Raw genomic sequence first — 144,179 nt, forward strand, 5'->3', positions numbered from 1 at the left:
CCAAGATGGCGGCAGCGGCGCAGCCGCCATTTTCCCAAAATGTTGGCCTGGCTGTCCTCCATTTCGTCCAATGAGGTAGCCAAGCTGGCCTCCATTTTGTCCAAGGCGGTGGCGACGCGGGCCTCATTTTGTACGGCATGGGAGCCGCGTGAGCGGCGAATTTTTTGAAAATGTTGGTCGCGCTCGCCCCCATTTTGTCCGGGACGGACTCCCCGCTGGCCTCCATTTGGTCCAAGCCCGGCTGCCGTCCCTGCAGCCGTGCTGCCCCTGTGCAAATACACTTCCAAATATACAAATACATCATAAATATACAGGTAATATATATATATTATAAACACAAGTTGTTGTTGTTGGTGGTGGTGGTCTGATGATAAAGACCGCCACTCTGGCATCACTCCGGCATGACTGGGTGCAACCTGGGAACCCTGGCTGCACCCTGGCATCATTCTGGGTTGACTGCGGGATCACTGGGGACACTCGGTTGGCTACTTGCCGCCATCTGACCAAGATGGCGGCAGCGGCGCAGCCGCCATTTTCCCAAAATGTTGGCCTGGCTGTCCTCCATTTCGTCCAATGAGGTAGCCAAGCTGGCCTCCATTTTGTCCAAGGCGGTGGCGACGCGGGCCTCATTTTGTACGGCATGGGAGCCGCGTGAGCGGCGAATTTTTTGAAAATGTTGGTCGCGCTCGCCCCCATTTTGTCCGGGACGGACTCCCCGCTGGCCTCCATTTGGTCCAAGCCCGGCTGCCGTCCCTGCAGCCGTGCTGCCCCTGTGCAAATACACTTCCAAATATACAAATACATCATAAATATACAGGTAATATATATATATTATAAACACAAGTTGTTGTTGTTGGTGGTGGTGGTCTGATGATAAAGACCGCCACTCTGGCATCACTCCGGCATAACTGGGTGCAAGCTGGGAACGCTGGCTGCACCCTGGCATCATTCTGGGTTGACTGCGGGATCACTGGGGACACTCGGTTGGCTACTTGCCGCCATCTGACCAAGATGGCGGCAGCGGCGCAGCCGCCATTTTTCCAAAATGTAGGCCTGGCTGTCCTCCATTTTGTCCAAGGTGGTGGCCAAGCTGGCCTCCATTTTGTCCAATGAGGTAGCCAAGCTGGCCTCCATTTTGTCCAATGAGGTAGCCAAGCTGGCCTCCATTTTGTCCAAGGCGGTGGCGACGCGGGCCTCATTTTGTACGGCATGGGAGCCGCGTGAGCGGCGAATTTTTTGAAAATGTTGGTCGCGCTCGCCCCCATTTTGTCCGGGACGGACTCCCCGCTGGCCTCCATTTGGTCCAAGCCCGGCTGCCGTCCCTGCAGCCGTGCTGCCCCTGTGCAAATACACTTCCAAATATACAAATACATCATAAATATACAGGTAATATATATATATTATAAACACAAGTTGTTGTTGTTGGTGGTGGTGGTCTGATGATAAAGACCGCCACTCTGGCATCACTCCGGCATGACTGGGTGCAACCTGGGAACCCTGGCTGCACCCTGGCATCATTCTGGGTTGACTGCGGGATCACTGGGGACACTCGGTTGGCTACTTGCCGCCATCTGACCAAGATGGCGGCAGCGGCGCAGCCGCCATTTTCCCAAAATGTTGGCCTGGCTGTCCTCCATTTCGTCCAATGAGGTAGCCAAGCTGGCCTCCATTTTGTCCAAGGCGGTGGCGACGCGGGCCTCATTTTGTACGGCATGGGAGCCGCGTGAGCGGCGAATTTTTTGAAAATGTTGGTCGCGCTCGCCCCCATTTTGTCCGGGACGGACTCCCCGCTGGCCTCCATTTGGTCCAAGCCCGGCTGCCGTCCCTGCAGCCGTGCTGCCCCTGTGCAAATACACTTCCAAATATACAAATACATCATAAATATACAGGTAATATATATATATTATAAACACAAGTTGTTGTTGTTGGTGGTGGTGGTCTGATGATAAAGACCGCCACTCTGGCATCACTCCGGCATGACTGGGTGCAACCTGGGAACCCTGGCTGCACCCTGGCATCATTCTGGGTTGACTGCGGGATCACTGGGGACACTCGGTTGGCTACTTGCCGCCATCTGACCAAGATGGCGGCAGCGGCGCAGCCGCCATTTTCCCAAAATGTTGGCCTGGCTGTCCTCCATTTCGTCCAATGAGGTAGCCAAGCTGGCCTCCATTTTGTCCAAGGCGGTGGCGACGCGGGCCTCATTTTGTACGGCATGGGAGCCGCGTGAGCGGCGAATTTTTTGAAAATGTTGGTCGCGCTCGCCCCCATTTTGTCCGGGACGGACTCCCCGCTGGCCTCCATTTGGTCCAAGCCCGGCTGCCGTCCCTGCAGCCGTGCTGCCCCTGTGCAAATACACTTCCAAATATACAAATACATCATAAATATACAGGTAATATATATATATTATAAACACAAGTTGTTGTTGTTGGTGGTGGTGGTCTGATGATAAAGACCGCCACTCTGGCATCACTCCGGCATGACTGGGTGCAACCTGGGAACCCTGGCTGCACCCTGGCATCATTCTGGGTTGACTGCGGGATCACTGGGGACACTCGGTTGGCTACTTGCCGCCATCTGACCAAGATGGCGGCAGCGGCGCAGCCGCCATTTTCCCAAAATGTTGGCCTGGCTGTCCTCCATTTCGTCCAATGAGGTAGCCAAGCTGGCCTCCATTTTGTCCAAGGCGGTGGCGACGCGGGCCTCATTTTGTACGGCATGGGAGCCGCGTGAGCGGCGAATTTTTTGAAAATGTTGGTCGCGCTCGCCCCCATTTTGTCCGGGACGGACTCCCCGCTGGCCTCCATTTGGTCCAAGCCCGGCTGCCGTCCCTGCAGCCGTGCTGCCCCTGTGCAAATACACTTCCAAATATACAAATACATCATAAATATACAGGTAATATATATATATTATAAACACAAGTTGTTGTTGTTGGTGGTGGTGGTCTGATGATAAAGACCGCCACTCTGGCATCACTCCGGCATGACTGGGTGCAACCTGGGAACCCTGGCTGCACCCTGGCATCATTCTGGGTTGACTGCGGGATCACTGGGGACACTCGGTTGGCTACTTGCCGCCATCTGACCAAGATGGCGGCAGCGGCGCAGCCGCCATTTTCCCAAAATGTTGGCCTGGCTGTCCTCCATTTCGTCCAATGAGGTAGCCAAGCTGGCCTCCATTTTGTCCAAGGCGGTGGCGACGCGGGCCTCATTTTGTACGGCATGGGAGCCGCGTGAGCGGCGAATTTTTTGAAAATGTTGGTCGCGCTCGCCCCCATTTTGTCCGGGACGGACTCCCCGCTGGCCTCCATTTGGTCCAAGCCCGGCTGCCGTCCCTGCAGCCGTGCTGCCCCTGTGCAAATACACTTCCAAATATACAAATACATCATAAATATACAGGTAATATATATATATTATAAACACAAGTTGTTGTTGTTGGTGGTGGTGGTCTGATGATAAAGACCGCCACTCTGGCATCACTCCGGCATAACTGGGTGCAAGCTGGGAACGCTGGCTGCACCCTGGCATCATTCTGGGTTGACTGCGGGATCACTGGGGACACTCGGTTGGCTACTTGCCGCCATCTGACCAAGATGGCGGCAGCGGCGCAGCCGCCATTTTTCCAAAATGTAGGCCTGGCTGTCCTCCATTTTGTCCAAGGTGGTGGCCAAGCTGGCCTCCATTTTGTCCAATGAGGTAGCCAAGCTGGCCTCCATTTTGTCCAATGAGGTAGCCAAGCTGGCCTCCATTTTGTCCAAGGCGGTGGCGACGCGGGCCTCATTTTGTACGGCATGGGAGCCGCGTGAGCGGCGAATTTTTTGAAAATGTTGGTCGCGCTCGCCCCCATTTTGTCCGGGACGGACTCCCCGCTGGCCTCCATTTGGTCCAAGCCCGGCTGCCGTCCCTGCAGCCGTGCTGCCCCTGTGCAAATACACTTCCAAATATACAAATACATCATAAATATACAGGTAATATATATATATTATAAACACAAGTTGTTGTTGTTGGTGGTGGTGGTCTGATGATAAAGACCGCCACTCTGGCATCACTCCGGCATGACTGGGTGCAACCTGGGAACCCTGGCTGCACCCTGGCATCATTCTGGGTTGACTGCGGGATCACTGGGGACACTCGGTTGGCTACTTGCCGCCATCTGACCAAGATGGCGGCAGCGGCGCAGCCGCCATTTTCCCAAAATGTTGGCCTGGCTGTCCTCCATTTCGTCCAATGAGGTAGCCAAGCTGGCCTCCATTTTGTCCAAGGCGGTGGCGACGCGGGCCTCATTTTGTACGGCATGGGAGCCGCGTGAGCGGCGAATTTTTTGAAAATGTTGGTCGCGCTCGCCCCCATTTTGTCCGGGACGGACTCCCCGCTGGCCTCCATTTGGTCCAAGCCCGGCTGCCGTCCCTGCAGCCGTGCTGCCCCTGTGCAAATACACTTCCAAATATACAAATACATCATAAATATACAGGTAATATATATATATTATAAACACAAGTTGTTGTTGTTGGTGGTGGTGGTCTGATGATAAAGACCGCCACTCTGGCATCACTCCGGCATGACTGGGTGCAACCTGGGAACCCTGGCTGCACCCTGGCATCATTCTGGGTTGACTGCGGGATCACTGGGGACACTCGGTTGGCTACTTGCCGCCATCTGACCAAGATGGCGGCAGCGGCGCAGCCGCCATTTTCCCAAAATGTTGGCCTGGCTGTCCTCCATTTCGTCCAATGAGGTAGCCAAGCTGGCCTCCATTTTGTCCAAGGCGGTGGCGACGCGGGCCTCATTTTGTACGGCATGGGAGCCGCGTGAGCGGCGAATTTTTTGAAAATGTTGGTCGCGCTCGCCCCCATTTTGTCCGGGACGGACTCCCCGCTGGCCTCCATTTGGTCCAAGCCCGGCTGCCGTCCCTGCAGCCGTGCTGCCCCTGTGCAAATACACTTCCAAATATACAAATACATCATAAATATACAGGTAATATATATATATTATAAACACAAGTTGTTGTTGTTGGTGGTGGTGGTCTGATGATAAAGACCGCCACTCTGGCATCACTCCGGCATGACTGGGTGCAACCTGGGAACCCTGGCTGCACCCTGGCATCATTCTGGGTTGACTGCGGGATCACTGGGGACACTCGGTTGGCTACTTGCCGCCATCTGACCAAGATGGCGGCAGCGGCGCAGCCGCCATTTTCCCAAAATGTTGGCCTGGCTGTCCTCCATTTCGTCCAATGAGGTAGCCAAGCTGGCCTCCATTTTGTCCAAGGCGGTGGCGACGCGGGCCTCATTTTGTACGGCATGGGAGCCGCGTGAGCGGCGAATTTTTTGAAAATGTTGGTCGCGCTCGCCCCCATTTTGTCCGGGACGGACTCCCCGCTGGCCTCCATTTGGTCCAAGCCCGGCTGCCGTCCCTGCAGCCGTGCTGCCCCTGTGCAAATACACTTCCAAATATACAAATACATCATAAATATACAGGTAATATATATATATTATAAACACAAGTTGTTGTTGTTGGTGGTGGTGGTCTGATGATAAAGACCGCCACTCTGGCATCACTCCGGCATGACTGGGTGCAACCTGGGAACCCTGGCTGCACCCTGGCATCATTCTGGGTTGACTGCGGGATCACTGGGGACACTCGGTTGGCTACTTGCCGCCATCTGACCAAGATGGCGGCAGCGGCGCAGCCGCCATTTTCCCAAAATGTTGGCCTGGCTGTCCTCCATTTCGTCCAATGAGGTAGCCAAGCTGGCCTCCATTTTGTCCAAGGCGGTGGCGACGCGGGCCTCATTTTGTACGGCATGGGAGCCGCGTGAGCGGCGAATTTTTTGAAAATGTTGGTCGCGCTCGCCCCCATTTTGTCCGGGACGGACTCCCCGCTGGCCTCCATTTGGTCCAAGCCCGGCTGCCGTCCCTGCAGCCGTGCTGCCCCTGTGCAAATACACTTCCAAATATACAAATACATCATAAATATACAGGTAATATATATATATTATAAACACAAGTTGTTGTTGTTGGTGGTGGTGGTCTGATGATAAAGACCGCCACTCTGGCATCACTCCGGCATGACTGGGTGCAACCTGGGAACCCTGGCTGCACCCTGGCATCATTCTGGGTTGACTGCGGGATCACTGGGGACACTCGGTTGGCTACTTGCCGCCATCTGACCAAGATGGCGGCAGCGGCGCAGCCGCCATTTTCCCAAAATGTTGGCCTGGCTGTCCTCCATTTCGTCCAATGAGGTAGCCAAGCTGGCCTCCATTTTGTCCAAGGCGGTGGCGACGCGGGCCTCATTTTGTACGGCATGGGAGCCGCGTGAGCGGCGAATTTTTTGAAAATGTTGGTCGCGCTCGCCCCCATTTTGTCCGGGACGGACTCCCCGCTGGCCTCCATTTGGTCCAAGCCCGGCTGCCGTCCCTGCAGCCGTGCTGCCCCTGTGCAAATACACTTCCAAATATACAAATACATCATAAATATACAGGTAATATATATATATTATAAACACAAGTTGTTGTTGTTGGTGGTGGTGGTCTGATGATAAAGACCGCCACTCTGGCATCACTCCGGCATGACTGGGTGCAACCTGGGAACCCTGGCTGCACCCTGGCATCATTCTGGGTTGACTGCGGGATCACTGGGGACACTCGGTTGGCTACTTGCCGCCATCTGACCAAGATGGCGGCAGCGGCGCAGCCGCCATTTTCCCAAAATGTTGGCCTGGCTGTCCTCCATTTCGTCCAATGAGGTAGCCAAGCTGGCCTCCATTTTGTCCAAGGCGGTGGCGACGCGGGCCTCATTTTGTACGGCATGGGAGCCGCGTGAGCGGCGAATTTTTTGAAAATGTTGGTCGCGCTCGCCCCCATTTTGTCCGGGACGGACTCCCCGCTGGCCTCCATTTGGTCCAAGCCCGGCTGCCGTCCCTGCAGCCGTGCTGCCCCTGTGCAAATACACTTCCAAATATACAAATACATCATAAATATACAGGTAATATATATATATTATAAACACAAGTTGTTGTTGTTGGTGGTGGTGGTCTGATGATAAAGACCGCCACTCTGGCATCACTCCGGCATGACTGGGTGCAACCTGGGAACCCTGGCTGCACCCTGGCATCATTCTGGGTTGACTGCGGGATCACTGGGGACACTCGGTTGGCTACTTGCCGCCATCTGACCAAGATGGCGGCAGCGGCGCAGCCGCCATTTTCCCAAAATGTTGGCCTGGCTGTCCTCCATTTCGTCCAATGAGGTAGCCAAGCTGGCCTCCATTTTGTCCAAGGCGGTGGCGACGCGGGCCTCATTTTGTACGGCATGGGAGCCGCGTGAGCGGCGAATTTTTTGAAAATGTTGGTCGCGCTCGCCCCCATTTTGTCCGGGACGGACTCCCCGCTGGCCTCCATTTGGTCCAAGCCCGGCTGCCGTCCCTGCAGCCGTGCTGCCCCTGTGCAAATACACTTCCAAATATACAAATACATCATAAATATACAGGTAATATATATATATTATAAACACAAGTTGTTGTTGTTGGTGGTGGTGGTCTGATGATAAAGACCGCCACTCTGGCATCACTCCGGCATAACTGGGTGCAAGCTGGGAACGCTGGCTGCACCCTGGCATCATTCTGGGTTGACTGCGGGATCACTGGGGACACTCGGTTGGCTACTTGCCGCCATCTGACCAAGATGGCGGCAGCGGCGCAGCCGCCATTTTTCCAAAATGTAGGCCTGGCTGTCCTCCATTTTGTCCAAGGTGGTGGCCAAGCTGGCCTCCATTTTGTCCAATGAGGTAGCCAAGCTGGCCTCCATTTTGTCCAATGAGGTAGCCAAGCTGGCCTCCATTTTGTCCAAGGCGGTGGCGACGCGGGCCTCATTTTGTACGGCATGGGAGCCGCGTGAGCGGCGAATTTTTTGAAAATGTTGGTCGCGCTCGCCCCCATTTTGTCCGGGACGGACTCCCCGCTGGCCTCCATTTGGTCCAAGCCCGGCTGCCGTCCCTGCAGCCGTGCTGCCCCTGTGCAAATACACTTCCAAATATACAAATACATCATAAATATACAGGTAATATATATATATTATAAACACAAGTTGTTGTTGTTGGTGGTGGTGGTCTGATGATAAAGACCGCCACTCTGGCATCACTCCGGCATGACTGGGTGCAACCTGGGAACCCTGGCTGCACCCTGGCATCATTCTGGGTTGACTGCGGGATCACTGGGGACACTCGGTTGGCTACTTGCCGCCATCTGACCAAGATGGCGGCAGCGGCGCAGCCGCCATTTTCCCAAAATGTTGGCCTGGCTGTCCTCCATTTCGTCCAATGAGGTAGCCAAGCTGGCCTCCATTTTGTCCAAGGCGGTGGCGACGCGGGCCTCATTTTGTACGGCATGGGAGCCGCGTGAGCGGCGAATTTTTTGAAAATGTTGGTCGCGCTCGCCCCCATTTTGTCCGGGACGGACTCCCCGCTGGCCTCCATTTGGTCCAAGCCCGGCTGCCGTCCCTGCAGCCGTGCTGCCCCTGTGCAAATACACTTCCAAATATACAAATACATCATAAATATACAGGTAATATATATATATTATAAACACAAGTTGTTGTTGTTGGTGGTGGTGGTCTGATGATAAAGACCGCCACTCTGGCATCACTCCGGCATGACTGGGTGCAACCTGGGAACCCTGGCTGCACCCTGGCATCATTCTGGGTTGACTGCGGGATCACTGGGGACACTCGGTTGGCTACTTGCCGCCATCTGACCAAGATGGCGGCAGCGGCGCAGCCGCCATTTTCCCAAAATGTTGGCCTGGCTGTCCTCCATTTCGTCCAATGAGGTAGCCAAGCTGGCCTCCATTTTGTCCAAGGCGGTGGCGACGCGGGCCTCATTTTGTACGGCATGGGAGCCGCGTGAGCGGCGAATTTTTTGAAAATGTTGGTCGCGCTCGCCCCCATTTTGTCCGGGACGGACTCCCCGCTGGCCTCCATTTGGTCCAAGCCCGGCTGCCGTCCCTGCAGCCGTGCTGCCCCTGTGCAAATACACTTCCAAATATACAAATACATCATAAATATACAGGTAATATATATATATTATAAACACAAGTTGTTGTTGTTGGTGGTGGTGGTCTGATGATAAAGACCGCCACTCTGGCATCACTCCGGCATGACTGGGTGCAACCTGGGAACCCTGGCTGCACCCTGGCATCATTCTGGGTTGACTGCGGGATCACTGGGGACACTCGGTTGGCTACTTGCCGCCATCTGACCAAGATGGCGGCAGCGGCGCAGCCGCCATTTTCCCAAAATGTTGGCCTGGCTGTCCTCCATTTCGTCCAATGAGGTAGCCAAGCTGGCCTCCATTTTGTCCAAGGCGGTGGCGACGCGGGCCTCATTTTGTACGGCATGGGAGCCGCGTGAGCGGCGAATTTTTTGAAAATGTTGGTCGCGCTCGCCCCCATTTTGTCCGGGACGGACTCCCCGCTGGCCTCCATTTGGTCCAAGCCCGGCTGCCGTCCCTGCAGCCGTGCTGCCCCTGTGCAAATACACTTCCAAATATACAAATACATCATAAATATACAGGTAATATATATATATTATAAACACAAGTTGTTGTTGTTGGTGGTGGTGGTCTGATGATAAAGACCGCCACTCTGGCATCACTCCGGCATAACTGGGTGCAAGCTGGGAACGCTGGCTGCACCCTGGCATCATTCTGGGTTGACTGCGGGATCACTGGGGACACTCGGTTGGCTACTTGCCGCCATCTGACCAAGATGGCGGCAGCGGCGCAGCCGCCATTTTTCCAAAATGTAGGCCTGGCTGTCCTCCATTTTGTCCAAGGTGGTGGCCAAGCTGGCCTCCATTTTGTCCAATGAGGTAGCCAAGCTGGCCTCCATTTTGTCCAATGAGGTAGCCAAGCTGGCCTCCATTTTGTCCAAGGCGGTGGCGACGCGGGCCTCATTTTGTACGGCATGGGAGCCGCGTGAGCGGCGAATTTTTTGAAAATGTTGGTCGCGCTCGCCCCCATTTTGTCCGGGACGGACTCCCCGCTGGCCTCCATTTGGTCCAAGCCCGGCTGCCGTCCCTGCAGCCGTGCTGCCCCTGTGCAAATACACTTCCAAATATACAAATACATCATAAATATACAGGTAATATATATATATTATAAACACAAGTTGTTGTTGTTGGTGGTGGTGGTCTGATGATAAAGACCGCCACTCTGGCATCACTCCGGCATGACTGGGTGCAACCTGGGAACCCTGGCTGCACCCTGGCATCATTCTGGGTTGACTGCGGGATCACTGGGGACACTCGGTTGGCTACTTGCCGCCATCTGACCAAGATGGCGGCAGCGGCGCAGCCGCCATTTTCCCAAAATGTTGGCCTGGCTGTCCTCCATTTTGTCCAAGGTGGTGGCCAAGCTGGCCTCCATTTTGTCCAATGAGGTAGCCAAGCTGGCCTCCATTTTGTCCAATGAGGTAGCCAAGCTGGCCTCCATTTTGTCCAAGGCGGTGGCGACGCGGGCCTCATTTTGTACGGCATGGGAGCCGCGTGAGCGGCGAATTTTTTGAAAATGTTGGTCGCGCTCGCCCCCATTTTGTCCGGGACGGACTCCCCGCTGGCCTCCATTTGGTCCAAGCCCGGCTGCCGTCCCTGCAGCCGTGCTGCCCCTGTGCAAATACACTTCCAAATATACAAATACATCATAAATATACAGGTAATATATATATATTATAAACACAAGTTGTTGTTGTTGGTGGTGGTGGTCTGATGATAAAGACCGCCACTCTGGCATCACTCCGGCATGACTGGGTGCAACCTGGGAACCCTGGCTGCACCCTGGCATCATTCTGGGTTGACTGCGGGATCACTGGGGACACTCGGTTGGCTACTTGCCGCCATCTGACCAAGATGGCGGCAGCGGCGCAGCCGCCATTTTCCCAAAATGTTGGCCTGGCTGTCCTCCATTTCGTCCAATGAGGTAGCCAAGCTGGCCTCCATTTTGTCCAAGGCGGGTGGCGACGCGGGCCTCATTTTGTACGGCATGGGAGCCGCGTGAGCGGCGAATTTTTTGAAAATGTTGGTCGCGCTCGCCCCCATTTTGTCCGGGACGGACTCCCCGCTGGCCTCCATTTGGTCCAAGCCCGGCTGCCGTCCCTGCAGCCGTGCTGCCCCTGTGCAAATACACTTCCAAATATACAAATACATCATAAATATACAGGTAATATATATATATTATAAACACAAGTTGTTGTTGTTGGTGGTGGTGGTCTGATGATAAAGACCGCCACTCTGGCATCACTCCGGCATAACTGGGTGCAAGCTGGGAACGCTGGCTGCACCCTGGCATCATTCTGGGTTGACTGCGGGATCACTGGGGACACTCGGTTGGCTACTTGCCGCCATCTGACCAAGATGGCGGCAGCGGCGCAGCCGCCATTTTTCCAAAATGTAGGCCTGGCTGTCCTCCATTTTGTCCAAGGTGGTGGCCAAGCTGGCCTCCATTTTGTCCAATGAGGTAGCCAAGCTGGCCTCCATTTTGTCCAATGAGGTAGCCAAGCTGGCCTCCATTTTGTCCAAGGCGGTGGCGACGCGGGCCTCATTTTGTACGGCATGGGAGCCGCGTGAGCGGCGAATTTTTTGAAAATGTTGGTCGCGCTCGCCCCCATTTTGTCCGGGACGGACTCCCCGCTGGCCTCCATTTGGTCCAAGCCCGGCTGCCGTCCCTGCAGCCGTGCTGCCCCTGTGCAAATACACTTCCAAATATACAAATACATCATAAATATACAGGTAATATATATATATTATAAACACAAGTTGTTGTTGTTGGTGGTGGTGGTCTGATGATAAAGACCGCCACTCTGGCATCACTCCGGCATAACTGGGTGCAAGCTGGGAACGCTGGCTGCACCCTGGCATCATTCTGGGTTGACTGCGGGATCACTGGGGACACTCGGTTGGCTACTTGCCGCCATCTGACCAAGATGGCGGCAGCGGCGCAGCCGCCATTTTTCCAAAATGTAGGCCTGGCTGTCCTCCATTTTGTCCAAGGTGGTGGCCAAGCTGGCCTCCATTTTGTCCAATGAGGTAGCCAAGCTGGCCTCCATTTTGTCCAATGAGGTAGCCAAGCTGGCCTCCATTTTGTCCAAGGCGGGTGGCGACGCGGGCCTCATTTTGTACGGCATGGGAGCCGCGTGAGCGGCGAATTTTTTGAAAATGTTGGTCGCGCTCGCCCCCATTTTGTCCGGGACGGACTCCCCGCTGGCCTCCATTTGGTCCAAGCCCGGCTGCCGTCCCTGCAGCCGTGCTGCCCCTGTGCAAATACACTTCCAAATATACAAATACATCATAAATATACAGGTAATATATATATATTATAAACACAAGTTGTTGTTGTTGGTGGTGGTGGTGGTCTGATGATAAAGACCGCCACTCTGGCATCACTCCGGCATGACTGGGTGCAACCTGGGAACCCTGGCTGCACCCTGGCATCATTCTGGGTTGACTGCGGGATCACTGGGGACACTCGGTTGGCTACTTGCCGCCATCTGACCAAGATGGCGGCAGCGGCGCAGCCGCCATTTTCCCAAAATGTTGGCCTGGCTGTCCTCCATTTCGTCCAATGAGGTAGCCAAGCTGGCCTCCATTTTGTCCAAGGCGGGTGGCGACGCGGGCCTCATTTTGTACGGCATGGGAGCCGCGTGAGCGGCGAATTTTTTGAAAATGTTGGTCGCGCTCGCCCCCATTTTGTCCGGGACGGACTCCCCGCTGGCCTCCATTTGGTCCAAGCCCGGCTGCCGTCCCTGCAGCCGTGCTGCCCCTGTGCAAATACACTTCCAAATATACAAATACATCATAAATATACAGGTAATATATATATATTATAAACACAAGTTGTTGTTGTTGGTGGTGGTGGTCTGATGATAAAGACCGCCACTCTGGCATCACTCCGGCATGACTGGGTGCAACCTGGGAACCCTGGCTGCACCCTGGCATCATTCTGGGTTGACTGCGGGATCACTGGGGACACTCGGTTGGCTACTTGCCGCCATCTGACCAAGATGGCGGCAGCGGCGCAGCCGCCATTTTCCCAAAATGTTGGCCTGGCTGTCCTCCATTTCGTCCAATGAGGTAGCCAAGCTGGCCTCCATTTTGTCCAAGGCGGTGGCGACGCGGGCCTCATTTTGTACGGCATGGGAGCCGCGTGAGCGGCGAATTTTTTGAAAATGTTGGTCGCGCTCGCCCCCATTTTGTCCGGGACGGACTCCCCGCTGGCCTCCATTTGGTCCAAGCCCGGCTGCCGTCCCTGCAGCCGTGCTGCCCCTGTGCAAATACACTTCCAAATATACAAATACATCATAAATATACAGGTAATATATATATATTATAAACACAAGTTGTTGTTGTTGGTGGTGGTGGTCTGATGATAAAGACCGCCACTCTGGCATCACTCCGGCATGACTGGGTGCAACCTGGGAACCCTGGCTGCACCCTGGCATCATTCTGGGTTGACTGCGGGATCACTGGGGACACTCGGTTGGCTACTTGCCGCCATCTGACCAAGATGGCGGCAGCGGCGCAGCCGCCATTTTCCCAAAATGTTGGCCTGGCTGTCCTCCATTTCGTCCAATGAGGTAGCCAAGCTGGCCTCCATTTTGTCCAAGGCGGTGGCGACGCGGGCCTCATTTTGTACGGCATGGGAGCCGCGTGAGCGGCGAATTTTTTGAAAATGTTGGTCGCGCTCGCCCCCATTTTGTCCGGGACGGACTCCCCGCTGGCCTCCATTTGGTCCAAGCCCGGCTGCCGTCCCTGCAGCCGTGCTGCCCCTGTGCAAATACACTTCCAAATATACAAATACATCATAAATATACAGGTAATATATATATATTATAAACACAAGTTGTTGTTGTTGGTGGTGGTGGTCTGATGATAAAGACCGCCACTCTGGCATCACTCCGGCATAACTGGGTGCAAGCTGGGAACGCTGGCTGCACCCTGGCATCATTCTGGGTTGACTGCGGGATCACTGGGGACACTCGGTTGGCTACTTGCCGCCATCTGACCAAGATGGCGGCAGCGGCGCAGCCGCCATTTTTCCAAAATGTAGGCCTGGCTGTCCTCCATTTTGTCCAAGGTGGTGGCCAAGCTGGCCTCCATTTTGTCCAATGAGGTAGCCAAGCTGGCCTCCATTTTGTCCAATGAGGTAGCCAAGCTGGCCTCCATTTTGTCCAAGGCGGGTGGCGACGCGGGCCTCATTTTGTACGGCATGGGAGCCGCGTGAGCGGCGAATTTTTTGAAAATGTTGGTCGCGCTCGCCCCCATTTTGTCCGGGACGGACTCCCCGCTGGCCTCCATTTGGTCCAAGCCCGGCTGCCGTCCCTGCAGCCGTGCTGCCCCTGTGCAAATACACTTCCAAATATACAAATACATCATAAATATACAGGTAATATATATATATTATAAACACAAGTTGTTGTTGTTGGTGGTGGTGGTCTGATGATAAAGACCGCCACTCTGGCATCACTCCGGCATAACTGGGTGCAAGCTGGGAACGCTGGCTGCACCCTGGCATCATTCTGGGTTGACTGCGGGATCACTGGGGACACTCGGTTGGCTACTTGCCGCCATCTGACCAAGATGGCGGCAGCGGCGCAGCCGCCATTTTTCCAAAATGTAGGCCTGGCTGTCCTCCATTTTGTCCAAGGTGGTGGCCAAGCTGGCCTCCATTTTGTCCAATGAGGTAGCCAAGCTGGCCTCCATTTTGTCCAATGAGGTAGCCAAGCTGGCCTCCATTTTGTCCAAGGCGGTGGCGACGCGGGCCTCATTTTGTACGGCATGGGAGCCGCGTGAGCGGCGAATTTTTTGAAAATGTTGGTCGCGCTCGCCCCCATTTTGTCCGGGACGGACTCCCCGCTGGCCTCCATTTGGTCCAAGCCCGGCTGCCGTCCCTGCAGCCGTGCTCCCCTGTGCAAATACACTTCCAAATATACAAATACATCATAAATATACAGGTAATATATATATATTATAAACACAAGTTGTTGTTGTTGGTGGTGGTGGTGGTCTGATGATAAAGACCGCCACTCTGGCATCACTCCGGCATGACTGGGTGCAACCTGGGAACCCTGGCTGCACCCTGGCATCATTCTGGGTTGACTGCGGGATCACTGGGGACACTCGGTTGGCTACTTGCCGCCATCTGACCAAGATGGCGGCAGCGGCGCAGCCGCCATTTTCCCAAAATGTTGGCCTGGCTGTCCTCCATTTCGTCCAATGAGGTAGCCAAGCTGGCCTCCATTTTGTCCAAGGCGGGTGGCGACGCGGGCCTCATTTTGTACGGCATGGGAGCCGCGTGAGCGGCGAATTTTTTGAAAATGTTGGTCGCGCTCGCCCCCATTTTGTCCGGGACGGACTCCCCGCTGGCCTCCATTTGGTCCAAGCCCGGCTGCCGTCCCTGCAGCCGTGCTGCCCCTGTGCAAATACACTTCCAAATATACAAATACATCATAAATATACAGGTAATATATATATATTATAAACACAAGTTGTTGTTGTTGGTGGTGGTGGTCTGATGATAAAGACCGCCACTCTGGCATCACTCCGGCATGACTGGGTGCAACCTGGGAACCCTGGCTGCACCCTGGCATCATTCTGGGTTGACTGCGGGATCACTGGGGACACTCGGTTGGCTACTTGCCGCCATCTGACCAAGATGGCGGCAGCGGCGCAGCCGCCATTTTCCCAAAATGTTGGCCTGGCTGTCCTCCATTTCGTCCAATGAGGTAGCCAAGCTGGCCTCCATTTTGTCCAAGGCGGGTGGCGACGCGGGCCTCATTTTGTACGGCATGGGAGCCGCGTGAGCGGCGAATTTTTTGAAAATGTTGGTCGCGCTCGCCCCCATTTTGTCCGGGACGGACTCCCCGCTGGCCTCCATTTGGTCCAAGCCCGGCTGCCGTCCCTGCAGCCGTGCTGCCCCTGTGCAAATACACTTCCAAATATACAAATACATCATAAATATACAGGTAATATATATATATTATAAACACAAGTTGTTGTTGTTGGTGGTGGTGGTCTGATGATAAAGACCGCCACTCTGGCATCACTCCGGCATGACTGGGTGCAACCTGGGAACCCTGGCTGCACCCTGGCATCATTCTGGGTTGACTGCGGGATCACTGGGGACACTCGGTTGGCTACTTGCCGCCATCTGACCAAGATGGCGGCAGCGGCGCAGCCGCCATTTTCCCAAAATGTTGGCCTGGCTGTCCTCCATTTCGTCCAATGAGGTAGCCAAGCTGGCCTCCATTTTGTCCAAGGCGGTGGCGACGCGGGCCTCATTTTGTACGGCATGGGAGCCGCGTGAGCGGCGAATTTTTTGAAAATGTTGGTCGCGCTCGCCCCCATTTTGTCCGGGACGGACTCCCCGCTGGCCTCCATTTGGTCCAAGCCCGGCTGCCGTCCCTGCAGCCGTGCTGCCCCTGTGCAAATACACTTCCAAATATACAAATACATCATAAATATACAGGTAATATATATATATTATAAACACAAGTTGTTGTTGTTGGTGGTGGTGGTCTGATGATAAAGACCGCCACTCTGGCATCACTCCGGCATAACTGGGTGCAAGCTGGGAACGCTGGCTGCACCCTGGCATCATTCTGGGTTGACTGCGGGATCACTGGGGACACTCGGTTGGCTACTTGCCGCCATCTGACCAAGATGGCGGCAGCGGCGCAGCCGCCATTTTTCCAAAATGTAGGCCTGGCTGTCCTCCATTTTGTCCAAGGTGGTGGCCAAGCTGGCCTCCATTTTGTCCAATGAGGTAGCCAAGCTGGCCTCCATTTTGTCCAATGAGGTAGCCAAGCTGGCCTCCATTTTGTCCAAGGCGGTGGCGACGCGGGCCTCATTTTGTACGGCATGGGAGCCGCGTGAGCGGCGAATTTTTTGAAAATGTTGGTCGCGCTCGCCCCCATTTTGTCCGGGACGGACTCCCCGCTGGCCTCCATTTGGTCCAAGCCCGGCTGCCGTCCCTGCAGCCGTGCTGCCCCTGTGCAAATACACTTCCAAATATACAAATACATCATAAATATACAGGTAATATATATATATTATAAACACAAGTTGTTGTTGTTGGTGGTGGTGGTCTGATGATAAAGACCGCCACTCTGGCATCACTCCGGCATGACTGGGTGCAACCTGGGAACCCTGGCTGCACCCTGGCATCATTCTGGGTTGACTGCGGGATCACTGGGGACACTCGGTTGGCTACTTGCCGCCATCTGACCAAGATGGCGGCAGCGGCGCAGCCGCCATTTTTCCAAAATGTAGGCCTGGCTGTCCTCCATTTTGTCCAAGGTGGTGGCCAAGCTGGCCTCCATTTTGTCCAATGAGGTAGCCAAGCTGGCCTCCATTTTGTCCAATGAGGTAGCCAAGCTGGCCTCCATTTTGTCCAAGGCGGTGGCGACGCGGGCCTCATTTTGTACGGCATGGGAGCCGCGTGAGCGGCGAATTTTTTGAAAATGTTGGTCGCGCTCGCCCCCATTTTGTCCGGGACGGACTCCCCGCTGGCCTCCATTTGGTCCAAGCCCGGCTGCCGTCCCTGCAGCCGTGCTGCCCCTGTGCAAATACACTTCCAAATATACAAATACATCATAAATATACAGGTAATATATATATATTATAAACACAAGTTGTTGTTGTTGGTGGTGGTGGTCTGATGATAAAGACCGCCACTCTGGCATCACTCCGGCATGACTGGGTGCAACCTGGGAACCCTGGCTGCACCCTGGCATCATTCTGGGTTGACTGCGGGATCACTGGGGACACTCGGTTGGCTACTTGCCGCCATCTGACCAAGATGGCGGCAGCGGCGCAGCCGCCATTTTCCCAAAATGTTGGCCTGGCTGTCCTCCATTTCGTCCAATGAGGTAGCCAAGCTGGCCTCCATTTTGTCCAAGGCGGTGGCGACGCGGGCCTCATTTTGTACGGCATGGGAGCCGCGTGAGCGGCGAATTTTTTGAAAATGTTGGTCGCGCTCGCCCCCATTTTGTCCGGGACGGACTCCCCGCTGGCCTCCATTTGGTCCAAGCCCGGCTGCCGTCCCTGCAGCCGTGCTGCCCCTGTGCAAATACACTTCCAAATATACAAATACATCATAAATATACAGGTAATATATATATATTATAAACACAAGTTGTTGTTGTTGGTGGTGGTGGTCTGATGATAAAGACCGCCACTCTGGCATCACTCCGGCATGACTGGGTGCAACCTGGGAACCCTGGCTGCACCCTGGCATCATTCTGGGTTGACTGCGGGATCACTGGGGACACTCGGTTGGCTACTTGCCGCCATCTGACCAAGATGGCGGCAGCGGCGCAGCCGCCATTTTCCCAAAATGTTGGCCTGGCTGTCCTCCATTTCGTCCAATGAGGTAGCCAAGCTGGCCTCCATTTTGTCCAAGGCGGTGGCGACGCGGGCCTCATTTTGTACGGCATGGGAGCCGCGTGAGCGGCGAATTTTTTGAAAATGTTGGTCGCGCTCGCCCCCATTTTGTCCGGGACGGACTCCCCGCTGGCCTCCATTTGGTCCAAGCCCGGCTGCCGTCCCTGCAGCCGTGCTGCCCCTGTGCAAATACACTTCCAAATATACAAATACATCATAAATATACAGGTAATATATATATATTATAAACACAAGTTGTTGTTGTTGGTGGTGGTGGTCTGATGATAAAGACCGCCACTCTGGCATCACTCCGGCATAACTGGGTGCAAGCTGGGAACGCTGGCTGCACCCTGGCATCATTCTGGGTTGACTGCGGGATCACTGGGGACACTCGGTTGGCTACTTGCCGCCATCTGACCAAGATGGCGGCAGCGGCGCAGCCGCCATTTTTCCAAAATGTAGGCCTGGCTGTCCTCCATTTTGTCCAAGGTGGTGGCCAAGCTGGCCTCCATTTTGTCCAATGAGGTAGCCAAGCTGGCCTCCATTTTGTCCAATGAGGTAGCCAAGCTGGCCTCCATTTTGTCCAAGGCGGTGGCGACGCGGGCCTCATTTTGTACGGCATGGGAGCCGCGTGAGCGGCGAATTTTTTGAAAATGTTGGTCGCGCTCGCCCCCATTTTGTCCGGGACGGACTCCCCGCTGGCCTCCATTTGGTCCAAGCCCGGCTGCCGTCCCTGCAGCCGTGCTGCCCCTGTGCAAATACACTTCCAAATATACAAATACATCATAAATATACAGGTAATATATATATATTATAAACACAAGTTGTTGTTGTTGGTGGTGGTGGTCTGATGATAAAGACCGCCACTCTGGCATCACTCCGGCATAACTGGGTGCAAGCTGGGAACGCTGGCTGCACCCTGGCATCATTCTGGGTTGACTGCGGGATCACTGGGGACACTCGGTTGGCTACTTGCCGCCATCTGACCAAGATGGCGGCAGCGGCGCAGCCGCCATTTTTCCAAAATGTAGGCCTGGCTGTCCTCCATTTTGTCCAAGGTGGTGGCCAAGCTGGCCTCCATTTTGTCCAATGAGGTAGCCAAGCTGGCCTCCATTTTGTCCAATGAGGTAGCCAAGCTGGCCTCCATTTTGTCCAAGGCGGTGGCGACGCGGGCCTCATTTTGTACGGCATGGGAGCCGCGTGAGCGGCGAATTTTTTGAAAATGTTGGTCGCGCTCGCCCCCATTTTGTCCGGGACGGACTCCCCGCTGGCCTCCATTTGGTCCAAGCCCGGCTGCCGTCCCTGCAGCCGTGCTGCCCCTGTGCAAATACACTTCCAAATATACAAATACATCATAAATATACAGGTAATATATATATATTATAAACACAAGTTGTTGTTGTTGGTGGTGGTGGTGGTCTGATGATAAAGACCGCCACTCTGGCATCACTCCGGCATGACTGGGTGCAACCTGGGAACCCTGGCTGCACCCTGGCATCATTCTGGGTTGACTGCGGGATCACTGGGGACACTCGGTTGGCTACTTGCCGCCATCTGACCAAGATGGCGGCAGCGGCGCAGCCGCCATTTTCCCAAAATGTTGGCCTGGCTGTCCTCCATTTCGTCCAATGAGGTAGCCAAGCTGGCCTCCATTTTGTCCAAGGCGGTGGCGACGCGGGCCTCATTTTGTACGGCATGGGAGCCGCGTGAGCGGCGAATTTTTTGAAAATGTTGGTCGCGCTCGCCCCCATTTTGTCCGGGACGGACTCCCCGCTGGCCTCCATTTGGTCCAAGCCCGGCTGCCGTCCCTGCAGCCGTGCTGCCCCTGTGCAAATACACTTCCAAATATACAAATACATCATAAATATACAGGTAATATATATATATTATAAACACAAGTTGTTGTTGTTGGTGGTGGTGGTCTGATGATAAAGACCGCCACTCTGGCATCACTCCGGCATGACTGGGTGCAACCTGGGAACCCTGGCTGCACCCTGGCATCATTCTGGGTTGACTGCGGGATCACTGGGGACACTCGGTTGGCTACTTGCCGCCATCTGACCAAGATGGCGGCAGCGGCGCAGCCGCCATTTTCCCAAAATGTTGGCCTGGCTGTCCTCCATTTCGTCCAATGAGGTAGCCAAGCTGGCCTCCATTTTGTCCAAGGCGGTGGCGACGCGGGCCTCATTTTGTACGGCATGGGAGCCGCGTGAGCGGCGAATTTTTTGAAAATGTTGGTCGCGCTCGCCCCCATTTTGTCCGGGACGGACTCCCCGCTGGCCTCCATTTGGTCCAAGCCCGGCTGCCGTCCCTGCAGCCGTGCTGCCCCTGTGCAAATACACTTCCAAATATACAAATACATCATAAATATACAGGTAATATATATATATTATAAACACAAGTTGTTGTTGTTGGTGGTGGTGGTCTGATGATAAAGACCGCCACTCTGGCATCACTCCGGCATGACTGGGTGCAACCTGGGAACCCTGGCTGCACCCTGGCATCATTCTGGGTTGACTGCGGGATCACTGGGGACACTCGGTTGGCTACTTGCCGCCATCTGACCAAGATGGCGGCAGCGGCGCAGCCGCCATTTTCCCAAAATGTTGGCCTGGCTGTCCTCCATTTCGTCCAATGAGGTAGCCAAGCTGGCCTCCATTTTGTCCAAGGCGGTGGCGACGCGGGCCTCATTTTGTACGGCATGGGAGCCGCGTGAGCGGCGAATTTTTTGAAAATGTTGGTCGCGCTCGCCCCCATTTTGTCCGGGACGGACTCCCCGCTGGCCTCCATTTGGTCCAAGCCCGGCTGCCGTCCCTGCAGCCGTGCTGCCCCTGTGCAAATACACTTCCAAATATACAAATACATCATAAATATACAGGTAATATATATATATTATAAACACAAGTTGTTGTTGTTGGTGGTGGTGGTCTGATGATAAAGACCGCCACTCTGGCATCACTCCGGCATAACTGGGTGCAAGCTGGGAACGCTGGCTGCACCCTGGCATCATTCTGGGTTGACTGCGGGATCACTGGGGACACTCGGTTGGCTACTTGCCGCCATCTGACCAAGATGGCGGCAGCGGCGCAGCCGCCATTTTTCCAAAATGTAGGCCTGGCTGTCCTCCATTTTGTCCAAGGTGGTGGCCAAGCTGGCCTCCATTTTGTCCAATGAGGTAGCCAAGCTGGCCTCCATTTTGTCCAATGAGGTAGCCAAGCTGGCCTCCATTTTGTCCAAGGCGGTGGCGACGCGGGCCTCATTTTGTACGGCATGGGAGCCGCGTGAGCGGCGAATTTTTTGAAAATGTTGGTCGCGCTCGCCCCCATTTTGTCCGGGACGGACTCCCCGCTGGCCTCCATTTGGTCCAAGCCCGGCTGCCGTCCCTGCAGCCGTGCTGCCCCTGTGCAAATACACTTCCAAATATACAAATACATCATAAATATACAGGTAATATATATATATTATAAACACAAGTTGTTGTTGTTGGTGGTGGTGGTCTGATGATAAAGACCGCCACTCTGGCATCACTCCGGCATGACTGGGTGCAACCTGGGAACCCTGGCTGCACCCTGGCATCATTCTGGGTTGACTGCGGGATCACTGGGGACACTCGGTTGGCTACTTGCCGCCATCTGACCAAGATGGCGGCAGCGGCGCAGCCGCCATTTTTCCAAAATGTAGGCCTGGCTGTCCTCCATTTTGTCCAAGGTGGTGGCCAAGCTGGCCTCCATTTTGTCCAATGAGGTAGCCAAGCTGGCCTCCATTTTGTCCAATGAGGTAGCCAAGCTGGCCTCCATTTTGTCCAAGGCGGTGGCGACGCGGGCCTCATTTTGTACGGCATGGGAGCCGCGTGAGCGGCGAATTTTTTGAAAATGTTGGTCGCGCTCGCCCCCATTTTGTCCGGGACGGACTCCCCGCTGGCCTCCATTTGGTCCAAGCCCGGCTGCCGTCCCTGCAGCCGTGCTGCCCCTGTGCAAATACACTTCCAAATATACAAATACATCATAAATATACAGGTAATATATATATATTATAAACACAAGTTGTTGTTGTTGGTGGTGGTGGTCTGATGATAAAGACCGCCACTCTGGCATCACTCCGGCATGACTGGGTGCAACCTGGGAACCCTGGCTGCACCCTGGCATCATTCTGGGTTGACTGCGGGATCACTGGGGACACTCGGTTGGCTACTTGCCGCCATCTGACCAAGATGGCGGCAGCGGCGCAGCCGCCATTTTCCCAAAATGTTGGCCTGGCTGTCCTCCATTTCGTCCAATGAGGTAGCCAAGCTGGCCTCCATTTTGTCCAAGGCGGTGGCGACGCGGGCCTCATTTTGTACGGCATGGGAGCCGCGTGAGCGGCGAATTTTTTGAAAATGTTGGTCGCGCTCGCCCCCATTTTGTCCGGGACGGACTCCCCGCTGGCCTCCATTTGGTCCAAGCCCGGCTGCCGTCCCTGCAGCCGTGCTGCCCCTGTGCAAATACACTTCCAAATATACAAATACATCATAAATATACAGGTAATATATATATATTATAAACACAAGTTGTTGTTGTTGGTGGTGGTGGTCTGATGATAAAGACCGCCACTCTGGCATCACTCCGGCATGACTGGGTGCAACCTGGGAACCCTGGCTGCACCCTGGCATCATTCTGGGTTGACTGCGGGATCACTGGGGACACTCGGTTGGCTACTTGCCGCCATCTGACCAAGATGGCGGCAGCGGCGCAGCCGCCATTTTCCCAAAATGTTGGCCTGGCTGTCCTCCATTTCGTCCAATGAGGTAGCCAAGCTGGCCTCCATTTTGTCCAAGGCGGTGGCGACGCGGGCCTCATTTTGTACGGCATGGGAGCCGCGTGAGCGGCGAATTTTTTGAAAATGTTGGTCGCGCTCGCCCCCATTTTGTCCGGGACGGACTCCCCGCTGGCCTCCATTTGGTCCAAGCCCGGCTGCCGTCCCTGCAGCCGTGCTGCCCCTGTGCAAATACACTTCCAAATATACAAATACATCATAAATATACAGGTAATATATATATATTATAAACACAAGTTGTTGTTGTTGGTGGTGGTGGTCTGATGATAAAGACCGCCACTCTGGCATCACTCCGGCATAACTGGGTGCAAGCTGGGAACGCTGGCTGCACCCTGGCATCATTCTGGGTTGACTGCGGGATCACTGGGGACACTCGGTTGGCTACTTGCCGCCATCTGACCAAGATGGCGGCAGCGGCGCAGCCGCCATTTTTCCAAAATGTAGGCCTGGCTGTCCTCCATTTTGTCCAAGGTGGTGGCCAAGCTGGCCTCCATTTTGTCCAATGAGGTAGCCAAGCTGGCCTCCATTTTGTCCAATGAGGTAGCCAAGCTGGCCTCCATTTTGTCCAAGGCGGTGGCGACGCGGGCCTCATTTTGTACGGCATGGGAGCCGCGTGAGCGGCGAATTTTTTGAAAATGTTGGTCGCGCTCGCCCCCATTTTGTCCGGGACGGACTCCCCGCTGGCCTCCATTTGGTCCAAGCCCGGCTGCCGTCCCTGCAGCCGTGCTGCCCCTGTGCAAATACACTTCCAAATATACAAATACATCATAAATATACAGGTAATATATATATATTATAAACACAAGTTGTTGTTGTTGGTGGTGGTGGTCTGATGATAAAGACCGCCACTCTGGCATCACTCCGGCATGACTGGGTGCAACCTGGGAACCCTGGCTGCACCCTGGCATCATTCTGGGTTGACTGCGGGATCACTGGGGACACTCGGTTGGCTACTTGCCGCCATCTGACCAAGATGGCGGCAGCGGCGCAGCCGCCATTTTCCCAAAATGTTGGCCTGGCTGTCCTCCATTTCGTCCAATGAGGTAGCCAAGCTGGCCTCCATTTTGTCCAAGGCGGTGGCGACGCGGGCCTCATTTTGTACGGCATGGGAGCCGCGTGAGCGGCGAATTTTTTGAAAATGTTGGTCGCGCTCGCCCCCATTTTGTCCGGGACGGACTCCCCGCTGGCCTCCATTTGGTCCAAGCCCGGCTGCCGTCCCTGCAGCCGTGCTGCCCCTGTGCAAATACACTTCCAAATATACAAATACATCATAAATATACAGGTAATATATATATATTATAAACACAAGTTGTTGTTGTTGGTGGTGGTGGTCTGATGATAAAGACCGCCACTCTGGCATCACTCCGGCATGACTGGGTGCAACCTGGGAACCCTGGCTGCACCCTGGCATCATTCTGGGTTGACTGCGGGATCACTGGGGACACTCGGTTGGCTACTTGCCGCCATCTGACCAAGATGGCGGCAGCGGCGCAGCCGCCATTTTCCCAAAATGTTGGCCTGGCTGTCCTCCATTTCGTCCAATGAGGTAGCCAAGCTGGCCTCCATTTTGTCCAAGGCGGTGGCGACGCGGGCCTCATTTTGTACGGCATGGGAGCCGCGTGAGCGGCGAATTTTTTGAAAATGTTGGTCGCGCTCGCCCCCATTTTGTCCGGGACGGACTCCCCGCTGGCCTCCATTTGGTCCAAGCCCGGCTGCCGTCCCTGCAGCCGTGCTGCCCCTGTGCAAATACACTTCCAAATATACAAATACATCATAAATATACAGGTAATATATATATATTATAAACACAAGTTGTTGTTGTTGGTGGTGGTGGTCTGATGATAAAGACCGCCACTCTGGCATCACTCCGGCATAACTGGGTGCAAGCTGGGAACGCTGGCTGCACCCTGGCATCATTCTGGGTTGACTGCGGGATCACTGGGGACACTCGGTTGGCTACTTGCCGCCATCTGACCAAGATGGCGGCAGCGGCGCAGCCGCCATTTTTCCAAAATGTAGGCCTGGCTGTCCTCCATTTTGTCCAAGGTGGTGGCCAAGCTGGCCTCCATTTTGTCCAATGAGGTAGCCAAGCTGGCCTCCATTTTGTCCAATGAGGTAGCCAAGCTGGCCTCCATTTTGTCCAAGGCGGTGGCGACGCGGGCCTCATTTTGTACGGCATGGGAGCCGCGTGAGCGGCGAATTTTTTGAAAATGTTGGTCGCGCTCGCCCCCATTTTGTCCGGGACGGACTCCCCGCTGGCCTCCATTTGGTCCAAGCCCGGCTGCCGTCCCTGCAGCCGTGCTGCCCCTGTGCAAATACACTTCCAAATATACAAATACATCATAAATATACAGGTAATATATATATATTATAAACACAAGTTGTTGTTGTTGGTGGTGGTGGTCTGATGATAAAGACCGCCACTCTGGCATCACTCCGGCATGACTGGGTGCAACCTGGGAACCCTGGCTGCACCCTGGCATCATTCTGGGTTGACTGCGGGATCACTGGGGACACTCGGTTGGCTACTTGCCGCCATCTGACCAAGATGGCGGCAGCGGCGCAGCCGCCATTTTCCCAAAATGTTGGCCTGGCTGTCCTCCATTTCGTCCAATGAGGTAGCCAAGCTGGCCTCCATTTTGTCCAAGGCGGTGGCGACGCGGGCCTCATTTTGTACGGCATGGGAGCCGCGTGAGCGGCGAATTTTTTGAAAATGTTGGTCGCGCTCGCCCCCATTTTGTCCGGGACGGACTCCCCGCTGGCCTCCATTTGGTCCAAGCCCGGCTGCCGTCCCTGCAGCCGTGCTGCCCCTGTGCAAATACACTTCCAAATATACAAATACATCATAAATATACAGGTAATATATATATATTATAAACACAAGTTGTTGTTGTTGGTGGTGGTGGTCTGATGATAAAGACCGCCACTCTGGCATCACTCCGGCATGACTGGGTGCAACCTGGGAACCCTGGCTGCACCCTGGCATCATTCTGGGTTGACTGCGGGATCACTGGGGACACTCGGTTGGCTACTTGCCGCCATCTGACCAAGATGGCGGCAGCGGCGCAGCCGCCATTTTCCCAAAATGTTGGCCTGGCTGTCCTCCATTTCGTCCAATGAGGTAGCCAAGCTGGCCTCCATTTTGTCCAAGGCGGTGGCGACGCGGGCCTCATTTTGTACGGCATGGGAGCCGCGTGAGCGGCGAATTTTTTGAAAATGTTGGTCGCGCTCGCCCCCATTTTGTCCGGGACGGACTCCCCGCTGGCCTCCATTTGGTCCAAGCCCGGCTGCCGTCCCTGCAGCCGTGCTGCCCCTGTGCAAATACACTTCCAAATATACAAATACATCATAAATATACAGGTAATATATATATATTATAAACACAAGTTGTTGTTGTTGGTGGTGGTGGTCTGATGATAAAGACCGCCACTCTGGCATCACTCCGGCATGACTGGGTGCAACCTGGGAACCCTGGCTGCACCCTGGCATCATTCTGGGTTGACTGCGGGATCACTGGGGACACTCGGTTGGCTACTTGCCGCCATCTGACCAAGATGGCGGCAGCGGCGCAGCCGCCATTTTCCCAAAATGTTGGCCTGGCTGTCCTCCATTTCGTCCAATGAGGTAGCCAAGCTGGCCTCCATTTTGTCCAAGGCGGTGGCGACGCGGGCCTCATTTTGTACGGCATGGGAGCCGCGTGAGCGGCGAATTTTTTGAAAATGTTGGTCGCGCTCGCCCCCATTTTGTCCGGGACGGACTCCCCGCTGGCCTCCATTTGGTCCAAGCCCGGCTGCCGTCCCTGCAGCCGTGCTGCCCCTGTGCAAATACACTTCCAAATATACAAATACATCATAAATATACAGGTAATATATATATATTATAAACACAAGTTGTTGTTGTTGGTGGTGGTGGTCTGATGATAAAGACCGCCACTCTGGCATCACTCCGGCATGACTGGGTGCAACCTGGGAACCCTGGCTGCACCCTGGCATCATTCTGGGTTGACTGCGGGATCACTGGGGACACTCGGTTGGCTACTTGCCGCCATCTGACCAAGATGGCGGCAGCGGCGCAGCCGCCATTTTCCCAAAATGTTGGCCTGGCTGTCCTCCATTTCGTCCAATGAGGTAGCCAAGCTGGCCTCCATTTTGTCCAAGGCGGTGGCGACGCGGGCCTCATTTTGTACGGCATGGGAGCCGCGTGAGCGGCGAATTTTTTGAAAATGTTGGTCGCGCTCGCCCCCATTTTGTCCGGGACGGACTCCCCGCTGGCCTCCATTTGGTCCAAGCCCGGCTGCCGTCCCTGCAGCCGTGCTGCCCCTGTGCAAATACACTTCCAAATATACAAATACATCATAAATATACAGGTAATATATATATATTATAAACACAAGTTGTTGTTGTTGGTGGTGGTGGTCTGATGATAAAGACCGCCACTCTGGCATCACTCCGGCATGACTGGGTGCAACCTGGGAACCCTGGCTGCACCCTGGCATCATTCTGGGTTGACTGCGGGATCACTGGGGACACTCGGTTGGCTACTTGCCGCCATCTGACCAAGATGGCGGCAGCGGCGCAGCCGCCATTTTCCCAAAATGTTGGCCTGGCTGTCCTCCATTTCGTCCAATGAGGTAGCCAAGCTGGCCTCCATTTTGTCCAAGGCGGTGGCGACGCGGGCCTCATTTTGTACGGCATGGGAGCCGCGTGAGCGGCGAATTTTTTGAAAATGTTGGTCGCGCTCGCCCCCATTTTGTCCGGGACGGACTCCCCGCTGGCCTCCATTTGGTCCAAGCCCGGCTGCCGTCCCTGCAGCCGTGCTGCCCCTGTGCAAATACACTTCCAAATATACAAATACATCATAAATATACAGGTAATATATATATATTATAAACACAAGTTGTTGTTGTTGGTGGTGGTGGTCTGATGATAAAGACCGCCACTCTGGCATCACTCCGGCATGACTGGGTGCAACCTGGGAACCCTGGCTGCACCCTGGCATCATTCTGGGTTGACTGCGGGATCACTGGGGACACTCGGTTGGCTACTTGCCGCCATCTGACCAAGATGGCGGCAGCGGCGCAGCCGCCATTTTCCCAAAATGTTGGCCTGGCTGTCCTCCATTTCGTCCAATGAGGTAGCCAAGCTGGCCTCCATTTTGTCCAAGGCGGTGGCGACGCGGGCCTCATTTTGTACGGCATGGGAGCCGCGTGAGCGGCGAATTTTTTGAAAATGTTGGTCGCGCTCGCCCCCATTTTGTCCGGGACGGACTCCCCGCTGGCCTCCATTTGGTCCAAGCCCGGCTGCCGTCCCTGCAGCCGTGCTGCCCCTGTGCAAATACACTTCCAAATATACAAATACATCATAAATATACAGGTAATATATATATATTATAAACACAAGTTGTTGTTGTTGGTGGTGGTGGTCTGATGATAAAGACCGCCACTCTGGCATCACTCCGGCATAACTGGGTGCAAGCTGGGAACGCTGGCTGCACCCTGGCATCATTCTGGGTTGACTGCGGGATCACTGGGGACACTCGGTTGGCTACTTGCCGCCATCTGACCAAGATGGCGGCAGCGGCGCAGCCGCCATTTTTCCAAAATGTAGGCCTGGCTGTCCTCCATTTTGTCCAAGGTGGTGGCCAAGCTGGCCTCCATTTTGTCCAATGAGGTAGCCAAGCTGGCCTCCATTTTGTCCAATGAGGTAGCCAAGCTGGCCTCCATTTTGTCCAAGGCGGTGGCGACGCGGGCCTCATTTTGTACGGCATGGGAGCCGCGTGAGCGGCGAATTTTTTGAAAATGTTGGTCGCGCTCGCCCCCATTTTGTCCGGGACGGACTCCCCGCTGGCCTCCATTTGGTCCAAGCCCGGCTGCCGTCCCTGCAGCCGTGCTGCCCCTGTGCAAATACACTTCCAAATATACAAATACATCATAAATATACAGGTAATATATATATATTATAAACACAAGTTGTTGTTGTTGGTGGTGGTGGTCTGATGATAAAGACCGCCACTCTGGCATCACTCCGGCATGACTGGGTGCAACCTGGGAACCCTGGCTGCACCCTGGCATCATTCTGGGTTGACTGCGGGATCACTGGGGACACTCGGTTGGCTACTTGCCGCCATCTGACCAAGATGGCGGCAGCGGCGCAGCCGCCATTTTCCCAAAATGTTGGCCTGGCTGTCCTCCATTTCGTCCAATGAGGTAGCCAAGCTGGCCTCCATTTTGTCCAAGGCGGTGGCGACGCGGGCCTCATTTTGTACGGCATGGGAGCCGCGTGAGCGGCGAATTTTTTGAAAATGTTGGTCGCGCTCGCCCCCATTTTGTCCGGGACGGACTCCCCGCTGGCCTCCATTTGGTCCAAGCCCGGCTGCCGTCCCTGCAGCCGTGCTGCCCCTGTGCAAATACACTTCCAAATATACAAATACATCATAAATATACAGGTAATATATATATATTATAAACACAAGTTGTTGTTGTTGGTGGTGGTGGTCTGATGATAAAGACCGCCACTCTGGCATCACTCCGGCATAACTGGGTGCAAGCTGGGAACGCTGGCTGCACCCTGGCATCATTCTGGGTTGACTGCGGGATCACTGGGGACACTCGGTTGGCTACTTGCCGCCATCTGACCAAGATGGCGGCAGCGGCGCAGCCGCCATTTTTCCAAAATGTAGGCCTGGCTGTCCTCCATTTTGTCCAAGGTGGTGGCCAAGCTGGCCTCCATTTTGTCCAATGAGGTAGCCAAGCTGGCCTCCATTTTGTCCAATGAGGTAGCCAAGCTGGCCTCCATTTTGTCCAAGGCGGTGGCGACGCGGGCCTCATTTTGTACGGCATGGGAGCCGCGTGAGCGGCGAATTTTTTGAAAATGTTGGTCGCGCTCGCCCCCATTTTGTCCGGGACGGACTCCCCGCTGGCCTCCATTTGGTCCAAGCCCGGCTGCCGTCCCTGCAGCCGTGCTGCCCCTGTGCAAATACACTTCCAAATATACAAATACATCATAAATATACAGGTAATATATATATATTATAAACACAAGTTGTTGTTGTTGGTGGTGGTGGTCTGATGATAAAGACCGCCACTCTGGCATCACTCCGGCATGACTGGGTGCAACCTGGGAACCCTGGCTGCACCCTGGCATCATTCTGGGTTGACTGCGGGATCACTGGGGACACTCGGTTGGCTACTTGCCGCCATCTGACCAAGATGGCGGCAGCGGCGCAGCCGCCATTTTCCCAAAATGTTGGCCTGGCTGTCCTCCATTTCGTCCAATGAGGTAGCCAAGCTGGCCTCCATTTTGTCCAAGGCGGTGGCGACGCGGGCCTCATTTTGTACGGCATGGGAGCCGCGTGAGCGGCGAATTTTTTGAAAATGTTGGTCGCGCTCGCCCCCATTTTGTCCGGGACGGACTCCCCGCTGGCCTCCATTTGGTCCAAGCCCGGCTGCCGTCCCTGCAGCCGTGCTGCCCCTGTGCAAATACACTTCCAAATATACAAATACATCATAAATATACAGGTAATATATATATATTATAAACACAAGTTGTTGTTGTTGGTGGTGGTGGTCTGATGATAAAGACCGCCACTCTGGCATCACTCCGGCATGACTGGGTGCAACCTGGGAACCCTGGCTGCACCCTGGCATCATTCTGGGTTGACTGCGGGATCACTGGGGACACTCGGTTGGCTACTTGCCGCCATCTGACCAAGATGGCGGCAGCGGCGCAGCCGCCATTTTCCCAAAATGTTGGCCTGGCTGTCCTCCATTTCGTCCAATGAGGTAGCCAAGCTGGCCTCCATTTTGTCCAAGGCGGTGGCGACGCGGGCCTCATTTTGTACGGCATGGGAGCCGCGTGAGCGGCGAATTTTTTGAAAATGTTGGTCGCGCTCGCCCCCATTTTGTCCGGGACGGACTCCCCGCTGGCCTCCATTTGGTCCAAGCCCGGCTGCCGTCCCTGCAGCCGTGCTGCCCCTGTGCAAATACACTTCCAAATATACAAATACATCATAAATATACAGGTAATATATATATATTATAAACACAAGTTGTTGTTGTTGGTGGTGGTGGTCTGATGATAAAGACCGCCACTCTGGCATCACTCCGGCATAACTGGGTGCAAGCTGGGAACGCTGGCTGCACCCTGGCATCATTCTGGGTTGACTGCGGGATCACTGGGGACACTCGGTTGGCTACTTGCCGCCATCTGACCAAGATGGCGGCAGCGGCGCAGCCGCCATTTTTCCAAAATGTAGGCCTGGCTGTCCTCCATTTTGTCCAAGGTGGTGGCCAAGCTGGCCTCCATTTTGTCCAATGAGGTAGCCAAGCTGGCCTCCATTTTGTCCAATGAGGTAGCCAAGCTGGCCTCCATTTTGTCCAAGGCGGTGGCGACGCGGGCCTCATTTTGTACGGCATGGGAGCCGCGTGAGCGGCGAATTTTTTGAAAATGTTGGTCGCGCTCGCCCCCATTTTGTCCGGGACGGACTCCCCGCTGGCCTCCATTTGGTCCAAGCCCGGCTGCCGTCCCTGCAGCCGTGCTGCCCCTGTGCAAATACACTTCCAAATATACAAATACATCATAAATATACAGGTAATATATATATATTATAAACACAAGTTGTTGTTGTTGGTGGTGGTGGTCTGATGATAAAGACCGCCACTCTGGCATCACTCCGGCATGACTGGGTGCAACCTGGGAACCCTGGCTGCACCCTGGCATCATTCTGGGTTGACTGCGGGATCACTGGGGACACTCGGTTGGCTACTTGCCGCCATCTGACCAAGATGGCGGCAGCGGCGCAGCCGCCATTTTCCCAAAATGTTGGCCTGGCTGTCCTCCATTTCGTCCAATGAGGTAGCCAAGCTGGCCTCCATTTTGTCCAAGGCGGTGGCGACGCGGGCCTCATTTTGTACGGCATGGGAGCCGCGTGAGCGGCGAATTTTTTGAAAATGTTGGTCGCGCTCGCCCCCATTTTGTCCGGGACGGACTCCCCGCTGGCCTCCATTTGGTCCAAGCCCGGCTGCCGTCCCTGCAGCCGTGCTGCCCCTGTGCAAATACACTTCCAAATATACAAATACATCATAAATATACAGGTAATATATATATATTATAAACACAAGTTGTTGTTGTTGGTGGTGGTGGTCTGATGATAAAGACCGCCACTCTGGCATCACTCCGGCATGACTGGGTGCAACCTGGGAACCCTGGCTGCACCCTGGCATCATTCTGGGTTGACTGCGGGATCACTGGGGACACTCGGTTGGCTACTTGCCGCCATCTGACCAAGATGGCGGCAGCGGCGCAGCCGCCATTTTCCCAAAATGTTGGCCTGGCTGTCCTCCATTTCGTCCAATGAGGTAGCCAAGCTGGCCTCCATTTTGTCCAAGGCGGTGGCGACGCGGGCCTCATTTTGTACGGCATGGGAGCCGCGTGAGCGGCGAATTTTTTGAAAATGTTGGTCGCGCTCGCCCCCATTTTGTCCGGGACGGACTCCCCGCTGGCCTCCATTTGGTCCAAGCCCGGCTGCCGTCCCTGCAGCCGTGCTGCCCCTGTGCAAATACACTTCCAAATATACAAATACATCATAAATATACAGGTAATATATATATATTATAAACACAAGTTGTTGTTGTTGGTGGTGGTGGTCTGATGATAAAGACCGCCACTCTGGCATCACTCCGGCATAACTGGGTGCAAGCTGGGAACGCTGGCTGCACCCTGGCATCATTCTGGGTTGACTGCGGGATCACTGGGGACACTCGGTTGGCTACTTGCCGCCATCTGACCAAGATGGCGGCAGCGGCGCAGCCGCCATTTTTCCAAAATGTAGGCCTGGCTGTCCTCCATTTTGTCCAAGGTGGTGGCCAAGCTGGCCTCCATTTTGTCCAATGAGGTAGCCAAGCTGGCCTCCATTTTGTCCAATGAGGTAGCCAAGCTGGCCTCCATTTTGTCCAAGGCGGTGGCGACGCGGGCCTCATTTTGTACGGCATGGGAGCCGCGTGAGCGGCGAATTTTTTGAAAATGTTGGTCGCGCTCGCCCCCATTTTGTCCGGGACGGACTCCCCGCTGGCCTCCATTTGGTCCAAGCCCGGCTGCCGTCCCTGCAGCCGTGCTGCCCCTGTGCAAATACACTTCCAAATATACAAATACATCATAAATATACAGGTAATATATATATATTATAAACACAAGTTGTTGTTGTTGGTGGTGGTGGTCTGATGATAAAGACCGCCACTCTGGCATCACTCCGGCATGACTGGGTGCAACCTGGGAACCCTGGCTGCACCCTGGCATCATTCTGGGTTGACTGCGGGATCACTGGGGACACTCGGTTGGCTACTTGCCGCCATCTGACCAAGATGGCGGCAGCGGCGCAGCCGCCATTTTCCCAAAATGTTGGCCTGGCTGTCCTCCATTTCGTCCAATGAGGTAGCCAAGCTGGCCTCCATTTTGTCCAAGGCGGTGGCGACGCGGGCCTCATTTTGTACGGCATGGGAGCCGCGTGAGCGGCGAATTTTTTGAAAATGTTGGTCGCGCTCGCCCCCATTTTGTCCGGGACGGACTCCCCGCTGGCCTCCATTTGGTCCAAGCCCGGCTGCCGTCCCTGCAGCCGTGCTGCCCCTGTGCAAATACACTTCCAAATATACAAATACATCATAAATATACAGGTAATATATATATATTATAAACACAAGTTGTTGTTGTTGGTGGTGGTGGTCTGATGATAAAGACCGCCACTCTGGCATCACTCCGGCATGACTGGGTGCAACCTGGGAACCCTGGCTGCACCCTGGCATCATTCTGGGTTGACTGCGGGATCACTGGGGACACTCGGTTGGCTACTTGCCGCCATCTGACCAAGATGGCGGCAGCGGCGCAGCCGCCATTTTCCCAAAATGTTGGCCTGGCTGTCCTCCATTTCGTCCAATGAGGTAGCCAAGCTGGCCTCCATTTTGTCCAAGGCGGTGGCGACGCGGGCCTCATTTTGTACGGCATGGGAGCCGCGTGAGCGGCGAATTTTTTGAAAATGTTGGTCGCGCTCGCCCCCATTTTGTCCGGGACGGACTCCCCGCTGGCCTCCATTTGGTCCAAGCCCGGCTGCCGTCCCTGCAGCCGTGCTGCCCCTGTGCAAATACACTTCCAAATATACAAATACATCATAAATATACAGGTAATATATATATATTATAAACACAAGTTGTTGTTGTTGGTGGTGGTGGTCTGATGATAAAGACCGCCACTCTGGCATCACTCCGGCATGACTGGGTGCAACCTGGGAACCCTGGCTGCACCCTGGCATCATTCTGGGTTGACTGCGGGATCACTGGGGACACTCGGTTGGCTACTTGCCGCCATCTGACCAAGATGGCGGCAGCGGCGCAGCCGCCATTTTCCCAAAATGTTGGCCTGGCTGTCCTCCATTTCGTCCAATGAGGTAGCCAAGCTGGCCTCCATTTTGTCCAAGGCGGTGGCGACGCGGGCCTCATTTTGTACGGCATGGGAGCCGCGTGAGCGGCGAATTTTTTGAAAATGTTGGTCGCGCTCGCCCCCATTTTGTCCGGGACGGACTCCCCGCTGGCCTCCATTTGGTCCAAGCCCGGCTGCCGTCCCTGCAGCCGTGCTGCCCCTGTGCAAATACACTTCCAAATATACAAATACATCATAAATATACAGGTAATATATATATATTATAAACACAAGTTGTTGTTGTTGGTGGTGGTGGTCTGATGATAAAGACCGCCACTCTGGCATCACTCCGGCATGACTGGGTGCAACCTGGGAACCCTGGCTGCACCCTGGCATCATTCTGGGTTGACTGCGGGATCACTGGGGACACTCGGTTGGCTACTTGCCGCCATCTGACCAAGATGGCGGCAGCGGCGCAGCCGCCATTTTCCCAAAATGTTGGCCTGGCTGTCCTCCATTTCGTCCAATGAGGTAGCCAAGCTGGCCTCCATTTTGTCCAAGGCGGTGGCGACGCGGGCCTCATTTTGTACGGCATGGGAGCCGCGTGAGCGGCGAATTTTTTGAAAATGTTGGTCGCGCTCGCCCCCATTTTGTCCGGGACGGACTCCCCGCTGGCCTCCATTTGGTCCAAGCCCGGCTGCCGTCCCTGCAGCCGTGCTGCCCCTGTGCAAATACACTTCCAAATATACAAATACATCATAAATATACAGGTAATATATATATATTATAAACACAAGTTGTTGTTGTTGGTGGTGGTGGTCTGATGATAAAGACCGCCACTCTGGCATCACTCCGGCATGACTGGGTGCAACCTGGGAACCCTGGCTGCACCCTGGCATCATTCTGGGTTGACTGCGGGATCACTGGGGACACTCGGTTGGCTACTTGCCGCCATCTGACCAAGATGGCGGCAGCGGCGCAGCCGCCATTTTCCCAAAATGTTGGCCTGGCTGTCCTCCATTTCGTCCAATGAGGTAGCCAAGCTGGCCTCCATTTTGTCCAAGGCGGTGGCGACGCGGGCCTCATTTTGTACGGCATGGGAGCCGCGTGAGCGGCGAATTTTTTGAAAATGTTGGTCGCGCTCGCCCCCATTTTGTCCGGGACGGACTCCCCGCTGGCCTCCATTTGGTCCAAGCCCGGCTGCCGTCCCTGCAGCCGTGCTGCCCCTGTGCAAATACACTTCCAAATATACAAATACATCATAAATATACAGGTAATATATATATATTATAAACACAAGTTGTTGTTGTTGGTGGTGGTGGTCTGATGATAAAGACCGCCACTCTGGCATCACTCCGGCATGACTGGGTGCAACCTGGGAACCCTGGCTGCACCCTGGCATCATTCTGGGTTGACTGCGGGATCACTGGGGACACTCGGTTGGCTACTTGCCGCCATCTGACCAAGATGGCGGCAGCGGCGCAGCCGCCATTTTCCCAAAATGTTGGCCTGGCTGTCCTCCATTTCGTCCAATGAGGTAGCCAAGCTGGCCTCCATTTTGTCCAAGGCGGTGGCGACGCGGGCCTCATTTTGTACGGCATGGGAGCCGCGTGAGCGGCGAATTTTTTGAAAATGTTGGTCGCGCTCGCCCCCATTTTGTCCGGGACGGACTCCCCGCTGGCCTCCATTTGGTCCAAGCCCGGCTGCCGTCCCTGCAGCCGTGCTGCCCCTGTGCAAATACACTTCCAAATATACAAATACATCATAAATATACAGGTAATATATATATATTATAAACACAAGTTGTTGTTGTTGGTGGTGGTGGTCTGATGATAAAGACCGCCACTCTGGCATCACTCCGGCATGACTGGGTGCAACCTGGGAACCCTGGCTGCACCCTGGCATCATTCTGGGTTGACTGCGGGATCACTGGGGACACTCGGTTGGCTACTTGCCGCCATCTGACCAAGATGGCGGCAGCGGCGCAGCCGCCATTTTCCCAAAATGTTGGCCTGGCTGTCCTCCATTTCGTCCAATGAGGTAGCCAAGCTGGCCTCCATTTTGTCCAAGGCGGTGGCGACGCGGGCCTCATTTTGTACGGCATGGGAGCCGCGTGAGCGGCGAATTTTTTGAAAATGTTGGTCGCGCTCGCCCCCATTTTGTCCGGGACGGACTCCCCGCTGGCCTCCATTTGGTCCAAGCCCGGCTGCCGTCCCTGCAGCCGTGCTGCCCCTGTGCAAATACACTTCCAAATATACAAATACATCATAAATATACAGGTAATATATATATATTATAAACACAAGTTGTTGTTGTTGGTGGTGGTGGTCTGATGATAAAGACCGCCACTCTGGCATCACTCCGGCATAACTGGGTGCAAGCTGGGAACGCTGGCTGCACCCTGGCATCATTCTGGGTTGACTGCGGGATCACTGGGGACACTCGGTTGGCTACTTGCCGCCATCTGACCAAGATGGCGGCAGCGGCGCAGCCGCCATTTTTCCAAAATGTAGGCCTGGCTGTCCTCCATTTTGTCCAAGGTGGTGGCCAAGCTGGCCTCCATTTTGTCCAATGAGGTAGCCAAGCTGGCCTCCATTTTGTCCAATGAGGTAGCCAAGCTGGCCTCCATTTTGTCCAAGGCGGTGGCGACGCGGGCCTCATTTTGTACGGCATGGGAGCCGCGTGAGCGGCGAATTTTTTGAAAATGTTGGTCGCGCTCGCCCCCATTTTGTCCGGGACGGACTCCCCGCTGGCCTCCATTTGGTCCAAGCCCGGCTGCCGTCCCTGCAGCCGTGCTGCCCCTGTGCAAATACACTTCCAAATATACAAATACATCATAAATATACAGGTAATATATATATATTATAAACACAAGTTGTTGTTGTTGGTGGTGGTGGTCTGATGATAAAGACCGCCACTCTGGCATCACTCCGGCATGACTGGGTGCAACCTGGGAACCCTGGCTGCACCCTGGCATCATTCTGGGTTGACTGCGGGATCACTGGGGACACTCGGTTGGCTACTTGCCGCCATCTGACCAAGATGGCGGCAGCGGCGCAGCCGCCATTTTCCCAAAATGTTGGCCTGGCTGTCCTCCATTTCGTCCAATGAGGTAGCCAAGCTGGCCTCCATTTTGTCCAAGGCGGTGGCGACGCGGGCCTCATTTTGTACGGCATGGGAGCCGCGTGAGCGGCGAATTTTTTGAAAATGTTGGTCGCGCTCGCCCCCATTTTGTCCGGGACGGACTCCCCGCTGGCCTCCATTTGGTCCAAGCCCGGCTGCCGTCCCTGCAGCCGTGCTGCCCCTGTGCAAATACACTTCCAAATATACAAATACATCATAAATATACAGGTAATATATATATATTATAAACACAAGTTGTTGTTGTTGGTGGTGGTGGTCTGATGATAAAGACCGCCACTCTGGCATCACTCCGGCATGACTGGGTGCAACCTGGGAACCCTGGCTGCACCCTGGCATCATTCTGGGTTGACTGCGGGATCACTGGGGACACTCGGTTGGCTACTTGCCGCCATCTGACCAAGATGGCGGCAGCGGCGCAGCCGCCATTTTCCCAAAATGTTGGCCTGGCTGTCCTCCATTTCGTCCAATGAGGTAGCCAAGCTGGCCTCCATTTTGTCCAAGGCGGTGGCGACGCGGGCCTCATTTTGTACGGCATGGGAGCCGCGTGAGCGGCGAATTTTTTGAAAATGTTGGTCGCGCTCGCCCCCATTTTGTCCGGGACGGACTCCCCGCTGGCCTCCATTTGGTCCAAGCCCGGCTGCCGTCCCTGCAGCCGTGCTGCCCCTGTGCAAATACACTTCCAAATATACAAATACATCATAAATATACAGGTAATATATATATATTATAAACACAAGTTGTTGTTGTTGGTGGTGGTGGTCTGATGATAAAGACCGCCACTCTGGCATCACTCCGGCATGACTGGGTGCAACCTGGGAACCCTGGCTGCACCCTGGCATCATTCTGGGTTGACTGCGGGATCACTGGGGACACTCGGTTGGCTACTTGCCGCCATCTGACCAAGATGGCGGCAGCGGCGCAGCCGCCATTTTCCCAAAATGTTGGCCTGGCTGTCCTCCATTTCGTCCAATGAGGTAGCCAAGCTGGCCTCCATTTTGTCCAAGGCGGTGGCGACGCGGGCCTCATTTTGTACGGCATGGGAGCCGCGTGAGCGGCGAATTTTTTGAAAATGTTGGTCGCGCTCGCCCCCATTTTGTCCGGGACGGACTCCCCGCTGGCCTCCATTTGGTCCAAGCCCGGCTGCCGTCCCTGCAGCCGTGCTGCCCCTGTGCAAATACACTTCCAAATATACAAATACATCATAAATATACAGGTAATATATATATATTATAAACACAAGTTGTTGTTGTTGGTGGTGGTGGTCTGATGATAAAGACCGCCACTCTGGCATCACTCCGGCATAACTGGGTGCAAGCTGGGAACGCTGGCTGCACCCTGGCATCATTCTGGGTTGACTGCGGGATCACTGGGGACACTCGGTTGGCTACTTGCCGCCATCTGACCAAGATGGCGGCAGCGGCGCAGCCGCCATTTTTCCAAAATGTAGGCCTGGCTGTCCTCCATTTTGTCCAAGGTGGTGGCCAAGCTGGCCTCCATTTTGTCCAATGAGGTAGCCAAGCTGGCCTCCATTTTGTCCAATGAGGTAGCCAAGCTGGCCTCCATTTTGTCCAAGGCGGTGGCGACGCGGGCCTCATTTTGTACGGCATGGGAGCCGCGTGAGCGGCGAATTTTTTGAAAATGTTGGTCGCGCTCGCCCCCATTTTGTCCGGGACGGACTCCCCGCTGGCCTCCATTTGGTCCAAGCCCGGCTGCCGTCCCTGCAGCCGTGCTGCCCCTGTGCAAATACACTTCCAAATATACAAATACATCATAAATATACAGGTAATATATATATATTATAAACACAAGTTGTTGTTGTTGGTGGTGGTGGTCTGATGATAAAGACCGCCACTCTGGCATCACTCCGGCATGACTGGGTGCAACCTGGGAACCCTGGCTGCACCCTGGCATCATTCTGGGTTGACTGCGGGATCACTGGGGACACTCGGTTGGCTACTTGCCGCCATCTGACCAAGATGGCGGCAGCGGCGCAGCCGCCATTTTCCCAAAATGTTGGCCTGGCTGTCCTCCATTTCGTCCAATGAGGTAGCCAAGCTGGCCTCCATTTTGTCCAAGGCGGTGGCGACGCGGGCCTCATTTTGTACGGCATGGGAGCCGCGTGAGCGGCGAATTTTTTGAAAATGTTGGTCGCGCTCGCCCCCATTTTGTCCGGGACGGACTCCCCGCTGGCCTCCATTTGGTCCAAGCCCGGCTGCCGTCCCTGCAGCCGTGCTGCCCCTGTGCAAATACACTTCCAAATATACAAATACATCATAAATATACAGGTAATATATATATATTATAAACACAAGTTGTTGTTGTTGGTGGTGGTGGTCTGATGATAAAGACCGCCACTCTGGCATCACTCCGGCATAACTGGGTGCAAGCTGGGAACGCTGGCTGCACCCTGGCATCATTCTGGGTTGACTGCGGGATCACTGGGGACACTCGGTTGGCTACTTGCCGCCATCTGACCAAGATGGCGGCAGCGGCGCAGCCGCCATTTTTCCAAAATGTAGGCCTGGCTGTCCTCCATTTTGTCCAAGGTGGTGGCCAAGCTGGCCTCCATTTTGTCCAATGAGGTAGCCAAGCTGGCCTCCATTTTGTCCAATGAGGTAGCCAAGCTGGCCTCCATTTTGTCCAAGGCGGTGGCGACGCGGGCCTCATTTTGTACGGCATGGGAGCCGCGTGAGCGGCGAATTTTTTGAAAATGTTGGTCGCGCTCGCCCCCATTTTGTCCGGGACGGACTCCCCGCTGGCCTCCATTTGGTCCAAGCCCGGCTGCCGTCCCTGCAGCCGTGCTGCCCCTGTGCAAATACACTTCCAAATATACAAATACATCATAAATATACAGGTAATATATATATATTATAAACACAAGTTGTTGTTGTTGGTGGTGGTGGTGGTCTGATGATAAAGACCGCCACTCTGGCATCACTCCGGCATGACTGGGTGCAACCTGGGAACCCTGGCTGCACCCTGGCATCATTCTGGGTTGACTGCGGGATCACTGGGGACACTCGGTTGGCTACTTGCCGCCATCTGACCAAGATGGCGGCAGCGGCGCAGCCGCCATTTTCCCAAAATGTTGGCCTGGCTGTCCTCCATTTCGTCCAATGAGGTAGCCAAGCTGGCCTCCATTTTGTCCAAGGCGGTGGCGACGCGGGCCTCATTTTGTACGGCATGGGAGCCGCGTGAGCGGCGAATTTTTTGAAAATGTTGGTCGCGCTCGCCCCCATTTTGTCCGGGACGGACTCCCCGCTGGCCTCCATTTGGTCCAAGCCCGGCTGCCGTCCCTGCAGCCGTGCTGCCCCTGTGCAAATACACTTCCAAATATACAAATACATCATAAATATACAGGTAATATATATATATTATAAACACAAGTTGTTGTTGTTGGTGGTGGTGGTCTGATGATAAAGACCGCCACTCTGGCATCACTCCGGCATAACTGGGTGCAAGCTGGGAACGCTGGCTGCACCCTGGCATCATTCTGGGTTGACTGCGGGATCACTGGGGACACTCGGTTGGCTACTTGCCGCCATCTGACCAAGATGGCGGCAGCGGCGCAGCCGCCATTTTTCCAAAATGTAGGCCTGGCTGTCCTCCATTTTGTCCAAGGTGGTGGCCAAGCTGGCCTCCATTTTGTCCAATGAGGTAGCCAAGCTGGCCTCCATTTTGTCCAATGAGGTAGCCAAGCTGGCCTCCATTTTGTCCAAGGCGGTGGCGACGCGGGCCTCATTTTGTACGGCATGGGAGCCGCGTGAGCGGCGAATTTTTTGAAAATGTTGGTCGCGCTCGCCCCCATTTTGTCCGGGACGGACTCCCCGCTGGCCTCCATTTGGTCCAAGCCCGGCTGCCGTCCCTGCAGCCGTGCTGCCCCTGTGCAAATACACTTCCAAATATACAAATACATCATAAATATACAGGTAATATATATATATTATAAACACAAGTTGTTGTTGTTGGTGGTGGTGGTGGTCTGATGATAAAGACCGCCACTCTGGCATCACTCCGGCATGACTGGGTGCAACCTGGGAACCCTGGCTGCACCCTGGCATCATTCTGGGTTGACTGCGGGATCACTGGGGACACTCGGTTGGCTACTTGCCGCCATCTGACCAAGATGGCGGCAGCGGCGCAGCCGCCATTTTCCCAAAATGTTGGCCTGGCTGTCCTCCATTTCGTCCAATGAGGTAGCCAAGCTGGCCTCCATTTTGTCCAAGGCGGTGGCGACGCGGGCCTCATTTTGTACGGCATGGGAGCCGCGTGAGCGGCGAATTTTTTGAAAATGTTGGTCGCGCTCGCCCCCATTTTGTCCGGGACGGACTCCCCGCTGGCCTCCATTTGGTCCAAGCCCGGCTGCCGTCCCTGCAGCCGTGCTGCCCCTGTGCAAATACACTTCCAAATATACAAATACATCATAAATATACAGGTAATATATATATATTATAAACACAAGTTGTTGTTGTTGGTGGTGGTGGTCTGATGATAAAGACCGCCACTCTGGCATCACTCCGGCATAACTGGGTGCAAGCTGGGAACGCTGGCTGCACCCTGGCATCATTCTGGGTTGACTGCGGGATCACTGGGGACACTCGGTTGGCTACTTGCCGCCATCTGACCAAGATGGCGGCAGCGGCGCAGCCGCCATTTTTCCAAAATGTAGGCCTGGCTGTCCTCCATTTTGTCCAAGGTGGTGGCCAAGCTGGCCTCCATTTTGTCCAATGAGGTAGCCAAGCTGGCCTCCATTTTGTCCAATGAGGTAGCCAAGCTGGCCTCCATTTTGTCCAAGGCGGTGGCGACGCGGGCCTCATTTTGTACGGCATGGGAGCCGCGTGAGCGGCGAATTTTTTGAAAATGTTGGTCGCGCTCGCCCCCATTTTGTCCGGGACGGACTCCCCGCTGGCCTCCATTTGGTCCAAGCCCGGCTGCCGTCCCTGCAGCCGTGCTGCCCCTGTGCAAATACACTTCCAAATATACAAATACATCATAAATATACAGGTAATATATATATATTATAAACACAAGTTGTTGTTGTTGGTGGTGGTGGTCTGATGATAAAGACCGCCACTCTGGCATCACTCCGGCATGACTGGGTGCAACCTGGGAACCCTGGCTGCACCCTGGCATCATTCTGGGTTGACTGCGGGATCACTGGGGACACTCGGTTGGCTACTTGCCGCCATCTGACCAAGATGGCGGCAGCGGCGCAGCCGCCATTTTCCCAAAATGTTGGCCTGGCTGTCCTCCATTTCGTCCAATGAGGTAGCCAAGCTGGCCTCCATTTTGTCCAAGGCGGTGGCGACGCGGGCCTCATTTTGTACGGCATGGGAGCCGCGTGAGCGGCGAATTTTTTGAAAATGTTGGTCGCGCTCGCCCCCATTTTGTCCGGGACGGACTCCCCGCTGGCCTCCATTTGGTCCAAGCCCGGCTGCCGTCCCTGCAGCCGTGCTGCCCCTGTGCAAATACACTTCCAAATATACAAATACATCATAAATATACAGGTAATATATATATATTATAAACACAAGTTGTTGTTGTTGGTGGTGGTGGTCTGATGATAAAGACCGCCACTCTGGCATCACTCCGGCATAACTGGGTGCAAGCTGGGAACGCTGGCTGCACCCTGGCATCATTCTGGGTTGACTGCGGGATCACTGGGGACACTCGGTTGGCTACTTGCCGCCATCTGACCAAGATGGCGGCAGCGGCGCAGCCGCCATTTTTCCAAAATGTAGGCCTGGCTGTCCTCCATTTTGTCCAAGGTGGTGGCCAAGCTGGCCTCCATTTTGTCCAATGAGGTAGCCAAGCTGGCCTCCATTTTGTCCAATGAGGTAGCCAAGCTGGCCTCCATTTTGTCCAAGGCGGTGGCGACGCGGGCCTCATTTTGTACGGCATGGGAGCCGCGTGAGCGGCGAATTTTTTGAAAATGTTGGTCGCGCTCGCCCCCATTTTGTCCGGGACGGACTCCCCGCTGGCCTCCATTTGGTCCAAGCCCGGCTGCCGTCCCTGCAGCCGTGCTGCCCCTGTGCAAATACACTTCCAAATATACAAATACATCATAAATATACAGGTAATATATATATATTATAAACACAAGTTGTTGTTGTTGGTGGTGGTGGTCTGATGATAAAGACCGCCACTCTGGCATCACTCCGGCATGACTGGGTGCAACCTGGGAACCCTGGCTGCACCCTGGCATCATTCTGGGTTGACTGCGGGATCACTGGGGACACTCGGTTGGCTACTTGCCGCCATCTGACCAAGATGGCGGCAGCGGCGCAGCCGCCATTTTCCCAAAATGTTGGCCTGGCTGTCCTCCATTTCGTCCAATGAGGTAGCCAAGCTGGCCTCCATTTTGTCCAAGGCGGTGGCGACGCGGGCCTCATTTTGTACGGCATGGGAGCCGCGTGAGCGGCGAATTTTTTGAAAATGTTGGTCGCGCTCGCCCCCATTTTGTCCGGGACGGACTCCCCGCTGGCCTCCATTTGGTCCAAGCCCGGCTGCCGTCCCTGCAGCCGTGCTGCCCCTGTGCAAATACACTTCCAAATATACAAATACATCATAAATATACAGGTAATATATATATATTATAAACACAAGTTGTTGTTGTTGGTGGTGGTGGTCTGATGATAAAGACCGCCACTCTGGCATCACTCCGGCATAACTGGGTGCAAGCTGGGAACGCTGGCTGCACCCTGGCATCATTCTGGGTTGACTGCGGGATCACTGGGGACACTCGGTTGGCTACTTGCCGCCATCTGACCAAGATGGCGGCAGCGGCGCAGCCGCCATTTTTCCAAAATGTAGGCCTGGCTGTCCTCCATTTTGTCCAAGGTGGTGGCCAAGCTGGCCTCCATTTTGTCCAATGAGGTAGCCAAGCTGGCCTCCATTTTGTCCAATGAGGTAGCCAAGCTGGCCTCCATTTTGTCCAAGGCGGTGGCGACGCGGGCCTCATTTTGTACGGCATGGGAGCCGCGTGAGCGGCGAATTTTTTGAAAATGTTGGTCGCGCTCGCCCCCATTTTGTCCGGGACGGACTCCCCGCTGGCCTCCATTTGGTCCAAGCCCGGCTGCCGTCCCTGCAGCCGTGCTGCCCCTGTGCAAATACACTTCCAAATATACAAATACATCATAAATATACAGGTAATATATATATATTATAAACACAAGTTGTTGTTGTTGGTGGTGGTGGTCTGATGATAAAGACCGCCACTCTGGCATCACTCCGGCATGACTGGGTGCAACCTGGGAACCCTGGCTGCACCCTGGCATCATTCTGGGTTGACTGCGGGATCACTGGGGACACTCGGTTGGCTACTTGCCGCCATCTGACCAAGATGGCGGCAGCGGCGCAGCCGCCATTTTCCCAAAATGTTGGCCTGGCTGTCCTCCATTTCGTCCAATGAGGTAGCCAAGCTGGCCTCCATTTTGTCCAAGGCGGTGGCGACGCGGGCCTCATTTTGTACGGCATGGGAGCCGCGTGAGCGGCGAATTTTTTGAAAATGTTGGTCGCGCTCGCCCCCATTTTGTCCGGGACGGACTCCCCGCTGGCCTCCATTTGGTCCAAGCCCGGCTGCCGTCCCTGCAGCCGTGCTGCCCCTGTGCAAATACACTTCCAAATATACAAATACATCATAAATATACAGGTAATATATATATATTATAAACACAAGTTGTTGTTGTTGGTGGTGGTGGTCTGATGATAAAGACCGCCACTCTGGCATCACTCCGGCATAACTGGGTGCAAGCTGGGAACGCTGGCTGCACCCTGGCATCATTCTGGGTTGACTGCGGGATCACTGGGGACACTCGGTTGGCTACTTGCCGCCATCTGACCAAGATGGCGGCAGCGGCGCAGCCGCCATTTTTCCAAAATGTAGGCCTGGCTGTCCTCCATTTTGTCCAAGGTGGTGGCCAAGCTGGCCTCCATTTTGTCCAATGAGGTAGCCAAGCTGGCCTCCATTTTGTCCAATGAGGTAGCCAAGCTGGCCTCCATTTTGTCCAAGGCGGTGGCGACGCGGGCCTCATTTTGTACGGCATGGGAGCCGCGTGAGCGGCGAATTTTTTGAAAATGTTGGTCGCGCTCGCCCCCATTTTGTCCGGGACGGACTCCCCGCTGGCCTCCATTTGGTCCAAGCCCGGCTGCCGTCCCTGCAGCCGTGCTGCCCCTGTGCAAATACACTTCCAAATATACAAATACATCATAAATATACAGGTAATATATATATATTATAAACACAAGTTGTTGTTGTTGGTGGTGGTGGTCTGATGATAAAGACCGCCACTCTGGCATCACTCCGGCATGACTGGGTGCAACCTGGGAACCCTGGCTGCACCCTGGCATCATTCTGGGTTGACTGCGGGATCACTGGGGACACTCGGTTGGCTACTTGCCGCCATCTGACCAAGATGGCGGCAGCGGCGCAGCCGCCATTTTCCCAAAATGTTGGCCTGGCTGTCCTCCATTTCGTCCAATGAGGTAGCCAAGCTGGCCTCCATTTTGTCCAAGGCGGTGGCGACGCGGGCCTCATTTTGTACGGCATGGGAGCCGCGTGAGCGGCGAATTTTTTGAAAATGTTGGTCGCGCTCGCCCCCATTTTGTCCGGGACGGACTCCCCGCTGGCCTCCATTTGGTCCAAGCCCGGCTGCCGTCCCTGCAGCCGTGCTGCCCCTGTGCAAATACACTTCCAAATATACAAATACATCATAAATATACAGGTAATATATATATATTATAAACACAAGTTGTTGTTGTTGGTGGTGGTGGTCTGATGATAAAGACCGCCACTCTGGCATCACTCCGGCATAACTGGGTGCAAGCTGGGAACGCTGGCTGCACCCTGGCATCATTCTGGGTTGACTGCGGGATCACTGGGGACACTCGGTTGGCTACTTGCCGCCATCTGACCAAGATGGCGGCAGCGGCGCAGCCGCCATTTTTCCAAAATGTAGGCCTGGCTGTCCTCCATTTTGTCCAAGGTGGTGGCCAAGCTGGCCTCCATTTTGTCCAATGAGGTAGCCAAGCTGGCCTCCATTTTGTCCAATGAGGTAGCCAAGCTGGCCTCCATTTTGTCCAAGGCGGTGGCGACGCGGGCCTCATTTTGTACGGCATGGGAGCCGCGTGAGCGGCGAATTTTTTGAAAATGTTGGTCGCGCTCGCCCCCATTTTGTCCGGGACGGACTCCCCGCTGGCCTCCATTTGGTCCAAGCCCGGCTGCCGTCCCTGCAGCCGTGCTGCCCCTGTGCAAATACACTTCCAAATATACAAATACATCATAAATATACAGGTAATATATATATATTATAAACACAAGTTGTTGTTGTTGGTGGTGGTGGTCTGATGATAAAGACCGCCACTCTGGCATCACTCCGGCATGACTGGGTGCAACCTGGGAACCCTGGCTGCACCCTGGCATCATTCTGGGTTGACTGCGGGATCACTGGGGACACTCGGTTGGCTACTTGCCGCCATCTGACCAAGATGGCGGCAGCGGCGCAGCCGCCATTTTCCCAAAATGTTGGCCTGGCTGTCCTCCATTTCGTCCAATGAGGTAGCCAAGCTGGCCTCCATTTTGTCCAAGGCGGTGGCGACGCGGGCCTCATTTTGTACGGCATGGGAGCCGCGTGAGCGGCGAATTTTTTGAAAATGTTGGTCGCGCTCGCCCCCATTTTGTCCGGGACGGACTCCCCGCTGGCCTCCATTTGGTCCAAGCCCGGCTGCCGTCCCTGCAGCCGTGCTGCCCCTGTGCAAATACACTTCCAAATATACAAATACATCATAAATATACAGGTAATATATATATATTATAAACACAAGTTGTTGTTGTTGGTGGTGGTGGTCTGATGATAAAGACCGCCACTCTGGCATCACTCCGGCATAACTGGGTGCAAGCTGGGAACGCTGGCTGCACCCTGGCATCATTCTGGGTTGACTGCGGGATCACTGGGGACACTCGGTTGGCTACTTGCCGCCATCTGACCAAGATGGCGGCAGCGGCGCAGCCGCCATTTTTCCAAAATGTAGGCCTGGCTGTCCTCCATTTTGTCCAAGGTGGTGGCCAAGCTGGCCTCCATTTTGTCCAATGAGGTAGCCAAGCTGGCCTCCATTTTGTCCAATGAGGTAGCCAAGCTGGCCTCCATTTTGTCCAAGGCGGTGGCGACGCGGGCCTCATTTTGTACGGCATGGGAGCCGCGTGAGCGGCGAATTTTTTGAAAATGTTGGTCGCGCTCGCCCCCATTTTGTCCGGGACGGACTCCCCGCTGGCCTCCATTTGGTCCAAGCCCGGCTGCCGTCCCTGCAGCCGTGCTGCCCCTGTGCAAATACACTTCCAAATATACAAATACATCATAAATATACAGGTAATATATATATATTATAAACACAAGTTGTTGTTGTTGGTGGTGGTGGTCTGATGATAAAGACCGCCACTCTGGCATCACTCCGGCATGACTGGGTGCAACCTGGGAACCCTGGCTGCACCCTGGCATCATTCTGGGTTGACTGCGGGATCACTGGGGACACTCGGTTGGCTACTTGCCGCCATCTGACCAAGATGGCGGCAGCGGCGCAGCCGCCATTTTCCCAAAATGTTGGCCTGGCTGTCCTCCATTTCGTCCAATGAGGTAGCCAAGCTGGCCTCCATTTTGTCCAAGGCGGTGGCGACGCGGGCCTCATTTTGTACGGCATGGGAGCCGCGTGAGCGGCGAATTTTTTGAAAATGTTGGTCGCGCTCGCCCCCATTTTGTCCGGGACGGACTCCCCGCTGGCCTCCATTTGGTCCAAGCCCGGCTGCCGTCCCTGCAGCCGTGCTGCCCCTGTGCAAATACACTTCCAAATATACAAATACATCATAAATATACAGGTAATATATATATATTATAAACACAAGTTGTTGTTGTTGGTGGTGGTGGTCTGATGATAAAGACCGCCACTCTGGCATCACTCCGGCATAACTGGGTGCAAGCTGGGAACGCTGGCTGCACCCTGGCATCATTCTGGGTTGACTGCGGGATCACTGGGGACACTCGGTTGGCTACTTGCCGCCATCTGACCAAGATGGCGGCAGCGGCGCAGCCGCCATTTTTCCAAAATGTAGGCCTGGCTGTCCTCCATTTTGTCCAAGGTGGTGGCCAAGCTGGCCTCCATTTTGTCCAATGAGGTAGCCAAGCTGGCCTCCATTTTGTCCAATGAGGTAGCCAAGCTGGCCTCCATTTTGTCCAAGGCGGTGGCGACGCGGGCCTCATTTTGTACGGCATGGGAGCCGCGTGAGCGGCGAATTTTTTGAAAATGTTGGTCGCGCTCGCCCCCATTTTGTCCGGGACGGACTCCCCGCTGGCCTCCATTTGGTCCAAGCCCGGCTGCCGTCCCTGCAGCCGTGCTGCCCCTGTGCAAATACACTTCCAAATATACAAATACATCATAAATATACAGGTAATATATATATATTATAAACACAAGTTGTTGTTGTTGGTGGTGGTGGTCTGATGATAAAGACCGCCACTCTGGCATCACTCCGGCATGACTGGGTGCAACCTGGGAACCCTGGCTGCACCCTGGCATCATTCTGGGTTGACTGCGGGATCACTGGGGACACTCGGTTGGCTACTTGCCGCCATCTGACCAAGATGGCGGCAGCGGCGCAGCCGCCATTTTCCCAAAATGTTGGCCTGGCTGTCCTCCATTTCGTCCAATGAGGTAGCCAAGCTGGCCTCCATTTTGTCCAAGGCGGTGGCGACGCGGGCCTCATTTTGTACGGCATGGGAGCCGCGTGAGCGGCGAATTTTTTGAAAATGTTGGTCGCGCTCGCCCCCATTTTGTCCGGGACGGACTCCCCGCTGGCCTCCATTTGGTCCAAGCCCGGCTGCCGTCCCTGCAGCCGTGCTGCCCCTGTGCAAATACACTTCCAAATATACAAATACATCATAAATATACAGGTAATATATATATATTATAAACACAAGTTGTTGTTGTTGGTGGTGGTGGTCTGATGATAAAGACCGCCACTCTGGCATCACTCCGGCATGACTGGGTGCAACCTGGGAACCCTGGCTGCACCCTGGCATCATTCTGGGTTGACTGCGGGATCACTGGGGACACTCGGTTGGCTACTTGCCGCCATCTGACCAAGATGGCGGCAGCGGCGCAGCCGCCATTTTCCCAAAATGTTGGCCTGGCTGTCCTCCATTTCGTCCAATGAGGTAGCCAAGCTGGCCTCCATTTTGTCCAAGGCGGTGGCGACGCGGGCCTCATTTTGTACGGCATGGGAGCCGCGTGAGCGGCGAATTTTTTGAAAATGTTGGTCGCGCTCGCCCCCATTTTGTCCGGGACGGACTCCCCGCTGGCCTCCATTTGGTCCAAGCCCGGCTGCCGTCCCTGCAGCCGTGCTGCCCCTGTGCAAATACACTTCCAAATATACAAATACATCATAAATATACAGGTAATATATATATATTATAAACACAAGTTGTTGTTGTTGGTGGTGGTGGTCTGATGATAAAGACCGCCACTCTGGCATCACTCCGGCATAACTGGGTGCAAGCTGGGAACGCTGGCTGCACCCTGGCATCATTCTGGGTTGACTGCGGGATCACTGGGGACACTCGGTTGGCTACTTGCCGCCATCTGACCAAGATGGCGGCAGCGGCGCAGCCGCCATTTTTCCAAAATGTAGGCCTGGCTGTCCTCCATTTTGTCCAAGGTGGTGGCCAAGCTGGCCTCCATTTTGTCCAATGAGGTAGCCAAGCTGGCCTCCATTTTGTCCAATGAGGTAGCCAAGCTGGCCTCCATTTTGTCCAAGGCGGTGGCGACGCGGGCCTCATTTTGTACGGCATGGGAGCCGCGTGAGCGGCGAATTTTTTGAAAATGTTGGTCGCGCTCGCCCCCATTTTGTCCGGGACGGACTCCCCGCTGGCCTCCATTTGGTCCAAGCCCGGCTGCCGTCCCTGCAGCCGTGCTGCCCCTGTGCAAATACACTTCCAAATATACAAATACATCATAAATATACAGGTAATATATATATATTATAAACACAAGTTGTTGTTGTTGGTGGTGGTGGTCTGATGATAAAGACCGCCACTCTGGCATCACTCCGGCATAACTGGGTGCAAGCTGGGAACGCTGGCTGCACCCTGGCATCATTCTGGGTTGACTGCGGGATCACTGGGGACACTCGGTTGGCTACTTGCCGCCATCTGACCAAGATGGCGGCAGCGGCGCAGCCGCCATTTTTCCAAAATGTAGGCCTGGCTGTCCTCCATTTTGTCCAAGGTGGTGGCCAAGCTGGCCTCCATTTTGTCCAATGAGGTAGCCAAGCTGGCCTCCATTTTGTCCAATGAGGTAGCCAAGCTGGCCTCCATTTTGTCCAAGGCGGTGGCGACGCGGGCCTCATTTTGTACGGCATGGGAGCCGCGTGAGCGGCGAATTTTTTGAAAATGTTGGTCGCGCTCGCCCCCATTTTGTCCGGGACGGACTCCCCGCTGGCCTCCATTTGGTCCAAGCCCGGCTGCCGTCCCTGCAGCCGTGCTGCCCCTGTGCAAATACACTTCCAAATATACAAATACATCATAAATATACAGGTAATATATATATATTATAAACACAAGTTGTTGTTGTTGGTGGTGGTGGTCTGATGATAAAGACCGCCACTCTGGCATCACTCCGGCATGACTGGGTGCAACCTGGGAACCCTGGCTGCACCCTGGCATCATTCTGGGTTGACTGCGGGATCACTGGGGACACTCGGTTGGCTACTTGCCGCCATCTGACCAAGATGGCGGCAGCGGCGCAGCCGCCATTTTCCCAAAATGTTGGCCTGGCTGTCCTCCATTTCGTCCAATGAGGTAGCCAAGCTGGCCTCCATTTTGTCCAAGGCGGTGGCGACGCGGGCCTCATTTTGTACGGCATGGGAGCCGCGTGAGCGGCGAATTTTTTGAAAATGTTGGTCGCGCTCGCCCCCATTTTGTCCGGGACGGACTCCCCGCTGGCCTCCATTTGGTCCAAGCCCGGCTGCCGTCCCTGCAGCCGTGCTGCCCCTGTGCAAATACACTTCCAAATATACAAATACATCATAAATATACAGGTAATATATATATATTATAAACACAAGTTGTTGTTGTTGGTGGTGGTGGTCTGATGATAAAGACCGCCACTCTGGCATCACTCCGGCATAACTGGGTGCAAGCTGGGAACGCTGGCTGCACCCTGGCATCATTCTGGGTTGACTGCGGGATCACTGGGGACACTCGGTTGGCTACTTGCCGCCATCTGACCAAGATGGCGGCAGCGGCGCAGCCGCCATTTTTCCAAAATGTAGGCCTGGCTGTCCTCCATTTTGTCCAAGGTGGTGGCCAAGCTGGCCTCCATTTTGTCCAATGAGGTAGCCAAGCTGGCCTCCATTTTGTCCAATGAGGTAGCCAAGCTGGCCTCCATTTTGTCCAAGGCGGTGGCGACGCGGGCCTCATTTTGTACGGCATGGGAGCCGCGTGAGCGGCGAATTTTTTGAAAATGTTGGTCGCGCTCGCCCCCATTTTGTCCGGGACGGACTCCCCGCTGGCCTCCATTTGGTCCAAGCCCGGCTGCCGTCCCTGCAGCCGTGCTGCCCCTGTGCAAATACACTTCCAAATATACAAATACATCATAAATATACAGGTAATATATATATATTATAAACACAAGTTGTTGTTGTTGGTGGTGGTGGTCTGATGATAAAGACCGCCACTCTGGCATCACTCCGGCATAACTGGGTGCAAGCTGGGAACGCTGGCTGCACCCTGGCATCATTCTGGGTTGACTGCGGGATCACTGGGGACACTCGGTTGGCTACTTGCCGCCATCTGACCAAGATGGCGGCAGCGGCGCAGCCGCCATTTTTCCAAAATGTAGGCCTGGCTGTCCTCCATTTTGTCCAAGGTGGTGGCCAAGCTGGCCTCCATTTTGTCCAATGAGGTAGCCAAGCTGGCCTCCATTTTGTCCAATGAGGTAGCCAAGCTGGCCTCCATTTTGTCCAAGGCGGTGGCGACGCGGGCCTCATTTTGTACGGCATGGGAGCCGCGTGAGCGGCGAATTTTTTGAAAATGTTGGTCGCGCTCGCCCCCATTTTGTCCGGGACGGACTCCCCGCTGGCCTCCATTTGGTCCAAGCCCGGCTGCCGTCCCTGCAGCCGTGCTGCCCCTGTGCAAATACACTTCCAAATATACAAATACATCATAAATATACAGGTAATATATATATATTATAAACACAAGTTGTTGTTGTTGGTGGTGGTGGTCTGATGATAAAGACCGCCACTCTGGCATCACTCCGGCATGACTGGGTGCAACCTGGGAACCCTGGCTGCACCCTGGCATCATTCTGGGTTGACTGCGGGATCACTGGGGACACTCGGTTGGCTACTTGCCGCCATCTGACCAAGATGGCGGCAGCGGCGCAGCCGCCATTTTCCCAAAATGTTGGCCTGGCTGTCCTCCATTTCGTCCAATGAGGTAGCCAAGCTGGCCTCCATTTTGTCCAAGGCGGTGGCGACGCGGGCCTCATTTTGTACGGCATGGGAGCCGCGTGAGCGGCGAATTTTTTGAAAATGTTGGTCGCGCTCGCCCCCATTTTGTCCGGGACGGACTCCCCGCTGGCCTCCATTTGGTCCAAGCCCGGCTGCCGTCCCTGCAGCCGTGCTGCCCCTGTGCAAATACACTTCCAAATATACAAATACATCATAAATATACAGGTAATATATATATATTATAAACACAAGTTGTTGTTGTTGGTGGTGGTGGTCTGATGATAAAGACCGCCACTCTGGCATCACTCCGGCATAACTGGGTGCAAGCTGGGAACGCTGGCTGCACCCTGGCATCATTCTGGGTTGACTGCGGGATCACTGGGGACACTCGGTTGGCTACTTGCCGCCATCTGACCAAGATGGCGGCAGCGGCGCAGCCGCCATTTTTCCAAAATGTAGGCCTGGCTGTCCTCCATTTTGTCCAAGGTGGTGGCCAAGCTGGCCTCCATTTTGTCCAATGAGGTAGCCAAGCTGGCCTCCATTTTGTCCAATGAGGTAGCCAAGCTGGCCTCCATTTTGTCCAAGGCGGTGGCGACGCGGGCCTCATTTTGTACGGCATGGGAGCCGCGTGAGCGGCGAATTTTTTGAAAATGTTGGTCGCGCTCGCCCCCATTTTGTCCGGGACGGACTCCCCGCTGGCCTCCATTTGGTCCAAGCCCGGCTGCCGTCCCTGCAGCCGTGCTGCCCCTGTGCAAATACACTTCCAAATATACAAATACATCATAAATATACAGGTAATATATATATATTATAAACACAAGTTGTTGTTGTTGGTGGTGGTGGTGGTCTGATGATAAAGACCGCCACTCTGGCATCACTCCGGCATGACTGGGTGCAACCTGGGAACCCTGGCTGCACCCTGGCATCATTCTGGGTTGACTGCGGGATCACTGGGGACACTCGGTTGGCTACTTGCCGCCATCTGACCAAGATGGCGGCAGCGGCGCAGCCGCCATTTTCCCAAAATGTTGGCCTGGCTGTCCTCCATTTCGTCCAATGAGGTAGCCAAGCTGGCCTCCATTTTGTCCAAGGCGGTGGCGACGCGGGCCTCATTTTGTACGGCATGGGAGCCGCGTGAGCGGCGAATTTTTTGAAAATGTTGGTCGCGCTCGCCCCCATTTTGTCCGGGACGGACTCCCCGCTGGCCTCCATTTGGTCCAAGCCCGGCTGCCGTCCCTGCAGCCGTGCTGCCCCTGTGCAAATACACTTCCAAATATACAAATACATCATAAATATACAGGTAATATATATATATTATAAACACAAGTTGTTGTTGTTGGTGGTGGTGGTCTGATGATAAAGACCGCCACTCTGGCATCACTCCGGCATAACTGGGTGCAAGCTGGGAACGCTGGCTGCACCCTGGCATCATTCTGGGTTGACTGCGGGATCACTGGGGACACTCGGTTGGCTACTTGCCGCCATCTGACCAAGATGGCGGCAGCGGCGCAGCCGCCATTTTTCCAAAATGTAGGCCTGGCTGTCCTCCATTTTGTCCAAGGTGGTGGCCAAGCTGGCCTCCATTTTGTCCAATGAGGTAGCCAAGCTGGCCTCCATTTTGTCCAATGAGGTAGCCAAGCTGGCCTCCATTTTGTCCAAGGCGGTGGCGACGCGGGCCTCATTTTGTACGGCATGGGAGCCGCGTGAGCGGCGAATTTTTTGAAAATGTTGGTCGCGCTCGCCCCCATTTTGTCCGGGACGGACTCCCCGCTGGCCTCCATTTGGTCCAAGCCCGGCTGCCGTCCCTGCAGCCGTGCTGCCCCTGTGCAAATACACTTCCAAATATACAAATACATCATAAATATACAGGTAATATATATATATTATAAACACAAGTTGTTGTTGTTGGTGGTGGTGGTCTGATGATAAAGACCGCCACTCTGGCATCACTCCGGCATGACTGGGTGCAACCTGGGAACCCTGGCTGCACCCTGGCATCATTCTGGGTTGACTGCGGGATCACTGGGGACACTCGGTTGGCTACTTGCCGCCATCTGACCAAGATGGCGGCAGCGGCGCAGCCGCCATTTTCCCAAAATGTTGGCCTGGCTGTCCTCCATTTCGTCCAATGAGGTAGCCAAGCTGGCCTCCATTTTGTCCAAGGCGGTGGCGACGCGGGCCTCATTTTGTACGGCATGGGAGCCGCGTGAGCGGCGAATTTTTTGAAAATGTTGGTCGCGCTCGCCCCCATTTTGTCCGGGACGGACTCCCCGCTGGCCTCCATTTGGTCCAAGCCCGGCTGCCGTCCCTGCAGCCGTGCTGCCCCTGTGCAAATACACTTCCAAATATACAAATACATCATAAATATACAGGTAATATATATATATTATAAACACAAGTTGTTGTTGTTGGTGGTGGTGGTCTGATGATAAAGACCGCCACTCTGGCATCACTCCGGCATAACTGGGTGCAAGCTGGGAACGCTGGCTGCACCCTGGCATCATTCTGGGTTGACTGCGGGATCACTGGGGACACTCGGTTGGCTACTTGCCGCCATCTGACCAAGATGGCGGCAGCGGCGCAGCCGCCATTTTTCCAAAATGTAGGCCTGGCTGTCCTCCATTTTGTCCAAGGTGGTGGCCAAGCTGGCCTCCATTTTGTCCAATGAGGTAGCCAAGCTGGCCTCCATTTTGTCCAATGAGGTAGCCAAGCTGGCCTCCATTTTGTCCAAGGCGGTGGCGACGCGGGCCTCATTTTGTACGGCATGGGAGCCGCGTGAGCGGCGAATTTTTTGAAAATGTTGGTCGCGCTCGCCCCCATTTTGTCCGGGACGGACTCCCCGCTGGCCTCCATTTGGTCCAAGCCCGGCTGCCGTCCCTGCAGCCGTGCTGCCCCTGTGCAAATACACTTCCAAATATACAAATACATCATAAATATACAGGTAATATATATATATTATAAACACAAGTTGTTGTTGTTGGTGGTGGTGGTCTGATGATAAAGACCGCCACTCTGGCATCACTCCGGCATGACTGGGTGCAACCTGGGAACCCTGGCTGCACCCTGGCATCATTCTGGGTTGACTGCGGGATCACTGGGGACACTCGGTTGGCTACTTGCCGCCATCTGACCAAGATGGCGGCAGCGGCGCAGCCGCCATTTTCCCAAAATGTTGGCCTGGCTGTCCTCCATTTCGTCCAATGAGGTAGCCAAGCTGGCCTCCATTTTGTCCAAGGCGGTGGCGACGCGGGCCTCATTTTGTACGGCATGGGAGCCGCGTGAGCGGCGAATTTTTTGAAAATGTTGGTCGCGCTCGCCCCCATTTTGTCCGGGACGGACTCCCCGCTGGCCTCCATTTGGTCCAAGCCCGGCTGCCGTCCCTGCAGCCGTGCTGCCCCTGTGCAAATACACTTCCAAATATACAAATACATCATAAATATACAGGTAATATATATATATTATAAACACAAGTTGTTGTTGTTGGTGGTGGTGGTCTGATGATAAAGACCGCCACTCTGGCATCACTCCGGCATAACTGGGTGCAAGCTGGGAACGCTGGCTGCACCCTGGCATCATTCTGGGTTGACTGCGGGATCACTGGGGACACTCGGTTGGCTACTTGCCGCCATCTGACCAAGATGGCGGCAGCGGCGCAGCCGCCATTTTTCCAAAATGTAGGCCTGGCTGTCCTCCATTTTGTCCAAGGTGGTGGCCAAGCTGGCCTCCATTTTGTCCAATGAGGTAGCCAAGCTGGCCTCCATTTTGTCCAATGAGGTAGCCAAGCTGGCCTCCATTTTGTCCAAGGCGGTGGCGACGCGGGCCTCATTTTGTACGGCATGGGAGCCGCGTGAGCGGCGAATTTTTTGAAAATGTTGGTCGCGCTCGCCCCCATTTTGTCCGGGACGGACTCCCCGCTGGCCTCCATTTGGTCCAAGCCCGGCTGCCGTCCCTGCAGCCGTGCTGCCCCTGTGCAAATACACTTCCAAATATACAAATACATCATAAATATACAGGTAATATATATATATTATAAACACAAGTTGTTGTTGTTGGTGGTGGTGGTGGTCTGATGATAAAGACCGCCACTCTGGCATCACTCCGGCATGACTGGGTGCAACCTGGGAACCCTGGCTGCACCCTGGCATCATTCTGGGTTGACTGCGGGATCACTGGGGACACTCGGTTGGCTACTTGCCGCCATCTGACCAAGATGGCGGCAGCGGCGCAGCCGCCATTTTCCCAAAATGTTGGCCTGGCTGTCCTCCATTTCGTCCAATGAGGTAGCCAAGCTGGCCTCCATTTTGTCCAAGGCGGTGGCGACGCGGGCCTCATTTTGTACGGCATGGGAGCCGCGTGAGCGGCGAATTTTTTGAAAATGTTGGTCGCGCTCGCCCCCATTTTGTCCGGGACGGACTCCCCGCTGGCCTCCATTTGGTCCAAGCCCGGCTGCCGTCCCTGCAGCCGTGCTGCCCCTGTGCAAATACACTTCCAAATATACAAATACATCATAAATATACAGGTAATATATATATATTATAAACACAAGTTGTTGTTGTTGGTGGTGGTGGTCTGATGATAAAGACCGCCACTCTGGCATCACTCCGGCATAACTGGGTGCAAGCTGGGAACGCTGGCTGCACCCTGGCATCATTCTGGGTTGACTGCGGGATCACTGGGGACACTCGGTTGGCTACTTGCCGCCATCTGACCAAGATGGCGGCAGCGGCGCAGCCGCCATTTTTCCAAAATGTAGGCCTGGCTGTCCTCCATTTTGTCCAAGGTGGTGGCCAAGCTGGCCTCCATTTTGTCCAATGAGGTAGCCAAGCTGGCCTCCATTTTGTCCAATGAGGTAGCCAAGCTGGCCTCCATTTTGTCCAAGGCGGTGGCGACGCGGGCCTCATTTTGTACGGCATGGGAGCCGCGTGAGCGGCGAATTTTTTGAAAATGTTGGTCGCGCTCGCCCCCATTTTGTCCGGGACGGACTCCCCGCTGGCCTCCATTTGGTCCAAGCCCGGCTGCCGTCCCTGCAGCCGTGCTGCCCCTGTGCAAATACACTTCCAAATATACAAATACATCATAAATATACAGGTAATATATATATATTATAAACACAAGTTGTTGTTGTTGGTGGTGGTGGTCTGATGATAAAGACCGCCACTCTGGCATCACTCCGGCATGACTGGGTGCAACCTGGGAACCCTGGCTGCACCCTGGCATCATTCTGGGTTGACTGCGGGATCACTGGGGACACTCGGTTGGCTACTTGCCGCCATCTGACCAAGATGGCGGCAGCGGCGCAGCCGCCATTTTCCCAAAATGTTGGCCTGGCTGTCCTCCATTTCGTCCAATGAGGTAGCCAAGCTGGCCTCCATTTTGTCCAAGGCGGTGGCGACGCGGGCCTCATTTTGTACGGCATGGGAGCCGCGTGAGCGGCGAATTTTTTGAAAATGTTGGTCGCGCTCGCCCCCATTTTGTCCGGGACGGACTCCCCGCTGGCCTCCATTTGGTCCAAGCCCGGCTGCCGTCCCTGCAGCCGTGCTGCCCCTGTGCAAATACACTTCCAAATATACAAATACATCATAAATATACAGGTAATATATATATATTATAAACACAAGTTGTTGTTGTTGGTGGTGGTGGTCTGATGATAAAGACCGCCACTCTGGCATCACTCCGGCATAACTGGGTGCAAGCTGGGAACGCTGGCTGCACCCTGGCATCATTCTGGGTTGACTGCGGGATCACTGGGGACACTCGGTTGGCTACTTGCCGCCATCTGACCAAGATGGCGGCAGCGGCGCAGCCGCCATTTTTCCAAAATGTAGGCCTGGCTGTCCTCCATTTTGTCCAAGGTGGTGGCCAAGCTGGCCTCCATTTTGTCCAATGAGGTAGCCAAGCTGGCCTCCATTTTGTCCAATGAGGTAGCCAAGCTGGCCTCCATTTTGTCCAAGGCGGTGGCGACGCGGGCCTCATTTTGTACGGCATGGGAGCCGCGTGAGCGGCGAATTTTTTGAAAATGTTGGTCGCGCTCGCCCCCATTTTGTCCGGGACGGACTCCCCGCTGGCCTCCATTTGGTCCAAGCCCGGCTGCCGTCCCTGCAGCCGTGCTGCCCCTGTGCAAATACACTTCCAAATATACAAATACATCATAAATATACAGGTAATATATATATATTATAAACACAAGTTGTTGTTGTTGGTGGTGGTGGTGGTCTGATGATAAAGACCGCCACTCTGGCATCACTCCGGCATGACTGGGTGCAACCTGGGAACCCTGGCTGCACCCTGGCATCATTCTGGGTTGACTGCGGGATCACTGGGGACACTCGGTTGGCTACTTGCCGCCATCTGACCAAGATGGCGGCAGCGGCGCAGCCGCCATTTTCCCAAAATGTTGGCCTGGCTGTCCTCCATTTCGTCCAATGAGGTAGCCAAGCTGGCCTCCATTTTGTCCAAGGCGGTGGCGACGCGGGCCTCATTTTGTACGGCATGGGAGCCGCGTGAGCGGCGAATTTTTTGAAAATGTTGGTCGCGCTCGCCCCCATTTTGTCCGGGACGGACTCCCCGCTGGCCTCCATTTGGTCCAAGCCCGGCTGCCGTCCCTGCAGCCGTGCTGCCCCTGTGCAAATACACTTCCAAATATACAAATACATCATAAATATACAGGTAATATATATATATTATAAACACAAGTTGTTGTTGTTGGTGGTGGTGGTCTGATGATAAAGACCGCCACTCTGGCATCACTCCGGCATAACTGGGTGCAAGCTGGGAACGCTGGCTGCACCCTGGCATCATTCTGGGTTGACTGCGGGATCACTGGGGACACTCGGTTGGCTACTTGCCGCCATCTGACCAAGATGGCGGCAGCGGCGCAGCCGCCATTTTTCCAAAATGTAGGCCTGGCTGTCCTCCATTTTGTCCAAGGTGGTGGCCAAGCTGGCCTCCATTTTGTCCAATGAGGTAGCCAAGCTGGCCTCCATTTTGTCCAATGAGGTAGCCAAGCTGGCCTCCATTTTGTCCAAGGCGGTGGCGACGCGGGCCTCATTTTGTACGGCATGGGAGCCGCGTGAGCGGCGAATTTTTTGAAAATGTTGGTCGCGCTCGCCCCCATTTTGTCCGGGACGGACTCCCCGCTGGCCTCCATTTGGTCCAAGCCCGGCTGCCGTCCCTGCAGCCGTGCTGCCCCTGTGCAAATACACTTCCAAATATACAAATACATCATAAATATACAGGTAATATATATATATTATAAACACAAGTTGTTGTTGTTGGTGGTGGTGGTCTGATGATAAAGACCGCCACTCTGGCATCACTCCGGCATGACTGGGTGCAACCTGGGAACCCTGGCTGCACCCTGGCATCATTCTGGGTTGACTGCGGGATCACTGGGGACACTCGGTTGGCTACTTGCCGCCATCTGACCAAGATGGCGGCAGCGGCGCAGCCGCCATTTTCCCAAAATGTTGGCCTGGCTGTCCTCCATTTCGTCCAATGAGGTAGCCAAGCTGGCCTCCATTTTGTCCAAGGCGGTGGCGACGCGGGCCTCATTTTGTACGGCATGGGAGCCGCGTGAGCGGCGAATTTTTTGAAAATGTTGGTCGCGCTCGCCCCCATTTTGTCCGGGACGGACTCCCCGCTGGCCTCCATTTGGTCCAAGCCCGGCTGCCGTCCCTGCAGCCGTGCTGCCCCTGTGCAAATACACTTCCAAATATACAAATACATCATAAATATACAGGTAATATATATATATTATAAACACAAGTTGTTGTTGTTGGTGGTGGTGGTCTGATGATAAAGACCGCCACTCTGGCATCACTCCGGCATAACTGGGTGCAAGCTGGGAACGCTGGCTGCACCCTGGCATCATTCTGGGTTGACTGCGGGATCACTGGGGACACTCGGTTGGCTACTTGCCGCCATCTGACCAAGATGGCGGCAGCGGCGCAGCCGCCATTTTTCCAAAATGTAGGCCTGGCTGTCCTCCATTTTGTCCAAGGTGGTGGCCAAGCTGGCCTCCATTTTGTCCAATGAGGTAGCCAAGCTGGCCTCCATTTTGTCCAATGAGGTAGCCAAGCTGGCCTCCATTTTGTCCAAGGCGGTGGCGACGCGGGCCTCATTTTGTACGGCATGGGAGCCGCGTGAGCGGCGAATTTTTTGAAAATGTTGGTCGCGCTCGCCCCCATTTTGTCCGGGACGGACTCCCCGCTGGCCTCCATTTGGTCCAAGCCCGGCTGCCGTCCCTGCAGCCGTGCTGCCCCTGTGCAAATACACTTCCAAATATACAAATACATCATAAATATACAGGTAATATATATATATTATAAACACAAGTTGTTGTTGTTGGTGGTGGTGGTGGTCTGATGATAAAGACCGCCACTCTGGCATCACTCCGGCATGACTGGGTGCAACCTGGGAACCCTGGCTGCACCCTGGCATCATTCTGGGTTGACTGCGGGATCACTGGGGACACTCGGTTGGCTACTTGCCGCCATCTGACCAAGATGGCGGCAGCGGCGCAGCCGCCATTTTCCCAAAATGTTGGCCTGGCTGTCCTCCATTTCGTCCAATGAGGTAGCCAAGCTGGCCTCCATTTTGTCCAAGGCGGTGGCGACGCGGGCCTCATTTTGTACGGCATGGGAGCCGCGTGAGCGGCGAATTTTTTGAAAATGTTGGTCGCGCTCGCCCCCATTTTGTCCGGGACGGACTCCCCGCTGGCCTCCATTTGGTCCAAGCCCGGCTGCCGTCCCTGCAGCCGTGCTGCCCCTGTGCAAATACACTTCCAAATATACAAATACATCATAAATATACAGGTAATATATATATATTATAAACACAAGTTGTTGTTGTTGGTGGTGGTGGTCTGATGATAAAGACCGCCACTCTGGCATCACTCCGGCATAACTGGGTGCAAGCTGGGAACGCTGGCTGCACCCTGGCATCATTCTGGGTTGACTGCGGGATCACTGGGGACACTCGGTTGGCTACTTGCCGCCATCTGACCAAGATGGCGGCAGCGGCGCAGCCGCCATTTTTCCAAAATGTAGGCCTGGCTGTCCTCCATTTTGTCCAAGGTGGTGGCCAAGCTGGCCTCCATTTTGTCCAATGAGGTAGCCAAGCTGGCCTCCATTTTGTCCAATGAGGTAGCCAAGCTGGCCTCCATTTTGTCCAAGGCGGTGGCGACGCGGGCCTCATTTTGTACGGCATGGGAGCCGCGTGAGCGGCGAATTTTTTGAAAATGTTGGTCGCGCTCGCCCCCATTTTGTCCGGGACGGACTCCCCGCTGGCCTCCATTTGGTCCAAGCCCGGCTGCCGTCCCTGCAGCCGTGCTGCCCCTGTGCAAATACACTTCCAAATATACAAATACATCATAAATATACAGGTAATATATATATATTATAAACACAAGTTGTTGTTGTTGGTGGTGGTGGTCTGATGATAAAGACCGCCACTCTGGCATCACTCCGGCATGACTGGGTGCAACCTGGGAACCCTGGCTGCACCCTGGCATCATTCTGGGTTGACTGCGGGATCACTGGGGACACTCGGTTGGCTACTTGCCGCCATCTGACCAAGATGGCGGCAGCGGCGCAGCCGCCATTTTCCCAAAATGTTGGCCTGGCTGTCCTCCATTTCGTCCAATGAGGTAGCCAAGCTGGCCTCCATTTTGTCCAAGGCGGTGGCGACGCGGGCCTCATTTTGTACGGCATGGGAGCCGCGTGAGCGGCGAATTTTTTGAAAATGTTGGTCGCGCTCGCCCCCATTTTGTCCGGGACGGACTCCCCGCTGGCCTCCATTTGGTCCAAGCCCGGCTGCCGTCCCTGCAGCCGTGCTGCCCCTGTGCAAATACACTTCCAAATATACAAATACATCATAAATATACAGGTAATATATATATATTATAAACACAAGTTGTTGTTGTTGGTGGTGGTGGTCTGATGATAAAGACCGCCACTCTGGCATCACTCCGGCATAACTGGGTGCAAGCTGGGAACGCTGGCTGCACCCTGGCATCATTCTGGGTTGACTGCGGGATCACTGGGGACACTCGGTTGGCTACTTGCCGCCATCTGACCAAGATGGCGGCAGCGGCGCAGCCGCCATTTTTCCAAAATGTAGGCCTGGCTGTCCTCCATTTTGTCCAAGGTGGTGGCCAAGCTGGCCTCCATTTTGTCCAATGAGGTAGCCAAGCTGGCCTCCATTTTGTCCAATGAGGTAGCCAAGCTGGCCTCCATTTTGTCCAAGGCGGTGGCGACGCGGGCCTCATTTTGTACGGCATGGGAGCCGCGTGAGCGGCGAATTTTTTGAAAATGTTGGTCGCGCTCGCCCCCATTTTGTCCGGGACGGACTCCCCGCTGGCCTCCATTTGGTCCAAGCCCGGCTGCCGTCCCTGCAGCCGTGCTGCCCCTGTGCAAATACACTTCCAAATATACAAATACATCATAAATATACAGGTAATATATATATATTATAAACACAAGTTGTTGTTGTTGGTGGTGGTGGTCTGATGATAAAGACCGCCACTCTGGCATCACTCCGGCATGACTGGGTGCAACCTGGGAACCCTGGCTGCACCCTGGCATCATTCTGGGTTGACTGCGGGATCACTGGGGACACTCGGTTGGCTACTTGCCGCCATCTGACCAAGATGGCGGCAGCGGCGCAGCCGCCATTTTCCCAAAATGTTGGCCTGGCTGTCCTCCATTTCGTCCAATGAGGTAGCCAAGCTGGCCTCCATTTTGTCCAAGGCGGTGGCGACGCGGGCCTCATTTTGTACGGCATGGGAGCCGCGTGAGCGGCGAATTTTTTGAAAATGTTGGTCGCGCTCGCCCCCATTTTGTCCGGGACGGACTCCCCGCTGGCCTCCATTTGGTCCAAGCCCGGCTGCCGTCCCTGCAGCCGTGCTGCCCCTGTGCAAATACACTTCCAAATATACAAATACATCATAAATATACAGGTAATATATATATATTATAAACACAAGTTGTTGTTGTTGGTGGTGGTGGTCTGATGATAAAGACCGCCACTCTGGCATCACTCCGGCATAACTGGGTGCAAGCTGGGAACGCTGGCTGCACCCTGGCATCATTCTGGGTTGACTGCGGGATCACTGGGGACACTCGGTTGGCTACTTGCCGCCATCTGACCAAGATGGCGGCAGCGGCGCAGCCGCCATTTTTCCAAAATGTAGGCCTGGCTGTCCTCCATTTTGTCCAAGGTGGTGGCCAAGCTGGCCTCCATTTTGTCCAATGAGGTAGCCAAGCTGGCCTCCATTTTGTCCAATGAGGTAGCCAAGCTGGCCTCCATTTTGTCCAAGGCGGTGGCGACGCGGGCCTCATTTTGTACGGCATGGGAGCCGCGTGAGCGGCGAATTTTTTGAAAATGTTGGTCGCGCTCGCCCCCATTTTGTCCGGGACGGACTCCCCGCTGGCCTCCATTTGGTCCAAGCCCGGCTGCCGTCCCTGCAGCCGTGCTGCCCCTGTGCAAATACACTTCCAAATATACAAATACATCATAAATATACAGGTAATATATATATATTATAAACACAAGTTGTTGTTGTTGGTGGTGGTGGTCTGATGATAAAGACCGCCACTCTGGCATCACTCCGGCATGACTGGGTGCAACCTGGGAACCCTGGCTGCACCCTGGCATCATTCTGGGTTGACTGCGGGATCACTGGGGACACTCGGTTGGCTACTTGCCGCCATCTGACCAAGATGGCGGCAGCGGCGCAGCCGCCATTTTCCCAAAATGTTGGCCTGGCTGTCCTCCATTTCGTCCAATGAGGTAGCCAAGCTGGCCTCCATTTTGTCCAAGGCGGTGGCGACGCGGGCCTCATTTTGTACGGCATGGGAGCCGCGTGAGCGGCGAATTTTTTGAAAATGTTGGTCGCGCTCGCCCCCATTTTGTCCGGGACGGACTCCCCGCTGGCCTCCATTTGGTCCAAGCCCGGCTGCCGTCCCTGCAGCCGTGCTGCCCCTGTGCAAATACACTTCCAAATATACAAATACATCATAAATATACAGGTAATATATATATATTATAAACACAAGTTGTTGTTGTTGGTGGTGGTGGTCTGATGATAAAGACCGCCACTCTGGCATCACTCCGGCATAACTGGGTGCAAGCTGGGAACGCTGGCTGCACCCTGGCATCATTCTGGGTTGACTGCGGGATCACTGGGGACACTCGGTTGGCTACTTGCCGCCATCTGACCAAGATGGCGGCAGCGGCGCAGCCGCCATTTTTCCAAAATGTAGGCCTGGCTGTCCTCCATTTTGTCCAAGGTGGTGGCCAAGCTGGCCTCCATTTTGTCCAATGAGGTAGCCAAGCTGGCCTCCATTTTGTCCAATGAGGTAGCCAAGCTGGCCTCCATTTTGTCCAAGGCGGTGGCGACGCGGGCCTCATTTTGTACGGCATGGGAGCCGCGTGAGCGGCGAATTTTTTGAAAATGTTGGTCGCGCTCGCCCCCATTTTGTCCGGGACGGACTCCCCGCTGGCCTCCATTTGGTCCAAGCCCGGCTGCCGTCCCTGCAGCCGTGCTGCCCCTGTGCAAATACACTTCCAAATATACAAATACATCATAAATATACAGGTAATATATATATATTATAAACACAAGTTGTTGTTGTTGGTGGTGGTGGTCTGATGATAAAGACCGCCACTCTGGCATCACTCCGGCATGACTGGGTGCAACCTGGGAACCCTGGCTGCACCCTGGCATCATTCTGGGTTGACTGCGGGATCACTGGGGACACTCGGTTGGCTACTTGCCGCCATCTGACCAAGATGGCGGCAGCGGCGCAGCCGCCATTTTCCCAAAATGTTGGCCTGGCTGTCCTCCATTTCGTCCAATGAGGTAGCCAAGCTGGCCTCCATTTTGTCCAAGGCGGTGGCGACGCGGGCCTCATTTTGTACGGCATGGGAGCCGCGTGAGCGGCGAATTTTTTGAAAATGTTGGTCGCGCTCGCCCCCATTTTGTCCGGGACGGACTCCCCGCTGGCCTCCATTTGGTCCAAGCCCGGCTGCCGTCCCTGCAGCCGTGCTGCCCCTGTGCAAATACACTTCCAAATATACAAATACATCATAAATATACAGGTAATATATATATATTATAAACACAAGTTGTTGTTGTTGGTGGTGGTGGTCTGATGATAAAGACCGCCACTCTGGCATCACTCCGGCATAACTGGGTGCAAGCTGGGAACGCTGGCTGCACCCTGGCATCATTCTGGGTTGACTGCGGGATCACTGGGGACACTCGGTTGGCTACTTGCCGCCATCTGACCAAGATGGCGGCAGCGGCGCAGCCGCCATTTTTCCAAAATGTAGGCCTGGCTGTCCTCCATTTTGTCCAAGGTGGTGGCCAAGCTGGCCTCCATTTTGTCCAATGAGGTAGCCAAGCTGGCCTCCATTTTGTCCAATGAGGTAGCCAAGCTGGCCTCCATTTTGTCCAAGGCGGTGGCGACGCGGGCCTCATTTTGTACGGCATGGGAGCCGCGTGAGCGGCGAATTTTTTGAAAATGTTGGTCGCGCTCGCCCCCATTTTGTCCGGGACGGACTCCCCGCTGGCCTCCATTTGGTCCAAGCCCGGCTGCCGTCCCTGCAGCCGTGCTGCCCCTGTGCAAATACACTTCCAAATATACAAATACATCATAAATATACAGGTAATATATATATATTATAAACACAAGTTGTTGTTGTTGGTGGTGGTGGTGGTCTGATGATAAAGACCGCCACTCTGGCATCACTCCGGCATGACTGGGTGCAACCTGGGAACCCTGGCTGCACCCTGGCATCATTCTGGGTTGACTGCGGGATCACTGGGGACACTCGGTTGGCTACTTGCCGCCATCTGACCAAGATGGCGGCAGCGGCGCAGCCGCCATTTTCCCAAAATGTTGGCCTGGCTGTCCTCCATTTCGTCCAATGAGGTAGCCAAGCTGGCCTCCATTTTGTCCAAGGCGGTGGCGACGCGGGCCTCATTTTGTACGGCATGGGAGCCGCGTGAGCGGCGAATTTTTTGAAAATGTTGGTCGCGCTCGCCCCCATTTTGTCCGGGACGGACTCCCCGCTGGCCTCCATTTGGTCCAAGCCCGGCTGCCGTCCCTGCAGCCGTGCTGCCCCTGTGCAAATACACTTCCAAATATACAAATACATCATAAATATACAGGTAATATATATATATTATAAACACAAGTTGTTGTTGTTGGTGGTGGTGGTCTGATGATAAAGACCGCCACTCTGGCATCACTCCGGCATAACTGGGTGCAAGCTGGGAACGCTGGCTGCACCCTGGCATCATTCTGGGTTGACTGCGGGATCACTGGGGACACTCGGTTGGCTACTTGCCGCCATCTGACCAAGATGGCGGCAGCGGCGCAGCCGCCATTTTTCCAAAATGTAGGCCTGGCTGTCCTCCATTTTGTCCAAGGTGGTGGCCAAGCTGGCCTCCATTTTGTCCAATGAGGTAGCCAAGCTGGCCTCCATTTTGTCCAATGAGGTAGCCAAGCTGGCCTCCATTTTGTCCAAGGCGGTGGCGACGCGGGCCTCATTTTGTACGGCATGGGAGCCGCGTGAGCGGCGAATTTTTTGAAAATGTTGGTCGCGCTCGCCCCCATTTTGTCCGGGACGGACTCCCCGCTGGCCTCCATTTGGTCCAAGCCCGGCTGCCGTCCCTGCAGCCGTGCTGCCCCTGTGCAAATACACTTCCAAATATACAAATACATCATAAATATACAGGTAATATATATATATTATAAACACAAGTTGTTGTTGTTGGTGGTGGTGGTCTGATGATAAAGACCGCCACTCTGGCATCACTCCGGCATGACTGGGTGCAACCTGGGAACCCTGGCTGCACCCTGGCATCATTCTGGGTTGACTGCGGGATCACTGGGGACACTCGGTTGGCTACTTGCCGCCATCTGACCAAGATGGCGGCAGCGGCGCAGCCGCCATTTTCCCAAAATGTTGGCCTGGCTGTCCTCCATTTCGTCCAATGAGGTAGCCAAGCTGGCCTCCATTTTGTCCAAGGCGGTGGCGACGCGGGCCTCATTTTGTACGGCATGGGAGCCGCGTGAGCGGCGAATTTTTTGAAAATGTTGGTCGCGCTCGCCCCCATTTTGTCCGGGACGGACTCCCCGCTGGCCTCCATTTGGTCCAAGCCCGGCTGCCGTCCCTGCAGCCGTGCTGCCCCTGTGCAAATACACTTCCAAATATACAAATACATCATAAATATACAGGTAATATATATATATTATAAACACAAGTTGTTGTTGTTGGTGGTGGTGGTCTGATGATAAAGACCGCCACTCTGGCATCACTCCGGCATAACTGGGTGCAAGCTGGGAACGCTGGCTGCACCCTGGCATCATTCTGGGTTGACTGCGGGATCACTGGGGACACTCGGTTGGCTACTTGCCGCCATCTGACCAAGATGGCGGCAGCGGCGCAGCCGCCATTTTTCCAAAATGTAGGCCTGGCTGTCCTCCATTTTGTCCAAGGTGGTGGCCAAGCTGGCCTCCATTTTGTCCAATGAGGTAGCCAAGCTGGCCTCCATTTTGTCCAATGAGGTAGCCAAGCTGGCCTCCATTTTGTCCAAGGCGGTGGCGACGCGGGCCTCATTTTGTACGGCATGGGAGCCGCGTGAGCGGCGAATTTTTTGAAAATGTTGGTCGCGCTCGCCCCCATTTTGTCCGGGACGGACTCCCCGCTGGCCTCCATTTGGTCCAAGCCCGGCTGCCGTCCCTGCAGCCGTGCTGCCCCTGTGCAAATACACTTCCAAATATACAAATACATCATAAATATACAGGTAATATATATATATTATAAACACAAGTTGTTGTTGTTGGTGGTGGTGGTCTGATGATAAAGACCGCCACTCTGGCATCACTCCGGCATGACTGGGTGCAACCTGGGAACCCTGGCTGCACCCTGGCATCATTCTGGGTTGACTGCGGGATCACTGGGGACACTCGGTTGGCTACTTGCCGCCATCTGACCAAGATGGCGGCAGCGGCGCAGCCGCCATTTTCCCAAAATGTTGGCCTGGCTGTCCTCCATTTCGTCCAATGAGGTAGCCAAGCTGGCCTCCATTTTGTCCAAGGCGGTGGCGACGCGGGCCTCATTTTGTACGGCATGGGAGCCGCGTGAGCGGCGAATTTTTTGAAAATGTTGGTCGCGCTCGCCCCCATTTTGTCCGGGACGGACTCCCCGCTGGCCTCCATTTGGTCCAAGCCCGGCTGCCGTCCCTGCAGCCGTGCTGCCCCTGTGCAAATACACTTCCAAATATACAAATACATCATAAATATACAGGTAATATATATATATTATAAACACAAGTTGTTGTTGTTGGTGGTGGTGGTCTGATGATAAAGACCGCCACTCTGGCATCACTCCGGCATAACTGGGTGCAAGCTGGGAACGCTGGCTGCACCCTGGCATCATTCTGGGTTGACTGCGGGATCACTGGGGACACTCGGTTGGCTACTTGCCGCCATCTGACCAAGATGGCGGCAGCGGCGCAGCCGCCATTTTTCCAAAATGTAGGCCTGGCTGTCCTCCATTTTGTCCAAGGTGGTGGCCAAGCTGGCCTCCATTTTGTCCAATGAGGTAGCCAAGCTGGCCTCCATTTTGTCCAATGAGGTAGCCAAGCTGGCCTCCATTTTGTCCAAGGCGGTGGCGACGCGGGCCTCATTTTGTACGGCATGGGAGCCGCGTGAGCGGCGAATTTTTTGAAAATGTTGGTCGCGCTCGCCCCCATTTTGTCCGGGACGGACTCCCCGCTGGCCTCCATTTGGTCCAAGCCCGGCTGCCGTCCCTGCAGCCGTGCTGCCCCTGTGCAAATACACTTCCAAATATACAAATACATCATAAATATACAGGTAATATATATATATTATAAACACAAGTTGTTGTTGTTGGTGGTGGTGGTCTGATGATAAAGACCGCCACTCTGGCATCACTCCGGCATGACTGGGTGCAACCTGGGAACCCTGGCTGCACCCTGGCATCATTCTGGGTTGACTGCGGGATCACTGGGGACACTCGGTTGGCTACTTGCCGCCATCTGACCAAGATGGCGGCAGCGGCGCAGCCGCCATTTTCCCAAAATGTTGGCCTGGCTGTCCTCCATTTCGTCCAATGAGGTAGCCAAGCTGGCCTCCATTTTGTCCAAGGCGGTGGCGACGCGGGCCTCATTTTGTACGGCATGGGAGCCGCGTGAGCGGCGAATTTTTTGAAAATGTTGGTCGCGCTCGCCCCCATTTTGTCCGGGACGGACTCCCCGCTGGCCTCCATTTGGTCCAAGCCCGGCTGCCGTCCCTGCAGCCGTGCTGCCCCTGTGCAAATACACTTCCAAATATACAAATACATCATAAATATACAGGTAATATATATATATTATAAACACAAGTTGTTGTTGTTGGTGGTGGTGGTCTGATGATAAAGACCGCCACTCTGGCATCACTCCGGCATAACTGGGTGCAAGCTGGGAACGCTGGCTGCACCCTGGCATCATTCTGGGTTGACTGCGGGATCACTGGGGACACTCGGTTGGCTACTTGCCGCCATCTGACCAAGATGGCGGCAGCGGCGCAGCCGCCATTTTTCCAAAATGTAGGCCTGGCTGTCCTCCATTTTGTCCAAGGTGGTGGCCAAGCTGGCCTCCATTTTGTCCAATGAGGTAGCCAAGCTGGCCTCCATTTTGTCCAATGAGGTAGCCAAGCTGGCCTCCATTTTGTCCAAGGCGGTGGCGACGCGGGCCTCATTTTGTACGGCATGGGAGCCGCGTGAGCGGCGAATTTTTTGAAAATGTTGGTCGCGCTCGCCCCCATTTTGTCCGGGACGGACTCCCCGCTGGCCTCCATTTGGTCCAAGCCCGGCTGCCGTCCCTGCAGCCGTGCTGCCCCTGTGCAAATACACTTCCAAATATACAAATACATCATAAATATACAGGTAATATATATATATTATAAACACAAGTTGTTGTTGTTGGTGGTGGTGGTCTGATGATAAAGACCGCCACTCTGGCATCACTCCGGCATGACTGGGTGCAACCTGGGAACCCTGGCTGCACCCTGGCATCATTCTGGGTTGACTGCGGGATCACTGGGGACACTCGGTTGGCTACTTGCCGCCATCTGACCAAGATGGCGGCAGCGGCGCAGCCGCCATTTTCCCAAAATGTTGGCCTGGCTGTCCTCCATTTCGTCCAATGAGGTAGCCAAGCTGGCCTCCATTTTGTCCAAGGCGGTGGCGACGCGGGCCTCATTTTGTACGGCATGGGAGCCGCGTGAGCGGCGAATTTTTTGAAAATGTTGGTCGCGCTCGCCCCCATTTTGTCCGGGACGGACTCCCCGCTGGCCTCCATTTGGTCCAAGCCCGGCTGCCGTCCCTGCAGCCGTGCTGCCCCTGTGCAAATACACTTCCAAATATACAAATACATCATAAATATACAGGTAATATATATATATTATAAACACAAGTTGTTGTTGTTGGTGGTGGTGGTCTGATGATAAAGACCGCCACTCTGGCATCACTCCGGCATGACTGGGTGCAACCTGGGAACCCTGGCTGCACCCTGGCATCATTCTGGGTTGACTGCGGGATCACTGGGGACACTCGGTTGGCTACTTGCCGCCATCTGACCAAGATGGCGGCAGCGGCGCAGCCGCCATTTTCCCAAAATGTTGGCCTGGCTGTCCTCCATTTCGTCCAATGAGGTAGCCAAGCTGGCCTCCATTTTGTCCAAGGCGGTGGCGACGCGGGCCTCATTTTGTACGGCATGGGAGCCGCGTGAGCGGCGAATTTTTTGAAAATGTTGGTCGCGCTCGCCCCCATTTTGTCCGGGACGGACTCCCCGCTGGCCTCCATTTGGTCCAAGCCCGGCTGCCGTCCCTGCAGCCGTGCTGCCCCTGTGCAAATACACTTCCAAATATACAAATACATCATAAATATACAGGTAATATATATATATTATAAACACAAGTTGTTGTTGTTGGTGGTGGTGGTCTGATGATAAAGACCGCCACTCTGGCATCACTCCGGCATGACTGGGTGCAACCTGGGAACCCTGGCTGCACCCTGGCATCATTCTGGGTTGACTGCGGGATCACTGGGGACACTCGGTTGGCTACTTGCCGCCATCTGACCAAGATGGCGGCAGCGGCGCAGCCGCCATTTTCCCAAAATGTTGGCCTGGCTGTCCTCCATTTCGTCCAATGAGGTAGCCAAGCTGGCCTCCATTTTGTCCAAGGCGGTGGCGACGCGGGCCTCATTTTGTACGGCATGGGAGCCGCGTGAGCGGCGAATTTTTTGAAAATGTTGGTCGCGCTCGCCCCCATTTTGTCCGGGACGGACTCCCCGCTGGCCTCCATTTGGTCCAAGCCCGGCTGCCGTCCCTGCAGCCGTGCTGCCCCTGTGCAAATACACTTCCAAATATACAAATACATCATAAATATACAGGTAATATATATATATTATAAACACAAGTTGTTGTTGTTGGTGGTGGTGGTCTGATGATAAAGACCGCCACTCTGGCATCACTCCGGCATGACTGGGTGCAAGCTGGGAACGCTGGCTGCACCCTGGCATCATTCTGGGTTGACTGCGGGATCACTGGGGACACTCGGTTGGCTACTTGCCGCCATCTGACCAAGATGGCGGCAGCGGCGCAGCCGCCATTTTCCCAAAATGTTGGCCTGGCTGTCCTCCATTTCGTCCAATGAGGTAGCCAAGCTGGCCTCCATTTTGTCCAAGGCGGTGGCGACGCGGGCCTCATTTTGTACGGCATGGGAGCCGCGTGAGCGGCGAATTTTTTGAAAATGTTGGTCGCGCTCGCCCCCATTTTGTCCGGGACGGACTCCCCGCTGGCCTCCATTTGGTCCAAGCCCGGCTGCCGTCCCTGCAGCCGTGCTGCCCCTGTGCAAATACACTTCCAAATATACAAATACATCATAAATATACAGGTAATATATATATATTATAAACACAAGTTGTTGTTGTTGGTGGTGGTGGTCTGATGATAAAGACCGCCACTCTGGCATCACTCCGGCATAACTGGGTGCAAGCTGGGAACGCTGGCTGCACCCTGGCATCATTCTGGGTTGACTGCGGGATCACTGGGGACACTCGGTTGGCTACTTGCCGCCATCTGACCAAGATGGCGGCAGCGGCGCAGCCGCCATTTTTCCAAAATGTAGGCCTGGCTGTCCTCCATTTTGTCCAAGGTGGTGGCCAAGCTGGCCTCCATTTTGTCCAATGAGGTAGCCAAGCTGGCCTCCATTTTGTCCAATGAGGTAGCCAAGCTGGCCTCCATTTTGTCCAAGGCGGTGGCGACGCGGGCCTCATTTTGTACGGCATGGGAGCCGCGTGAGCGGCGAATTTTTTGAAAATGTTGGTCGCGCTCGCCCCCATTTTGTCCGGGACGGACTCCCCGCTGGCCTCCATTTGGTCCAAGCCCGGCTGCCGTCCCTGCAGCCGTGCTGCCCCTGTGCAAATACACTTCCAAATATACAAATACATCATAAATATACAGGTAATATATATATATTATAAACACAAGTTGTTGTTGTTGGTGGTGGTGGTCTGATGATAAAGACCGCCACTCTGGCATCACTCCGGCATAACTGGGTGCAAGCTGGGAACGCTGGCTGCACCCTGGCATCATTCTGGGTTGACTGCGGGATCACTGGGGACACTCGGTTGGCTACTTGCCGCCATCTGACCAAGATGGCGGCAGCGGCGCAGCCGCCATTTTTCCAAAATGTAGGCCTGGCTGTCCTCCATTTTGTCCAAGGTGGTGGCCAAGCTGGCCTCCATTTTGTCCAATGAGGTAGCCAAGCTGGCCTCCATTTTGTCCAATGAGGTAGCCAAGCTGGCCTCCATTTTGTCCAAGGCGGTGGCGACGCGGGCCTCATTTTGTACGGCATGGGAGCCGCGTGAGCGGCGAATTTTTTGAAAATGTTGGTCGCGCTCGCCCCCATTTTGTCCGGGACGGACTCCCCGCTGGCCTCCATTTGGTCCAAGCCCGGCTGCCGTCCCTGCAGCCGTGCTGCCCCTGTGCAAATACACTTCCAAATATACAAATACATCATAAATATACAGGTAATATATATATATTATAAACACAAGTTGTTGTTGTTGGTGGTGGTGGTGGTCTGATGATAAAGACCGCCACTCTGGCATCACTCCGGCATGACTGGGTGCAACCTGGGAACCCTGGCTGCACCCTGGCATCATTCTGGGTTGACTGCGGGATCACTGGGGACACTCGGTTGGCTACTTGCCGCCATCTGACCAAGATGGCGGCAGCGGCGCAGCCGCCATTTTCCCAAAATGTTGGCCTGGCTGTCCTCCATTTCGTCCAATGAGGTAGCCAAGCTGGCCTCCATTTTGTCCAAGGCGGTGGCGACGCGGGCCTCATTTTGTACGGCATGGGAGCCGCGTGAGCGGCGAATTTTTTGAAAATGTTGGTCGCGCTCGCCCCCATTTTGTCCGGGACGGACTCCCCGCTGGCCTCCATTTGGTCCAAGCCCGGCTGCCGTCCCTGCAGCCGTGCTGCCCCTGTGCAAATACACTTCCAAATATACAAATACATCATAAATATACAGGTAATATATATATATTATAAACACAAGTTGTTGTTGTTGGTGGTGGTGGTCTGATGATAAAGACCGCCACTCTGGCATCACTCCGGCATAACTGGGTGCAAGCTGGGAACGCTGGCTGCACCCTGGCATCATTCTGGGTTGACTGCGGGATCACTGGGGACACTCGGTTGGCTACTTGCCGCCATCTGACCAAGATGGCGGCAGCGGCGCAGCCGCCATTTTTCCAAAATGTAGGCCTGGCTGTCCTCCATTTTGTCCAAGGTGGTGGCCAAGCTGGCCTCCATTTTGTCCAATGAGGTAGCCAAGCTGGCCTCCATTTTGTCCAATGAGGTAGCCAAGCTGGCCTCCATTTTGTCCAAGGCGGTGGCGACGCGGGCCTCATTTTGTACGGCATGGGAGCCGCGTGAGCGGCGAATTTTTTGAAAATGTTGGTCGCGCTCGCCCCCATTTTGTCCGGGACGGACTCCCCGCTGGCCTCCATTTGGTCCAAGCCCGGCTGCCGTCCCTGCAGCCGTGCTGCCCCTGTGCAAATACACTTCCAAATATACAAATACATCATAAATATACAGGTAATATATATATATTATAAACACAAGTTGTTGTTGTTGGTGGTGGTGGTGGTCTGATGATAAAGACCGCCACTCTGGCATCACTCCGGCATGACTGGGTGCAACCTGGGAACCCTGGCTGCACCCTGGCATCATTCTGGGTTGACTGCGGGATCACTGGGGACACTCGGTTGGCTACTTGCCGCCATCTGACCAAGATGGCGGCAGCGGCGCAGCCGCCATTTTCCCAAAATGTTGGCCTGGCTGTCCTCCATTTCGTCCAATGAGGTAGCCAAGCTGGCCTCCATTTTGTCCAAGGCGGTGGCGACGCGGGCCTCATTTTGTACGGCATGGGAGCCGCGTGAGCGGCGAATTTTTTGAAAATGTTGGTCGCGCTCGCCCCCATTTTGTCCGGGACGGACTCCCCGCTGGCCTCCATTTGGTCCAAGCCCGGCTGCCGTCCCTGCAGCCGTGCTGCCCCTGTGCAAATACACTTCCAAATATACAAATACATCATAAATATACAGGTAATATATATATATTATAAACACAAGTTGTTGTTGTTGGTGGTGGTGGTCTGATGATAAAGACCGCCACTCTGGCATCACTCCGGCATAACTGGGTGCAAGCTGGGAACGCTGGCTGCACCCTGGCATCATTCTGGGTTGACTGCGGGATCACTGGGGACACTCGGTTGGCTACTTGCCGCCATCTGACCAAGATGGCGGCAGCGGCGCAGCCGCCATTTTTCCAAAATGTAGGCCTGGCTGTCCTCCATTTTGTCCAAGGTGGTGGCCAAGCTGGCCTCCATTTTGTCCAATGAGGTAGCCAAGCTGGCCTCCATTTTGTCCAATGAGGTAGCCAAGCTGGCCTCCATTTTGTCCAAGGCGGTGGCGACGCGGGCCTCATTTTGTACGGCATGGGAGCCGCGTGAGCGGCGAATTTTTTGAAAATGTTGGTCGCGCTCGCCCCCATTTTGTCCGGGACGGACTCCCCGCTGGCCTCCATTTGGTCCAAGCCCGGCTGCCGTCCCTGCAGCCGTGCTGCCCCTGTGCAAATACACTTCCAAATATACAAATACATCATAAATATACAGGTAATATATATATATTATAAACACAAGTTGTTGTTGTTGGTGGTGGTGGTCTGATGATAAAGACCGCCACTCTGGCATCACTCCGGCATGACTGGGTGCAACCTGGGAACCCTGGCTGCACCCTGGCATCATTCTGGGTTGACTGCGGGATCACTGGGGACACTCGGTTGGCTACTTGCCGCCATCTGACCAAGATGGCGGCAGCGGCGCAGCCGCCATTTTCCCAAAATGTTGGCCTGGCTGTCCTCCATTTCGTCCAATGAGGTAGCCAAGCTGGCCTCCATTTTGTCCAAGGCGGTGGCGACGCGGGCCTCATTTTGTACGGCATGGGAGCCGCGTGAGCGGCGAATTTTTTGAAAATGTTGGTCGCGCTCGCCCCCATTTTGTCCGGGACGGACTCCCCGCTGGCCTCCATTTGGTCCAAGCCCGGCTGCCGTCCCTGCAGCCGTGCTGCCCCTGTGCAAATACACTTCCAAATATACAAATACATCATAAATATACAGGTAATATATATATATTATAAACACAAGTTGTTGTTGTTGGTGGTGGTGGTCTGATGATAAAGACCGCCACTCTGGCATCACTCCGGCATAACTGGGTGCAAGCTGGGAACGCTGGCTGCACCCTGGCATCATTCTGGGTTGACTGCGGGATCACTGGGGACACTCGGTTGGCTACTTGCCGCCATCTGACCAAGATGGCGGCAGCGGCGCAGCCGCCATTTTTCCAAAATGTAGGCCTGGCTGTCCTCCATTTTGTCCAAGGTGGTGGCCAAGCTGGCCTCCATTTTGTCCAATGAGGTAGCCAAGCTGGCCTCCATTTTGTCCAATGAGGTAGCCAAGCTGGCCTCCATTTTGTCCAAGGCGGTGGCGACGCGGGCCTCATTTTGTACGGCATGGGAGCCGCGTGAGCGGCGAATTTTTTGAAAATGTTGGTCGCGCTCGCCCCCATTTTGTCCGGGACGGACTCCCCGCTGGCCTCCATTTGGTCCAAGCCCGGCTGCCGTCCCTGCAGCCGTGCTGCCCCTGTGCAAATACACTTCCAAATATACAAATACATCATAAATATACAGGTAATATATATATATTATAAACACAAGTTGTTGTTGTTGGTGGTGGTGGTCTGATGATAAAGACCGCCACTCTGGCATCACTCTGGCATGACTGGGTGCAACCTGGGAACCCTGGCTGCACCCTGGCATCATTCTGGGTTGACTGCGGGATCACTGGGGACACTCTGTTGGCTACTTGCCGCCATCTGACCAAGATGGCGGCTGGCGCAGCCGCCATTTTTCCAAAAGGTAGGCCTGGCTGTCCTCCATTTCGTCCAAGGTGGTGGCCAAGTTGGCCTCCATTTTGTCCAATGAGGTAGCCAAGCTGGCATCCATTTTGTCCAAGGTGGTGGCCAAGCTGGCCTCCATTTTGTCCAATGAGGTAGCCAAGCTGGCCTCCATTTTGTCCAAGATGGTGGCGACGCGGGCCTCATTTTGTACGGCATGGGAGCCGCGTGAGCGGCGAATTTTTTGAAAATGTTGGTCGCGCTCGCCCCCATTTTGTCCGGGACGGACTCCCCGCTGGCCTCCATTTGGTCCAAGCCCGGCTGCCGTCCCTGCAGCCGTGCTGCCCCTGTGCAAATACACTTCCAAATACACAAATACATCATAAATATACAGGTAATATATATATATTATAAACACAAGTTGTTGTTGTTGGTGGTGGTGGTCTGATGATAAAGACCGCCACTCTGGCATGACTGGGTGCAACCTGGGAACCCTGGCTGCACCCTGGCATCATTCTGGGTTGACTGCGGGATCACTGGGGACACTCTGTTGGCTACTTGCCGCCATCTGACCAAGATGGCGGCTGGCGCAGCCGCCATTTTTCCAAAAGGTAGGCCTGGCTGTCCTCCATTTCGTCCAAGGTGGTGGCCAAGTTGGCCTCCATTTTGTCCAATGAGGTAGCCAAGCTGGCATCCATTTTGTCCAAGGTGGTGGCCAAGCTGGCCTCCATTTTGTCCAATGAGGTAGCCAAGCTGGCCTCCATTTTGTCCAAGATGGTGGCGACGCGGGCCTCATTTTGTACGGCATGGGAGCCGCGTGAGCGGCGAATTTTTTGAAAATGTTGGTCGCGCTCGCCCCCATTTTGTCCGGGACGGACTCCCCGCTGGCCTCCATTTTGTCCAATGTGGTGGCCAAGTTGGCCTCCATTTTGTCCAATGTGGTAGCCAAGCTGGCCTCCATTTTGTCCAATGAGGTAGCCAAGCTGGCCTCCATTTTGTCCAAGGTGGTGGCGACGCGGGCCTCATTTTGTACGGCATGGGAGCCGCGAGAGCGGCGAATTTTTTGAAAATGTTGGTCGCGCTCGCCCCCATTTTGTCCGGGACGGACTCCCCGCTGGCCTCCATTTGGTCCAAGCCCGGCTGCCGTCCCTGCAGCCGTGCTGCCCCTGTGCAAATACACTTCCAAATACACAAATACATCATAAATATACAGGTAATATATATATATTATAAACACAAGTTGTTGTTGTTGGTGGTGGTGGTCTGATGATAAAGACCGCCACTCTGGCATGACTAGGTGCAACCTGGGAACCCTGGCTGCACCCTGGCATCATTCTGGGTTGACTGCGGGATCACTGGGGACACTCTGTTGGCTACTTGCCGCCATCTGACCAAGATGGCGGCTGGCGCAGCCGCCATTTTTCCAAAATGTAGGCCTGGCTGTCCTCCATTTCGTCCAAGATGGTGGCCAAGCTGGCCTCCATTTTGTCCAATGAGGTAGCCAAGCTGGCCTCCATTTTGTCCAAGGTGGTGGCGACGCGGGCCTCATTTTGTACGGCATGGGAGCCGCGTGAGCGGCGAATTTTTTGAAAATGTTGGTCGCGCTCGCCCCCATTTTGTCCGGGACGGACTCCCCGCTGGCCTCCATTTTGTCCAATGTGGTGGCCAAGTTGGCCTCCATTTTGTCCAATGTGGTAGCCAAGCTGGCCTCCATTTTGTCCAAGGTGGTGGCGACGCGGGCCTCATTTTGTACGGCATGGGAGCCGCGTGAGCGGCGAATTTTTTGAAAATGTTGGTCGCGCTCGCCCCCATTTTGTCCGGGACGGACTCCCCGCTGGCCTCCATTTTGTCCAATGTGGTGGCCAAGTTGGCCTCCATTTTGTCCAATGTGGTAGCCAAGCTGGCCTCCATTTTGTCCAATGAGGTAGCCAAGCTGGCCTCCATTTTGTCCAAGGTGGTGGCGACGCGGGCCTCATTTTGTACGGCATGGGAGCCGCGAGAGCGGCGAATTTTTTGAAAATGTTGGTCGCGCTCGCCCCCATTTTGTCCGGGACGGACTCCCCGCTGGCCTCCATTTGGTCCAAGCCCGGCTGCCGTCCCTGCAGCCGTGCTGCCCCTGTGCAAATACACTTCCAAATACACAAATACATCATAAATATACAGGTAATATATATATATTATAAACACAAGTTGTTGTTGTTGGTGGTGGTGGTCTGATGATAAAGACCGCCACTCTGGCATGACTAGGTGCAAGCTGGGAACCCTGGCTGCACCCTGGCATCATTCTGGGTTGACTGCGGGATCACTGGGGACACTCTGTTGGCTACTTGCCGCCATCTGACCAAGATGGCGGCTGGCGCAGCCGCCATTTTTCCAAAATGTAGGCCTGGCTGTCCTCCATTTCGTCCAAGATGGTGGCCAAGCTGGCCTCCATTTTGTCCAATGAGGTAGCCAAGCTGGCCTCCATTTTGTCCAAGGTGGTGGCGACGCGGGCCTCATTTTGTACGGCATGGGAGCCGCGTGAGCGGCGAATTTTTTGAAAATGTTGGTCGCGCTCGCCCCCATTTTGTCCGGGACGGACTCCCCGCTGGCCTCCATTTGGTCCAAGCCCGGCTGCCGTCCCTGCAGCCGTGCTGCCCCTGTGCAAATACACTTCCAAATATACAAATACATCATAAATATACAGGTAATATATATACATTATAAACACAAGTTGTTGTTGTTGGTGGTGGTGGTCTGATGATAAAGACCGCCACTCTGGCATCACTCCGGCATGACTGGGTGCAAGCTGGGAACCCTGGCTGCACCCTGGCATCATTCTGGGTTGACTGCGGGATCACTGGGGACACTCTGTTGGCTACTTGCCGCCATCTGACCAAGATGGCGGCTGGCGCAGCCGCCATTTTTCCAAAATGTAGGCCTGGCTGTCCTCCATTTCGTCCAAGATGGTGGCCAAGCTGGCCTCCATTTTGTCCAATGAGGTAGCCAAGCTGGCCTCCATTTTGTCCAAGGTGGTGGCGACGCGGGCCTCATTTTGTACGGCATGGGAGCCGCGTGAGCGGCGAATTTTTTGAAAATGTTGGTCGCGCTCGCCCCCATTTTGTCCGGGACGGACTCCCCGCTGGCCTCCATTTTGTCCAATGTGGTGGCCAAGTTGGCCTCCATTTTGTCCAATGTGGTAGCCAAGCTGGCCTCCATTTTGTCCAATGAGGTAGCCAAGCTGGCCTCCATTTTGTCCAAGGTGGTGGCGACGCGGGCCTCATTTTGTACGGCATGGGAGCCGCGAGAGCGGCGAATTTTTTGAAAATGTTGGTCGCGCTCGCCCCCATTTTGTCCGGGACGGACTCCCCGCTGGCCTCCATTTGGTCCAAGCCCGGCTGCCGTCCCTGCAGCCGTGCTGCCCCTGTGCAAATACACTTCCAAATATACAAATACATCATAAATATACAGGTAATATATATATATTATAAACACAAGTTGTTGTTGTTGGTGGTGGTGGTCTGATGATAAAGACCGCCACTCTGGCATCACTCTGGCATGACTGGGTGCAACCTGGGAACCCTGGCTGCACCCTGGCATCATTCTGGGTTGACTGCGGGATCACTGGGGACACTCTGTTGGCTACTTGCCGCCATCTGACCAAGATGGCGGCTGGCGCAGCCGCCATTTTTCCAAAAGGTAGGCCTGGCTGTCCTCCATTTCGTCCAAGGTGGTGGCCAAGTTGGCCTCCATTTTGTCCAATGAGGTAGCCAAGCTGGCATCCATTTTGTCCAAGGTGGTGGCCAAGCTGGCCTCCATTTTGTCCAATGAGGTAGCCAAGCTGGCCTCCATTTTGTCCAAGATGGTGGCGACGCGGGCCTCATTTTGTACGGCATGGGAGCCGCGTGAGCGGCGAATTTTTTGAAAATGTTGGTCGCGCTCGCCCCCATTTTGTCCGGGACGGACTCCCCGCTGGCCTCCATTTGGTCCAAGCCCGGCTGCCGTCCCTGCAGCCGTGCTGCCCCTGTGCAAATACACTTCCAAATACACAAATACATCATAAATATACAGGTAATATATATATATTATAAACACAAGTTGTTGTTGTTGGTGGTGGTGGTCTGATGATAAAGACCGCCACTCTGGCATGACTGGGTGCAACCTGGGAACCCTGGCTGCACCCTGGCATCATTCTGGGTTGACTGCGGGATCACTGGGGACACTCTGTTGGCTACTTGCCGCCATCTGACCAAGATGGCGGCTGGCGCAGCCGCCATTTTTCCAAAAGGTAGGCCTGGCTGTCCTCCATTTCGTCCAAGGTGGTGGCCAAGTTGGCCTCCATTTTGTCCAATGAGGTAGCCAAGCTGGCATCCATTTTGTCCAAGGTGGTGGCCAAGCTGGCCTCCATTTTGTCCAATGAGGTAGCCAAGCTGGCCTCCATTTTGTCCAAGATGGTGGCGACGCGGGCCTCATTTTGTACGGCATGGGAGCCGCGTGAGCGGCGAATTTTTTGAAAATGTTGGTCGCGCTCGCCCCCATTTTGTCCGGGACGGACTCCCCGCTGGCCTCCATTTGGTCCAAGCCCGGCTGCCGTCCCTGCAGCCGTGCTGCCCCTGTGCAAATACACTTCCAAATACACAAATACATCATAAATATACAGGTAATATATATATATTATAAACACAAGTTGTTGTTGTTGGTGGTGGTGGTCTGATGATAAAGACCGCCACTCTGGCATGACTAGGTGCAACCTGGGAACCCTGGCTGCACCCTGGCATCATTCTGGGTTGACTGCGGGATCACTGGGGACACTCTGTTGGCTACTTGCCGCCATCTGACCAAGATGGCGGCTGGCGCAGCCGCCATTTTTCCAAAATGTAGGCCTGGCTGTCCTCCATTTCGTCCAAGATGGTGGCCAAGCTGGCCTCCATTTTGTCCAATGAGGTAGCCAAGCTGGCCTCCATTTTGTCCAAGGTGGTGGCGACGCGGGCCTCATTTTGTACGGCATGGGAGCCGCGTGAGCGGCGAATTTTTTGAAAATGTTGGTCGCGCTCGCCCCCATTTTGTCCGGGACGGACTCCCCGCTGGCCTCCATTTGGTCCAAGCCCGGCTGCCGTCCCTGCAGCCGTGCTGCCCCTGTGCAAATACACTTCCAAATACACAAATACATCATAAATATACAGGTAATATATATATATTATAAACACAAGTTGTTGTTGTTGGTGGTGGTGGTCTGATGATAAAGACCGCCACTCTGGCATGACTAGGTGCAACCTGGGAACCCTGGCTGCACCCTGGCATCATTCTGGGTTGACTGCGGGATCACTGGGGACACTCTGTTGGCTACTTGCCGCCATCTGACCAAGATGGCGGCTGGCGCAGCCGCCATTTTTCCAAAATGTAGGCCTGGCTGTCCTCCATTTCGTCCAAGATGGTGGCCAAGCTGGCCTCCATTTTGTCCAATGAGGTAGCCAAGCTGGCCTCCATTTTGTCCAAGGTGGTGGCGACGCGGGCCTCATTTTGTACGGCATGGGAGCCGCGTGAGCGGCGAATTTTTTGAAAATGTTGGTCGCGCTCGCCCCCATTTTGTCCGGGACGGACTCCCCGCTGGCCTCCATTTTGTCCAATGTGGTGGCCAAGTTGGCCTCCATTTTGTCCAATGTGGTAGCCAAGCTGGCCTCCATTTTGTCCAAGGTGGTGGCGACGCGGGCCTCATTTTGTACGGCATGGGAGCCGCGTGAGCGGCGAATTTTTTGAAAATGTTGGTCGCGCTCGCCCCCATTTTGTCCGGGACGGACTCCCCGCTGGCCTCCATTTTGTCCAATGTGGTGGCCAAGTTGGCCTCCATTTTGTCCAATGTGGTAGCCAAGCTGGCCTCCATTTTGTCCAATGAGGTAGCCAAGCTGGCCTCCATTTTGTCCAAGGTGGTGGCGACGCGGGCCTCATTTTGTACGGCATGGGAGCCGCGAGAGCGGCGAATTTTTTGAAAATGTTGGTCGCGCTCGCCCCCATTTTGTCCGGGACGGACTCCCCGCTGGCCTCCATTTGGTCCAAGCCCGGCTGCCGTCCCTGCAGCCGTGCTGCCCCTGTGCAAATACACTTCCAAATACACAAATACATCATAAATATACAGGTAATATATATATATTATAAACACAAGTTGTTGTTGTTGGTGGTGGTGGTCTGATGATAAAGACCGCCACTCTGGCATGACTAGGTGCAAGCTGGGAACCCTGGCTGCACCCTGGCATCATTCTGGGTTGACTGCGGGATCACTGGGGACACTCTGTTGGCTACTTGCCGCCATCTGACCAAGATGGCGGCTGGCGCAGCCGCCATTTTTCCAAAATGTAGGCCTGGCTGTCCTCCATTTCGTCCAAGATGGTGGCCAAGCTGGCCTCCATTTTGTCCAATGAGGTAGCCAAGCTGGCCTCCATTTTGTCCAAGGTGGTGGCGACGCGGGCCTCATTTTGTACGGCATGGGAGCCGCGTGAGCGGCGAATTTTTTGAAAATGTTGGTCGCGCTCGCCCCCATTTTGTCCGGGACGGACTCCCCGCTGGCCTCCATTTGGTCCAAGCCCGGCTGCCGTCCCTGCAGCCGTGCTGCCCCTGTGCAAATACACTTCCAAATATACAAATACATCATAAATATACAGGTAATATATATACATTATAAACACAAGTTGTTGTTGTTGGTGGTGGTGGTCTGATGATAAAGACCGCCACTCTGGCATCACTCCGGCATGACTGGGTGCAAGCTGGGAACCCTGGCTGCACCCTGGCATCATTCTGGGTTGACTGCGGGATCACTGGGGACACTCTGTTGGCTACTTGCCGCCATCTGACCAAGATGGCGGCTGGCGCAGCCGCCATTTTTCCAAAATGTAGGCCTGGCTGTCCTCCATTTCGTCCAAGATGGTGGCCAAGCTGGCCTCCATTTTGTCCAATGAGGTAGCCAAGCTGGCCTCCATTTTGTCCAAGGTGGTGGCGACGCGGGCCTCATTTTGTACGGCATGGGAGCCGCGTGAGCGGCGAATTTTTTGAAAATGTTGGTCGCGCTCGCCCCCATTTTGTCCGGGACGGACTCCCCGCTGGCCTCCATTTTGTCCAATGTGGTGGCCAAGTTGGCCTCCATTTTGTCCAATGTGGTAGCCAAGCTGGCCTCCATTTTGTCCAATGAGGTAGCCAAGCTGGCCTCCATTTTGTCCAAGGTGGTGGCGACGCGGGCCTCATTTTGTACGGCATGGGAGCCGCGAGAGCGGCGAATTTTTTGAAAATGTTGGTCGCGCTCGCCCCCATTTTGTCCGGGACGGACTCCCCGCTGGCCTCCATTTGGTCCAAGCCCGGCTGCCGTCCCTGCAGCCGTGCTGCCCCTGTGCAAATACACTTCCAAATATACAAATACATCATAAATATACAGGTAATATATATATATTATAAACACAAGTTGTTGTTGTTGGTGGTGGTGGTCTGATGATAAAGACCGCCACTCTGGCATCACTCTGGCATGACTGGGTGCAACCTGGGAACCCTGGCTGCACCCTGGCATCATTCTGGGTTGACTGCGGGATCACTGGGGACACTCTGTTGGCTACTTGCCGCCATCTGACCAAGATGGCGGCTGGCGCAGCCGCCATTTTTCCAAAAGGTAGGCCTGGCTGTCCTCCATTTCGTCCAAGGTGGTGGCCAAGTTGGCCTCCATTTTGTCCAATGAGGTAGCCAAGCTGGCATCCATTTTGTCCAAGGTGGTGGCCAAGCTGGCCTCCATTTTGTCCAATGAGGTAGCCAAGCTGGCCTCCATTTTGTCCAAGATGGTGGCGACGCGGGCCTCATTTTGTACGGCATGGGAGCCGCGTGAGCGGCGAATTTTTTGAAAATGTTGGTCGCGCTCGCCCCCATTTTGTCCGGGACGGACTCCCCGCTGGCCTCCATTTGGTCCAAGCCCGGCTGCCGTCCCTGCAGCCGTGCTGCCCCTGTGCAAATACACTTCCAAATACACAAATACATCATAAATATACAGGTAATATATATATATTATAAACACAAGTTGTTGTTGTTGGTGGTGGTGGTCTGATGATAAAGACCGCCACTCTGGCATGACTGGGTGCAACCTGGGAACCCTGGCTGCACCCTGGCATCATTCTGGGTTGACTGCGGGATCACTGGGGACACTCTGTTGGCTACTTGCCGCCATCTGACCAAGATGGCGGCTGGCGCAGCCGCCATTTTTCCAAAAGGTAGGCCTGGCTGTCCTCCATTTCGTCCAAGGTGGTGGCCAAGTTGGCCTCCATTTTGTCCAATGAGGTAGCCAAGCTGGCATCCATTTTGTCCAAGGTGGTGGCCAAGCTGGCCTCCATTTTGTCCAATGAGGTAGCCAAGCTGGCCTCCATTTTGTCCAAGATGGTGGCGACGCGGGCCTCATTTTGTACGGCATGGGAGCCGCGTGAGCGGCGAATTTTTTGAAAATGTTGGTCGCGCTCGCCCCCATTTTGTCCGGGACGGACTCCCCGCTGGCCTCCATTTGGTCCAAGCCCGGCTGCCGTCCCTGCAGCCGTGCTGCCCCTGTGCAAATACACTTCCAAATACACAAATACATCATAAATATACAGGTAATATATATATATTATAAACACAAGTTGTTGTTGTTGGTGGTGGTGGTCTGATGATAAAGACCGCCACTCTGGCATGACTAGGTGCAACCTGGGAACCCTGGCTGCACCCTGGCATCATTCTGGGTTGACTGCGGGATCACTGGGGACACTCTGTTGGCTACTTGCCGCCATCTGACCAAGATGGCGGCTGGCGCAGCCGCCATTTTTCCAAAATGTAGGCCTGGCTGTCCTCCATTTCGTCCAAGATGGTGGCCAAGCTGGCCTCCATTTTGTCCAATGAGGTAGCCAAGCTGGCCTCCATTTTGTCCAAGGTGGTGGCGACGCGGGCCTCATTTTGTACGGCATGGGAGCCGCGTGAGCGGCGAATTTTTTGAAAATGTTGGTCGCGCTCGCCCCCATTTTGTCCGGGACGGACTCCCCGCTGGCCTCCATTTGGTCCAAGCCCGGCTGCCGTCCCTGCAGCCGTGCTGCCCCTGTGCAAATACACTTCCAAATACACAAATACATCATAAATATACAGGTAATATATATATATTATAAACACAAGTTGTTGTTGTTGGTGGTGGTGGTCTGATGATAAAGACCGCCACTCTGGCATGACTAGGTGCAACCTGGGAACCCTGGCTGCACCCTGGCATCATTCTGGGTTGACTGCGGGATCACTGGGGACACTCTGTTGGCTACTTGCCGCCATCTGACCAAGATGGCGGCTGGCGCAGCCGCCATTTTTCCAAAATGTAGGCCTGGCTGTCCTCCATTTCGTCCAAGATGGTGGCCAAGCTGGCCTCCATTTTGTCCAATGAGGTAGCCAAGCTGGCCTCCATTTTGTCCAAGGTGGTGGCGACGCGGGCCTCATTTTGTACGGCATGGGAGCCGCGTGAGCGGCGAATTTTTTGAAAATGTTGGTCGCGCTCGCCCCCATTTTGTCCGGGACGGACTCCCCGCTGGCCTCCATTTTGTCCAATGTGGTGGCCAAGTTGGCCTCCATTTTGTCCAATGTGGTAGCCAAGCTGGCCTCCATTTTGTCCAAGGTGGTGGCGACGCGGGCCTCATTTTGTACGGCATGGGAGCCGCGTGAGCGGCGAATTTTTTGAAAATGTTGGTCGCGCTCGCCCCCATTTTGTCCGGGACGGACTCCCCGCTGGCCTCCATTTTGTCCAATGTGGTGGCCAAGTTGGCCTCCATTTTGTCCAATGTGGTAGCCAAGCTGGCCTCCATTTTGTCCAATGAGGTAGCCAAGCTGGCCTCCATTTTGTCCAAGGTGGTGGCGACGCGGGCCTCATTTTGTACGGCATGGGAGCCGCGAGAGCGGCGAATTTTTTGAAAATGTTGGTCGCGCTCGCCCCCATTTTGTCCGGGACGGACTCCCCGCTGGCCTCCATTTGGTCCAAGCCCGGCTGCCGTCCCTGCAGCCGTGCTGCCCCTGTGCAAATACACTTCCAAATACACAAATACATCATAAATATACAGGTAATATATATATATTATAAACACAAGTTGTTGTTGTTGGTGGTGGTGGTCTGATGATAAAGACCGCCACTCTGGCATCACTCTGGCATGACTGGGTGCAACCTGGGAACCCTGGCTGCACCCTGGCATCATTCTGGGTTGACTGCGGGATCACTGGGGACACTCTGTTGGCTACTTGCCGCCATCTGACCAAGATGGCGGCTGGCGCAGCCGCCATTTTTCCAAAAGGTAGGCCTGGCTGTCCTCCATTTCGTCCAAGGTGGTGGCCAAGTTGGCCTCCATTTTGTCCAATGAGGTAGCCAAGCTGGCATCCATTTTGTCCAAGGTGGTGGCCAAGCTGGCCTCCATTTTGTCCAATGAGGTAGCCAAGCTGGCCTCCATTTTGTCCAAGATGGTGGCGACGCGGGCCTCATTTTGTACGGCATGGGAGCCGCGTGAGCGGCGAATTTTTTGAAAATGTTGGTCGCGCTCGCCCCCATTTTGTCCGGGATGGACTCCCCGCTGGCCTCCATTTGGTCCAAGCCCGGCTGCCGTCCCTGCAGCCGTGCTGCCCCTGTGCAAATACACTTCCAAATACACAAATACATCATAAATATACAGGTAATATATATATATTATAAACACAAGTTGTTGTTGTTGGTGGTGGTGGTCTGATGATAAAGACCGCCACTCTGGCATGACTAGGTGCAACCTGGGAACCCTGGCTGCACCCTGGCATCATTCTGGGTTGACTGCGGGATCACTGGGGACACTCTGTTGGCTACTTGCCGCCATCTGACCAAGATGGCGGCTGGCGCAGCCGCCATTTTTCCAAAATGTAGGCCTGGCTGTCCTCCATTTCGTCCAAGATGGTGGCCAAGCTGGCCTCCATTTTGTCCAATGAGGTAGCCAAGCTGGCCTCCATTTTGTCCAAGGTGGTGGCGACGCGGGCCTCATTTTGTACGGCATGGGAGCCGCGTGAGCGGCGAATTTTTTGAAAATGTTGGTCGCGCTCGCCCCCATTTTGTCCGGGACGGACTCCCCGCTGGCCTCCATTTGGTCCAAGCCCGGCTGCCGTCCCTGCAGCCGTGCTGCCCCTGTGCAAATACACTTCCAAATACACAAATACATCATAAATATACAGGTAATATATATATATTATAAACACAAGTTGTTGTTGTTGGTGGTGGTGGTCTGATGATAAAGACCGCCACTCTGGCATCACTCTGGCATGACTGGGTGCAACCTGGGAACCCTGGCTGCACCCTGGCATCATTCTGGGTTGACTGCGGGATCACTGGGGACACTCTGTTGGCTACTTGCCGCCATCTGACCAAGATGGCGGCTGGCGCAGCCGCCATTTTTCCAAAAGGTAGGCCTGGCTGTCCTCCATTTCGTCCAAGGTGGTGGCCAAGTTGGCCTCCATTTTGTCCAATGAGGTAGCCAAGCTGGCATCCATTTTGTCCAAGGTGGTGGCCAAGCTGGCCTCCATTTTGTCCAATGAGGTAGCCAAGCTGGCCTCCATTTTGTCCAAGATGGTGGCGACGCGGGCCTCATTTTGTACGGCATGGGAGCCGCGTGAGCGGCGAATTTTTTGAAAATGTTGGTCGCGCTCGCCCCCATTTTGTCCGGGACGGACTCCCCGCTGGCCTCCATTTGGTCCAAGCCCGGCTGCCGTCCCTGCAGCCGTGCTGCCCCTGTGCAAATACACTTCCAAATACACAAATACATCATAAATATACAGGTAATATATATATATTATAAACACAAGTTGTTGTTGTTGGTGGTGGTGGTCTGATGATAAAGACCGCCACTCTGGCATGACTAGGTGCAACCTGGGAACCCTGGCTGCACCCTGGCATCATTCTGGGTTGACTGCGGGATCACTGGGGACACTCTGTTGGCTACTTGCCGCCATCTGACCAAGATGGCGGCTGGCGCAGCCGCCATTTTTCCAAAATGTAGGCCTGGCTGTCCTCCATTTCGTCCAAGATGGTGGCCAAGCTGGCCTCCATTTTGTCCAATGAGGTAGCCAAGCTGGCCTCCATTTTGTCCAAGGTGGTGGCGACGCGGGCCTCATTTTGTACGGCATGGGAGCCGCGTGAGCGGCGAATTTTTTGAAAATGTTGGTCGCGCTCGCCCCCATTTTGTCCGGGACGGACTCCCCGCTGGCCTCCATTTGGTCCAAGCCCGGCTGCCGTCCCTGCAGCCGTGCTGCCCCTGTGCAAATACACTTCCAAATACACAAATACATCATAAATATACAGGTAATATATATATATTATAAACACAAGTTGTTGTTGTTGGTGGTGGTGGTCTGATGATAAAGACCGCCACTCTGGCATGACTAGGTGCAACCTGGGAACCCTGGCTGCACCCTGGCATCATTCTGGGTTGACTGCGGGATCACTGGGGACACTCTGTTGGCTACTTGCCGCCATCTGACCAAGATGGCGGCTGGCGCAGCCGCCATTTTTCCAAAATGTAGGCCTGGCTGTCCTCCATTTCGTCCAAGATGGTGGCCAAGCTGGCCTCCATTTTGTCCAATGAGGTAGCCAAGCTGGCCTCCATTTTGTCCAAGGTGGTGGCGACGCGGGCCTCATTTTGTACGGCATGGGAGCCGCGTGAGCGGCGAATTTTTTGAAAATGTTGGTCGCGCTCGCCCCCATTTTGTCCGGGACGGACTCCCCGCTGGCCTCCATTTTGTCCAATGTGGTGGCCAAGTTGGCCTCCATTTTGTCCAATGTGGTAGCCAAGCTGGCCTCCATTTTGTCCAAGGTGGTGGCGACGCGGGCCTCATTTTGTACGGCATGGGAGCCGCGTGAGCGGCGAATTTTTTGAAAATGTTGGTCGCGCTCGCCCCCATTTTGTCCGGGACGGACTCCCCGCTGGCCTCCATTTTGTCCAATGTGGTGGCCAAGTTGGCCTCCATTTTGTCCAATGTGGTAGCCAAGCTGGCCTCCATTTTGTCCAATGAGGTAGCCAAGCTGGCCTCCATTTTGTCCAAGGTGGTGGCGACGCGGGCCTCATTTTGTACGGCATGGGAGCCGCGAGAGCGGCGAATTTTTTGAAAATGTTGGTCGCGCTCGCCCCCATTTTGTCCGGGACGGACTCCCCGCTGGCCTCCATTTGGTCCAAGCCCGGCTGCCGTCCCTGCAGCCGTGCTGCCCCTGTGCAAATACACTTCCAAATACACAAATACATCATAAATATACAGGTAATATATATATATTATAAACACAAGTTGTTGTTGTTGGTGGTGGTGGTCTGATGATAAAGACCGCCACTCTGGCATCACTCTGGCATGACTGGGTGCAACCTGGGAACCCTGGCTGCACCCTGGCATCATTCTGGGTTGACTGCGGGATCACTGGGGACACTCTGTTGGCTACTTGCCGCCATCTGACCAAGATGGCGGCTGGCGCAGCCGCCATTTTTCCAAAAGGTAGGCCTGGCTGTCCTCCATTTCGTCCAAGGTGGTGGCCAAGTTGGCCTCCATTTTGTCCAATGAGGTAGCCAAGCTGGCATCCATTTTGTCCAAGGTGGTGGCCAAGCTGGCCTCCATTTTGTCCAATGAGGTAGCCAAGCTGGCCTCCATTTTGTCCAAGATGGTGGCGACGCGGGCCTCATTTTGTACGGCATGGGAGCCGCGTGAGCGGCGAATTTTTTGAAAATGTTGGTCGCGCTCGCCCCCATTTTGTCCGGGATGGACTCCCCGCTGGCCTCCATTTGGTCCAAGCCCGGCTGCCGTCCCTGCAGCCGTGCTGCCCCTGTGCAAATACACTTCCAAATACACAAATACATCATAAATATACAGGTAATATATATATATTATAAACACAAGTTGTTGTTGTTGGTGGTGGTGGTCTGATGATAAAGACCGCCACTCTGGCATGACTAGGTGCAACCTGGGAACCCTGGCTGCACCCTGGCATCATTCTGGGTTGACTGCGGGATCACTGGGGACACTCTGTTGGCTACTTGCCGCCATCTGACCAAGATGGCGGCTGGCGCAGCCGCCATTTTTCCAAAATGTAGGCCTGGCTGTCCTCCATTTCGTCCAAGATGGTGGCCAAGCTGGCCTCCATTTTGTCCAATGAGGTAGCCAAGCTGGCCTCCATTTTGTCCAAGGTGGTGGCGACGCGGGCCTCATTTTGTACGGCATGGGAGCCGCGTGAGCGGCGAATTTTTTGAAAATGTTGGTCGCGCTCGCCCCCATTTTGTCCGGGACGGACTCCCCGCTGGCCTCCATTTGGTCCAAGCCCGGCTGCCGTCCCTGCAGCCGTGCTGCCCCTGTGCAAATACACTTCCAAATACACAAATACATCATAAATATACAGGTAATATATATATATTATAAACACAAGTTGTTGTTGTTGGTGGTGGTGGTCTGATGATAAAGACCGCCACTCTGGCATCACTCTGGCATGACTGGGTGCAACCTGGGAACCCTGGCTGCACCCTGGCATCATTCTGGGTTGACTGCGGGATCACTGGGGACACTCTGTTGGCTACTTGCCGCCATCTGACCAAGATGGCGGCTGGCGCAGCCGCCATTTTTCCAAAAGGTAGGCCTGGCTGTCCTCCATTTCGTCCAAGGTGGTGGCCAAGTTGGCCTCCATTTTGTCCAATGAGGTAGCCAAGCTGGCATCCATTTTGTCCAAGGTGGTGGCCAAGCTGGCCTCCATTTTGTCCAATGAGGTAGCCAAGCTGGCCTCCATTTTGTCCAAGATGGTGGCGACGCGGGCCTCATTTTGTACGGCATGGGAGCCGCGTGAGCGGCGAATTTTTTGAAAATGTTGGTCGCGCTCGCCCCCATTTTGTCCGGGACGGACTCCCCGCTGGCCTCCATTTGGTCCAAGCCCGGCTGCCGTCCCTGCAGCCGTGCTGCCCCTGTGCAAATACACTTCCAAATACACAAATACATCATAAATATACAGGTAATATATATATATTATAAACACAAGTTGTTGTTGTTGGTGGTGGTGGTCTGATGATAAAGACCGCCACTCTGGCATCACTCTGGCATGACTGGGTGCAACCTGGGAACCCTGGCTGCACCCTGGCATCATTCTGGGTTGACTGCGGGATCACTGGGGACACTCTGTTGGCTACTTGCCGCCATCTGACCAAGATGGCGGCTGGCGCAGCCGCCATTTTTCCAAAAGGTAGGCCTGGCTGTCCTCCATTTCGTCCAAGGTGGTGGCCAAGTTGGCCTCCATTTTGTCCAATGAGGTAGCCAAGCTGGCCTCCATTTTGTCCAATGAGGTAGCCAAGCTGGCCTCCATTTTGTCCGAGGTGGTGGCGACGCGGGCCTCATTTTGTACGGCATGGGAGCCGCGAGAGCGGCGAATTTTTTGAAAATGTTGGTCGCGCTCGCCCCCATTTTGTCCGGGACGGACTCCCCGCTGGCCTCCATTTGGTCCAAGCCCGGCTGCCGTCCCTGCAGCCGTGCTGCCCCTGTTCAAATACACTTCCAAATATACAAATACATCATAAATATACAGGTAATATATATATATTATAAACACAAGTTGTTGTTGTTGGTGGTGGTGGTCTGATGATAAAGACCGCCACTCTGGCATCACTCTGGCATGACTGGGTGCAACCTGGGAACCCTGGCTGCACCCTGGCATCATTCTGGGTTGACTGCGGGATCACTGGGGACACTCGGTTGGCTACTTGCCGCCATCTGACCAAGATGGCGGCAGCGGCGCAGCCGCCATTTTCCCAAAATGTTGGCCTGGCTGTCCTCCATTTTGTCCAAGGTGGTGGCCAAGCTGGCCTCCATTTTGTCCAATGAGGTAGCCAAGCTGGCCTCCATTTTGTCCAATGAGGTAGCCAAGCTGGCCTCCATTTTGTCCGAGGTGGTGGCGACGCGGGCCTCATTTTGTACGGCATGGGAGCCGCGTGAGCGGCGAATTTTTTGAAAATGTTGGTCGCGCTCGCCCCCATTTTGTCCGGGACGGACTCCCCGCTGGCCTCCATTTGGTCCAAGCCCGGCTGCCGTCCCTGCAGCCGTGCTGCCCCTGTTCAAATACACTTCCAAAGATACAAATACATCATAAATATACAGGTAATATATATATATTATAAACACAAGTTGTTGTTGTTGGTGGTGGTGGTCTGATGATAAAGACCGCCACTCTGGCATCACTCTGGCATGACTGGGTGCAACCTGGGAACCCTGGCTGCACCCTGGCATCATTCTGGGTTGACTGCGGGATCACTGGGGACACTCGGTTGGCTACTTGCCGCCATCTGACCAAGATGGCGGCAGCGGCGCAGCCGCCATTTTCCCAAAATGTTGGCCTGGCTGTCCTCCATTTTGTCCAAGGTGGTGGCCAAGCTGGCCTCCATTTTGTCCAATGAGGTAGCCAAGCTGGCCTCCATTTTGTCCAATGAGGTAGCCAAGCTGGCCTCCATTTTGTCCGAGGTGGTGGCGACGCGGGCCTCATTTTGTACGGCATGGGAGCCGCGAGAGCGGCGAATTTTTTGAAAATGTTGGTCGCGCTCGCCCCCATTTTGTCCGGGACGGACTCCCCGCTGGCCTCCATTTGGTCCAAGCCCGGCTGCCGTCCCTGCAGCCGTGCTGCCCCTGTTCAAATACACTTCCAAATATACAAATACATCATAAATATACAGGTAATATATATATATTATAAACACAAGTTGTTGTTGTTGGTGGTGGTGGTCTGATGATAAAGACCGCCACTCTGGCATCACTCTGGCATGACTGGGTGCAACCTGGGAACCCTGGCTGCACCCTGGCATCATTCTGGGTTGACTGCGGGATCACTGGGGACACTCGGTTGGCTACTTGCCGCCATCTGACCAAGATGGCGGCAGCGGCGCAGCCGCCATTTTCCCAAAATGTTGGCCTGGCTGTCCTCCATTTTGTCCAAGGTGGTGGCCAAGCTGGCCTCCATTTTGTCCAATGAGGTAGCCAAGCTGGCCTCCATTTTGTCCAATGAGGTAGCCAAGCTGGCCTCCATTTTGTCCGAGGTGGTGGCGACGCGGGCCTCATTTTGTACGGCATGGGAGCCGCGAGAGCGGCGAATTTTTTGAAAATGTTGGTCGCGCTCGCCCCCATTTTGTCCGGGACGGACTCCCCGCTGGCCTCCATTTGGTCCAAGCCCGGCTGCCGTCCCTGCAGCCGTGCTGCCCCTGTTCAAATACACTTCCAAATATACAAATACATCATAAATATACAGGTAATATATATATATTATAAACACAAGTTGTTGTTGTTGGTGGTGGTGGTCTGATGATAAAGACCGCCACTCTGGCATCACTCTGGCATGACTGGGTGCAACCTGGGAACCCTGGCTGCACCCTGGCATCATTGTGGGTTGACTGCGGGATCACTGGGGACACTCTGTTGGCTACTTGCCGCCATCTGACCAAGATGGCGGCTGGCGCAGCCGCCATTTTTCCAAAATGTAGGCCTGGCTGTCCTCCATTTCGTCCAAGATGGTGGCCAAGTTGGCCTCCATTTTGTCCAATGAGGTAGCCAAGCTGGCCTCCATTTTGTCCGAGGTGGTGGCGACGCGGGCCTCATTTTGTACGGCATGGGAGCCGCGTGAGCGGCGAATTTTTTGAAAATGTTGGTCGCGCTCGCCCCCATTTTGTCCGGGACGGACTCCCCGCTGGCCTCCATTTGGTCCAAGCCCGGCTGCCGTCCCTGCAGCCGTGCTGCCCCTGTTCAAATACACTTCCAAAGATACAAATACATCATAAATATACAGGTAATATATATATATTATAAACACAAGTTGTTGTTGTTGGTGGTGGTGGTCTGATGATAAAGACCGCCACTCTGGCATCACTCTGGCATGACTGGGTGCAACCTGGGAACCCTGGCTGCACCCTGGCATCATTCTGGGTTGACTGCGGGATCACTGGGGACACTCGGTTGGCTACTTGCCGCCATCTGACCAAGATGGCGGCAGCGGCGCAGCCGCCATTTTCCCAAAATGTTGGCCTGGCTGTCCTCCATTTTGTCCAAGGTGGTGGCCAAGCTGGCCTCCATTTTGTCCAATGAGGTAGCCAAGCTGGCCTCCATTTTGTCCAATGAGGTAGCCAAGCTGGCCTCCATTTTGTCCGAGGTGGTGGCGACGCGGGCCTCATTTTGTACGGCATGGGAGCCGCGAGAGCGGCGAATTTTTTGAAAATGTTGGTCGCGCTCGCCCCCATTTTGTCCGGGACGGACTCCCCGCTGGCCTCCATTTGGTCCAAGCCCGGCTGCCGTCCCTGCAGCCGTGCTGCCCCTGTTCAAATACACTTCCAAATATACAAATACATCATAAATATACAGGTAATATATATATATTATAAACACAAGTTGTTGTTGTTGGTGGTGGTGGTCTGATGATAAAGACCGCCACTCTGGCATCACTCTGGCATGACTGGGTGCAACCTGGGAACCCTGGCTGCACCCTGGCATCATTGTGGGTTGACTGCGGGATCACTGGGGACACTCTGTTGGCTACTTGCCGCCATCTGACCAAGATGGCGGCTGGCGCAGCCGCCATTTTTCCAAAATGTAGGCCTGGCTGTCCTCCATTTCGTCCAAGATGGTGGCCAAGTTGGCCTCCATTTTGTCCAATGAGGTAGCCAAGCTGGCCTCCATTTTGTCCGAGGTGGTGGCGACGCGGGCCTCATTTTGTACGGCATGGGAGCCGCGTGAGCGGCGAATTTTTTGAAAATGTTGGTCGCGCTCGCCCCCATTTTGTCCGGGACGGACTCCCCGCTGGCCTCCATTTGGTCCAAGCCCGGCTGCCGTCCCTGCAGCCGTGCTGCCCCTGTTCAAATACACTTCCAAAGATACAAATACATCATAAATATACAGGTAATATATATATATTATAAACACAAGTTGTTGTTGTTGGTGGTGGTGGTCTGATGATAAAGACCGCCACTCTGGCATCACTCTGGCATGACTGGGTGCAACCTGGGAACCCTGGCTGCACCCTGGCATCATTCTGGGTTGACTGCGGGATCACTGGGGACACTCGGTTGGCTACTTGCCGCCATCTGACCAAGATGGCGGCAGCGGCGCAGCCGCCATTTTCCCAAAATGTTGGCCTGGCTGTCCTCCATTTTGTCCAAGGTGGTGGCCAAGCTGGCCTCCATTTTGTCCAATGAGGTAGCCAAGCTGGCCTCCATTTTGTCCAATGAGGTAGCCAAGCTGGCCTCCATTTTGTCCGAGGTGGTGGCGACGCGGGCCTCATTTTGTACGGCATGGGAGCCGCGAGAGCGGCGAATTTTTTGAAAATGTTGGTCGCGCTCGCCCCCATTTTGTCCGGGACGGACTCCCCGCTGGCCTCCATTTGGTCCAAGCCCGGCTGCCGTCCCTGCAGCCGTGCTGCCCCTGTTCAAATACACTTCCAAATATACAAATACATCATAAATATACAGGTAATATATATATATTATAAACACAAGTTGTTGTTGTTGGTGGTGGTGGTCTGATGATAAAGACCGCCACTCTGGCATCACTCTGGCATGACTGGGTGCAACCTGGGAACCCTGGCTGCACCCTGGCATCATTCTGGGTTGACTGCGGGATCACTGGGGACACTCGGTTGGCTACTTGCCGCCATCTGACCAAGATGGCGGCAGCGGCGCAGCCGCCATTTTCCCAAAATGTTGGCCTGGCTGTCCTCCATTTTGTCCAAGGTGGTGGCCAAGCTGGCCTCCATTTTGTCCAATGAGGTAGCCAAGCTGGCCTCCATTTTGTCCAATGAGGTAGCCAAGCTGGCCTCCATTTTGTCCGAGGTGGTGGCGACGCGGGCCTCATTTTGTACGGCATGGGAGCCGCGAGAGCGGCGAATTTTTTGAAAATGTTGGTCGCGCTCGCCCCCATTTTGTCCGGGACGGACTCCCCGCTGGCCTCCATTTGGTCCAAGCCCGGCTGCCGTCCCTGCAGCCGTGCTGCCCCTGTTCAAATACACTTCCAAATATACAAATACATCATAAATATACAGGTAATATATATATATTATAAACACAAGTTGTTGTTGTTGGTGGTGGTGGTCTGATGATAAAGACCGCCACTCTGGCATCACTCTGGCATGACTGGGTGCAACCTGGGAACCCTGGCTGCACCCTGGCATCATTCTGGGTTGACTGCGGGATCACTGGGGACACTCGGTTGGCTACTTGCCGCCATCTGACCAAGATGGCGGCAGCGGCGCAGCCGCCATTTTCCCAAAATGTTGGCCTGGCTGTCCTCCATTTTGTCCAAGGTGGTGGCCAAGCTGGCCTCCATTTTGTCCAATGAGGTAGCCAAGCTGGCCTCCATTTTGTCCAATGAGGTAGCCAAGCTGGCCTCCATTTTGTCCGAGGTGGTGGCGACGCGGGCCTCATTTTGTACGGCATGGGAGCCGCGAGAGCGGCGAATTTTTTGAAAATGTTGGTCGCGCTCGCCCCCATTTTGTCCGGGACGGACTCCCCGCTGGCCTCCATTTGGTCCAAGCCCGGCTGCCGTCCCTGCAGCCGTGCTGCCCCTGTTCAAATACACTTCCAAAGATACAAATACATCATAAATATACAGGTAATATATATATATTATAAACACAAGTTGTTGTTGTTGGTGGTGGTGGTCTGATGATAAAGACCGCCACTCTGGCATCACTCTGGCATGACTGGGTGCAACCTGGGAACCCTGGCTGCACCCTGGCATCATTCTGGGTTGACTGCGGGATCACTGGGGACACTCGGTTGGCTACTTGCCGCCATCTGACCAAGATGGCGGCAGCGGCGCAGCCGCCATTTTCCCAAAATGTTGGCCTGGCTGTCCTCCATTTTGTCCAAGGTGGTGGCCAAGCTGGCCTCCATTTTGTCCAATGAGGTAGCCAAGCTGGCCTCCATTTTGTCCAATGAGGTAGCCAAGCTGGCCTCCATTTTGTCCGAGGTGGTGGCGACGCGGGCCTCATTTTGTACGGCATGGGAGCCGCGAGAGCGGCGAATTTTTTGAAAATGTTGGTCGCGCTCGCCCCCATTTTGTCCGGGACGGACTCCCCGCTGGCCTCCATTTGGTCCAAGCCCGGCTGCCGTCCCTGCAGCCGTGCTGCCCCTGTTCAAATACACTTCCAAATATACAAATACATCATAAATATACAGGTAATATATATATATTATAAACACAAGTTGTTGTTGTTGGTGGTGGTGGTCTGATGATAAAGACCGCCACTCTGGCATCACTCTGGCATGACTGGGTGCAACCTGGGAACCCTGGCTGCACCCTGGCATCATTCTGGGTTGACTGCGGGATCACTGGGGACACTCGGTTGGCTACTTGCCGCCATCTGACCAAGATGGCGGCAGCGGCGCAGCCGCCATTTTCCCAAAATGTTGGCCTGGCTGTCCTCCATTTTGTCCAAGGTGGTGGCCAAGCTGGCCTCCATTTTGTCCAATGAGGTAGCCAAGCTGGCCTCCATTTTGTCCAATGAGGTAGCCAAGCTGGCCTCCATTTTGTCCGAGGTGGTGGCGACGCGGGCCTCATTTTGTACGGCATGGGAGCCGCGAGAGCGGCGAATTTTTTGAAAATGTTGGTCGCGCTCGCCCCCATTTTGTCCGGGACGGACTCCCCGCTGGCCTCCATTTGGTCCAAGCCCGGCTGCCGTCCCTGCAGCCGTGCTGCCCCTGTTCAAATACACTTCCAAAGATACAAATACATCATAAATATACAGGTAATATATATATATTATAAACACAAGTTGTTGTTGTTGGTGGTGGTGGTCTGATGATAAAGACCGCCACTCTGGCATCACTCTGGCATGACTGGGTGCAACCTGGGAACCCTGGCTGCACCCTGGCATCATTGTGGGTTGACTGCGGGATCACTGGGGACACTCTGTTGGCTACTTGCCGCCATCTGACCAAGATGGCGGCTGGCGCAGCCGCCATTTTTCCAAAATGTAGGCCTGGCTGTCCTCCATTTCGTCCAAGATGGTGGCCAAGTTGGCCTCCATTTTGTCCAATGAGGTAGCCAAGCTGGCCTCCATTTTGTCCGAGGTGGTGGCGACGCGGGCCTCATTTTGTACGGCATGGGAGCCGCGTGAGCGGCGAATTTTTTGAAAATGTTGGTCGCGCTCGCCCCCATTTTGTCCGGGACGGACTCCCCGCTGGCCTCCATTTGGTCCAAGCCCGGCTGCCGTCCCTGCAGCCGTGCTGCCCCTGTTCAAATACACTTCCAAAGATACAAATACATCATAAATATACAGGTAATATATATATATTATAAACACAAGTTGTTGTTGTTGGTGGTGGTGGTCTGATGATAAAGACCGCCACTCTGGCATCACTCTGGCATGACTGGGTGCAACCTGGGAACCCTGGCTGCACCCTGGCATCATTCTGGGTTGACTGCGGGATCACTGGGGACACTCGGTTGGCTACTTGCCGCCATCTGACCAAGATGGCGGCAGCGGCGCAGCCGCCATTTTCCCAAAATGTTGGCCTGGCTGTCCTCCATTTTGTCCAAGGTGGTGGCCAAGCTGGCCTCCATTTTGTCCAATGAGGTAGCCAAGCTGGCCTCCATTTTGTCCAATGAGGTAGCCAAGCTGGCCTCCATTTTGTCCGAGGTGGTGGCGACGCGGGCCTCATTTTGTACGGCATGGGAGCCGCGAGAGCGGCGAATTTTTTGAAAATGTTGGTCGCGCTCGCCCCCATTTTGTCCGGGACGGACTCCCCGCTGGCCTCCATTTGGTCCAAGCCCGGCTGCCGTCCCTGCAGCCGTGCTGCCCCTGTTCAAATACACTTCCAAATATACAAATACATCATAAATATACAGGTAATATATATATATTATAAACACAAGTTGTTGTTGTTGGTGGTGGTGGTCTGATGATAAAGACCGCCACTCTGGCATCACTCTGGCATGACTGGGTGCAACCTGGGAACCCTGGCTGCACCCTGGCATCATTCTGGGTTGACTGCGGGATCACTGGGGACACTCGGTTGGCTACTTGCCGCCATCTGACCAAGATGGCGGCAGCGGCGCAGCCGCCATTTTCCCAAAATGTTGGCCTGGCTGTCCTCCATTTTGTCCAAGGTGGTGGCCAAGCTGGCCTCCATTTTGTCCAATGAGGTAGCCAAGCTGGCCTCCATTTTGTCCAATGAGGTAGCCAAGCTGGCCTCCATTTTGTCCGAGGTGGTGGCGACGCGGGCCTCATTTTGTACGGCATGGGAGCCGCGAGAGCGGCGAATTTTTTGAAAATGTTGGTCGCGCTCGCCCCCATTTTGTCCGGGACGGACTCCCCGCTGGCCTCCATTTGGTCCAAGCCCGGCTGCCGTCCCTGCAGCCGTGCTGCCCCTGTTCAAATACACTTCCAAAGATACAAATACATCATAAATATACAGGTAATATATATATATTATAAACACAAGTTGTTGTTGGTGGTGGTCTGATGATAAAGACCGCCACTCTGGCATCACTCTGGCATGACTGGGTGCAACCTGGGAACCCTGGCTGCACCCTGGCATCATTGTGGGTTGACTGCGGGATCACTGGGGACACTCTGTTGGCTACTTGCCGCCATCTGACCAAGATGGCGGCTGGCGCAGCCGCCATTTTTCCAAAATGTAGGCCTGGCTGTCCTCCATTTCGTCCAAGATGGTGGCCAAGTTGGCCTCCATTTTGTCCAATGAGGTAGCCAAGCTGGCCTCCATTTTGTCCGAGGTGGTGGCGACGCGGGCCTCATTTTGTACGGCATGGGAGCCGCGTGAGCGGCGAATTTTTTGAAAATGTTGGTCGCGCTCGCCCCCATTTTGTCCGGGACGGACTCCCCGCTGGCCTCCATTTGGTCCAAGCCCGGCTGCCGTCCCTGCAGCCGTGCTGCCCCTGTTCAAATACACTTCCAAAGATACAAATACATCATAAATATACAGGTAATATATATATATTATAAACACAAGTTGTTGTTGTTGGTGGTGGTGGTCTGATGATAAAGACCGCCACTCTGGCATCACTCTGGCATGACTGGGTGCAACCTGGGAACCCTGGCTGCACCCTGGCATCATTCTGGGTTGACTGCGGGATCACTGGGGACACTCGGTTGGCTACTTGCCGCCATCTGACCAAGATGGCGGCAGCGGCGCAGCCGCCATTTTCCCAAAATGTTGGCCTGGCTGTCCTCCATTTTGTCCAAGGTGGTGGCCAAGCTGGCCTCCATTTTGTCCAATGAGGTAGCCAAGCTGGCCTCCATTTTGTCCAATGAGGTAGCCAAGCTGGCCTCCATTTTGTCCGAGGTGGTGGCGACGCGGGCCTCATTTTGTACGGCATGGGAGCCGCGAGAGCGGCGAATTTTTTGAAAATGTTGGTCGCGCTCGCCCCCATTTTGTCCGGGACGGACTCCCCGCTGGCCTCCATTTGGTCCAAGCCCGGCTGCCGTCCCTGCAGCCGTGCTGCCCCTGTTCAAATACACTTCCAAATATACAAATACATCATAAATATACAGGTAATATATATATATTATAAACACAAGTTGTTGTTGTTGGTGGTGGTGGTCTGATGATAAAGACCGCCACTCTGGCATCACTCTGGCATGACTGGGTGCAACCTGGGAACCCTGGCTGCACCCTGGCATCATTCTGGGTTGACTGCGGGATCACTGGGGACACTCGGTTGGCTACTTGCCGCCATCTGACCAAGATGGCGGCAGCGGCGCAGCCGCCATTTTCCCAAAATGTTGGCCTGGCTGTCCTCCATTTTGTCCAAGGTGGTGGCCAAGCTGGCCTCCATTTTGTCCAATGAGGTAGCCAAGCTGGCCTCCATTTTGTCCAATGAGGTAGCCAAGCTGGCCTCCATTTTGTCCGAGGTGGTGGCGACGCGGGCCTCATTTTGTACGGCATGGGAGCCGCGAGAGCGGCGAATTTTTTGAAAATGTTGGTCGCGCTCGCCCCCATTTTGTCCGGGACGGACTCCCCGCTGGCCTCCATTTGGTCCAAGCCCGGCTGCCGTCCCTGCAGCCGTGCTGCCCCTGTTCAAATACACTTCCAAATATACAAATACATCATAAATATACAGGTAATATATATATATTATAAACACAAGTTGTTGTTGTTGGTGGTGGTGGTCTGATGATAAAGACCGCCACTCTGGCATCACTCTGGCATGACTGGGTGCAACCTGGGAACCCTGGCTGCACCCTGGCATCATTCTGGGTTGACTGCGGGATCACTGGGGACACTCGGTTGGCTACTTGCCGCCATCTGACCAAGATGGCGGCAGCGGCGCAGCCGCCATTTTCCCAAAATGTTGGCCTGGCTGTCCTCCATTTTGTCCAAGGTGGTGGCCAAGCTGGCCTCCATTTTGTCCAATGAGGTAGCCAAGCTGGCCTCCATTTTGTCCAATGAGGTAGCCAAGCTGGCCTCCATTTTGTCCGAGGTGGTGGCGACGCGGGCCTCATTTTGTACGGCATGGGAGCCGCGAGAGCGGCGAATTTTTTGAAAATGTTGGTCGCGCTCGCCCCCATTTTGTCCGGGACGGACTCCCCGCTGGCCTCCATTTGGTCCAAGCCCGGCTGCCGTCCCTGCAGCCGTGCTGCCCCTGTTCAAATACACTTCCAAAGATACAAATACATCATAAATATACAGGTAATATATATATATTATAAACACAAGTTGTTGTTGTTGGTGGTGGTGGTCTGATGATAAAGACCGCCACTCTGGCATCACTCTGGCATGACTGGGTGCAACCTGGGAACCCTGGCTGCACCCTGGCATCATTCTGGGTTGACTGCGGGATCACTGGGGACACTCGGTTGGCTACTTGCCGCCATCTGACCAAGATGGCGGCAGCGGCGCAGCCGCCATTTTCCCAAAATGTTGGCCTGGCTGTCCTCCATTTTGTCCAAGGTGGTGGCCAAGCTGGCCTCCATTTTGTCCAATGAGGTAGCCAAGCTGGCCTCCATTTTGTCCAATGAGGTAGCCAAGCTGGCCTCCATTTTGTCCGAGGTGGTGGCGACGCGGGCCTCATTTTGTACGGCATGGGAGCCGCGAGAGCGGCGAATTTTTTGAAAATGTTGGTCGCGCTCGCCCCCATTTTGTCCGGGACGGACTCCCCGCTGGCCTCCATTTGGTCCAAGCCCGGCTGCCGTCCCTGCAGCCGTGCTGCCCCTGTTCAAATACACTTCCAAATATACAAATACATCATAAATATACAGGTAATATATATATATTATAAACACAAGTTGTTGTTGTTGGTGGTGGTGGTCTGATGATAAAGACCGCCACTCTGGCATCACTCTGGCATGACTGGGTGCAACCTGGGAACCCTGGCTGCACCCTGGCATCATTCTGGGTTGACTGCGGGATCACTGGGGACACTCGGTTGGCTACTTGCCGCCATCTGACCAAGATGGCGGCAGCGGCGCAGCCGCCATTTTCCCAAAATGTTGGCCTGGCTGTCCTCCATTTTGTCCAAGGTGGTGGCCAAGCTGGCCTCCATTTTGTCCAATGAGGTAGCCAAGCTGGCCTCCATTTTGTCCAATGAGGTAGCCAAGCTGGCCTCCATTTTGTCCGAGGTGGTGGCGACGCGGGCCTCATTTTGTACGGCATGGGAGCCGCGAGAGCGGCGAATTTTTTGAAAATGTTGGTCGCGCTCGCCCCCATTTTGTCCGGGACGGACTCCCCGCTGGCCTCCATTTGGTCCAAGCCCGGCTGCCGTCCCTGCAGCCGTGCTGCCCCTGTTCAAATACACTTCCAAAGATACAAATACATCATAAATATACAGGTAATATATATATATTATAAACACAAGTTGTTGTTGTTGGTGGTGGTGGTCTGATGATAAAGACCGCCACTCTGGCATCACTCTGGCATGACTGGGTGCAACCTGGGAACCCTGGCTGCACCCTGGCATCATTGTGGGTTGACTGCGGGATCACTGGGGACACTCTGTTGGCTACTTGCCGCCATCTGACCAAGATGGCGGCTGGCGCAGCCGCCATTTTTCCAAAATGTAGGCCTGGCTGTCCTCCATTTCGTCCAAGATGGTGGCCAAGTTGGCCTCCATTTTGTCCAATGAGGTAGCCAAGCTGGCCTCCATTTTGTCCGAGGTGGTGGCGACGCGGGCCTCATTTTGTACGGCATGGGAGCCGCGTGAGCGGCGAATTTTTTGAAAATGTTGGTCGCGCTCGCCCCCATTTTGTCCGGGACGGACTCCCCGCTGGCCTCCATTTGGTCCAAGCCCGGCTGCCGTCCCTGCAGCCGTGCTGCCCCTGTTCAAATACACTTCCAAAGATACAAATACATCATAAATATACAGGTAATATATATATATTATAAACACAAGTTGTTGTTGTTGGTGGTGGTGGTCTGATGATAAAGACCGCCACTCTGGCATCACTCTGGCATGACTGGGTGCAACCTGGGAACCCTGGCTGCACCCTGGCATCATTCTGGGTTGACTGCGGGATCACTGGGGACACTCGGTTGGCTACTTGCCGCCATCTGACCAAGATGGCGGCAGCGGCGCAGCCGCCATTTTCCCAAAATGTTGGCCTGGCTGTCCTCCATTTTGTCCAAGGTGGTGGCCAAGCTGGCCTCCATTTTGTCCAATGAGGTAGCCAAGCTGGCCTCCATTTTGTCCAATGAGGTAGCCAAGCTGGCCTCCATTTTGTCCGAGGTGGTGGCGACGCGGGCCTCATTTTGTACGGCATGGGAGCCGCGAGAGCGGCGAATTTTTTGAAAATGTTGGTCGCGCTCGCCCCCATTTTGTCCGGGACGGACTCCCCGCTGGCCTCCATTTGGTCCAAGCCCGGCTGCCGTCCCTGCAGCCGTGCTGCCCCTGTTCAAATACACTTCCAAATATACAAATACATCATAAATATACAGGTAATATATATATATTATAAACACAAGTTGTTGTTGTTGGTGGTGGTGGTCTGATGATAAAGACCGCCACTCTGGCATCACTCTGGCATGACTGGGTGCAACCTGGGAACCCTGGCTGCACCCTGGCATCATTCTGGGTTGACTGCGGGATCACTGGGGACACTCGGTTGGCTACTTGCCGCCATCTGACCAAGATGGCGGCAGCGGCGCAGCCGCCATTTTCCCAAAATGTTGGCCTGGCTGTCCTCCATTTTGTCCAAGGTGGTGGCCAAGCTGGCCTCCATTTTGTCCAATGAGGTAGCCAAGCTGGCCTCCATTTTGTCCAATGAGGTAGCCAAGCTGGCCTCCATTTTGTCCGAGGTGGTGGCGACGCGGGCCTCATTTTGTACGGCATGGGAGCCGCGAGAGCGGCGAATTTTTTGAAAATGTTGGTCGCGCTCGCCCCCATTTTGTCCGGGACGGACTCCCCGCTGGCCTCCATTTGGTCCAAGCCCGGCTGCCGTCCCTGCAGCCGTGCTGCCCCTGTTCAAATACACTTCCAAAGATACAAATACATCATAAATATACAGGTAATATATATATATTATAAACACAAGTTGTTGTTGTTGGTGGTGGTGGTCTGATGATAAAGACCGCCACTCTGGCATCACTCTGGCATGACTGGGTGCAACCTGGGAACCCTGGCTGCACCCTGGCATCATTGTGGGTTGACTGCGGGATCACTGGGGACACTCTGTTGGCTACTTGCCGCCATCTGACCAAGATGGCGGCTGGCGCAGCCGCCATTTTTCCAAAATGTAGGCCTGGCTGTCCTCCATTTCGTCCAAGATGGTGGCCAAGTTGGCCTCCATTTTGTCCAATGAGGTAGCCAAGCTGGCCTCCATTTTGTCCGAGGTGGTGGCGACGCGGGCCTCATTTTGTACGGCATGGGAGCCGCGTGAGCGGCGAATTTTTTGAAAATGTTGGTCGCGCTCGCCCCCATTTTGTCCGGGACGGACTCCCCGCTGGCCTCCATTTGGTCCAAGCCCGGCTGCCGTCCCTGCAGCCGTGCTGCCCCTGTTCAAATACACTTCCAAAGATACAAATACATCATAAATATACAGGTAATATATATATATTATAAACACAAGTTGTTGTTGTTGGTGGTGGTGGTCTGATGATAAAGACCGCCACTCTGGCATCACTCTGGCATGACTGGGTGCAACCTGGGAACCCTGGCTGCACCCTGGCATCATTCTGGGTTGACTGCGGGATCACTGGGGACACTCGGTTGGCTACTTGCCGCCATCTGACCAAGATGGCGGCAGCGGCGCAGCCGCCATTTTCCCAAAATGTTGGCCTGGCTGTCCTCCATTTTGTCCAAGGTGGTGGCCAAGCTGGCCTCCATTTTGTCCAATGAGGTAGCCAAGCTGGCCTCCATTTTGTCCAATGAGGTAGCCAAGCTGGCCTCCATTTTGTCCGAGGTGGTGGCGACGCGGGCCTCATTTTGTACGGCATGGGAGCCGCGAGAGCGGCGAATTTTTTGAAAATGTTGGTCGCGCTCGCCCCCATTTTGTCCGGGACGGACTCCCCGCTGGCCTCCATTTGGTCCAAGCCCGGCTGCCGTCCCTGCAGCCGTGCTGCCCCTGTTCAAATACACTTCCAAATATACAAATACATCATAAATATACAGGTAATATATATATATTATAAACACAAGTTGTTGTTGTTGGTGGTGGTGGTCTGATGATAAAGACCGCCACTCTGGCATCACTCTGGCATGACTGGGTGCAACCTGGGAACCCTGGCTGCACCCTGGCATCATTCTGGGTTGACTGCGGGATCACTGGGGACACTCGGTTGGCTACTTGCCGCCATCTGACCAAGATGGCGGCAGCGGCGCAGCCGCCATTTTCCCAAAATGTTGGCCTGGCTGTCCTCCATTTTGTCCAAGGTGGTGGCCAAGCTGGCCTCCATTTTGTCCAATGAGGTAGCCAAGCTGGCCTCCATTTTGTCCAATGAGGTAGCCAAGCTGGCCTCCATTTTGTCCGAGGTGGTGGCGACGCGGGCCTCATTTTGTACGGCATGGGAGCCGCGAGAGCGGCGAATTTTTTGAAAATGTTGGTCGCGCTCGCCCCCATTTTGTCCGGGACGGACTCCCCGCTGGCCTCCATTTGGTCCAAGCCCGGCTGCCGTCCCTGCAGCCGTGCTGCCCCTGTTCAAATACACTTCCAAAGATACAAATACATCATAAATATACAGGTAATATATATATATTATAAACACAAGTTGTTGTTGTTGGTGGTGGTGGTCTGATGATAAAGACCGCCACTCTGGCATCACTCTGGCATGACTGGGTGCAACCTGGGAACCCTGGCTGCACCCTGGCATCATTGTGGGTTGACTGCGGGATCACTGGGGACACTCTGTTGGCTACTTGCCGCCATCTGACCAAGATGGCGGCTGGCGCAGCCGCCATTTTTCCAAAATGTAGGCCTGGCTGTCCTCCATTTCGTCCAAGATGGTGGCCAAGTTGGCCTCCATTTTGTCCAATGAGGTAGCCAAGCTGGCCTCCATTTTGTCCGAGGTGGTGGCGACGCGGGCCTCATTTTGTACGGCATGGGAGCCGCGTGAGCGGCGAATTTTTTGAAAATGTTGGTCGCGCTCGCCCCCATTTTGTCCGGGACGGACTCCCCGCTGGCCTCCATTTGGTCCAAGCCCGGCTGCCGTCCCTGCAGCCGTGCTGCCCCTGTTCAAATACACTTCCAAAGATACAAATACATCATAAATATACAGGTAATATATATATATTATAAACACAAGTTGTTGTTGTTGGTGGTGGTGGTCTGATGATAAAGACCGCCACTCTGGCATCACTCTGGCATGACTGGGTGCAACCTGGGAACCCTGGCTGCACCCTGGCATCATTGTGGGTTGACTGCGGGATCACTGGGGACACTCTGTTGGCTACTTGCCGCCATCTGACCAAGATGGCGGCTGGCGCAGCCGCCATTTTTCCAAAATGTAGGCCTGGCTGTCCTCCATTTCGTCCAAGATGGTGGCCAAGTTGGCCTCCATTTTGTCCAATGAGGTAGCCAAGCTGGCCTCCATTTTGTCCGAGGTGGTGGCGACGCGGGCCTCATTTTGTACGGCATGGGAGCCGCGAGAGCGGCGAATTTTTTGAAAATGTTGGTCGCGCTCGCCCCCATTTTGTCCGGGACGGACTCCCCGCTGGCCTCCATTTGGTCCAAGCCCGGCTGCCGTCCCTGCAGCCGTGCTGCCCCTGTTCAAATACACTTCCAAAGATACAAATACATCATAAATATACAGGTAATATATATATATTATAAACACAAGTTGTTGTTGTTGGTGGTGGTGGTCTGATGATAAAGACCGCCACTCTGGCATCACTCTGGCATGACTGGGTGCAACCTGGGAACCCTGGCTGCACCCTGGCATCATTGTGGGTTGACTGCGGGATCACTGGGGACACTCTGTTGGCTACTTGCCGCCATCTGACCAAGATGGCGGCTGGCGCAGCCGCCATTTTTCCAAAATGTAGGCCTGGCTGTCCTCCATTTCGTCCAAGATGGTGGCCAAGTTGGCCTCCATTTTGTCCAATGAGGTAGCCAAGCTGGCCTCCATTTTGTCCGAGGTGGTGGCGACGCGGGCCTCATTTTGTACGGCATGGGAGCCGCGTGAGCGGCGAATTTTTTGAAAATGTTGGTCGCGCTCGCCCCCATTTTGTCCGGGACGGACTCCCCGCTGGCCTCCATTTGGTCCAAGCCCGGCTGCCGTCCCTGCAGCCGTGCTGCCCCTGTTCAAATACACTTCCAAAGATACAAATACATCATAAATATACAGGTAATATATATATATTATAAACACAAGTTGTTGTTGTTGGTGGTGGTGGTCTGATGATAAAGACCGCCACTCTGGCATCACTCTGGCATGACTGGGTGCAACCTGGGAACCCTGGCTGCACCCTGGCATCATTGTGGGTTGACTGCGGGATCACTGGGGACACTCTGTTGGCTACTTGCCGCCATCTGACCAAGATGGCGGCTGGCGCAGCCGCCATTTTTCCAAAATGTAGGCCTGGCTGTCCTCCATTTCGTCCAAGATGGTGGCCAAGTTGGCCTCCATTTTGTCCAATGAGGTAGCCAAGCTGGCCTCCATTTTGTCCGAGGTGGTGGCGACGCGGGCCTCATTTTGTACGGCATGGGAGCCGCGTGAGCGGCGAATTTTTTGAAAATGTTGGTCGCGCTCGCCCCCATTTTGTCCGGGACGGACTCCCCGCTGGCCTCCATTTGGTCCAAGCCCGGCTGCCGTCCCTGCAGCCGTGCTGCCCCTGTTCAAATACACTTCCAAATATACAAATACATCATAAATATACAGGTAATATATATACATTATAAACACAAGTTGTTGTTGTTGGTGGTGGTGGTCTGATGATAAAGACCGCCACTCTGGCATCACTCCGGCATGACTGGGTGCAAGCTGGGAACCCTGGCTGCACCCTGGCATCATTCTGGGTTGACTGCGGGATCACTGGGGACACTCGGTTGGCTACTTGCCGCCATCTGACCAAGATGGCGGCAGCGGCGCAGCCGCCATTTTCCCAAAATGTTGGCCTGGCTGTCCTCCATTTTGTCCAAGGTGGTGGCCAAGCTGGCCTCCATTTTGTCCAATGAGGTAGCCAAGCTGGCCTCCATTTTGTCCAATGAGGTAGCCAAGCTGGCCTCCATTTTGTCCAAGGTGGTAGCCAAGCTGGCCTCCATTTTGTCCAATGAGGTAGCCAAGCTGGCCTCCATTTTGTCCAAGGTGGTGGCGACGCGGGCCTCATTTTGTACGGCATGGGAGCCGCGAGAGCGGCGAATTTTTTGAAAATGTTGGTCGCGCTCGCCCCCATTTTGTCCGGGACGGACTCCCCGCTGGCCTCCATTTGGTCCAAGCCCGGCTGCCGTCCCTGCAGCCGTGCTGCCCCTGTGCAAATACACTTCCAAATACACAAATACATCATAAATATACAGGTAATATATATATATTATAAACACAAGTTGTTGTTGTTGGTGGTGGTGGTCTGATGATAAAGACCGCCACTCTGGCATCACTCTGGCATGACTGGGTGCAACCTGGGAACCCTGGCTGCACCCTGGCATCATTCTGGGTTGACTGCGGGATCACTGGGGACACTCGGTTGGCTACTTGCCGCCATCTGACCAAGATGGCGGCAGCGGCGCAGCCGCCATTTTCCCAAAATGTTGGCCTGGCTGTCCTCCATTTTGTCCAAGGTGGTGGCCAAGCTGGCCTCCATTTTGTCCAATGAGGTAGCCAAGCTGGCCTCCATTTTGTCCAATGAGGTAGCCAAGCTGGCCTCCATTTTGTCCGAGGTGGTGGCGACGCGGGCCTCATTTTGTACGGCATGGGAGCCGCGAGAGCGGCGAATTTTTTGAAAATGTTGGTCGCGCTCGCCCCCATTTTGTCCGGGACGGACTCCCCGCTGGCCTCCATTTGGTCCAAGCCCGGCTGCCGTCCCTGCAGCCGTGCTGCCCCTGTTCAAATACACTTCCAAATATACAAATACATCATAAATATACAGGTAATATATATATATTATAAACACAAGTTGTTGTTGTTGGTGGTGGTGGTCTGATGATAAAGACCGCCACTCTGGCATCACTCTGGCATGACTGGGTGCAACCTGGGAACCCTGGCTGCACCCTGGCATCATTCTGGGTTGACTGCGGGATCACTGGGGACACTCGGTTGGCTACTTGCCGCCATCTGACCAAGATGGCGGCAGCGGCGCAGCCGCCATTTTCCCAAAATGTTGGCCTGGCTGTCCTCCATTTTGTCCAAGGTGGTGGCCAAGCTGGCCTCCATTTTGTCCAATGAGGTAGCCAAGCTGGCCTCCATTTTGTCCAATGAGGTAGCCAAGCTGGCCTCCATTTTGTCCGAGGTGGTGGCGACGCGGGCCTCATTTTGTACGGCATGGGAGCCGCGAGAGCGGCGAATTTTTTGAAAATGTTGGTCGCGCTCGCCCCCATTTTGTCCGGGACGGACTCCCCGCTGGCCTCCATTTGGTCCAAGCCCGGCTGCCGTCCCTGCAGCCGTGCTGCCCCTGTTCAAATACACTTCCAAAGATACAAATACATCATAAATATACAGGTAATATATATATATTATAAACACAAGTTGTTGTTGTTGGTGGTGGTGGTCTGATGATAAAGACCGCCACTCTGGCATCACTCTGGCATGACTGGGTGCAACCTGGGAACCCTGGCTGCACCCTGGCATCATTGTGGGTTGACTGCGGGATCACTGGGGACACTCTGTTGGCTACTTGCCGCCATCTGACCAAGATGGCGGCTGGCGCAGCCGCCATTTTTCCAAAATGTAGGCCTGGCTGTCCTCCATTTCGTCCAAGATGGTGGCCAAGTTGGCCTCCATTTTGTCCAATGAGGTAGCCAAGCTGGCCTCCATTTTGTCCGAGGTGGTGGCGACGCGGGCCTCATTTTGTACGGCATGGGAGCCGCGTGAGCGGCGAATTTTTTGAAAATGTTGGTCGCGCTCGCCCCCATTTTGTCCGGGACGGACTCCCCGCTGGCCTCCATTTGGTCCAAGCCCGGCTGCCGTCCCTGCAGCCGTGCTGCCCCTGTTCAAATACACTTCCAAATATACAAATACATCATAAATATACAGGTAATATATATATATTATAAACACAAGTTGTTGTTGTTGGTGGTGGTGGTCTGATGATAAAGACCGCCACTCTGGCATCACTCCGGCATGACTGGGTGCAAGCTGGGAACCCTGGCTGCACCCTGGCATCATTCTGGGTTGACTGCGGGATCACTGGGGACACTCGGTTGGCTACTTGCCGCCATCTGACCAAGATGGCGGCAGCGGCGCAGCCGCCATTTTCCCAAAATGTTGGCCTGGCTGTCCTCCATTTTGTCCAAGGTGGTGGCCAAGCTGGCCTCCATTTTGTCCAATGAGGTAGCCAAGCTGGCCTCCATTTTGTCCAATGAGGTAGCCAAGCTGGCCTCCATTTTGTCCAAGGTGGTAGCCAAGCTGGCCTCCATTTTGTCCAATGAGGTAGCCAAGCTGGCCTCCATTTTGTCCAAGGTGGTGGCGACGCGGGCCTCATTTTGTACGGCATGGGAGCCGCGAGAGCGGCGAATTTTTTGAAAATGTTGGTCGCGCTCGCCCCCATTTTGTCCGGGACGGACTCCCCGCTGGCCTCCATTTGGTCCAAGCCCGGCTGCCGTCCCTGCAGCCGTGCTGCCCCTGTGCAAATACACTTCCAAATACACAAATACATCATAAATATACAGGTAATATATATATATTATAAACACAAGTTGTTGTTGTTGGTGGTGGTGGTCTGATGATAAAGACCGCCACTCTGGCATCACTCTGGCATGACTGGGTGCAACCTGGGAACCCTGGCTGCACCCTGGCATCATTCTGGGTTGACTGCGGGATCACTGGGGACACTCGGTTGGCTACTTGCCGCCATCTGACCAAGATGGCGGCAGCGGCGCAGCCGCCATTTTCCCAAAATGTTGGCCTGGCTGTCCTCCATTTTGTCCAAGGTGGTGGCCAAGCTGGCCTCCATTTTGTCCAATGAGGTAGCCAAGCTGGCCTCCATTTTGTCCAATGAGGTAGCCAAGCTGGCCTCCATTTTGTCCGAGGTGGTGGCGACGCGGGCCTCATTTTGTACGGCATGGGAGCCGCGAGAGCGGCGAATTTTTTGAAAATGTTGGTCGCGCTCGCCCCCATTTTGTCCGGGACGGACTCCCCGCTGGCCTCCATTTGGTCCAAGCCCGGCTGCCGTCCCTGCAGCCGTGCTGCCCCTGTTCAAATACACTTCCAAATATACAAATACATCATAAATATACAGGTAATATATATATATTATAAACACAAGTTGTTGTTGTTGGTGGTGGTGGTCTGATGATAAAGACCGCCACTCTGGCATCACTCTGGCATGACTGGGTGCAACCTGGGAACCCTGGCTGCACCCTGGCATCATTCTGGGTTGACTGCGGGATCACTGGGGACACTCGGTTGGCTACTTGCCGCCATCTGACCAAGATGGCGGCAGCGGCGCAGCCGCCATTTTCCCAAAATGTTGGCCTGGCTGTCCTCCATTTTGTCCAAGGTGGTGGCCAAGCTGGCCTCCATTTTGTCCAATGAGGTAGCCAAGCTGGCCTCCATTTTGTCCAATGAGGTAGCCAAGCTGGCCTCCATTTTGTCCGAGGTGGTGGCGACGCGGGCCTCATTTTGTACGGCATGGGAGCCGCGAGAGCGGCGAATTTTTTGAAAATGTTGGTCGCGCTCGCCCCCATTTTGTCCGGGACGGACTCCCCGCTGGCCTCCATTTGGTCCAAGCCCGGCTGCCGTCCCTGCAGCCGTGCTGCCCCTGTTCAAATACACTTCCAAAGATACAAATACATCATAAATATACAGGTAATATATATATATTATAAACACAAGTTGTTGTTGTTGGTGGTGGTGGTCTGATGATAAAGACCGCCACTCTGGCATCACTCTGGCATGACTGGGTGCAACCTGGGAACCCTGGCTGCACCCTGGCATCATTGTGGGTTGACTGCGGGATCACTGGGGACACTCTGTTGGCTACTTGCCGCCATCTGACCAAGATGGCGGCTGGCGCAGCCGCCATTTTTCCAAAATGTAGGCCTGGCTGTCCTCCATTTCGTCCAAGATGGTGGCCAAGTTGGCCTCCATTTTGTCCAATGAGGTAGCCAAGCTGGCCTCCATTTTGTCCGAGGTGGTGGCGACGCGGGCCTCATTTTGTACGGCATGGGAGCCGCGTGAGCGGCGAATTTTTTGAAAATGTTGGTCGCGCTCGCCCCCATTTTGTCCGGGACGGACTCCCCGCTGGCCTCCATTTGGTCCAAGCCCGGCTGCCGTCCCTGCAGCCGTGCTGCCCCTGTTCAAATACACTTCCAAATATACAAATACATCATAAATATACAGGTAATATATATATATTATAAACACAAGTTGTTGTTGTTGGTGGTGGTGGTCTGATGATAAAGACCGCCACTCTGGCATCACTCCGGCATGACTGGGTGCAAGCTGGGAACCCTGGCTGCACCCTGGCATCATTCTGGGTTGACTGCGGGATCACTGGGGACACTCGGTTGGCTACTTGCCGCCATCTGACCAAGATGGCGGCAGCGGCGCAGCCGCCATTTTCCCAAAATGTTGGCCTGGCTGTCCTCCATTTTGTCCAAGGTGGTGGCCAAGCTGGCCTCCATTTTGTCCAATGAGGTAGCCAAGCTGGCCTCCATTTTGTCCAATGAGGTAGCCAAGCTGGCCTCCATTTTGTCCAAGGTGGTAGCCAAGCTGGCCTCCATTTTGTCCAATGAGGTAGCCAAGCTGGCCTCCATTTTGTCCAAGGTGGTGGCGACGCGGGCCTCATTTTGTACGGCATGGGAGCCGCGAGAGCGGCGAATTTTTTGAAAATGTTGGTCGCGCTCGCCCCCATTTTGTCCGGGACGGACTCCCCGCTGGCCTCCATTTGGTCCAAGCCCGGCTGCCGTCCCTGCAGCCGTGCTGCCCCTGTGCAAATACACTTCCAAATACACAAATACATCATAAATATACAGGTAATATATATATATTATAAACACAAGTTGTTGTTGTTGGTGGTGGTGGTCTGATGATAAAGACCGCCACTCTGGCATCACTCTGGCATGACTGGGTGCAACCTGGGAACCCTGGCTGCACCCTGGCATCATTGTGGGTTGACTGCGGGATCACTGGGGACACTCTGTTGGCTACTTGCCGCCATCTGACCAAGATGGCGGCTGGCGCAGCCGCCATTTTTCCAAAATGTAGGCCTGGCTGTCCTCCATTTCGTCCAAGATGGTGGCCAAGTTGGCCTCCATTTTGTCCAATGAGGTAGCCAAGCTGGCCTCCATTTTGTCCGAGGTGGTGGCGACGCGGGCCTCATTTTGTACGGCATGGGAGCCGCGAGAGCGGCGAATTTTTTGAAAATGTTGGTCGCGCTCGCCCCCATTTTGTCCGGGACGGACTCCCCGCTGGCCTCCATTTGGTCCAAGCCCGGCTGCCGTCCCTGCAGCCGTGCTGCCCCTGTTCAAATACACTTCCAAAGATACAAATACATCATAAATATACAGGTAATATATATATATTATAAACACAAGTTGTTGTTGTTGGTGGTGGTGGTCTGATGATAAAGACCGCCACTCTGGCATCACTCTGGCATGACTGGGTGCAACCTGGGAACCCTGGCTGCACCCTGGCATCATTGTGGGTTGACTGCGGGATCACTGGGGACACTCTGTTGGCTACTTGCCGCCATCTGACCAAGATGGCGGCTGGCGCAGCCGCCATTTTTCCAAAATGTAGGCCTGGCTGTCCTCCATTTCGTCCAAGATGGTGGCCAAGTTGGCCTCCATTTTGTCCAATGAGGTAGCCAAGCTGGCCTCCATTTTGTCCGAGGTGGTGGCGACGCGGGCCTCATTTTGTACGGCATGGGAGCCGCGTGAGCGGCGAATTTTTTGAAAATGTTGGTCGCGCTCGCCCCCATTTTGTCCGGGACGGACTCCCCGCTGGCCTCCATTTGGTCCAAGCCCGGCTGCCGTCCCTGCAGCCGTGCTGCCCCTGTTCAAATACACTTCCAAAGATACAAATACATCATAAATATACAGGTAATATATATATATTATAAACACAAGTTGTTGTTGTTGGTGGTGGTGGTCTGATGATAAAGACCGCCACTCTGGCATCACTCTGGCATGACTGGGTGCAACCTGGGAACCCTGGCTGCACCCTGGCATCATTGTGGGTTGACTGCGGGATCACTGGGGACACTCTGTTGGCTACTTGCCGCCATCTGACCAAGATGGCGGCTGGCGCAGCCGCCATTTTTCCAAAATGTAGGCCTGGCTGTCCTCCATTTCGTCCAAGATGGTGGCCAAGTTGGCCTCCATTTTGTCCAATGAGGTAGCCAAGCTGGCCTCCATTTTGTCCGAGGTGGTGGCGACGCGGGCCTCATTTTGTACGGCATGGGAGCCGCGTGAGCGGCGAATTTTTTGAAAATGTTGGTCGCGCTCGCCCCCATTTTGTCCGGGACGGACTCCCCGCTGGCCTCCATTTGGTCCAAGCCCGGCTGCCGTCCCTGCAGCCGTGCTGCCCCTGTTCAAATACACTTCCAAATATACAAATACATCATAAATATACAGGTAATATATATACATTATAAACACAAGTTGTTGTTGTTGGTGGTGGTGGTCTGATGATAAAGACCGCCACTCTGGCATCACTCCGGCATGACTGGGTGCAAGCTGGGAACCCTGGCTGCACCCTGGCATCATTCTGGGTTGACTGCGGGATCACTGGGGACACTCGGTTGGCTACTTGCCGCCATCTGACCAAGATGGCGGCAGCGGCGCAGCCGCCATTTTCCCAAAATGTTGGCCTGGCTGTCCTCCATTTTGTCCAAGGTGGTGGCCAAGCTGGCCTCCATTTTGTCCAATGAGGTAGCCAAGCTGGCCTCCATTTTGTCCAATGAGGTAGCCAAGCTGGCCTCCATTTTGTCCAAGGTGGTAGCCAAGCTGGCCTCCATTTTGTCCAATGAGGTAGCCAAGCTGGCCTCCATTTTGTCCAAGGTGGTGGCGACGCGGGCCTCATTTTGTACGGCATGGGAGCCGCGAGAGCGGCGAATTTTTTGAAAATGTTGGTCGCGCTCGCCCCCATTTTGTCCGGGACGGACTCCCCGCTGGCCTCCATTTGGTCCAAGCCCGGCTGCCGTCCCTGCAGCCGTGCTGCCCCTGTGCAAATACACTTCCAAATACACAAATACATCATAAATATACAGGTAATATATATATATTATAAACACAAGTTGTTGTTGTTGGTGGTGGTGGTCTGATGATAAAGACCGCCACTCTGGCATCACTCTGGCATGACTGGGTGCAACCTGGGAACCCTGGCTGCACCCTGGCATCATTGTGGGTTGACTGCGGGATCACTGGGGACACTCTGTTGGCTACTTGCCGCCATCTGACCAAGATGGCGGCTGGCGCAGCCGCCATTTTTCCAAAATGTAGGCCTGGCTGTCCTCCATTTCGTCCAAGATGGTGGCCAAGTTGGCCTCCATTTTGTCCAATGAGGTAGCCAAGCTGGCCTCCATTTTGTCCGAGGTGGTGGCGACGCGGGCCTCATTTTGTACGGCATGGGAGCCGCGAGAGCGGCGAATTTTTTGAAAATGTTGGTCGCGCTCGCCCCCATTTTGTCCGGGACGGACTCCCCGCTGGCCTCCATTTGGTCCAAGCCCGGCTGCCGTCCCTGCAGCCGTGCTGCCCCTGTTCAAATACACTTCCAAAGATACAAATACATCATAAATATACAGGTAATATATATATATTATAAACACAAGTTGTTGTTGTTGGTGGTGGTGGTCTGATGATAAAGACCGCCACTCTGGCATCACTCTGGCATGACTGGGTGCAACCTGGGAACCCTGGCTGCACCCTGGCATCATTGTGGGTTGACTGCGGGATCACTGGGGACACTCTGTTGGCTACTTGCCGCCATCTGACCAAGATGGCGGCTGGCGCAGCCGCCATTTTTCCAAAATGTAGGCCTGGCTGTCCTCCATTTCGTCCAAGATGGTGGCCAAGTTGGCCTCCATTTTGTCCAATGAGGTAGCCAAGCTGGCCTCCATTTTGTCCGAGGTGGTGGCGACGCGGGCCTCATTTTGTACGGCATGGGAGCCGCGTGAGCGGCGAATTTTTTGAAAATGTTGGTCGCGCTCGCCCCCATTTTGTCCGGGACGGACTCCCCGCTGGCCTCCATTTGGTCCAAGCCCGGCTGCCGTCCCTGCAGCCGTGCTGCCCCTGTTCAAATACACTTCCAAAGATACAAATACATCATAAATATACAGGTAATATATATATATTATAAACACAAGTTGTTGTTGTTGGTGGTGGTGGTCTGATGATAAAGACCGCCACTCTGGCATCACTCTGGCATGACTGGGTGCAACCTGGGAACCCTGGCTGCACCCTGGCATCATTGTGGGTTGACTGCGGGATCACTGGGGACACTCTGTTGGCTACTTGCCGCCATCTGACCAAGATGGCGGCTGGCGCAGCCGCCATTTTTCCAAAATGTAGGCCTGGCTGTCCTCCATTTCGTCCAAGATGGTGGCCAAGTTGGCCTCCATTTTGTCCAATGAGGTAGCCAAGCTGGCCTCCATTTTGTCCGAGGTGGTGGCGACGCGGGCCTCATTTTGTACGGCATGGGAGCCGCGTGAGCGGCGAATTTTTTGAAAATGTTGGTCGCGCTCGCCCCCATTTTGTCCGGGACGGACTCCCCGCTGGCCTCCATTTGGTCCAAGCCCGGCTGCCGTCCCTGCAGCCGTGCTGCCCCTGTTCAAATACACTTCCAAATATACAAATACATCATAAATATACAGGTAATATATATACATTATAAACACAAGTTGTTGTTGTTGGTGGTGGTGGTCTGATGATAAAGACCGCCACTCTGGCATCACTCCGGCATGACTGGGTGCAAGCTGGGAACCCTGGCTGCACCCTGGCATCATTCTGGGTTGACTGCGGGATCACTGGGGACACTCGGTTGGCTACTTGCCGCCATCTGACCAAGATGGCGGCAGCGGCGCAGCCGCCATTTTCCCAAAATGTTGGCCTGGCTGTCCTCCATTTTGTCCAAGGTGGTGGCCAAGCTGGCCTCCATTTTGTCCAATGAGGTAGCCAAGCTGGCCTCCATTTTGTCCAATGAGGTAGCCAAGCTGGCCTCCATTTTGTCCAAGGTGGTAGCCAAGCTGGCCTCCATTTTGTCCAATGAGGTAGCCAAGCTGGCCTCCATTTTGTCCAAGGTGGTGGCGACGCGGGCCTCATTTTGTACGGCATGGGAGCCGCGAGAGCGGCGAATTTTTTGAAAATGTTGGTCGCGCTCGCCCCCATTTTGTCCGGGACGGACTCCCCGCTGGCCTCCATTTGGTCCAAGCCCGGCTGCCGTCCCTGCAGCCGTGCTGCCCCTGTGCAAATACACTTCCAAATACACAAATACATCATAAATATACAGGTAATATATATATATTATAAACACAAGTTGTTGTTGTTGGTGGTGGTGGTCTGATGATAAAGACCGCCACTCTGGCATCACTCTGGCATGACTGGGTGCAACCTGGGAACCCTGGCTGCACCCTGGCATCATTCTGGGTTGACTGCGGGATCACTGGGGACACTCGGTTGGCTACTTGCCGCCATCTGACCAAGATGGCGGCAGCGGCGCAGCCGCCATTTTCCCAAAATGTTGGCCTGGCTGTCCTCCATTTTGTCCAAGGTGGTGGCCAAGCTGGCCTCCATTTTGTCCAATGAGGTAGCCAAGCTGGCCTCCATTTTGTCCAATGAGGTAGCCAAGCTGGCCTCCATTTTGTCCGAGGTGGTGGCGACGCGGGCCTCATTTTGTACGGCATGGGAGCCGCGAGAGCGGCGAATTTTTTGAAAATGTTGGTCGCGCTCGCCCCCATTTTGTCCGGGACGGACTCCCCGCTGGCCTCCATTTGGTCCAAGCCCGGCTGCCGTCCCTGCAGCCGTGCTGCCCCTGTTCAAATACACTTCCAAATATACAAATACATCATAAATATACAGGTAATATATATATATTATAAACACAAGTTGTTGTTGTTGGTGGTGGTGGTCTGATGATAAAGACCGCCACTCTGGCATCACTCTGGCATGACTGGGTGCAACCTGGGAACCCTGGCTGCACCCTGGCATCATTCTGGGTTGACTGCGGGATCACTGGGGACACTCGGTTGGCTACTTGCCGCCATCTGACCAAGATGGCGGCAGCGGCGCAGCCGCCATTTTCCCAAAATGTTGGCCTGGCTGTCCTCCATTTTGTCCAAGGTGGTGGCCAAGCTGGCCTCCATTTTGTCCAATGAGGTAGCCAAGCTGGCCTCCATTTTGTCCAATGAGGTAGCCAAGCTGGCCTCCATTTTGTCCGAGGTGGTGGCGACGCGGGCCTCATTTTGTACGGCATGGGAGCCGCGAGAGCGGCGAATTTTTTGAAAATGTTGGTCGCGCTCGCCCCCATTTTGTCCGGGACGGACTCCCCGCTGGCCTCCATTTGGTCCAAGCCCGGCTGCCGTCCCTGCAGCCGTGCTGCCCCTGTTCAAATACACTTCCAAAGATACAAATACATCATAAATATACAGGTAATATATATATATTATAAACACAAGTTGTTGTTGTTGGTGGTGGTGGTCTGATGATAAAGACCGCCACTCTGGCATCACTCTGGCATGACTGGGTGCAACCTGGGAACCCTGGCTGCACCCTGGCATCATTGTGGGTTGACTGCGGGATCACTGGGGACACTCTGTTGGCTACTTGCCGCCATCTGACCAAGATGGCGGCTGGCGCAGCCGCCATTTTTCCAAAATGTAGGCCTGGCTGTCCTCCATTTCGTCCAAGATGGTGGCCAAGTTGGCCTCCATTTTGTCCAATGAGGTAGCCAAGCTGGCCTCCATTTTGTCCGAGGTGGTGGCGACGCGGGCCTCATTTTGTACGGCATGGGAGCCGCGTGAGCGGCGAATTTTTTGAAAATGTTGGTCGCGCTCGCCCCCATTTTGTCCGGGACGGACTCCCCGCTGGCCTCCATTTGGTCCAAGCCCGGCTGCCGTCCCTGCAGCCGTGCTGCCCCTGTTCAAATACACTTCCAAATATACAAATACATCATAAATATACAGGTAATATATATACATTATAAACACAAGTTGTTGTTGTTGGTGGTGGTGGTCTGATGATAAAGACCGCCACTCTGGCATCACTCCGGCATGACTGGGTGCAAGCTGGGAACCCTGGCTGCACCCTGGCATCATTCTGGGTTGACTGCGGGATCACTGGGGACACTCGGTTGGCTACTTGCCGCCATCTGACCAAGATGGCGGCAGCGGCGCAGCCGCCATTTTCCCAAAATGTTGGCCTGGCTGTCCTCCATTTTGTCCAAGGTGGTGGCCAAGCTGGCCTCCATTTTGTCCAATGAGGTAGCCAAGCTGGCCTCCATTTTGTCCAATGAGGTAGCCAAGCTGGCCTCCATTTTGTCCAAGGTGGTAGCCAAGCTGGCCTCCATTTTGTCCAATGAGGTAGCCAAGCTGGCCTCCATTTTGTCCAAGGTGGTGGCGACGCGGGCCTCATTTTGTACGGCATGGGAGCCGCGAGAGCGGCGAATTTTTTGAAAATGTTGGTCGCGCTCGCCCCCATTTTGTCCGGGACGGACTCCCCGCTGGCCTCCATTTGGTCCAAGCCCGGCTGCCGTCCCTGCAGCCGTGCTGCCCCTGTGCAAATACACTTCCAAATACACAAATACATCATAAATATACAGGTAATATATATATATTATAAACACAAGTTGTTGTTGTTGGTGGTGGTGGTCTGATGATAAAGACCGCCACTCTGGCATCACTCTGGCATGACTGGGTGCAACCTGGGAACCCTGGCTGCACCCTGGCATCATTCTGGGTTGACTGCGGGATCACTGGGGACACTCGGTTGGCTACTTGCCGCCATCTGACCAAGATGGCGGCAGCGGCGCAGCCGCCATTTTCCCAAAATGTTGGCCTGGCTGTCCTCCATTTTGTCCAAGGTGGTGGCCAAGCTGGCCTCCATTTTGTCCAATGAGGTAGCCAAGCTGGCCTCCATTTTGTCCAATGAGGTAGCCAAGCTGGCCTCCATTTTGTCCGAGGTGGTGGCGACGCGGGCCTCATTTTGTACGGCATGGGAGCCGCGAGAGCGGCGAATTTTTTGAAAATGTTGGTCGCGCTCGCCCCCATTTTGTCCGGGACGGACTCCCCGCTGGCCTCCATTTGGTCCAAGCCCGGCTGCCGTCCCTGCAGCCGTGCTGCCCCTGTTCAAATACACTTCCAAAGATACAAATACATCATAAATATACAGGTAATATATATATATTATAAACACAAGTTGTTGTTGTTGGTGGTGGTGGTCTGATGATAAAGACCGCCACTCTGGCATCACTCTGGCATGACTGGGTGCAACCTGGGAACCCTGGCTGCACCCTGGCATCATTGTGGGTTGACTGCGGGATCACTGGGGACACTCTGTTGGCTACTTGCCGCCATCTGACCAAGATGGCGGCTGGCGCAGCCGCCATTTTTCCAAAATGTAGGCCTGGCTGTCCTCCATTTCGTCCAAGATGGTGGCCAAGTTGGCCTCCATTTTGTCCAATGAGGTAGCCAAGCTGGCCTCCATTTTGTCCGAGGTGGTGGCGACGCGGGCCTCATTTTGTACGGCATGGGAGCCGCGTGAGCGGCGAATTTTTTGAAAATGTTGGTCGCGCTCGCCCCCATTTTGTCCGGGACGGACTCCCCGCTGGCCTCCATTTGGTCCAAGCCCGGCTGCCGTCCCTGCAGCCGTGCTGCCCCTGTTCAAATACACTTCCAAATATACAAATACATCATAAATATACAGGTAATATATATACATTATAAACACAAGTTGTTGTTGTTGGTGGTGGTGGTCTGATGATAAAGACCGCCACTCTGGCATCACTCCGGCATGACTGGGTGCAAGCTGGGAACCCTGGCTGCACCCTGGCATCATTCTGGGTTGACTGCGGGATCACTGGGGACACTCGGTTGGCTACTTGCCGCCATCTGACCAAGATGGCGGCAGCGGCGCAGCCGCCATTTTCCCAAAATGTTGGCCTGGCTGTCCTCCATTTTGTCCAAGGTGGTGGCCAAGCTGGCCTCCATTTTGTCCAATGAGGTAGCCAAGCTGGCCTCCATTTTGTCCAATGAGGTAGCCAAGCTGGCCTCCATTTTGTCCAAGGTGGTAGCCAAGCTGGCCTCCATTTTGTCCAATGAGGTAGCCAAGCTGGCCTCCATTTTGTCCAAGGTGGTGGCGACGCGGGCCTCATTTTGTACGGCATGGGAGCCGCGAGAGCGGCGAATTTTTTGAAAATGTTGGTCGCGCTCGCCCCCATTTTGTCCGGGACGGACTCCCCGCTGGCCTCCATTTGGTCCAAGCCCGGCTGCCGTCCCTGCAGCCGTGCTGCCCCTGTGCAAATACACTTCCAAATACACAAATACATCATAAATATACAGGTAATATATATATATTATAAACACAAGTTGTTGTTGTTGGTGGTGGTGGTCTGATGATAAAGACCGCCACTCTGGCATCACTCTGGCATGACTGGGTGCAACCTGGGAACCCTGGCTGCACCCTGGCATCATTCTGGGTTGACTGCGGGATCACTGGGGACACTCGGTTGGCTACTTGCCGCCATCTGACCAAGATGGCGGCAGCGGCGCAGCCGCCATTTTCCCAAAATGTTGGCCTGGCTGTCCTCCATTTTGTCCAAGGTGGTGGCCAAGCTGGCCTCCATTTTGTCCAATGAGGTAGCCAAGCTGGCCTCCATTTTGTCCAATGAGGTAGCCAAGCTGGCCTCCATTTTGTCCGAGGTGGTGGCGACGCGGGCCTCATTTTGTACGGCATGGGAGCCGCGAGAGCGGCGAATTTTTTGAAAATGTTGGTCGCGCTCGCCCCCATTTTGTCCGGGACGGACTCCCCGCTGGCCTCCATTTGGTCCAAGCCCGGCTGCCGTCCCTGCAGCCGTGCTGCCCCTGTTCAAATACACTTCCAAAGATACAAATACATCATAAATATACAGGTAATATATATATATTATAAACACAAGTTGTTGTTGTTGGTGGTGGTGGTCTGATGATAAAGACCGCCACTCTGGCATCACTCTGGCATGACTGGGTGCAACCTGGGAACCCTGGCTGCACCCTGGCATCATTGTGGGTTGACTGCGGGATCACTGGGGACACTCTGTTGGCTACTTGCCGCCATCTGACCAAGATGGCGGCTGGCGCAGCCGCCATTTTTCCAAAATGTAGGCCTGGCTGTCCTCCATTTCGTCCAAGATGGTGGCCAAGTTGGCCTCCATTTTGTCCAATGAGGTAGCCAAGCTGGCCTCCATTTTGTCCGAGGTGGTGGCGACGCGGGCCTCATTTTGTACGGCATGGGAGCCGCGAGAGCGGCGAATTTTTTGAAAATGTTGGTCGCGCTCGCCCCCATTTTGTCCGGGACGGACTCCCCGCTGGCCTCCATTTGGTCCAAGCCCGGCTGCCGTCCCTGCAGCCGTGCTGCCCCTGTTCAAATACACTTCCAAAGATACAAATACATCATAAATATACAGGTAATATATATATATTATAAACACAAGTTGTTGTTGTTGGTGGTGGTGGTCTGATGATAAAGACCGCCACTCTGGCATCACTCTGGCATGACTGGGTGCAACCTGGGAACCCTGGCTGCACCCTGGCATCATTGTGGGTTGACTGCGGGATCACTGGGGACACTCTGTTGGCTACTTGCCGCCATCTGACCAAGATGGCGGCTGGCGCAGCCGCCATTTTTCCAAAATGTAGGCCTGGCTGTCCTCCATTTCGTCCAAGATGGTGGCCAAGTTGGCCTCCATTTTGTCCAATGAGGTAGCCAAGCTGGCCTCCATTTTGTCCGAGGTGGTGGCGACGCGGGCCTCATTTTGTACGGCATGGGAGCCGCGTGAGCGGCGAATTTTTTGAAAATGTTGGTCGCGCTCGCCCCCATTTTGTCCGGGACGGACTCCCCGCTGGCCTCCATTTGGTCCAAGCCCGGCTGCCGTCCCTGCAGCCGTGCTGCCCCTGTTCAAATACACTTCCAAAGATACAAATACATCATAAATATACAGGTAATATATATATATTATAAACACAAGTTGTTGTTGTTGGTGGTGGTGGTCTGATGATAAAGACCGCCACTCTGGCATCACTCTGGCATGACTGGGTGCAACCTGGGAACCCTGGCTGCACCCTGGCATCATTGTGGGTTGACTGCGGGATCACTGGGGACACTCTGTTGGCTACTTGCCGCCATCTGACCAAGATGGCGGCTGGCGCAGCCGCCATTTTTCCAAAATGTAGGCCTGGCTGTCCTCCATTTCGTCCAAGATGGTGGCCAAGTTGGCCTCCATTTTGTCCAATGAGGTAGCCAAGCTGGCCTCCATTTTGTCCGAGGTGGTGGCGACGCGGGCCTCATTTTGTACGGCATGGGAGCCGCGTGAGCGGCGAATTTTTTGAAAATGTTGGTCGCGCTCGCCCCCATTTTGTCCGGGACGGACTCCCCGCTGGCCTCCATTTGGTCCAAGCCCGGCTGCCGTCCCTGCAGCCGTGCTGCCCCTGTTCAAATACACTTCCAAATATACAAATACATCATAAATATACAGGTAATATATATACATTATAAACACAAGTTGTTGTTGTTGGTGGTGGTGGTCTGATGATAAAGACCGCCACTCTGGCATCACTCCGGCATGACTGGGTGCAAGCTGGGAACCCTGGCTGCACCCTGGCATCATTCTGGGTTGACTGCGGGATCACTGGGGACACTCGGTTGGCTACTTGCCGCCATCTGACCAAGATGGCGGCAGCGGCGCAGCCGCCATTTTCCCAAAATGTTGGCCTGGCTGTCCTCCATTTTGTCCAAGGTGGTGGCCAAGCTGGCCTCCATTTTGTCCAATGAGGTAGCCAAGCTGGCCTCCATTTTGTCCAATGAGGTAGCCAAGCTGGCCTCCATTTTGTCCAAGGTGGTAGCCAAGCTGGCCTCCATTTTGTCCAATGAGGTAGCCAAGCTGGCCTCCATTTTGTCCAAGGTGGTGGCGACGCGGGCCTCATTTTGTACGGCATGGGAGCCGCGAGAGCGGCGAATTTTTTGAAAATGTTGGTCGCGCTCGCCCCCATTTTGTCCGGGACGGACTCCCCGCTGGCCTCCATTTGGTCCAAGCCCGGCTGCCGTCCCTGCAGCCGTGCTGCCCCTGTGCAAATACACTTCCAAATACACAAATACATCATAAATATACAGGTAATATATATATATTATAAACACAAGTTGTTGTTGTTGGTGGTGGTGGTCTGATGATAAAGACCGCCACTCTGGCATCACTCTGGCATGACTGGGTGCAACCTGGGAACCCTGGCTGCACCCTGGCATCATTCTGGGTTGACTGCGGGATCACTGGGGACACTCGGTTGGCTACTTGCCGCCATCTGACCAAGATGGCGGCAGCGGCGCAGCCGCCATTTTCCCAAAATGTTGGCCTGGCTGTCCTCCATTTTGTCCAAGGTGGTGGCCAAGCTGGCCTCCATTTTGTCCAATGAGGTAGCCAAGCTGGCCTCCATTTTGTCCAATGAGGTAGCCAAGCTGGCCTCCATTTTGTCCGAGGTGGTGGCGACGCGGGCCTCATTTTGTACGGCATGGGAGCCGCGAGAGCGGCGAATTTTTTGAAAATGTTGGTCGCGCTCGCCCCCATTTTGTCCGGGACGGACTCCCCGCTGGCCTCCATTTGGTCCAAGCCCGGCTGCCGTCCCTGCAGCCGTGCTGCCCCTGTTCAAATACACTTCCAAATATACAAATACATCATAAATATACAGGTAATATATATATATTATAAACACAAGTTGTTGTTGTTGGTGGTGGTGGTCTGATGATAAAGACCGCCACTCTGGCATCACTCTGGCATGACTGGGTGCAACCTGGGAACCCTGGCTGCACCCTGGCATCATTCTGGGTTGACTGCGGGATCACTGGGGACACTCGGTTGGCTACTTGCCGCCATCTGACCAAGATGGCGGCAGCGGCGCAGCCGCCATTTTCCCAAAATGTTGGCCTGGCTGTCCTCCATTTTGTCCAAGGTGGTGGCCAAGCTGGCCTCCATTTTGTCCAATGAGGTAGCCAAGCTGGCCTCCATTTTGTCCAATGAGGTAGCCAAGCTGGCCTCCATTTTGTCCGAGGTGGTGGCGACGCGGGCCTCATTTTGTACGGCATGGGAGCCGCGAGAGCGGCGAATTTTTTGAAAATGTTGGTCGCGCTCGCCCCCATTTTGTCCGGGACGGACTCCCCGCTGGCCTCCATTTGGTCCAAGCCCGGCTGCCGTCCCTGCAGCCGTGCTGCCCCTGTTCAAATACACTTCCAAAGATACAAATACATCATAAATATACAGGTAATATATATATATTATAAACACAAGTTGTTGTTGTTGGTGGTGGTGGTCTGATGATAAAGACCGCCACTCTGGCATCACTCTGGCATGACTGGGTGCAACCTGGGAACCCTGGCTGCACCCTGGCATCATTGTGGGTTGACTGCGGGATCACTGGGGACACTCTGTTGGCTACTTGCCGCCATCTGACCAAGATGGCGGCTGGCGCAGCCGCCATTTTTCCAAAATGTAGGCCTGGCTGTCCTCCATTTCGTCCAAGATGGTGGCCAAGTTGGCCTCCATTTTGTCCAATGAGGTAGCCAAGCTGGCCTCCATTTTGTCCGAGGTGGTGGCGACGCGGGCCTCATTTTGTACGGCATGGGAGCCGCGTGAGCGGCGAATTTTTTGAAAATGTTGGTCGCGCTCGCCCCCATTTTGTCCGGGACGGACTCCCCGCTGGCCTCCATTTGGTCCAAGCCCGGCTGCCGTCCCTGCAGCCGTGCTGCCCCTGTTCAAATACACTTCCAAATATACAAATACATCATAAATATACAGGTAATATATATACATTATAAACACAAGTTGTTGTTGTTGGTGGTGGTGGTCTGATGATAAAGACCGCCACTCTGGCATCACTCCGGCATGACTGGGTGCAAGCTGGGAACCCTGGCTGCACCCTGGCATCATTCTGGGTTGACTGCGGGATCACTGGGGACACTCGGTTGGCTACTTGCCGCCATCTGACCAAGATGGCGGCAGCGGCGCAGCCGCCATTTTCCCAAAATGTTGGCCTGGCTGTCCTCCATTTTGTCCAAGGTGGTGGCCAAGCTGGCCTCCATTTTGTCCAATGAGGTAGCCAAGCTGGCCTCCATTTTGTCCAATGAGGTAGCCAAGCTGGCCTCCATTTTGTCCAAGGTGGTAGCCAAGCTGGCCTCCATTTTGTCCAATGAGGTAGCCAAGCTGGCCTCCATTTTGTCCAAGGTGGTGGCGACGCGGGCCTCATTTTGTACGGCATGGGAGCCGCGAGAGCGGCGAATTTTTTGAAAATGTTGGTCGCGCTCGCCCCCATTTTGTCCGGGACGGACTCCCCGCTGGCCTCCATTTGGTCCAAGCCCGGCTGCCGTCCCTGCAGCCGTGCTGCCCCTGTGCAAATACACTTCCAAATACACAAATACATCATAAATATACAGGTAATATATATATATTATAAACACAAGTTGTTGTTGTTGGTGGTGGTGGTCTGATGATAAAGACCGCCACTCTGGCATCACTCTGGCATGACTGGGTGCAACCTGGGAACCCTGGCTGCACCCTGGCATCATTCTGGGTTGACTGCGGGATCACTGGGGACACTCGGTTGGCTACTTGCCGCCATCTGACCAAGATGGCGGCAGCGGCGCAGCCGCCATTTTCCCAAAATGTTGGCCTGGCTGTCCTCCATTTTGTCCAAGGTGGTGGCCAAGCTGGCCTCCATTTTGTCCAATGAGGTAGCCAAGCTGGCCTCCATTTTGTCCAATGAGGTAGCCAAGCTGGCCTCCATTTTGTCCGAGGTGGTGGCGACGCGGGCCTCATTTTGTACGGCATGGGAGCCGCGAGAGCGGCGAATTTTTTGAAAATGTTGGTCGCGCTCGCCCCCATTTTGTCCGGGACGGACTCCCCGCTGGCCTCCATTTGGTCCAAGCCCGGCTGCCGTCCCTGCAGCCGTGCTGCCCCTGTTCAAATACACTTCCAAAGATACAAATACATCATAAATATACAGGTAATATATATATATTATAAACACAAGTTGTTGTTGTTGGTGGTGGTGGTCTGATGATAAAGACCGCCACTCTGGCATCACTCTGGCATGACTGGGTGCAACCTGGGAACCCTGGCTGCACCCTGGCATCATTGTGGGTTGACTGCGGGATCACTGGGGACACTCTGTTGGCTACTTGCCGCCATCTGACCAAGATGGCGGCTGGCGCAGCCGCCATTTTTCCAAAATGTAGGCCTGGCTGTCCTCCATTTCGTCCAAGATGGTGGCCAAGTTGGCCTCCATTTTGTCCAATGAGGTAGCCAAGCTGGCCTCCATTTTGTCCGAGGTGGTGGCGACGCGGGCCTCATTTTGTACGGCATGGGAGCCGCGAGAGCGGCGAATTTTTTGAAAATGTTGGTCGCGCTCGCCCCCATTTTGTCCGGGACGGACTCCCCGCTGGCCTCCATTTGGTCCAAGCCCGGCTGCCGTCCCTGCAGCCGTGCTGCCCCTGTTCAAATACACTTCCAAAGATACAAATACATCATAAATATACAGGTAATATATATATATTATAAACACAAGTTGTTGTTGTTGGTGGTGGTGGTCTGATGATAAAGACCGCCACTCTGGCATCACTCTGGCATGACTGGGTGCAACCTGGGAACCCTGGCTGCACCCTGGCATCATTGTGGGTTGACTGCGGGATCACTGGGGACACTCTGTTGGCTACTTGCCGCCATCTGACCAAGATGGCGGCTGGCGCAGCCGCCATTTTTCCAAAATGTAGGCCTGGCTGTCCTCCATTTCGTCCAAGATGGTGGCCAAGTTGGCCTCCATTTTGTCCAATGAGGTAGCCAAGCTGGCCTCCATTTTGTCCGAGGTGGTGGCGACGCGGGCCTCATTTTGTACGGCATGGGAGCCGCGTGAGCGGCGAATTTTTTGAAAATGTTGGTCGCGCTCGCCCCCATTTTGTCCGGGACGGACTCCCCGCTGGCCTCCATTTGGTCCAAGCCCGGCTGCCGTCCCTGCAGCCGTGCTGCCCCTGTTCAAATACACTTCCAAAGATACAAATACATCATAAATATACAGGTAATATATATATATTATAAACACAAGTTGTTGTTGTTGGTGGTGGTGGTCTGATGATAAAGACCGCCACTCTGGCATCACTCTGGCATGACTGGGTGCAACCTGGGAACCCTGGCTGCACCCTGGCATCATTGTGGGTTGACTGCGGGATCACTGGGGACACTCTGTTGGCTACTTGCCGCCATCTGACCAAGATGGCGGCTGGCGCAGCCGCCATTTTTCCAAAATGTAGGCCTGGCTGTCCTCCATTTCGTCCAAGATGGTGGCCAAGTTGGCCTCCATTTTGTCCAATGAGGTAGCCAAGCTGGCCTCCATTTTGTCCGAGGTGGTGGCGACGCGGGCCTCATTTTGTACGGCATGGGAGCCGCGTGAGCGGCGAATTTTTTGAAAATGTTGGTCGCGCTCGCCCCCATTTTGTCCGGGACGGACTCCCCGCTGGCCTCCATTTGGTCCAAGCCCGGCTGCCGTCCCTGCAGCCGTGCTGCCCCTGTTCAAATACACTTCCAAATATACAAATACATCATAAATATACAGGTAATATATATACATTATAAACACAAGTTGTTGTTGTTGGTGGTGGTGGTCTGATGATAAAGACCGCCACTCTGGCATCACTCCGGCATGACTGGGTGCAAGCTGGGAACCCTGGCTGCACCCTGGCATCATTCTGGGTTGACTGCGGGATCACTGGGGACACTCGGTTGGCTACTTGCCGCCATCTGACCAAGATGGCGGCAGCGGCGCAGCCGCCATTTTCCCAAAATGTTGGCCTGGCTGTCCTCCATTTTGTCCAAGGTGGTGGCCAAGCTGGCCTCCATTTTGTCCAATGAGGTAGCCAAGCTGGCCTCCATTTTGTCCAATGAGGTAGCCAAGCTGGCCTCCATTTTGTCCAAGGTGGTAGCCAAGCTGGCCTCCATTTTGTCCAATGAGGTAGCCAAGCTGGCCTCCATTTTGTCCAAGGTGGTGGCGACGCGGGCCTCATTTTGTACGGCATGGGAGCCGCGAGAGCGGCGAATTTTTTGAAAATGTTGGTCGCGCTCGCCCCCATTTTGTCCGGGACGGACTCCCCGCTGGCCTCCATTTGGTCCAAGCCCGGCTGCCGTCCCTGCAGCCGTGCTGCCCCTGTGCAAATACACTTCCAAATACACAAATACATCATAAATATACAGGTAATATATATATATTATAAACACAAGTTGTTGTTGTTGGTGGTGGTGGTCTGATGATAAAGACCGCCACTCTGGCATCACTCTGGCATGACTGGGTGCAACCTGGGAATCCTGGCTGCACCCTGGCATCATTCTGGGTTGACTGCGGGATCACTGGGGACACTCTGTTGGCTACTTGCCGCCATCTGACCAAGATGGCGGCTGGCGCAGCCGCCATTTTTCCAAAATGTAGGCCTGGCTGTCCTCCATTTCGTCCAAGGTGGTGGCCAAGTTGGCCTCCATTTTGTCCAATGAGGTAGCCAAGCTGGCATCCATTTTGTCCAAGGTGGTGGCCAAGCTGGCCTCCATTTTGTCCAATGAGGTAGCCAAGCTGGCCTCCATTTTGTCCAAGATGGTGGCGACGCGGGCCTCATTTTGTACGGCATGGGAGCCGCGTGAGCGGCGAATTTTTTGAAAATGTTGGTCGCGCTCGCCCCCATTTTGTCCGGGACGGACTCCCCGCTGGCCTCCATTTTGTCCAATGTGGTGGCCAAGTTGGCCTCCATTTTGTCCAATGTGGTAGCCAAGCTGGCCTCCATTTTGTCCAATGAGGTAGCCAAGCTGGCCTCCATTTTGTCCAAGGTGGTGGCGACGCGGGCCTCATTTTGTACGGCATGGGAGCCGCGAGAGCGGCGAATTTTTTGAAAATGTTGGTCGCGCTCGCCCCCATTTTGTCCGGGACGGACTCCCCGCTGGCCTCCATTTTGTCCAATGTGGTGGCCAAGTTGGCCTCCATTTTGTCCAATGTGGTAGCCAAGCTGGCCTCCATTTTGTCCAATGAGGTAGCCAAGCTGGCCTCCATTTTGTCCAAGGTGGTGGCGACGCGGGCCTCATTTTGTACGGCATGGGAGCCGCGAGAGCGGCGAATTTTTTGAAAATGTTGGTCGCGCTCGCCCCCATTTTGTCCGGGACGGACTCCCCGCTGGCCTCCATTTGGTCCAAGCCCGGCTGCCGTCCCTGCAGCCGTGCTGCCCCTGTGCAAATACACTTCCAAATACACAAATACATCATAAATATACAGGTAATATATATATATTATAAACACAAGTTGTTGTTGTTGGTGGTGGTGGTCTGATGATAAAGACCGCCACTCTGGCATCACTCTGGCATGACTGGGTGCAACCTGGGAATCCTGGCTGCACCCTGGCATCATTCTGGGTTGACTGCGGGATCACTGGGGACACTCTGTTGGCTACTTGCCGCCATCTGACCAAGATGGCGGCTGGCGCAGCCGCCATTTTTCCAAAATGTAGGCCTGGCTGTCCTCCATTTCGTCCAAGGTGGTGGCCAAGTTGGCCTCCATTTTGTCCAATGAGGTAGCCAAGCTGGCATCCATTTTGTCCAAGGTGGTGGCCAAGCTGGCCTCCATTTTGTCCAATGAGGTAGCCAAGCTGGCCTCCATTTTGTCCAAGATGGTGGCGACGCGGGCCTCATTTTGTACGGCATGGGAGCCGCGTGAGCGGCGAATTTTTTGAAAATGTTGGTCGCGCTCGCCCCCATTTTGTCCGGGACGGACTCCCCGCTGGCCTCCATTTTGTCCAATGTGGTGGCCAAGTTGGCCTCCATTTTGTCCAATGTGGTAGCCAAGCTGGCCTCCATTTTGTCCAATGAGGTAGCCAAGCTGGCCTCCATTTTGTCCAAGGTGGTGGCGACGCGGGCCTCATTTTGTACGGCATGGGAGCCGCGAGAGCGGCGAATTTTTTGAAAATGTTGGTCGCGCTCGCCCCCATTTTGTCCGGGACGGACTCCCCGCTGGCCTCCATTTTGTCCAATGTGGTGGCCAAGTTGGCCTCCATTTTGTCCAATGTGGTAGCCAAGCTGGCCTCCATTTTGTCCAATGAGGTAGCCAAGCTGGCCTCCATTTTGTCCAAGGTGGTGGCGACGCGGGCCTCATTTTGTACGGCATGGGAGCCGCGAGAGCGGCGAATTTTTTGAAAATGTTGGTCGCGCTCGCCCCCATTTTGTCCGGGACGGACTCCCCGCTGGCCTCCATTTGGTCCAAGCCCGGCTGCCGTCCCTGCAGCCGTGCTGCCCCTGTGCAAATACACTTCCAAATACACAAATACATCATAAATATACAGGTAATATATATATATTATAAACACAAGTTGTTGTTGTTGGTGGTGGTGGTCTGATGATAAAGACCGCCACTCTGGCATCACTCTGGCATGACTGGGTGCAACCTGGGAATCCTGGCTGCACCCTGGCATCATTCTGGGTTGACTGCGGGATCACTGGGGACACTCTGTTGGCTACTTGCCGCCATCTGACCAAGATGGCGGCTGGCGCAGCCGCCATTTTTCCAAAATGTAGGCCTGGCTGTCCTCCATTTCGTCCAAGGTGGTGGCCAAGTTGGCCTCCATTTTGTCCAATGAGGTAGCCAAGCTGGCATCCATTTTGTCCAAGGTGGTGGCCAAGCTGGCCTCCATTTTGTCCAATGAGGTAGCCAAGCTGGCCTCCATTTTGTCCAAGATGGTGGCGACGCGGGCCTCATTTTGTACGGCATGGGAGCCGCGTGAGCGGCGAATTTTTTGAAAATGTTGGTCGCGCTCGCCCCCATTTTGTCCGGGACGGACTCCCCGCTGGCCTCCATTTTGTCCAATGTGGTGGCCAAGTTGGCCTCCATTTTGTCCAATGTGGTAGCCAAGCTGGCCTCCATTTTGTCCAATGAGGTAGCCAAGCTGGCCTCCATTTTGTCCAAGGTGGTGGCGACGCGGGCCTCATTTTGTACGGCATGGGAGCCGCGAGAGCGGCGAATTTTTTGAAAATGTTGGTCGCGCTCGCCCCCATTTTGTCCGGGACGGACTCCCCGCTGGCCTCCATTTGGTCCAAGCCCGGCTGCCGTCCCTGCAGCCGTGCTGCCCCTGTGCAAATACACTTCCAAATACACAAATACATCATAAATATACAGGTAATATATATATATTATAAACACAAGTTGTTGTTGGTGGTGGTGGTGGTCTGATGATAAAGACCGCCACTCTGGCATCACTCTGGCATGACTGGGTGCAACCTGGGAATCCTGGCTGCACCCTGGCATCATTCTGGGTTGACTGCGGGATCACTGGGGACACTCTGTTGGCTACTTGCCGCCATCTGACCAAGATGGCGGCTGGCGCAGCCGCCATTTTTCCAAAATGTAGGCCTGGCTGTCCTCCATTTCGTCCAAGGTGGTGGCCAAGTTGGCCTCCATTTTGTCCAATGAGGTAGCCAAGCTGGCATCCATTTTGTCCAAGGTGGTGGCCAAGCTGGCCTCCATTTTGTCCAATGAGGTAGCCAAGCTGGCCTCCATTTTGTCCAAGATGGTGGCGACGCGGGCCTCATTTTGTACGGCATGGGAGCCGCGTGAGCGGCGAATTTTTTGAAAATGTTGGTCGCGCTCGCCCCCATTTTGTCCGGGACGGACTCCCCGCTGGCCTCCATTTTGTCCAATGTGGTGGCCAAGTTGGCCTCCATTTTGTCCAATGTGGTAGCCAAGCTGGCCTCCATTTTGTCCAATGAGGTAGCCAAGCTGGCCTCCATTTTGTCCAAGGTGGTGGCGACGCGGGCCTCATTTTGTACGGCATGGGAGCCGCGAGAGCGGCGAATTTTTTGAAAATGTTGGTCGCGCTCGCCCCCATTTTGTCCGGGACGGACTCCCCGCTGGCCTCCATTTGGTCCAAGCCCGGCTGCCGTCCCTGCAGCCGTGCTGCCCCTGTGCAAATACACTTCCAAATACACAAATACATCATAAATATACAGGTAATATATATATATTATAAACACAAGTTGTTGTTGTTGGTGGTGGTGGTCTGATGATAAAGACCGCCACTCTGGCATCACTCTGGCATGACTGGGTGCAACCTGGGAACCCTGGCTGCACCCTGGCATCATTGTGGGTTGACTGCGGGATCACTGGGGACACTCTGTTGGCTACTTGCCGCCATCTGACCAAGATGGCGGCTGGCGCAGCCGCCATTTTTCCAAAATGTAGGCCTGGCTGTCCTCCATTTCGTCCAAGATGGTGGCCAAGTTGGCCTCCATTTTGTCCAATGAGGTAGCCAAGCTGGCCTCCATTTTGTCCGAGGTGGTGGCGACGCGGGCCTCATTTTGTACGGCATGGGAGCCGCGTGAGCGGCGAATTTTTTGAAAATGTTGGTCGCGCTCGCCCCCATTTTGTCCGGGACGGACTCCCCGCTGGCCTCCATTTGGTCCAAGCCCGGCTGCCGTCCCTGCAGCCGTGCTGCCCCTGTTCAAATACACTTCCAAATATACAAATACATCATAAATATACAGGTAATATATATACATTATAAACACAAGTTGTTGTTGTTGGTGGTGGTGGTCTGATGATAAAGACCGCCACTCTGGCATCACTCCGGCATGACTGGGTGCAAGCTGGGAACCCTGGCTGCACCCTGGCATCATTCTGGGTTGACTGCGGGATCACTGGGGACACTCGGTTGGCTACTTGCCGCCATCTGACCAAGATGGCGGCAGCGGCGCAGCCGCCATTTTCCCAAAATGTTGGCCTGGCTGTCCTCCATTTTGTCCAAGGTGGTGGCCAAGCTGGCCTCCATTTTGTCCAATGAGGTAGCCAAGCTGGCCTCCATTTTGTCCAATGAGGTAGCCAAGCTGGCCTCCATTTTGTCCAAGGTGGTAGCCAAGCTGGCCTCCATTTTGTCCAATGAGGTAGCCAAGCTGGCCTCCATTTTGTCCAAGGTGGTGGCGACGCGGGCCTCATTTTGTACGGCATGGGAGCCGCGAGAGCGGCGAATTTTTTGAAAATGTTGGTCGCGCTCGCCCCCATTTTGTCCGGGACGGACTCCCCGCTGGCCTCCATTTGGTCCAAGCCCGGCTGCCGTCCCTGCAGCCGTGCTGCCCCTGTGCAAATACACTTCCAAATACACAAATACATCATAAATATACAGGTAATATATATATATTATAAACACAAGTTGTTGTTGTTGGTGGTGGTGGTCTGATGATAAAGACCGCCACTCTGGCATCACTCTGGCATGACTGGGTGCAACCTGGGAATCCTGGCTGCACCCTGGCATCATTCTGGGTTGACTGCGGGATCACTGGGGACACTCTGTTGGCTACTTGCCGCCATCTGACCAAGATGGCGGCTGGCGCAGCCGCCATTTTTCCAAAATGTAGGCCTGGCTGTCCTCCATTTCGTCCAAGGTGGTGGCCAAGTTGGCCTCCATTTTGTCCAATGAGGTAGCCAAGCTGGCATCCATTTTGTCCAAGGTGGTGGCCAAGCTGGCCTCCATTTTGTCCAATGAGGTAGCCAAGCTGGCCTCCATTTTGTCCAAGATGGTGGCGACGCGGGCCTCATTTTGTACGGCATGGGAGCCGCGTGAGCGGCGAATTTTTTGAAAATGTTGGTCGCGCTCGCCCCCATTTTGTCCGGGACGGACTCCCCGCTGGCCTCCATTTTGTCCAATGTGGTGGCCAAGTTGGCCTCCATTTTGTCCAATGTGGTAGCCAAGCTGGCCTCCATTTTGTCCAATGAGGTAGCCAAGCTGGCCTCCATTTTGTCCAAGGTGGTGGCGACGCGGGCCTCATTTTGTACGGCATGGGAGCCGCGAGAGCGGCGAATTTTTTGAAAATGTTGGTCGCGCTCGCCCCCATTTTGTCCGGGACGGACTCCCCGCTGGCCTCCATTTGGTCCAAGCCCGGCTGCCGTCCCTGCAGCCGTGCTGCCCCTGTGCAAATACACTTCCAAATACACAAATACATCATAAATATACAGGTAATATATATATATTATAAACACAAGTTGTTGTTGTTGGTGGTGGTGGTCTGATGATAAAGACCGCCACTCTGGCATCACTCTGGCATGACTGGGTGCAACCTGGGAATCCTGGCTGCACCCTGGCATCATTCTGGGTTGACTGCGGGATCACTGGGGACACCCTGTTGGCTACTTGCCGCCATCTGACCAAGATGGCGGCTGGCGCAGCCGCCATTTTTCCAAAATGTAGGCCTGGCTGTCCTCCATTTCGTCCAAGGTGGTGGCCAAGTTGGCCTCCATTTTGTCCAATGAGGTAGCCAAGCTGGCATCCATTTTGTCCAAGGTGGTGGCCAAGCTGGCCTCCATTTTGTCCAATGAGGTAGCCAAGCTGGCCTCCATTTTGTCCAAGATGGTGGCGACGCGGGCCTCATTTTGTACGGCATGGGAGCCGCGTGAGCGGCGAATTTTTTGAAAATGTTGGTCGCGCTCGCCCCCATTTTGTCCGGGACGGACTCCCCGCTGGCCTCCATTTTGTCCAATGTGGTGGCCAAGTTGGCCTCCATTTTGTCCAATGTGGTAGCCAAGCTGGCCTCCATTTTGTCCAATGAGGTAGCCAAGCTGGCCTCCATTTTGTCCAAGGTGGTGGCGACGCGGGCCTCATTTTGTACGGCATGGGAGCCGCGAGAGCGGCGAATTTTTTGAAAATGTTGGTCGCGCTCGCCCCCATTTTGTCCGGGACGGACTCCCCGCTGGCCTCCATTTGGTCCAAGCCCGGCTGCCGTCCCTGCAGCCGTGCTGCCCCTGTGCAAATACACTTCCAAATACACAAATACATCATAAATATACAGGTAATATATATATATTATAAACACAAGTTGTTGTTGTTGGTGGTGGTGGTCTGATGATAAAGACCGCCACTCTGGCATCACTCTGGCATGACTGGGTGCAACCTGGGAACCCTGGCTGCACCCTGGCATCATTGTGGGTTGACTGCGGGATCACTGGGGACACTCTGTTGGCTACTTGCCGCCATCTGACCAAGATGGCGGCTGGCGCAGCCGCCATTTTTCCAAAATGTAGGCCTGGCTGTCCTCCATTTCGTCCAAGATGGTGGCCAAGTTGGCCTCCATTTTGTCCAATGAGGTAGCCAAGCTGGCCTCCATTTTGTCCGAGGTGGTGGCGACGCGGGCCTCATTTTGTACGGCATGGGAGCCGCGTGAGCGGCGAATTTTTTGAAAATGTTGGTCGCGCTCGCCCCCATTTTGTCCGGGACGGACTCCCCGCTGGCCTCCATTTGGTCCAAGCCCGGCTGCCGTCCCTGCAGCCGTGCTGCCCCTGTTCAAATACACTTCCAAATATACAAATACATCATAAATATACAGGTAATATATATACATTATAAACACAAGTTGTTGTTGTTGGTGGTGGTGGTCTGATGATAAAGACCGCCACTCTGGCATCACTCCGGCATGACTGGGTGCAAGCTGGGAACCCTGGCTGCACCCTGGCATCATTCTGGGTTGACTGCGGGATCACTGGGGACACTCGGTTGGCTACTTGCCGCCATCTGACCAAGATGGCGGCAGCGGCGCAGCCGCCATTTTCCCAAAATGTTGGCCTGGCTGTCCTCCATTTTGTCCAAGGTGGTGGCCAAGCTGGCCTCCATTTTGTCCAATGAGGTAGCCAAGCTGGCCTCCATTTTGTCCAATGAGGTAGCCAAGCTGGCCTCCATTTTGTCCAAGGTGGTAGCCAAGCTGGCCTCCATTTTGTCCAATGAGGTAGCCAAGCTGGCCTCCATTTTGTCCAAGGTGGTGGCGACGCGGGCCTCATTTTGTACGGCATGGGAGCCGCGAGAGCGGCGAATTTTTTGAAAATGTTGGTCGCGCTCGCCCCCATTTTGTCCGGGACGGACTCCCCGCTGGCCTCCATTTGGTCCAAGCCCGGCTGCCGTCCCTGCAGCCGTGCTGCCCCTGTGCAAATACACTTCCAAATACACAAATACATCATAAATATACAGGTAATATATATATATTATAAACACAAGTTGTTGTTGTTGGTGGTGGTGGTCTGATGATAAAGACCGCCACTCTGGCATCACTCTGGCATGACTGGGTGCAACCTGGGAATCCTGGCTGCACCCTGGCATCATTCTGGGTTGACTGCGGGATCACTGGGGACACTCTGTTGGCTACTTGCCGCCATCTGACCAAGATGGCGGCTGGCGCAGCCGCCATTTTTCCAAAATGTAGGCCTGGCTGTCCTCCATTTCGTCCAAGGTGGTGGCCAAGTTGGCCTCCATTTTGTCCAATGAGGTAGCCAAGCTGGCATCCATTTTGTCCAAGGTGGTGGCCAAGCTGGCCTCCATTTTGTCCAATGAGGTAGCCAAGCTGGCCTCCATTTTGTCCAAGATGGTGGCGACGCGGGCCTCATTTTGTACGGCATGGGAGCCGCGTGAGCGGCGAATTTTTTGAAAATGTTGGTCGCGCTCGCCCCCATTTTGTCCGGGACGGACTCCCCGCTGGCCTCCATTTTGTCCAATGTGGTGGCCAAGTTGGCCTCCATTTTGTCCAATGTGGTAGCCAAGCTGGCCTCCATTTTGTCCAATGAGGTAGCCAAGCTGGCCTCCATTTTGTCCAAGGTGGTGGCGACGCGGGCCTCATTTTGTACGGCATGGGAGCCGCGAGAGCGGCGAATTTTTTGAAAATGTTGGTCGCGCTCGCCCCCATTTTGTCCGGGACGGACTCCCCGCTGGCCTCCATTTTGTCCAATGTGGTGGCCAAGTTGGCCTCCATTTTGTCCAATGTGGTAGCCAAGCTGGCCTCCATTTTGTCCAATGAGGTAGCCAAGCTGGCCTCCATTTTGTCCAAGGTGGTGGCGACGCGGGCCTCATTTTGTACGGCATGGGAGCCGCGAGAGCGGCGAATTTTTTGAAAATGTTGGTCGCGCTCGCCCCCATTTTGTCCGGGACGGACTCCCCGCTGGCCTCCATTTGGTCCAAGCCCGGCTGCCGTCCCTGCAGCCGTGCTGCCCCTGTGCAAATACACTTCCAAATACACAAATACATCATAAATATACAGGTAATATATATATATTATAAACACAAGTTGTTGTTGTTGGTGGTGGTGGTCTGATGATAAAGACCGCCACTCTGGCATCACTCTGGCATGACTGGGTGCAACCTGGGAATCCTGGCTGCACCCTGGCATCATTCTGGGTTGACTGCGGGATCACTGGGGACACCCTGTTGGCTACTTGCCGCCATCTGACCAAGATGGCGGCTGGCGCAGCCGCCATTTTTCCAAAATGTAGGCCTGGCTGTCCTCCATTTCGTCCAAGGTGGTGGCCAAGTTGGCCTCCATTTTGTCCAATGAGGTAGCCAAGCTGGCATCCATTTTGTCCAAGGTGGTGGCCAAGCTGGCCTCCATTTTGTCCAATGAGGTAGCCAAGCTGGCCTCCATTTTGTCCAAGATGGTGGCGACGCGGGCCTCATTTTGTACGGCATGGGAGCCGCGTGAGCGGCGAATTTTTTGAAAATGTTGGTCGCGCTCGCCCCCATTTTGTCCGGGACGGACTCCCCGCTGGCCTCCATTTTGTCCAATGTGGTGGCCAAGTTGGCCTCCATTTTGTCCAATGTGGTAGCCAAGCTGGCCTCCATTTTGTCCAATGAGGTAGCCAAGCTGGCCTCCATTTTGTCCAAGGTGGTGGCGACGCGGGCCTCATTTTGTACGGCATGGGAGCCGCGAGAGCGGCGAATTTTTTGAAAATGTTGGTCGCGCTCGCCCCCATTTTGTCCGGGACGGACTCCCCGCTGGCCTCCATTTGGTCCAAGCCCGGCTGCCGTCCCTGCAGCCGTGCTGCCCCTGTGCAAATACACTTCCAAATACACAAATACATCATAAATATACAGGTAATATATATATATTATAAACACAAGTTGTTGTTGTTGGTGGTGGTGGTCTGATGATAAAGACCGCCACTCTGGCATCACTCTGGCATGACTGGGTGCAACCTGGGAATCCTGGCTGCACCCTGGCATCATTCTGGGTTGACTGCGGGATCACTGGGGACACCCTGTTGGCTACTTGCCGCCATCTGACCAAGATGGCGGCTGGCGCAGCCGCCATTTTTCCAAAATGTAGGCCTGGCTGTCCTCCATTTCGTCCAAGGTGGTGGCCAAGTTGGCCTCCATTTTGTCCAATGAGGTAGCCAAGCTGGCATCCATTTTGTCCAAGGTGGTGGCCAAGCTGGCCTCCATTTTGTCCAATGAGGTAGCCAAGCTGGCCTCCATTTTGTCCAAGATGGTGGCGACGCGGGCCTCATTTTGTACGGCATGGGAGCCGCGTGAGCGGCGAATTTTTTGAAAATGTTGGTCGCGCTCGCCCCCATTTTGTCCGGGACGGACTCCCCGCTGGCCTCCATTTTGTCCAATGTGGTGGCCAAGTTGGCCTCCATTTTGTCCAATGTGGTAGCCAAGCTGGCCTCCATTTTGTCCAATGAGGTAGCCAAGCTGGCCTCCATTTTGTCCAAGGTGGTGGCGACGCGGGCCTCATTTTGTACGGCATGGGAGCCGCGAGAGCGGCGAATTTTTTGAAAATGTTGGTCGCGCTCGCCCCCATTTTGTCCGGGACGGACTCCCCGCTGGCCTCCATTTGGTCCAAGCCCGGCTGCCGTCCCTGCAGCCGTGCTGCCCCTGTGCAAATACACTTCCAAATACACAAATACATCATAAATATACAGGTAATATATATATATTATAAACACAAGTTGTTGTTGTTGGTGGTGGTGGTCTGATGATAAAGACCGCCACTCTGGCATCACTCTGGCATGACTGGGTGCAACCTGGGAACCCTGGCTGCACCCTGGCATCATTGTGGGTTGACTGCGGGATCACTGGGGACACTCTGTTGGCTACTTGCCGCCATCTGACCAAGATGGCGGCTGGCGCAGCCGCCATTTTTCCAAAATGTAGGCCTGGCTGTCCTCCATTTCGTCCAAGATGGTGGCCAAGTTGGCCTCCATTTTGTCCAATGAGGTAGCCAAGCTGGCCTCCATTTTGTCCGAGGTGGTGGCGACGCGGGCCTCATTTTGTACGGCATGGGAGCCGCGTGAGCGGCGAATTTTTTGAAAATGTTGGTCGCGCTCGCCCCCATTTTGTCCGGGACGGACTCCCCGCTGGCCTCCATTTGGTCCAAGCCCGGCTGCCGTCCCTGCAGCCGTGCTGCCCCTGTTCAAATACACTTCCAAATATACAAATACATCATAAATATACAGGTAATATATATACATTATAAACACAAGTTGTTGTTGTTGGTGGTGGTGGTCTGATGATAAAGACCGCCACTCTGGCATCACTCCGGCATGACTGGGTGCAAGCTGGGAACCCTGGCTGCACCCTGGCATCATTCTGGGTTGACTGCGGGATCACTGGGGACACTCGGTTGGCTACTTGCCGCCATCTGACCAAGATGGCGGCAGCGGCGCAGCCGCCATTTTCCCAAAATGTTGGCCTGGCTGTCCTCCATTTTGTCCAAGGTGGTGGCCAAGCTGGCCTCCATTTTGTCCAATGAGGTAGCCAAGCTGGCCTCCATTTTGTCCAATGAGGTAGCCAAGCTGGCCTCCATTTTGTCCAAGGTGGTAGCCAAGCTGGCCTCCATTTTGTCCAATGAGGTAGCCAAGCTGGCCTCCATTTTGTCCAAGGTGGTGGCGACGCGGGCCTCATTTTGTACGGCATGGGAGCCGCGAGAGCGGCGAATTTTTTGAAAATGTTGGTCGCGCTCGCCCCCATTTTGTCCGGGACGGACTCCCCGCTGGCCTCCATTTGGTCCAAGCCCGGCTGCCGTCCCTGCAGCCGTGCTGCCCCTGTGCAAATACACTTCCAAAGATACAAATACATCATAAATATACAGGTAATATATATATATTATAAACACAAGTTGTTGTTGTTGGTGGTGGTGGTCTGATGATAAAGACCGCCACTCTGGCATCACTCTGGCATGACTGGGTGCAACCTGGGAACCCTGGCTGCACCCTGGCATCATTCTGGGTTGACTGCGGGATCACTGGGGACACTCGGTTGGCTACTTGCCGCCATCTGACCAAGATGGCGGCAGCGGCGCAGCCGCCATTTTCCCAAAATGTTGGCCTGGCTGTCCTCCATTTTGTCCAAGGTGGTGGCCAAGCTGGCCTCCATTTTGTCCAATGAGGTAGCCAAGCTGGCCTCCATTTTGTCCAATGAGGTAGCCAAGCTGGCCTCCATTTTGTCCGAGGTGGTGGCGACGCGGGCCTCATTTTGTACGGCATGGGAGCCGCGAGAGCGGCGAATTTTTTGAAAATGTTGGTCGCGCTCGCCCCCATTTTGTCCGGGACGGACTCCCCGCTGGCCTCCATTTGGTCCAAGCCCGGCTGCCGTCCCTGCAGCCGTGCTGCCCCTGTTCAAATACACTTCCAAATATACAAATACATCATAAATATACAGGTAATATATATATATTATAAACACAAGTTGTTGTTGTTGGTGGTGGTGGTCTGATGATAAAGACCGCCACTCTGGCATCACTCTGGCATGACTGGGTGCAACCTGGGAACCCTGGCTGCACCCTGGCATCATTCTGGGTTGACTGCGGGATCACTGGGGACACTCGGT

This window comes from Heptranchias perlo, unplaced genomic scaffold (assembly GCF_035084215.1).
Source record: "Heptranchias perlo isolate sHepPer1 unplaced genomic scaffold, sHepPer1.hap1 HAP1_SCAFFOLD_113, whole genome shotgun sequence".
NCBI lineage: Eukaryota > Metazoa > Chordata > Chondrichthyes > Hexanchiformes > Hexanchidae > Heptranchias > Heptranchias perlo.